The sequence below is a fragment of the Balaenoptera ricei genome, chromosome 18, assembly GCF_028023285.1.
Source record: "Balaenoptera ricei isolate mBalRic1 chromosome 18, mBalRic1.hap2, whole genome shotgun sequence".
NCBI lineage: Eukaryota > Metazoa > Chordata > Mammalia > Artiodactyla > Balaenopteridae > Balaenoptera > Balaenoptera ricei.
The window spans coordinates 55,069,935-55,210,112 of record NC_082656.1 but is presented as its reverse complement, the minus strand read 5'-3'; the positions used below and the strand labels follow the sequence as shown (position 1 = coordinate 55,210,112).

General features: G+C 39.6%; 1 protein-coding gene across 3 annotated transcripts; it reads right to left on the bottom strand.

Annotated features, from left to right (window-relative positions):
• Positions 1 to 71,331: 71,331 nt before the first annotated feature.
• On the bottom strand, positions 71,332 to 124,829 carry SLAIN1 (SLAIN motif family member 1). 3 transcript variants are annotated; one of them, XM_059902799.1, is made up of 8 exons: positions 124,212 to 124,829; positions 109,253 to 109,392; positions 86,764 to 86,913; positions 85,393 to 85,542; positions 82,699 to 83,040; positions 77,984 to 78,139; positions 74,326 to 74,608; positions 71,332 to 72,323 (listed from the first exon to the last, which is right to left on the bottom strand). In XM_059902799.1, the coding sequence occupies exons 1-8, from the start codon at positions 124,823 to 124,825 to the stop codon at positions 72,248 to 72,250; spliced, it is 1,911 nt and encodes a 636-aa protein (XP_059758782.1). In that variant the 5' UTR covers positions 124,826 to 124,829; the 3' UTR covers positions 71,332 to 72,247. The 3 variants fall into 3 exon arrangements, with proteins under 3 accessions (XP_059758782.1, XP_059758780.1, XP_059758781.1); XM_059902797.1 differs by lacking the exon at positions 86,764 to 86,913; XM_059902798.1 differs by lacking the exons at positions 86,764 to 86,913; positions 109,253 to 109,392 and having other exon boundaries at positions 124,212 to 124,342.
• Positions 124,830 to 140,178: the final 15,349 nt, after the last annotated feature.

Genomic DNA, 140,178 nt, shown 5'->3' with positions numbered 1-140,178 from the left:
GGGTGGAGTTATTCTCTCCTTCCACCTTACCATTGTAATTCTTCATTTATGAACACAGTATGACTGAACATTAGAGGTATTTGTGTGTGTGACTGTCTCTGGAAGACCACAATCCTCGAAGGCAGGAACCAGAATTGGTTGTCTTTGTATCCTCCACCATGTTTGGAATATTGTCTGATACATAGCAAGTGCTAGATAACTGCTCATAGAGATTAAGAGTGTGAAGATGTGTATGTCATATAGGGTTCTTCTATAATGTGCATTCCTAAAAGTCACTGTGCTCTGCAGTATCCTGCAATATAAACTACAGGGTTAGATGTACAACATTCATCAGTGACACATAAAAACAAGACAGAAACTCAGCAAAAACAGTGGCACAGTTTTACACATGTTAAATGGTTAAGAAATACACAAATACAATAAATATGCCACTTCACTTGAAAAAGACCTGAAGTTTGCTTGCAGAAGTGAGTGTCTGAAGGTTTTGCAGCTTGTGGGTCATTGTGGAGTGATGGAAGGAGGGTTTTCTGAAATCAGTGGGAAAATTGTAAAGACAGCTGTGGATGGGAGTGACTCATAATGGACCCAGTAAACAGATAATTGGTAGATGTTTTAGGTGTGTGTGTAATAGGGAAGAACCTTTGTATTCCATTACAGGTTCATCACTATAGGGATGTTGCCTATAAGCTTAGATTATACATGATGGCTTATCTCTGGGAACCCTGCCTAAACCCCCCAGGTAATGAGCATTAAGCTAAAGTACCTTTGTATAGTTCACAGGAAACATCCTGACCAGGTCCACCTGTGAATGACTGCAGGAAGGAAGAAATTAACACATCCCCTCTTGAGGCTGTCGGGAAACAGGAAATGTCTGACTTTACTCCCTCCCCTTTTAGTATAAAAGGAGCCTGAATTCTAACTCAGGCAAGATGGTTCTTTGGCACACAAGTCCATCATCTTCTTGGTCTGCTGGCTTTCTGAATAAAGTGGCTATTCCTTGACCCAACAACTCAGCTCTGAATTTATTGGCCTGTCGTGTGGTGAGCAGTCCAAGCTTGGACTCGGTAACATGTGGAGGTGAGTTTTGTGTATTCCTATGCTGTTAGGGCCAGCTGGGTGAGGTTTTTTGTGTTTACCTGCTGTTTCTGAAAACAGAATCACACCTGCCTACAAATTTGAATTTAAGTCCTGCTCAAATCATTCCCCATATATCAATCATTTTGGAGCAAACTCACATTTTCAAAATAAGTGTTATAGCAAGCTTACCATAGTATATAGATGGTGTGAAATATTAGAAGATAAAACTTTACAGGAAGATATATTCTTTACAAAGAAAGCTAGAGTAAATGTGAAGAAAGTAAAAATAAAGTAAAAGGATGGTGTGAGGTTATGATCTCTTTTTAAAATATAATTTAGGCAAATCACTTAGCGTCACCCCACTCTCCTTTTACATTCTCTGCAACGGGGATAGTATGATGTCTCCTTACCAGATAGGTGCAGTGTGAAGACTGGATAATACTCCACAGGCCACTCAAGATGCAAGTCATTCTGACAAACTGAGGAATGAGCTTTTATAAGCTTCATAGCAAAGTTATATTCTTTGCAAATCAAAGACTGAGCTTGGTCATCAGATATGCTTGTACTCTCTAGAATAAGTTTAATAGTTGAGTAAAAGTCAACATCTATATAAAATGTATCCAGTGTTGTTTAAAGACAAATAGCTGGTCATTCAGGGGGCAGTGTTTCTGTGTTATCCATATAGACCATTGAAGTGACCTGAAGCAATTTGTTTCTCTAGCAGTAAAAAACTTACAGATTTGGACTATAGTTTAATATCATATTTGCCTTTCGAAACACATGTCAAGGAGGCAACTTCATTTTCCTTTACTGTACTGAGGAAATGAACTGATGCTCCCCCAAAATGACTTGAGGCAAAAGACATTAATGGCTGTTCTATTCTCTGATTAGAAGAAAGTAAAGGACCACATGAATACCACATGAGATCAGCCAGTCATTTCCTGAGATGCTGGCTTAGATTAATAAATAATAAAGTGGGAAATAACTGTATGTTTTCATTATGGGCTATGATAAGCTTATTTTCATTAAAAAATGTTTTGTATGTATTTTGTATTTACCATCTACCAGGAGGTTATTTCCTAATGAAAGGTGTGAAGGTTCTAATTGTCCTATATCCTACTTGTTGAAAATTGAGTGTTTCCTTTGCTATATATTCATTCCATATTTCTGACACACATTCTGTATTTCCTAAACAAAGTTGGAAATTTTATATTGGTTCCTAAAATCTTATATTGGTATACCTACCAGAAGTTATTAATTTTTATGCTTTAAATGGCTGTATAGAGTTATTCAATAATATGTTTGTATTCTAATTTTTATGTAAGTCCTTACTGATTTTATAGAGAATTATAGTATAATAGCAAATAATTGTGCTTACAAAGTGTTGTACTTAATCTGCTCAATAGCCCCATGTGTTGGGTAATTATTCCTATTTCACAGATGAGGAAACTGAGGCACAAAGCAGGTAAGTAATGTATTCAAAGTCCAAAAGTTGGAAGTGTTGAAACTGGTATTTGAAACTAGGCAGTCTGGCTACAGAGATTATGCATTTAACTCCTATGCTATAGTGCCCCCATATTCATTATCATATAGTAAATCTTATTAACCTTACTAAACAAAGAAATTTATAAATTTCTTTTGTTGCCAATTCAGGATCTCAACCATGGTTCCAAACCACCTCAAATTGCTTTTGCAGCAAAACCCACCTACCCTCACCCCTTCTTGCGCATGCTTTAGTTTTATAGCTCTTGTTTTCTCTGCATTTTAGTTGACTTTGGTGATTAAAGAGAACTGTTCACCTGAAACAAAAGCAAAGACATTTCTGCTGATAGCAAAAAATGACAGCTGAAACAGCATTTAAAGTACATCTTGAATAAATGTTCAAAAGCGTGGCCTTAGGGCAATTTCCTGTTTTACTGGAAAATCTACCTTGCTAGTGTCTGATAAAATTGTATGAACAGTGGAAGCTTAATCCTCCAAGGCATGTTCTATGAAGCATTTGACAGCTTATCTGATGAAATCTACTCTACTACCAGTTCAGAGACCGTGCACCCCTCATGGAGGAAGCCCAGTCTGAATGGCTCTTGTAGCCTTGGGGCTGATGTTGTTAGTTCCTAAATGAACTGATTAGTGTTTCATTGACTTATTTCCCAGCAACCGTACATATGTTTGACATGCCAAAGGTTTCCCATCTTGCATAATCAATCCACTGTTGAAAATGACTTGCTTGTGTGTGGAAATATTAGAGCTATTTAATATTTTGAGCCATCCAGGTGATTCAATAAATTTAGACAAAATTAAATCACAACTTACATGAGATTGGATGAGGTGTCAGTCCAGGCCCACTGTTAAATGTTCCACTTCCATAAATTATGGCAAGAATAAGCAACCATTCATTCACAGAATGCCAAGTGGATGGCGCCAGTGCCTCAGATCTGCCACTAGGTGGTAGAGCAAATTTCTGTGTCATACTCTTTTCTATCTAAATTATGCCCCATTGCACAAGTTAAAAATATTGGGTTGGCCAAAAAGTTTGTTTGGGTTTTTCCATAAGATGTTACGGACAAACCTGAATGAACATTTTGGCCAACCCAATACATTCACATTAACAACTCTTAAAATTCAAGTCTAGTTCCCTAAGATTTTCTACTACATATCCAATGATCTATGCCAGGCCAACTAGCCTATTCTGATGTTCACTAATTCTCAAAGTTTATGATTATACACCTAACCAGTATGAGTCTTTTGCACTCTAGATAGTTGCCAGAACTTATGTGTGTGTGTGTGTGTGTGTGTGTGTGTGTGTGTGTGTGTGTGTCTCCCAGCCTCCTTGGACCAAATGCTAATTAGTACTGATAGCCTGGATAGAGAACAATATTTATGACCTGATGTAAACCAAAGTGGTCTAAAATGTATCCTTTGGGAAGCCATCCCAGCACCAAGCTGGACAACCAAATAGCATCATTTTGGGATCCCCATAGAATTGTTTTGGGGGTTCTCACAGAACTGTTTTTTACTTTGGTGTGCTGTCATATTATAAAAGGGAAACATGAAAAGTTTGGCCTTATTTACCATATACATGCAGTAGAGAAAATTGTTCTTCACATTGAATAGTATCTTTATGAGAAAAGCCAAGGATACTTCTCTGGGGTCTCAAAATCGTTCTACTTTTGAATCATTGGTTAGTTTTTGCCTTATGAACATTGTGAAGAAGATAATTGATTTTTCTCTTCTAGACAATGTAAAGCCAAAATTGCAGATCACTAGAATATACGCCAGTTTCTGATGAGCGTTTTATGTACTTATCTCATTCATGGCTTCATCCTACATTTTTGTATTGACCTATAGTTGATTTATAATATTATCTTAGTTTCAAATGTACAACATAGTAATTCAGTATTTTTATAGATTATAGTCCATTAAAGTTATTACAAATAATGGCTATAATTCCCTGCTCTGTACAATATATCCTTGTTGCTTATCTATTTTGTACATAGTAGTTTGTATCTCTTAATCTCATACTCCTATCTTGCTCCTGCCCCCCTTCCCTCTCCCTGGTGGTAACCTCTGGCTTGTTTTCTATGTCTGTCAGTCTGTTTCTGTTTTGCTATATACATTTATTTGTTTTATTTTTTATATTCCACAAATAAGTGATATCATACAGTATTTGTCATTATCTGTCTTATTTCACTAAGCATAAAGCATGATATTCTCTAGGTCTATCTACCTTGCTACAAATGGCAGAATTTCATTCTTTTTATGGCTGAGTAATATTCCATTGTATATGTATACACCACATCTTTATCCGTTTGATGATGGACACTTGGGTTGCTTCCATGTCTTGGCGATTGTAAATAGTGCTGCTAAATGGTGCTGGGAAAACTGCACAACTACATGTAAAAGATTGAGGTTACAACATTTCCTCACACCATATACAAAAATAAACTCAAAATGGATTAAAGACCTAACTGTAAGACTTGAAACCATACAACTCCTAGAGAAAAACATAGGGAGAACATTCTTTCATATAAATCGTAGCAATATTTTTTTGGATCTGTCTCCTAAGGCAAAAGAAATAAAAGCAAAAATAAACAAACTGGACCTAATTAAACTTAAAAGCTTTTGCACAGCAAAGGAAGCCATTAACAAAATGAAAAGACAACCTACTGAATGAGAGAAAATATTTGCAAATGGTATAACCAACAAGGGGTTAATATCCAAAATTTATAAACAGTTTATATCAAATAATAACCCAATTGAAAAATGGGCAGAAGACTTGAACAGACATTTTTTCAAAGAAGACATACAGATGGCTAACAGGCACTTGAAAAGATGTTCAACATTTCTAATTACTAGAGAAATGCAAATCAAAACAACAATGAGATTTTACCTCACACCTGTAATAATGGCTGTCATCAAAAAGTCTACAAATAACAAATGGTAGTGAGACTGTGGAGAAAAGGGAACCCTTTTACACTGTTGGTGGGAGTATAAATTGGTACAGCCACTATGGAAAACAGTATGGAGTTTCCTAAAAAACTAAAAATAAAACTACCATATGATCCAGCAATTCTACTCCTTGGTATATATTCAGAAAAAATGAAAGCACTAATTCAAAAATATACATGAACCCCAATGTACATCCTACATTTTTAATCTCATCTATTCTTGGCTTTTTTTCTTCCACTTTTCTTTTTTTTTTTAATTTTTGAATTTTATTTTATTTATTTTTTTATACAACATGTTCTTATTAGTTATCCATTTTATACACATTAGTGTATATATGTCAATCCCCATCTCCCAATTCATCATCTTCCACTTATTTGATCACAAACATTATCTAGCTTCAGAGTGTGTGTTCTGGTCACCTGAAATTTCACTTGAGCTTATCAATATACTACAAACTGCTCTGCATGCTAGGGACAGAACAGAAAACAAGATAGGCAAGATTCCTTCTCTTTGGAAGTGTATATTCTTATGAGGGGAGGCAGAAAATAAGCACATAAGCCAGTAAACAAGATCACTTCAGATAGAGTAAGTGCTATGAACGCTGTGATGGAGATGTTGGTCATAGGAGTCTCCTTTAGAAGGTGACACTGAGCTGAGACTTAAGTGATGGGTAGCATCAGTTATATGAAGGAGAGGGAGGAGCAATTCAAAGCAGTTTAGGCAAAAGCATCAGCACATTCAAAGGCCACAAGATGGAAATTCACTTGTTTCCATCAAAGAAAAGAAAGAAGGTCACCATGCTGAGTATGGTGAGGGAGAACAGAAGGGTCAAGAAGAAGAGGGAATACATATGACACCTTCTCTGTGTTAGGCATACAGTCAGTCTTCTCATATGGTGGACGGCAACTACTATGTTGCAACAGTTTTAAGCAAAGACTGGAAAACAGAGATTGCTTGAAGTTATTTTTGCCACTCTTGGAAGTGAAAAGGAAATACTCCATTTAGTTCCACCATGAGCCAAGACATAAAGCAGAAAGCAAGAAAGGTGATGGGTAGAGTGGAGCAACGTTAGCTCCCTAAAGAGACAGCCAGGGTCTGTGCTCTGAGCGTGGCCATAAAGCAAGAGCTGTGTGAAGGTGCCTAAAGGTGTCATCATCACAGCTCCAGAGTCCTCACAAAGTCCAGACTCTTGATGAGGGTACAACACCAGGACTGAAAACAGAGGTGGTTTTGTCCTCAGCCCCACTCCTCCAGCAGCAAATGCCCCAGGATGGAGCCAACTGACCTCCATTTCCCTTTCCGGAAAAGGTAATTAAAGAAAACATAATATATGCCTCTGTTTTTCAGGTGCTTGTTAACTATCAAGACAAGACTATGCACACACAAAAATAGAGAAATGACTACAGTGCAATGGGAACGATTACTACTCTCTGCAAAAACTGAATGATAATATGCAGCATATGCCATGTTTTACCAGCACTCCAACTTTGCGGGTATACGAAAAATATGATGGAAATTTTTGTATAAAATAATCTTTTAGAAAAACAATAGCTATTTATTACACAAATTAACACAATTGTATAGGAGCTTTGGGAAAACATGACGCCTTTTGATCATTTTAAACCAATGACAGTACAGCCAGAATCCTGAACAGCCTCAAATTCTCATGTGGCTTTTCCTTGTTAAACAAGAAAAGTCCAGTAGCCAAACCCATGTAGCTGAATTATCTCCAGCATCTAGAATTAGGTAGGATCTTTCTTCCTGCCATCAACAGGGTGGGCTTTCCCAATGGTGAATATGCTCTGTGTTAGAAGACTTCTGATCTCAACCGAGAAAAACAAAGCAACTATTTAAGTGTCACTGCTCACGTGCGGTTCTACAGAAGCTTGTATCCCTAGGAACTTCACAGTAGAGAACATTCCAAACTCTGTTCCCTCTCCAGTGTCTTGAAGGCCAAATAAGCTGGTATTTAGTTGAACCTGATACCCTGCAACTGAGGGCTTTTCATCAGCCATCACACTTCAGAATCTTATGAGAAAAGACATCAGGATACCCCTTAATTCCTAGAGTAGATACAAACATACAAGGAAGAATCTTATTTAATTACCACTCTAGGGAAAATTTATAGGTAAGATAACAAGTGGTAGAAACAGGACAAAGAACAAAAAAACCCACAGGCCTGTCTGCTGATGTGACTTCTTGACGTATGTATGTGAGTTTTTGTGAGATAAGAACCATCTGGCAGTTGTTGGCAGTTGGGTTTGGGATTTTGGTCTTGTTCATCTGTTACCATTATTGTAGTTCATTTTATGTAGAAAACAGTAGCTAGAGTGGACTTTGAGATTTTACTTTTAACATTCTCTTCTAAGACTTTAGAACTTTCACATGGAGGACATAAAGCTGATTTATCATGGGGTTCTAAAAACAGTCAAGAGAGTTGGGTGAATTTGTTTGGTTATTTAAGGCTACTGATACTTCCTTAAAAAAGAAAACCAAACTTAGCCTTAAAACACTTCATGTGACCCAGTGATTCACCTAGAACAACAAATACATTGGTTTGCTGTTTTACAGAATGTTGAGAAGCTAACACCTGCAGGTTCATGTTTGTAAGAGGCTGCAACTTTTCTAAAATTCAAAATATTTCCTTCAGTTATCATTTGTTGTGGAAATTCTTTTTAAAAAGAGTCATTTCTTCCAAACACACAATTCATTTTGTAAAGATGAATCTTTCTAATAGGACTTGATTGAAATCATGAGACCCAGCATTTGCCACTCAGCTTCTCAACCCACTGCCAGCTCCAGGATCTAGTAACATAGATGGGCTTCCGTGGTTTATGTAACAGATGCTTCTTTGTGAAGCATAATCGAAAACTGAAATGCGGGTAGACAAGACTTTGAGTTCACAAGTATCTCCCATCCCCATCTGCTCCTTAGCCAAGAACTTCCACACCAGCTCTGAGTATGTGTTTCTAGAACTTCATATTTACTCCATTTAAAAACAACTCAGAGCAATTGCACATCAACTTACATCATTTGGTTTTCAAGCAGCCTTCTCAGAGTAAGCTCAAAATCTCCCCCGCAGTCTAAACCAAAAGTTTGCTGCACAAACTTGGGCAAGATTCAAAATATAAATCACAGGTGCTTGTCAAGTTCATGTAAGCACTTGAAGGCTCCCTGGGGACACATGCACAGAAAACCTGCCTAGTCCAAAAGGCAGAAAAAGCCCAGCTCTGGTCAGCGTGTGGGTCCCATTTCCTTCTGCACCTCTCAATCAGTCCGGAGCAAAGCCTGCCTCTCCTTCCTCTTTGTGAGCGGCAGCTGAGTGTGACAGACACAACTTAGGCAAAAACAAGAGCTGTAACCTTGTTCCAGGGACATCTTGGAGCACATCTTGTCTCTGCAGATTCATTTACCTCCACGAAACCATAAACAAGAGAGTTAGCCGAACCCACAACTCTCAGGAGAGTAATTGCTTCCCCATGTGCTCCGGGACTCAGCTTCCTGAAATGTAATCGTTTGTCACTGGGCAATGACTGTGGAGGAACAGTCCTACGCAGGAGGACCAGGACCAGCTGCTGGGAAGCATCTAAGAGCCGGGGATGGAGGACTATCGGAGCTAAGGGACAGCCTGGTAAATCAGGCAAAGTGGGCAGGAATCCTGCAGCTCCATGAACTGTTGAGGACTCAAGTTCCCCAAATGAAGAGATACTTCGTGGAAAGAGAAAAGTGCTGGGGAAAAGGGAGGAGTTTGAAAGAGATCACAGTTAAGATCCATAGAAGTTTCCATGGAGGTTTTTGTCATGTTTAGTCAATATGTGTGACATGAGAACAGGAATGAGTCCTCTCTGTCCTCAACCACAATGAAGCAGAAGCAGCCAGAGGAGAGTCAGAAAGTCACCTAGTGGGAAATTCCTAGGGAAAACCCACCTGACACTGCCATGACTGGTGTCAACCACCTCTTTACAAATTAAGACATCCCCTTTTCCCCCCACATGAACAAGCATTATTTGTAAACTCAGAAAATAAAGGGAAGTCGAAAGAAGAAAATAGAAATGTACAGAAAGATTAAGAGAAGGATGAGAGAGATTAGAGATGGAACCAGGTGGGGGGTTGAGGTTGAGGGGCGTGGCATCAAGATTGCTTTTGTTTATTTTTTTATTGAAATACAGTTGATTTACAATGTTGTGTTAATTTCTGCTGTACAGCAAAGTGATTCATTTATATATTCTTTTTCATCTTCTTTTCCATTATGGTTTATCACAGGATGTGGAATATAGGTCCCTGTGCTATACAATAGGACCTTGTTGTTTATCCAGAGATTGCTTCTCTTTAAAAAGAGAACAACAGAATAGCTTCTTTTGGGGAAAGAGTTCTAAGCATGACAACTATGAAGTTTACTGACACTTGGATGAAGCTGAAGCTGACATTTTTTAATTGAACTACTTTTATTTCTCCAGAATAAGAGAAATCCAAGGAAATAAAAGCCCCTCTTTTGGGCATAAGCTTCAGCACACAATACACAGATGGAAGGTTCACGTGACTTTTCCATAACTCCTTAGAGAAGGAAACTAAGGGGCTGTGCTACCAGTCCCTTCACATATGTTATTCCAGTAAATTCTAGTAGCAATTTCTTGACATTGTCAGTATTACTCCTACTTTACGCAAAGAAATCAAAATTCAAGAGATTGACTGGGGACTTCCCTGGTGGTCCAGTGGTAAAGAATCCACCTTCCAATGCAGGGGACGCGGATTCGATCCTTGGTCAGGGAACTAAGGTCCCACATGCCACTGAGCAACTAAGACCGCGTGCCACAACTACTGAGCTTGCGCGCCTCAGCCTGAGAGCGAAAACCCACATGCCACAACTGGAGAGAAGCTCAAGCACTGCAACAAAGAGCCTGCACGCTACAATGAAGAGCTCGTGCACCGCAACAAAAAGATCCCGCATGCCGCAACGAAGATCCTGCATGCCGCAACTAAGACCTGACGCAGACAAAAAAAAAAAAAATTTCTTTTAAAAAGAGAGAGATTTCTTTTTTTTTAAATAAATTTATTTATTTTGGCTGTGTTGGGTCTCTGTTACTGCGCACGGGCTTTCTCTAGTACGGCGAGCAGGGGCTGCTCTTTGTTGGGGTGCACGGGCTTCTCATTGCGGTGGCTTCTCCTGTTGCGGAGCACGGACTCTAGGCACACGGGCCCCAGTAGTTGTGGCTCGCAGGCTCTAGAGCGCAGGCTCAGTGGTTGTGGCGCACGGGCTTAGTTGCTCCGCGGCATGTGGGATCTTCCTGGACCAGGGCTCGAACCCGTGTCCCCTGCATTGGCAGGCGGATTCTTAACCACTGCGCCACCAGGGAAGCCCCAAAAAGAGAGTGATTGAGTAAAGGTCACACCGCTGGAAGAGCAAGGATCTGAACTGGGACCACGTGGCCCTGGAAATCGTGTACGGTTTTTTATCCCACACTGCCTGTGAGCCTGAGCACCTGTATCCCAAGAACACACCTCCTCATTTCTTTTATGCTCTGGACGTTTCATACAACTTAACAAAGACCTTGAACTCTGGCAACCTCAGCTATTTTAATCTTAACATTAGTGCATTACTAAACAAAAAGAATATTGTTTTGTTTTTGCATTCAATGATTTCTTAGCCAGCTGCTAACTTGCTAATATCAATTTGCTCAACTCAACCCCACTGCTACACTTCAGTCACTCTTGTCAAGGTGACCAGTGGTTCCATCTTGCCAAATCCAGTTGGCAAGACAGCCCTCACTTCACATGACATGGTTGATAGCATTTGACACCGTGGATTATTTCCTCCATTTGAAAGTTTGAGTAACTTGGTTGTCAGAAGATTGCACAGTCCAGTTTTCCTTCTGCCTCAGCTAATGGTCCTCTGCAGTTTCTTGTGCAGGCAGTTTCTCCTCTTCTTCCCTCTTCTTTATCCACATCAACTCCCTACTTTATTTTATCTGCTGCCCCAGCTGAAAATACCATCTAGATACACCAGCCACTAACGCTGCCACAAGCTTCAGATTTACATTTTGAATTGCCAAGACATCTTCCAATGAATGTCTAACAAGCAGCTCTCACTGCACATACCAAAAACAAAACCCCTGCTTTCCCCTCAAACCATCATCCTTTCTCAATCTTTCCAATTTTAGTAAATGGGACCTTCACTTATCCAGTTGCTCCAGCTACAAATTCAGGAGTTATCCCTAAGTTCTTTGGCCTCTTACACAGCATATTGAATCCAATAGTAATACTTTTGATGTAACCTTAAAAAAAAACTCTGAAATTGCTGAGAGAGTAAAGCTTAAATGTTCTCACCCAAAACAAAACAAACAAACAAAATCCATTAAATATTTGAATTGATGGATGTGTTAATTAACTCTTTGAAGGGAATCTTTTCACAGTGTATACATATATCAAATCATCACATTGTACACTTTAAATATCTTACAATTTTGTCAAGTGTACCTCAATGAAAAAACTAATAAAATAAAATAATAAATCTCAGGAAAACAATTCTAGAATCCAAACCCTTCTCCAGAATCTACTGCCATTTTCCTAATCCCAGATACCATCATCTCTCACCCATACAACTGCAACAACACCGCACGCCCCCCTCCCAGTTTCCCCTCCACACCCCCCCCCTCCAGCTTCCTCTCTTACACTTTCAGAATCTATTCCGAACACACTCAGAATAAAATCCGACTCTTTGTCTACAAGATCTGATCCTGCCTATCACTATGATCTCATCGTCCATTCTTCCCTCTCTCATTCTTTTCCACCCCCTTTCCCCTGTCCATCAAACAAGCTCATTTCCACCTCAGGGCCTTTGCATTTGCTATTCCCTCTGCCTAGAATGCTCTTTCACAAATCTCGTGATTCATCTTCTCATTTCATTCACTTCTTTTCTAAAATGTTATCACCTTAAAAAGGTCCCTTAACCACCCAAACCAAAGATGTCTTCCTCCGCCTCTGTCCTGCAGTGCACACTGTATTTGGTTTCACTGGATGTATTCCTAACACACTTTGCTTTGTTTATTATCTGACCCCCTCCCCAGGTTATCAATTCCATTTGGGGAAAGACTTTGCTGCATTTGTTCTAAGTGGTACTTATAATGTATAGAACAGTGCTGAACACATACGAGGCTCTCAAAAAATATTTGTCAAATGAATAAATGAATCAGTCAGTTAGTGTAAGGGAATATAGTAAGCAGAAGAAAATTGGTGAGAGAAAACGTGCAGAGGAGACCTGGGTCAAGTGACATTGGCCCTCAAAGGCCACAGGGAGTAGTTTGGATTCTATTCTAAATACAACAGAAAACCTGCATAAAACCTTAAGGAGAGACAAGACATTACTTAAATCAGCGGTCCCCAACATTTTGGCACCAGGGACTGGTTTCGTGGAAGACAGTTTTTCCAAGGACCGGGGTGAGGGGTGGGATGTGACGGTTCAGGCGATAATGCGAGCGATGGGGAGCGGCAGATGAAGCTTTGCTCACTCACCCGCCGCTCACCTCCTGCTGTGCGGCCCGGTTCCTATCATGCCGCAGACCGGTACCGGTCCGCAGCCTGGGGATTGGGGACCCCTGACTTTAATAATGTTTTAAAAGATGACTGACTGCCTTGTGGAGAATGACATGCATGATTTCATGCATTTTTTGGAAAATTTGTGTGCAAATCAAATTTTGGTAAATTGAATAATATTCTCAAAGCATTATAGTAATCTTCAATTTTGTAATATAAAGAATCCATGGGCAGTGGAACTGCTGTTTATTTTATTGGAACAGATTATCCTATTAAGGTGGAATAAGAGCAGAAACAACTCCAGCTATGAAGTATGTAGATTTAAAAGAAAAATATCTTAATATAGAGGAAGAAGAGTTATCTCTCATTTTTATCCCCTGCAACCTTATGGACCTAGATCGTTTTTATTGTCTACTTGAACAAGGAGAAAATTTAATCTCACTGTCAGACTTTTTAAAGTTACTTTCACCTCGAGCAGGTAAAAATAACATATGGATATAGACGCAAAGGCATAGTGTGTAAAAAACCAAAACAAGGAATTATAAGGCAAAAAAGAAGTTATCTTCACAAGCTGGACTCATTTAAGCTTATTTTATCTCATCAGAACAATATAACTTCCCCCAGAATAAGAATGGAGGCATGCAGCTGATTAATAAATTCAAAACAAACTTTGAACTACACAGAGGAAATATAAACATTACACATCCTAGCTCTGTATCGTGGCAATGGGGAGCCATATTTTGTGATATTCCACAATCTCAAGAGTGGCTTAAACAGAAACAGCAACATTCTCTGCCAATATTTATGTAGGCCTTTTCTTATCTCCAACATGTATGAAGTAAACAGAGCCATTACTCTAAAGGGAATTCTCAGGATTGGGAAACTAAGGCAAAAGTGTGCCTGAATAGCATGGGATATGCAGCCAATTAGTAATAAAAAGAAGCCTCAAACTTAGGGTCCTAGCCTACCCTTGCACAATTCACATTTCCTTGTAAAATGTTTACATGTAGAAGATGGATTCAATTAAGATAATGGAAGAAACCAGTTCTAACCCCATGAGTTGTGCACACAGAAATATGAAACAGATGAGAAGTCCATTTGCAGTCAGTTTTATTTCAGGAGAAAGGAAGAGTAACAGCCCCACACAAAAAGGATGGGTGGGTTTGAGGCAGACTTCCTCATTAAGGGCTAACAAACCCAAACCAAAGATGACACATCCTTCTGTGAAAAAACAAGGGAGTTGGGCAAATATGGGTGGTATGTGAGTTATAAAAAATGAAATTGGAAGGCTTGCACATGATTGGTGACAATGTGTTTACACAGACACAAAGTGGAGCAGCGAATGGAGAATGCATTTAAAGAAAGAGGAAAATGGAAAATGAAAATCTGGTTTTTTTGGAATATTATCACCTCTTCTTCACTCAATACCAATCTCAAAGTTCAATGTTATCATATTGACGGTAAGCTCCTTGAAGACAGGAACTATGTCTTACCACTTTTTTAAAAAATTTCGAATATCAGGAGCTCAATGAATGTTAAATAATAATAATTGAAGAGGAGAAGCAGAGGAGGCAGAAGCAAAAGAAAGTGGAGAAAAATAATAAATGCTATTATCAGAGGGCTTATCTCTGATCTTGCAGCAAGAAGTAAACAAGCAAAAACCAGGGTTCACAGAATTTGGGGTTATCTTCATTTAAGTATTTGACCTTAATTGCTGTGTCAAGACCACTCTCTATAGGAAAGAGTACTGTCTAAATCAAAGTACACATTCCAAGTGCAGCTTTACAAATTGGCACTGGACCATAATTCCTTTTGGAACTCAACAAAATTGAGATGTTGGTGGGAGATTTGTGGCCTAGGTGAAGGTGGGAGATAGGAAAGGGAACCCCAATCCACTGTGTCTGGCAAGACTTCCCAGGGTCTCTTCCAATGCCCTGGCTTCTCCTTTGGCTTCCCTCTCCACCAGCTCTGCAAGGTGGACAGAAGGGATTTATCATCATCACCTCTGGAAGCTTGTCACTCACTCCAAAGATGTTTTACATCCTACAAAAAAAATTGACCAGAAGGAACTTTTGATCTCTGTAAGAAAAAGACACCCCGCTTTTACTGGACCTGCAAGTGTACACAGCTGAACTCACAGAGCTGCTGTTTTCAAGCAGGATTTGACACTGTAAATTTCCAGAAGGTAGAATTCGCCTAGCTTCTGCTTTTAAACACAGGTAAGTGTACTCTTCCATGTGTCTTGCAATGCTTTTGATGGTAACGATCACTCTGAGTGATTTGGTTAAGCTAGAATAATAATTCTATCCAATGAAGCATTTCTCGTGTCAGGAGAGACAGTACTGATCAAAAGATTCTAAAAGTAAGAATCTGCTTCAGCAGGTGAGCCTGGCAGATACTGCAAGTCCAGGCGGGCATGGTTAATATATGAGGAAGAAGGATAGATCCACACAGACACCTGAAATGAGTCCTATGAAAACAAAGGGACACAATGTTCGGGGCTGACATGCTTAAGCAGGGATTTCCCTCTAAAAGGATTGGATTAAACAAATGTGTTTATCTCTAGCTCCCACCAAGCCCCAAAATTTAGAATGAAGGGTAAAAATGATACCAATTAATAAAAACAAAAAGAATTATAGATCGGATTATAGGAAACAATATATGTCAATAACATTTTGGAAGATGGAAATTCCAAGGACTAGTTACAATTGATTTAATGGAGCCCAGAAAAGGGTCCTATCTGTCTGAAGTCAAGTCCCACCTCAGGTCCCAGCCGGTGATGATGGGATGTGAGATGGGGCTGATCCAACAGGACTTATTCGAGTCTTTATAAGAAACTGATTTCCAAATCCACTCCCTGACCCTCGCAGCCGGGTGACCATATCCTCCAACACAGACATGAGACAGGAGATATATTCTCTGTGAAGCTGGACCAGAAAGGCTCTGCCAGGAGTGGGGTTGGGGGAAGCCAAGGGTGAAGCACCTCACTGAAAACAGGGGATTGTACTACATTTTGCATATTGAATACTTTAATGTTTTGTTGTGTGTGAACAGAAGTTCCCAGGTCTGGGCTTGCAACCTGGTCGTTGGCAGGGGTGGGGGAGTGGAGAATAATTAGTAAGGACCAGTAGACATAAATTATCATATGGGCAGAGGGCTCTGTCTCCCTGGGGATCTTTTTTTTTTTTTTTAATTTTATTTATTTATTTATTTATGGCTGTGTTGGGTCTTCGTTTCTGTGCGAGGGCTTTCTCTAGTTGCGGCAAGTGGGGGGTCACTCTTCATCGCGGTGCGTGGGCCTCTCATTATCGCGGCCTCTCTTGTTGCAGAGCACAGGCTCCAGATGCGCAGGCTCAGTAATTGTGGCTCACGGGCCTAGTTGCTCCGTGGCATGTGGGATCTTCCCAGACCAGGGCTCGAACCCGTGTCCCCTGCATTGGCAGGCAGATTCTCAACCACTGCGCCACCAGGGAAGCCCTCCCTGGGGATCTTATAAGGGAACAATTACACCTCATTTTTCTTAGTCAACAATAAAATGAGAAAAAAAATGCAACAATCAAAATTCTTTAGCAAGCAATTTTTTTCTTTTTTTTTAATAAATTTGTTTATTTATTTTTGGCTGCGTTGGGTCTTCATTGCTGCGCGTGGGCTCCCTCTAGTCGTGGCGAGCGGGGTCTACTCTTCCCTGCGGTGCGCGGGCTTCTCATTGCAGTGTCTTCTCTTGTTGCGGAGCACGGGCTCTAGGTGCACGGGCTTCAGTAGTTGTGGCACGCAGGCCTCAGTTGTTGTGGCTCACGGGCTCCAGCGCGCAGGCTCAGTAGTTGTGGCGCACGGGCTTAGTTGCTCCGTGGCATGTGGGATCTTCCTGGACCAGGGCTCGAACCTGTGTCCCCTGCACTGGCAGGCAGATTCTTAACCACTGCACCACCAGGGAAGCCTGCAAGCAATTTTTTTAATAAACACTTTACTATGGAGAATTTCAAACACATACAAAGGTAGAGAGAATAGTGTAATGAACCCATTACCCACATTCAACAATTATGAACTTCAGCAATTATTAATTTATGACCTATTGTGTTTCATGTTTACTCCCTTTCTCCCCTGGCACTTCCTTCTTTCCCTTATTATTTTGAAGCAAATCCCACACATCATGTCATTTCGTCCATAAAGAGTTCAGTATGTATCTCTAAAAAATAAGTATTATAGAACTTTATAGATTTAGAACTAGCATACAGGTTTGCACATTGATCAAAGATCATGTTTATTGGTTAAGTTTTCTATACTCAGTTGTTTTAAATTAAAGAAATAAGAAGAAGGTAGATCTTAGAGTCAGGACATAATGGAGTTGGATAGCCATTTAGAGATATCATTAAAATGCCCTTAATTAGCTGGCGCAATATCTTAAGGTCAGGGTGTTTAAGTGACTTCCTAAAGGTGATGTGCTGGTTGGAGGTGAAGTCTAAATTGGTGCCCAGGTTTAGCTGGAATCAATGAGCTTCAAAGAAATATACATTTATGACTGTATGGATTGTAGGGTTTTGTAAGATCTGCTACTTACTATGGTGGCTTGATGTTGTGTGAGATCAGCTGAGCCAGAAACATGTTTCCTTGAACGATTTGAGTTGGAATTAGCTGAAAGAGCAATGTATTTGAGATTTAGAAGGTGGAAGGGAAGCAGCAGCCATGTTTACACTGGGAAAATTGGTTGAGAGTCAAGCGCTATTGTGGCTCGCATCGTGCACATTGTCACAGATCTGATGGGTCACCTTGGAGGTGCAGGGCAATATCCAGGCCTCAGTTCTTTCAGCTCCTCCCGGATCTCCACCTTCAGCTTCTCCATGTCCAAGAGCATCAACAATTTTGCAATTACCCACGCCATCAAAGTAGGAAGCATGGAAGCAGTCAGAGACCACCATGAGTTCCAGTGAGAGACCGACACAAGGCCTAGCTCATCTTCGCGGGTTTCACTTTGTCCTTGACCTCCCACACTTCATGGCCTTCTTCCCTCCAGCTTCTCCCAGCTGACCTAGGCCCAGCGCTAGCCACAAAGGCAGCATATTTACATAATGGCTTAACAAGCTCCCATAATTGCATAAAGTCAGATCTCTATAATAAATCTTTTTTATCGCTCAGTGTGGTTCTGCTTCTCTGATCAGACCCTTACTGAAACAGCTGCATGAAATCGGTTAAACATGTATGGTTTAAACACATTTGAGAAATTGCTATTGGCTACCATTTTTGTATCTAGTCTCTTTTAAGATAGCACATTTCTCAAAATCAATAAGACAAGATGTCTCTGAAATGCACATGTAATCTTAATTGGCACAATATTTTAAACTTTCCACAGCCTGCTCAACTTCCATTATTTAATTTGATAAATTGTGAGAATATGTAAGCATTTAGCAGAGGCAGTTTGGGGGCCTTCTTGTTAATAATTGTGGGCAAGCTTAATGGTATGGAAGTTAGAGGAGCTATTTTGTTAGCACTTTAGATGATAGAGCTGTTCAGTTGAGTTTCCTATTTGTCTACAGGGATGAGGGAGATCTTGACTTTAAAGTCGACTTGGGGGTTTTCTGGAAGGTATATGTGAAATATGGGGCCTGGTTGAGAGGATGTGCATAACGATCTCATGGAAATGAAATACTTCCTGGAAGAAGATGAATGATACAAGAAGAAGTGGAGAAAACTACCTCATTACCTCATTTGTTCCTTCAATCCTTTGTCCAAAAATATTTACTGAGAGCATACTACTATTCTCTGAATATAAAGTAGTCAACCGGACAAATGAAATTCTGCCCGCATGGAACTTATTCTTGTTGCATGTGGACATGGATGAATAAATGGATGCATGATAAACAAACCAGCAAGCAAAGTGACATAAACAATACAACATAAATCCAAAGAGTGATAAGTGCTATGAATACAGTAAAATAGGGTGACGGGGAGAGAAAGTGAGTGGACCTGGAGGGTATCTATTTTGCTAGGGTGGTCAGGGCGGACTTCTCTAAGGAGGTGACATTTGTGCTGAGACATGGCTGATAAGATTGTGTCAACCACACAAAGATCTTGGCGAAGAGCATTCCAGGCAGAGGAATCAGCAATCACAAAGGCCCTGAGGTGGAAATGAGTGTAAAAGTTGGACATGACTAAAGCTTGAGGAGGGTGAAGATTTGCAGGGCCTAATGAGCCCTAATTATTGCTCTGGGAAACCATGAGAGATTTGAATCAAGGAAGAAATCTAATCTGATTTATGCACTGAAGTATCTGTCTGGCTAGAGGGATTAGAGTACACAGAGTAAGACCAGGTACAAAACCAGCCATCTTCTTGAAAGCATTCTCCATGATGCGGTGAATCCTTACAAAAATTATAAAGGACCAGATCCCAAAGGATCAGTAGTTTTCCCTCAAGGTTGTCCAAACAAAAAGCAAGGTAGCAATCTGTGAGCATCCTTAATGACTCGGTAACGGCTGCTGGCTCAGCCCACCACCATGGAACATCACGTAGAAATCGGGCATCAATGCTAAGCTTCGCTGAATTGGCTCAGCAAGGCAAGTGGACATTCCCCTATTTGGGGACCAGGGACCCTGACGAAAGCCTGTGAGGCCTGGAGTGGCGCTGCGAGCCACAATCTCTACCGAGCATAGGAGTCACAGCTGGAGGGAATTATTAATCTCTGATCACTGTCGGTTGGAGGGTTCAGACTTCTCACCAACGCTTCTGACCTGAAAGGGGTTGAAAAATCTATTAGGAATTCAACAGGAAGAACTGGGCTTACAGGCAAGATGCTTAATCACTTGAGAAATAGCTCAGTTGTGACTGATTTATCTCATAAGTGACTTTGTTCTGTTACCCTGTTGATTTCAAATATTTGAAGCTCAAATTTTACTGCTTGGGAAGACTGCAGACAAAATCCTTATGTTCTTACTTGCAAAGCATGCTCGGGCTTCAAAATGGGCTGTCAGAGAAAGGCAACAAGCATGGATCTGCATGGAATGTGCCAGAGAGGCCAACCTAGCTCTGAGGCTAAGAATGGCCAGCAGCCCAAAGCACAGTGTCTGAGTTCAAGTGGAGATATGGTTGTGAGCCAGGCTCTTTAACTGCTGAGAGGTCTGAGCCTGTGAGTTAAGTAGGGCACTGGTTCGGATCCCCATGTGGCGGAATCAGGATCCTGTAGAGCTTTGAGTGAGGAAGTGGGAAAACCATTTTTGCAGGTATGAGGACAGGTAGGGGTTAAAACGTAGTTGCAACCCTAACGTAGATCATGGTTGGGGCTTTATCCCAATGGGGCCACAGAGAGCAAATCTGAGCCCCAGGCAGAGCAAATCCTAGAACTACTCCAGAAACAACCTGCTCGTGGGGTTGAGGCCAAGTTGGTCAGCATTGACCAAGTGCCAAGCAATACTGGGCTGACAGCTGAAAATTTGCGGCTTCTGCAGCTGAGGAAGGTGAGCGGAGGTATGTCTGGGAGCCCGCCGGCAGGTAGATTAATGCTGGCTTTTATAGAAATTATCCGTTTTTTGTTCATTATCGTACCTGTCCCTGTGTCAACACTTTTGCCTGTTCATCGTAACCTATTTTGCACAGAACAGGTTGATAAGATGCAGGATTTTAGGTCATGAGATATCAAGTACTAACTAAAAAGTTGACTTATGATCATTGAGATGAAACATTAGGTTTTATCCACTTCTTTTAGGTTCTACTAAGCTTCTAGGCAGAACCGTGATGAAAAATCAATTTACATTTGAGGGCAAAGCTTTTGCTTCAAACCTCCTATTGTCTACTTCTACTTCATGGTATAAGTCTGGGGGCAGCAAACGTTTTCTGTAAAAGACCACCTGGGAAACATTTTAGGCTTTGTGGGCCGTGTGGTCTCTGTCACAACTACTTGACTCAGCTACAGACAATATGTAAACAAATGAGCATGGCTGTGATCCATTAAAACTTTATTTACAAAATCAGGTGATGGGTTGGATTTGGTCCACGAGCTGTAATTTCCAACCCCTGGTCTATATCATCACTCGCCAAACATTTCTGATCACACATCTTATGTATATATACAAACACACAGACACACACACACACACACACACACATATATATACACATACATGTATTATATATGCAAAAACAATGTACATAATATAGTATTTATAACATGTACACAAAGTAGTAATTTTTAAAAGCTGAGATGAAAATGTAAATGAAAGTTCTAATATTTTCTTCCCATACTTGCAATTGATCAGCCTGGGTACCCGCTGGGGGACACGCACCGCACTGTCCTCTCTGTAAACACAATGAGAGCATGTGAGTGAGTGAATGTGTGTGTTGTGTTTGTGCATGCGGATGCCCTCATTTGCGTTATGATCCATTTCATGGCCCAAACAGTGGATAGTAAGTAGAATAAACGTGGCTTTGAAGTCAAGTACAAACCTGGATTTAAATTCCACCTCCCCCATTTACTAGACGTGACCGTGGGGGAAATAAATCTCTCTAAGCTTAGTTTTCTCCTCTAAAAAGATTAACATAATAATATACAATTACGTGTTTGACAAGTGGATTTAAAATTCATTTTCAAGTGTTCAGTGAAGTTCCTAGAACACAGTAAGAGCTCAAAAACTGAATCTCTTTCTCTTCCCTTTCCTCCAAAATCGAAAGTCAAGTCTAGCTGACATGTCACGTCTGTATCCATGAGCAGCAGTAGAGTTTTCCCATCTTCCTCCTCCAAATCATCTCTCTTCTTCCTTCCCCTCATGACCCAACCTGCTACCTGACTCCACCCCTTTGAGTAAACATCATGCAGCCATGCTTCCACTAGAAGAGCTCTGGGATTCCACTCTTCACTTCTGCCTCCTTAGCTCCCACAGAGATCATTCCCTACATCATAATTTGCTACCTACCGTCAACAAAGAGATTGGCTGATGTCTTTAATTTCTCTGCATTCTTTAGAATCATTTTTCTTGGGGAGGCAGCTGGGCCTGGAGTGTAATCCACATCCACTTGACCACCACTCACCAGCCTAAAGAAGCTATCAAACTTTCATTATAATGTCCAGGGTTTTTTCTTAATCCTTTGGAAGCAATCAAACTGTTTGCTGTGAATCAAAAGATAGTTATCAGAAATTAGGATGTTAATGGCAGAAAGATCTCCCCAGAGTAACAAACACACACTGGGCTGGTCCTCTCTGGCTGTCTGTTTTAATAGCTAACCTGTGATATAAATAATCAGCTCTGATGGGGCTTTGCTAAGCATGCATCCTTGCCTTTTCTTGCCTAGAGAGAGTGACGAACTTGGACCCAATGAGCACATATATCTCATTTTCCTGAATCACCTTGATGCAACTCTCACTACATCTTTCATGCAGAGAATTTTCAAAATGCTGGTCTATAGATAGAAACCATGAAAACCCTCAGAAATAGTAAGGCAGGCACTGAGAGAAAATATGCTATGACTCTGTCACAGTCAGAAGTATTGAATGCAAGTTCCTTTCAATAAAATCCAACAGAGAAACACACAGTCATTGTTCTGGACGTTTATCAATCCAGTAATGAGATGAGCCAAATGCAATCCAGACCAACTTATCGCAGCAGGATTTCCCAGGTCATCTTTCTTAGAACAAAGCCCTTCTGGTTCCATATTGAACAGGACAAGCCCGCTGTGATTAGGCAGAGTGGCGCTGGTAATGTGATCAGAATCAGATTCCCAGGACCCCAGCGGGGCGACATGAGGGAATCCGTGTGAACCTGCTTTGAGCTGTTCAGAAAGACAACCAAAAGTTCTGTTATTGATATTTTTAGCTGCCTTTGTGTCCCTAGCAGTTGGCTGGATATGCTGGATTGGTACAGGAAGATCAAAGATTATCCTTCCCTTCAAAGAGTCCCCATTTGGGAGAAAATAAAAACCTCCTGGCAGCTGAAGATGAGTTTTGGTTTGCATTTCCACTCCCTCTTGGAGCCTCCCCTTTCCCCCAGTGATTTCACAGAGGCACCGCATCAAGTAGGCACAATTTAACGAAATGGGGTTTCTGTCTGAAGAGGCTGAGAATGGATAAACTGAGTCTTTTAACAATAATTCTTATCTGAGGCTTACTTTTTAGATGCTTGTACTCATGGGTCCTTAATTTTATGCTTGTATTTCAAAATCACCAAAAGGAACAAAATATAATACGATAGACATCTGTGTACCTAGCCCCCCAATTTAATATGTTTTAACATTTTGCCATTTTGGCTTCAGAATTTTATTTTAAAAAATATGACATTTATAGTTTTAGCTACAATCCCAATCCCCCATCTCCTTCCCCTCCTAGACCCTAGAACATCAATATCCTGAATTGGGGACTTAGCCTTCCTTGTAAGTATTTTCAAGTTTTGTTATAAACATATACAAATGATACAATTTATCACTTTGTTTCAAATTAATTTACATAAATGCTATCATTTTGCATAAATCCTTTGCCACTTGCTTTCTTTATTCAAAATAATGTTTTCAGTCTATGTCGATCATATTTCAATATAGCTGAAAAGATACTACATTTTCAAGATTTTTCCATGTTATTCTATATACTATAGCCCATTCAGTTTAACCACCATAGAGCCCTCCACTGTGTCCCATGGTTTTTTTAACCCATATTCCTACTGATGCTTGTCTAAATTACTTCCTATCTTTCATTATTATAAAAAATACCTCGGTGAGTGTTCTTATACTTGAATCTTTTTAATACATCATACATAAGCCTTACTTTTTAGTTATTTTAATGCCTCCTTTTAGGTATAGTTATGAAAAAGAAAATAATAAAGGAACTAAACTTAAAGGAGAAATGTTCAACTCACCCCTCTCCCTAATGTTTTCATATGCATCTGTAACAACCAACCTTCTGTGCCTTCCCAAACACTTAGTCTGAATCAAGAAAAACGAAGTTTATTGACAGCAACTGAAGTATCGTCTGTGATAACAGCAAAGCAACCAAGCATTTATTTAGTAACTTTCTGAGGGTTGTTATTTTCTAAGGGTTTGCTTTTCCATGACCAAAGACATAAGATCTGCATTCAGAGAAACTCTTCAATTTCCAGAATATGGCTCGTTTCTGGGGTTTAATAATACGAGAGTTTTTTCCAAGGTATCTTCAAACTGTGGTTTAAAATGGTTGATTCTGGAATTCCCTAACTATGGAAACATACACCATTCTATGTTCCTCACATGAGTGTCCTGACTGCTCTCCTTCAAGCAAATGCCTACTTCCATTTCAAGCACTGAAAAGACAGTCTTACCACTGGGGTTGCTCGGACACTCTGGGCCACAGCAACCCTATTGGCCGAGCTCACGTCTGGGAAAGAGGAGAAAATGAGCTCAGGGTGGCTGGGCTGTTCCTGGAAATTGGTCCCTGAGCCTCTGAGGGGATGAATGTTGGTGGTACCTTTTTAGGTTCTAGGACCTGGGAGAGTGTGTGTGACAAGAGGGATGCGATGCTAAAGAATTTCAGTGAGGTGTTTTTTTGTTTTTGTTTTTTTTGTTTTTTTTTTTTAAGGGATTTGGAGTTTTATAATGAGATTTTAAAAGAGTAAGAAGGGCTTCCCTGGTGGTGCAGTAGTTGAGAATCTGCCTGCCAATGCAGGGGACACGGGTTCGAGTCCTGGTCTGGGAAGATCCCACATGCCGCGGAGCAACTGGGCCCATGAGTCACGATTACTGAGCCTGCGTGTCTGGAGCCTGTGCTCCGCAACGAGAGGGGCCGTGATAGTGAGAGGCCCGCGCACCGCGATGAAGAGTGGCACCCGCTTGCCGCAACTAGAGAAAGCCCTCGCACAGAAACGAAGACCCAACACAGCCATAAATAAATAAAATTTTAAAATTAAAGAAAATTTCTCTTAAAAAAAAATTGTTAATCTAAAAGAGTAAGAAAAGGAGCCTGCATTTTGGAGTAAAAGCAGAATCAGAAATGCACAGCTCCAGCAACCTTGTAGTTGGGGGGACTGTCCACCAGGCAGTGTGTTACTCCCCCTCTGCTCCAGAATATCAGGCTCCACCTCTCCACATGCCACTCAGGGTCCAGGTCAAGCGCCCACAATGCAGAGCATGATGTTCTTCCACGGCTGCTGTTCTCAGGAGGCACTTACTCCCAGCCCCCAAGCAGCCAGCAGGCCTCCTGTGCTGCCTGGTGTTTGTGGCAACTGGGTAAAAGGCCACCAAGCTGAAGGCCTGATGCCTGTCTCTCCCAGAACCAAAGCATCCAGCTGCATGTGCAACCAGTACCCCCAGACCTCTTCAGACTCTTGATGTGTCCACCATTAGCTCAACTTTCCCATCCCCACAGCTTCTTGACCTCATCTCATCCTACTTTGGATGTTGCTTCCATCCAAACACATCTAATCCCCCAGACCCCTGCCATACTGGCCCTTTCTACCTACAGGATCTTGACTACCAACAGCCTGTCTGTCAAGTAGCTTGTCTATCAACTCAAGGTCAACAAGAGCATCAGCAGTTATTTTTGACTTCGTTCATACAAAAAGTTTTGTTGTGCACCTACTAGGTGCCTGGCACCACGACAGGTCTAGGAAGAGGGCACAGCCTTGGTCTTGGGGGCTACCGTCTGTTGAGAGAGACCAAGAAGTCAACAGGCACCTATGATGCCAGCTGATGAGGGGCTATGAGAGACACCAGCCACAGGCCACCCTTCCCAGAAGTGCTTTCAGTTGACTCCTGAAGCAGGGCATGGAGACAAGGAGAGGGCTGTAGGAACATGAGTTTCAGCAGAGCAGCAACAGAGGCAGAGGCTCAAAGGCAAGAGAAAGCAGGGCAAGTGCAAAAACTCTCCACATGACACACTGGTAAGAAGAAGAGAGATGAAATCCACAAAGGTAGTTGCCCTCGATGCCCTTCAGGCCCTTTAAAAATGTGGAAACACGATCTGGTTAACCCAACCTCTCCCAAAATAGAATCATCTGAAACAAATACACACTAAGGGTCAGTGTTATCACCTGTGACAATGTAAGCCTAAGTGAAACAAAAGGCAGGGATTTTTTCCATACTTAACTAGGATGTCTGAGCCCTCCTGCCTATTTCCTAGTGATTGAGTCACAGGGTAATGTCAAATCAGACCACAATATTAAGGTGAGATCGTAGTGGGTCCAAAGTAGAGGCAAGAGAAATAGTACATTTCTGTCTATATTCAACATTACATTTAAGTCTAAAAGGCCTAACCATCTAAGAACGTTTATTAGATGTGCTGACTCATCTCCAGGCGGGACTCCCCTCTCACACTGGTTAAGAGTGTAATATTGGTCCACGCAAGTGATGCAACAAGAGCCACTGCTTAGCACAGGTAGCAAGCCAGGTGGTGGGGGTCAAGTTCAGTGTGGAAACTAAGAAAGGGACTTTACAAAGAATCTGAGTCGGCATCAAAAGTTTATTAGTCCATTTCCTCAGGGCCCCATGGTAATTGGGTTTTACATGGACCACCTGTGCAAGACCATGGGCCAGAGACGGAGAGGACAAAAAAGAAAAAGTAGGGAAAAAGAAAATGGAGTAAGAGAAACACAAGGGGAAAGAGAATTCAACTGATTTTTTTGGATCAGACCAAAATAAATAAATAGATAAATCGTAGCTCTTTTGGTTTCGACAGGACTGATTCTCAATAGCCAAGGATAAACCACTTTTTGCTTACACCAGTACACTATAAAGAATTCACTTAGAATTCCTATTCACTAGAAAACTGAGCACATTTAAGTTAAACCTAAAATATGCCTAGAACAGATGCTGCCCTCCTGTGGACTGCAGTGGTATTGCTAATTGTCTTGTAATAATTTTTAGTAAACTTTTGAAGATTACGCATTTGTTGACCTATCTATAATTTAGTCTATAGTAACTTACAGTATTCAGAAATAATTATTTTTTGTAAATATATTTGAGTGTTTCTTTCTATAAATAAAAATGTTTCCAGATTACTAATTAAAATAAAATGTCCCTTAACACTGTGTTTTTCCAATCATGTATCATGAAATCAATTTTTGAAATTCATTTTGTGAGTCATGATAAACTTTTTAAAAAGTTATAAAATGGAACAGTAAAGAATAAGTAGAATATATTAGAAAGGATTGCATAGATCCTTAGCAAGACCAGTGCACACTAAGAAATGGTCATTGTTGAGTGTAAGTGGTGCAAGACTCAACTGATGGAACAATGTGACATCCGTATCTTAGCTAGGGAAGGTCTTTTGATCTTTTCTTCACTAGTGTCTCACTAGATTTTCTGACCTGCGATAGTTAATTTGGCCGTCAACATAATGGACCAACGTGGAAGACAGAATTCTAAGGTGGCTCCCAAGATTACCGCCCCCTAGTGTACAAACTCTGTATAACTCCCTCTTGAGTTCATTCCCAGCAGGTGCCTAAAATGGAGAATCACTCCTCTGATTAGATTACTAACCTGTTGGCTTTTGAGCTAATCAAAAGAGAGATTATCCAGGTGGACCGAATCTAATCAAGTCAGCCCTTAACAGGACCCGGGCCTCCCCTTAAAAGGACGCGGGCCTCTCCTGAAAGGCTGGTTTGAGGCAGAACGAGGGAGCCAGGCAGCAAGGTAGGACCTTTAGGAGCTGAGGCCGACGCCAGGCTGACGGCCACCCGAACAGGGCCTTCGGTGTCACAACTGCAAGGACGTGAATTCAGCCAACAGCACGAATGAGCGTGGAAGAAGACCCCGAGCTTCAGAAAGCAAGGCAGCCCATGAGACGCCTTGATTTCAGCCTTGAGAAGCACTGAGCAGAGAACCCAGTTCAGCTGAACCTGGACTTCAGATCTACACAAACCGTAAGATAATAATCTTGTGCTGTTCCCAGTCACTAAGTTTATGACAATTTATTATGCAGTAATAGAAAAATAATACAGTTAATGTTCCACAATTTAATTTTATACTTAACAATTAATCGTGAAGCAAAATACAGCAAAGCTTCATCCTCTGCAAAAATGTCGGGCCTTTCCACGGAGTCTGGGTTATGAACTTTCAATATTACTTCAGGGTGCTTATCGCGTGTTGCGAGTTCTTAACAGTCATAACTGTGTCATTACAATAGTCCAGCTGTCCTTCAAATTGATAAGTTATTAGAAGGTAAAAAAGATTACATGCAAAATACAGAAAGATGATCAATTTCAGGTGTAACTCCTGGATCTAAAAGTATGAATTGTGTATTATAAGATAAATATTGACTCTAATCAGCAAACTTTAACTTTATCTGCATCTCATTCTAAAAAGAAAAAAGTGAAAGGTTTTATAATATTATCTCATATTTGTTTGATTTATTGTGCAATGAAAATAATAAACTAGGCGGTATAATCTTCCTGTCTTAAAAACAAAAGCTTACACACTTCAAAATTAATAAGACACCTGGAAACACAAAATGTGAATTTATTAATGTCCCTGGAATATTGTTTTTAAAAAAGTAATGAAGCTATTGGAGCTGTTTCTTAGCCATTCTATGACTATTAATTAGCTTCATATTTGTTGTACTTAGAAGTATATCATGTAGCAAAGGAAGGGATAGCAGCTAGCAAAATAAAATTCTTCCTACATGTATAGATGTTTTACGTGACTTTCATGTTAAATAAGCTAATATGTGAAAAGCCATACCTCTTTTTTGTTTTTTTTTAACCTTTTGACCCCTTTCACTTATTTCTCTCACCCCACACCTCCCCCTTCCCATTTCTGGCAACCACCAATCTCTTCTTTATCTAAGAGCTTGATTTATTTTTGATTCCACGTATAAGAGAGAGCATACATTATTTCTGTTTCTTTCTCTGACGTATTTCACTTAACATAATACCTTCGAGGTCTACCCATAATATACCATTGTGTGTGTGTGTGTGTGTGTATTACATTTTTTTGTCTATTCATACATCCATTGGCACTTAGGTTGTTTCCATATCTTGGCTATTGTAAATAATGGTGCAATGAACATGGGGATGCATATAACTTTTTGAATTAGTGTTTTCATTTTCTTAGGATAAATACCCAGGAGTGGAATTGCTGGATCATATGGTAGTTCTATTTTTAATTTTGGGGGGAACCTCCATACTGTTTCCCATATTGGCTGCACCAATTTACATTCCCAGCAATAGTGCACAAGTGTTCCCTTTTCTCCACATCCTCACCAACACTTGTTATTTCTTGTCTTTTTGCTAATAGCCATTCTAACAGGTGTGAGATACCTCCTTGTGGCTGTGATTTGCATTTCCCTGATGATTAGTGATGTTGAGCCTGTTTTCATGTACCTGTTGCCCACCTGTGTGTCTTCTATGGAAAAATGTCTGTTCAGATCTTCTGCCCACTTGTAAGTCAGTTTGGATTTTTGCTATTGAGTTGTATGAGCTCTTCATATATTTTGAATATTAACCCATTTATCAGATAGATGGTTTGTAAACATTTTCTCCCAATCAGTAGGTTGCCTTTTTACTGATGGTTTCCTTTGATATGCAGAAGTCTTTTAGTTTGATGTAGTCCCACTGGTTTACTTTTGTTTTTGTTACTTTTACTTTGTTATCAGATTCAAAAAATCATTGCCAAGACTGATGTCAAGGAGCTTACTTCTTCTAGGAGTTTTATGATTTCAGGTCTTATGTTCAAGTCCTTAATCCATTTTAAGTTAATTTTCGTGTTTGGGTAAGATAGTTATCCAGTTTCATTCTTTTGCATGTGGCTTTCTCTTATTGAAGAGACTGTCCTTTCCCCATTGTATATTCTTAGCTCCTTTGTGGTAATATATATGGGTTTATTTTTGAGCTCTCTATTCTGTACCATTGATCTATGTATTGTTTTTATGCCACTATCATATTGTTTTAATTACTATAGCTTTGTAATAAAGTTTGAAATCAGGGGGTGTGATGCCTCCAGCTTTGCTCTTCTTTCTCAAGATTTCTTTGGCTATTCAGGGTTTTTTGTGGTTCCATACAAATTTTGGGATTGTTCCATTTCCATAATAAAAGCCATTGGAATTTTGATAGAGATTGCATTGAATCTATAGATTGCTTTGGGTAGTATGGACATTTTAACAACATTAATTCTTCCAATCCATGAGCACAGAATATATTTCCATTTCTTTGTGTCCTCTTCAGTTTTTTTCTTTAATGTCTTGTGGTTTCAGTGTGCAGATGTTTTACCTCCTTGTTTAATTTTATTCCTAGGTATTTTATTCTTTTTGATGCAATTGTAAATGGGATTTCTAAAATTTCTCTTTCTGACAGTTCATTATTAGTGTATAGAAATGCAACAGGTTTTTAAGTATTGATTTTGTATCCTACAACAAATTCATTTATTAGTTGTAACAGTTTTAGATGGTGTCTTAAGGGTTTTCTATGTGTAATATCATGTCATCAGCAAATAGTGACAGTTCTACTTCTTCCTTTTCCAATTTGAATGCCTTTATTTCTTTTCCTTGCCTAACTGCCATGGCTAGGACTTCCAATACTGTGTTGAATAAAAGTGGTAAGAGTGGGCATCCTTGTTTTGTTCTTGATCTTAGAGGAAAAGCTTTTAGCTTTTCACCATCGAGTATGATGTTAGCCGTGGGTTTGTCATATTGATATATGGCTCTTATTATGTTGAGGTATGTTTCCTCTATAGCTGCTTTGTTGAAAGTTTTTGTCATAAATGGATGTTGAATTTTGTCAAATACTTTCTCTGCATCTATTGGGGTGATAATATGATTTTTATCCTTCATTTTGTTAATGTGGTGTATGACATTGATTTGCAGATGTTGAACCAGCCCTGCATCACTGGAATAAACCCCACTTCACCTTGATATATGATAACTTTTAATGTATTGTTGAATTCAGCTTGCTAATTTTTCCCCAGTTTTAGTGAGAAATAATTGACATACATTATTTAAGGCACACAGCATGATGGTTTGATTTACCTGTATTGTGACATGATTACCACATTAGGTTCAGCTACCATCCATCTTCTCAAATAGATACAATAAAAAAAAAAAAAAGAAAAAAGGAAAAAAATTTCTCCTTGTGATAAGAACTCTTAAGATTTACTCTTTTAGTATAAGTATCATATGTCAGTGTCACCTGTAGTCATCATGTTGTACATTACATCACTAGTACATATTTACCTTAAAACTGGAAGTTTGTAACTTCTGACCAACTTCCTTCAACTTCCCCCCCACACCCCTCACCTCCAGTAACCACAAGTTTGATCTATTTTCCTATGAGTTTGGTGTTTTGGGTTTTTTAAATTCCACACAGTAAGATCATACAGTATTTACCTTTCTCTATCTGACTTGTTTAGTTTGTATAATGCCTTCAATGAGATTCATCCATGTTGTCACAAATGATGATATTTTCTCAATTTTATGGCTGAATAATATATATATATATCTCACAACTTCTTTATCCATTCATCCATCTATGGACACTCAGGTTGTTTCCATGTATTGGCTGTTGTAAATAATGCTGCTATGAACATGGGGATGCAGATATCTTTTCAAGTTACTGTTTTTGTTTCCTTTGGATGTATTCCCAGAAATGGAATTACTGGATCATATGGGAGTTCTATTCATAATTTTTTTAAGGATCCTCCATAGTGTTTTTTGATAGTAACTGTACCGATTTACAATCCCACCAGCGCACAAGGGTTGCTTTTTCTTCATATTCATGCCTGCATTTGTTGTCTCTTATGGTGGCCATTCTAACAGGTATGAGATGATATCTCATTATGGTTTTAATTTGCATTTCCCTAATGACTAGTGATGTTGAGATTCTTTTCATATACCTGTTTGCCTTTCATATATCTTCTTTGGAGAAATGTCTACTAGGTTCTTTACTCAGCTTTTAATTGGGTTATTTGATTTTTTTTTTTTTTTTGCTATTGATTTGTATAGGTTCTTTATGTATTTTTTATATTAACTCATCAGATATGTGGTTTGCAAATATTTTTACCCATTCCGTAGGGTGTCTTTTCACTTTATTGATGGTTTCTTTTGCTACACAGAAGCTTTTTAGTTTGATGTAGTCCCAATTGTTTATTTCTGATATTGTTGCTTGTGCTTTAGGTGTCCTATCCAAAAAATCATTACCATGATCCATGTCAAGGAACTTTATTTGTATATTTTCTTCTAGGAGTTTTGTGATTTCATGTGTTACATTTAAGTCTTTAATCCGTTTTGAGTTTATTTTTGTGAATAGTGTGAGATATGCATCCAGTTTCATTCTTTTACATGTGAATATCCAATTATCCCAGCACCATTTTTTGAAGACTGTTTTCTCTACTGGGTTTTCTTGGTTCCCTTGTCAAATATTAGTTGACCGTATATGCTTGGGTTTATTTCTGGGCTCTCCTTTCATTCCATTGGTCTATTTGTCTGTTTTAATGCAAGTACTATAATGTTTTGATGACTATATAGCTAGCTATATGGATAGCTTGAAATCAAGAAGTCAGATGCATTTGCTTTGTTCTTCTTTCTTAAGGTAATTTTGGTCATCGAGGTCTTTTGTGATTCCATATAAATTTTAGGGGTTTTTATTCTCCTCCTGTAAAAAATGCCTTTGGAATCTTGATAAGAGTTGCATTGAGTCTATAGATGGTTTTCATAATACTGACATTTTAACAATATCAACTCTTCCAATCCATGAGCATAGGATATATTTCCATTATTTGTGTCTGCTTTGATTTCTTTCATCAATGTCCTGTAGTTTTCAGAGTAGAGATCTGTCACCTCCTTAGGGAAGTTTATGTCTAAGTATTGTTTTTGATGCTATGTAAGTGGGATCAATTTCCTTATTTTTTTTCAGAAAATTTGTTATTAGTGTATAGAAACATTACTGATTTTTGCATATTAATTTTGTATCCTGAAACTTTAATGAATCTATTGGTTAGACCTAAAAGTGTTTTGGTTGAGTCTTTAGAATTTTCTATGTATAAAACTATATCATCTGCAAATAGAGACAACTTTACATCTTCCTTTTCAATTCTCATGACTTTTATTTCTTTTTTGCCTGATTGCCCTGGCTAGGACTTCCAGTAGTATGTTGAATAGGAGTGGAGAGAGTGGGTGCTCTTGTTCCTCATTTTTAGAGGAAAAGCTTTCAAACTTTCACCATTGAGTATGATGTTAGTTGTGAGTTTGTCATATATGGCCTTTATTATGTTGAGATATGTTCCTTCTATTCCTAATTTGTTAAGAGTTTTTATAATGAATGAATGTTAATTTTTCTCATGCTTTTTCTGTCTACTGAGATGATCATATGATTCTTTCATTCTATTATTATGTCATATCACATTCATTGATTTGTGTATATTGAACTGTCCTTGCATTCCAGGGATAAATCCCACTTGACCATAGTGAGTGATCTTTTCAATGTGCTATTGAATTTGGTTTGCTAATATTTTATTGAAATTTTTACATCTATATTCATCAGGGACATTGTCCTGTAGTTTTCTTTTCTAATAGTGTCCTTTTCTGGTTTTTCAAGATAATGCTGGCCTTGTAAAATAAGTTTGATAGTGTTTTCTCCTCTTCAGTATTTTGGAAGAGTTTGAAAAGGAGTGTTAATTCTTATTTAAATGTTTGATGAAATTCACCAGTGAAGCCATCTGGTCCTAGGATTTTGTTTGAATCAGTAATCAAAAATCTCCCAACAATCTCCTTGCTAGTAATTGGCCTCTACAGATTTTCTATTTCTTCCTGATTCAGTCTTGGTAAGTTGTATGTTTCTAAGAATATTTCCATTTCTTCTAGGTTGTCCAGTTTGTTGGTATATAGTTCTTAATAGTAGTCTCTTATGATCCTTTGAATTTCTGTGGTATCCATTGTAATGTCTCCCTTTTCATTTATAATTTTGTTGATTTTGGCCCTTTCTCTTTTTTTCTTTGGTTAGTCTATCTAAGGGTTTGTCAATTTTCTTTATCTTTTTAAAGAACCAACTCTTCGTTTGGTTAATCTTTTCTATTGTTTTTCTGTTCTCTAGTTCATTCATTTCTGCTCTGATCTTTATAATTTCATTCCTTCTGCTAACTTTGGACTCAGTTTGTTTGTTTTTTCCCTAGTTCCTTAAGGCATAGAGTTAGGTTGATTTTTTTGGAATCGTTCTTGCTACTTAATGTAGGCGTTTATTACTATGAACTTCCCTCTTAGAACCACTTTTCTTGCATCCCATAAGTTCTGGTAAGTTTTCATTCTCATTTGTCCCAAGAAAATTTTACTTTAATTTCTTCTTTGATCCACTGGTGGTTCAGGAGAGTATTTAGTTTCCATGTGTTTATGAATTTTCCAGTTTTCTGTTTATCGTTGATTTCTAGTTTCATTTCATTGTGATCAGAGAAGATACTTGGTATGATTTCAATATTCTTGACTTAAGACTTGTTTTGTGACCTAACATATGGTTGTGTGGCCTAACATATGGTCTATCCTAGAAAATGTTCCATGTGTGCTTGAGAAGAATGTGTATTCCACTGTAGTTTGATACATTGTTCTGCATGTGTCTGTTAAGTTCATTTGGTCTATATTGTTCTAATCCACTTTCCTTATTCTCTGTTTGGATGATCTGTCCATTGAGAGTGTGGTTAAAGTACCCAACTATTACTGTATTATTGTTTATTTCTCCTCTTAGCTTCATTAGTGTTTCCTTTATATACTTAGATGTTCTGATGTTCAATGCATAAATATTTACAATTATTATATCTTCTTGATGTATTGACCACTTTATCATTATATACAAACCTTCTTTGTCTCTTTTTGCCATTTTTAAAGTCTATTTTGTGTCATATAAGTATAACTATTCCTGCTTTTTTTCTTTTTTTTTGGTTACCATTTGCTTGAAATGAATTTTCCATCCCTTCACTCTCAGTCTATATGCGTGTTTGAGGCTAAAGTGAGTCTCCTGTAGGGAGCATATTTTTTTTTTAAATTGAAGTATAATTGATTTACAATATTGTGTTAGTTTCAGGTGTAAGAAAAGTGAATCACTTATATGTATGTATTATTTCAGATTATTCCATTGTAGGTTATTACAGGATATTGAATATAGTTCCCTGTGTTATACGGTAAATCCTTGTTGCTTATCTATTTTATATATAGTAGTTTGTATCTGTTAATCTCATACTCCTAATTTATTCCCGCCTCTTTCTTTCCCCTTTGGTAACCATAGGTTTGTTTTCTGTGTCTGTGAGTGTTTCTGTTTTGTATATAGATTCATTTATATTATTTTTTGGATTCCACATATAAGTGATATCATATAATATTTGTCTTTCTCTGTCTGACTTACTTCACTTAGGGTATATTATCTAGGTCTATCCATACTGATGCAAATGGCAATATTTCATTCTTTTTTATGGCTCAGTAATATTCCAGTGTGTGTGTGTGTGTGTGTGTGTGTGTACTGCATCTTCTTAAACTAATCATCTGTTAATGGGCACTTGGTTTGTTTCCATGTCTTGGCTATTGTAAATAGTGCTGCTATGAACACTGGGGTGCATGTATCTTTTTGGATTAGAGTTTTCATCTTTTTCATCCAGAAAAAGGTGAAAATTCTAGGAGTGAGATTGCTGGATCACATGGTAGCTCTATTTTTCGTTTTTTAAGGAACCTCCATACTGTTCTCCATAGTGACTGCACCAATTTACTTCCCCACCAACAGTGTAGGAGGGTTCCCTTTTCTCCACACCCTCTCTGGAATTTATTACTTGTAGATTTTTTGATGATAGCCATTCTGACTAGTGTGAGGTGATATCTCATTGTAATTGTGATTTGCATTTCTCTAATGATTAGTAATGTTAAACATCTTTCCATGTGCCTGTTGGCCATCTGTATGTCTTCTTTGGAGAAATGTCCATTTAGGTCTTCTGCCCATTTTTTGATTGGGTTGTTGTTGTTGTCATTTTTTTGGTATTGAGGGGTATGAGCTGTTTATATTTTGGGTATTAACCCCTTGTCAATTGCATTGTTTGCAAATATTTTCTCCCATTCTGTAGGTTGTCTTTGTTTTATTTATGGTTTCCTTTTTTGTGCAAAAGCTTTTAAGTTTGATTAGATCCCACTTGTTTATTTTTGCTTTTAATTCTTTTGCCTTAGGAGGCTGATCTAAGAAAATATTGATATGATTTATGTCCAAGAATGTTTTGCCTATGTTCTCTTCTAGTAGTTTTTTGGTGTCATGTCTTATATTTAAGTCTTTGAATCATTTTGAGTTTATTTTTGTATATGGTGTGAGGGAGTGTTCTGATTTCATGGATTTACATGTAGTTGTCCAGATTTCCCAAAACCACTTGGTAAAGAGACTATATTTTCTCCATGTATATTCTTGCCTCCTTTGTCAAATATTAATTTACCATAGGTATGTGGGTTTATTTCTGGGCTCTATTCTGTTCCATTGATCTATATGTATGTTTTTGTGTCATAACACTGTTTTGATTACTGTAGCTTTGTGGTATTGTCTGAAGTTTGTGAGGGTTATGCCTCCAGCTCTGTTCTTTTTCCTCAGGACTGCTTCAGCCATTCTGGGGCTTTTGTGGTTCCTTATAAATTTTAGGACTATTTGTTCCAGTCCTGTGAAAAATGTCATGGGTATTTTGATAGGGATTACATTAAATCTGTAGATCGCCTTGTGTAGTATGGCCATTTTAACAATATTAATTCTTCCAAAACAAGAGCATGGGATATCTTTCCATTTCTTTGTATCATCTTCAAGTTCCTTTTTCTGTGTTTTATAGTTTTCAGTGTATAAGCCTTTCACCTTGGTTAAGTTTATTCCTAGGTATATTATTTTCTGACACAGTTCTAAATGGGATTTTTTTTATTTTCTCGTTCTGATATTTCATTGTTAGTGTAAAGAAATGCAACAGATTTCTGTACATTAATCTTGTATCCTGCTACCTTGCTGAATTCATTTATTTGTTCTAATAGTTTTGTGTGGAGTCTTTAGGGTTCTCTATATAGAGTATCATGTCATGTGCATGCAAATAATGACAATTTTAACTCCCCCTTCCAATTAGGATACCGTTTTTTTTTCTTGTCTGACTTCTCTGGCTAGGACTTCCAGTACTACACTGAATAGAACTGGTGAGAGTGGGTATACTTGTCTTGTTCCTGAATTTAGCAGGAAGGCTTTCAGCTTTTCACTGTTGAGTATTATGTTGGCTATGGACTTGTCATAAATAGCTTTTATTATGTTGAGATATGTTCCCTTCATACCCACTTTAATGAGAATTTTTATCATGAATGGATGTTGAATTTTGCATCTGAGATGATCATATGGTTTTGTCTTTTCTTTTGTTAATGTGCTGTATCACATTGATTGACTTGCCTATGTTGAACCATCCTTGCGACCCCTGCGAATCTGACCTGATCATGGTGTATGATCCCTTTTATGTATCATTGGATTTGGTTGGCTAATATTTTGTTGAGGATTTTTCCATCTATATTTATCAAAGATATTGGCCTGTAATTTTCTTTCTTTATAGTGTCTTTCACTGGTTTTGGTATCAGGATGATGGTGGCTCCATAGAATGAATTTGGGAGTGTTCCCTCCACTTCAATCTCTTTGTATGTCTGTTAGAATCCCCCAGTAAAGCCCTCTGGCTCTGGACTTCTGTTTGCAGGGAGTTTTCTTAAATTACAGATTCTATTTCACTTCTAGTGATCAGTCTGTTCAAACTATCTGTTCCTTCTTGACTCAATTTTGGAAGGCTCTATGTCTCTAGAAACTCATCCATTTCTTCTAGGTTGTCCAGTTTGGAATATATCCTTTTGTAGTATTTTCTTATGATTTTTTGTATTTCTGTGGTATCGGTTATTTCTCCTCTTTCATTTCTTACTTTATTTAGATCCTCTCACTTTTCTTCTTGGTGAGCCTGGCTGGAGGTTTGTTGATTTTGTTTATCCTTTCAAAAATCCAGCTCTTGGTTTTATTGATCTTTTCTATTGTTTTCTTAATCTCTATTTTATTTCTTTCCCCTCTGATCTTTATTATTTTCTTCCTTCTGCTCACTTTAAGTTTTGTTTGTTCTCCCTTTTCCAGTTCTTATAAGTGGTAGATTAGGTTGTTTATTTGAAGTTTTTCTTGTTCCTTGAGGAAGGCCTGTGTTGTTATGAACTTCCCTCTTAGAACTGCTTTTGCTGCATCCCATAAATTTTTGTAAGGATGTGATTTCATTGTCGTTTGCCTCAAGGTATTTTCTGATTCCCTCTTTGATTTCATCATTGACCCACTGGTTTTTTTTAGTAGCATGTTGTTTAGTCTCCGTGTAATTGGTGGGGGTTTTTTCTCATTTTTCTTTCTGTTGTTGATTTACAGTTTCATACTACTGTGGTCCGAAAGGATGTTTGAAATGATTTCTGTTCTCTTAAATTTGTTGAGACTTGTTTTGTGTCCTAGTGTGTGCTCAATCCTACAGAATGTTCTATGTGCACTTGAAAAGAACGTGTATTCTGTCTTTTTGAATGTAGCATCCTGTAGATATCAACTATGTCCAACAGTTCTGTTGTGTCATTTAGGATCTCTCGTGCCTTATTGAACTTCTTTGTGGAAGAGCTGTCCATTGATGTCAGAGGGGTATTAAAGTCTTCTATAATTGTATTCCTGTCAATTTCTCCCTTTATGTCTGTTAGAATGTTTTATATATTTAGGTGCCCCTATATTGGGTTCATATATGTTAATGAGTGTAATATTCTTATAATGATCACTTTATCATTATATAGTGTCCTTCTTTGTCTTTCTTTATGGACTTTGTTTTAAAGTTTATTTTGTCTGATATGAGTATTGCTACCCCTTTTTTCTTATAGTTTCCATTTGCATGAAATATCTTTTTCCATCCCTCACTTTCAATCTATGTGTCTTTCAGCCTAAAGTGAGTCTTTTGTAGGCAGCATATTGTAGGTTCTTGTTTTATTATCCAATCTGCCACTCTAAATGCCCCAAACAAAAGACAAAGTCCATTGGCATTTAAAGTTATTATAGATAAGTATGCATTTATTGCCATCTTAAACTTTGTTCTCCAGTTGATTTTGTAGTTCTTCTTTGTTCATATCTTCTTTTTCTTTTTTCTTTTGTAGTTTGATGGTTTTCTTTTATATTTTGCTTGAGTTCCTTTCTTTTTAGTTTTTGCAGATCTATTTTTTGTTTTGTTTTGTGGTTACACTGGTTTTCAAGTATGTTAACCCATGACTATATCTACTTGCTTTAGACAGTTCATCAAACAAGTTCAAACACATTCTAAAATATCTACATTATTTTTTACTCCCCTCTCCCATATTCTGTGGTTTTGATGTCCTATTTTACATCTTCATGTTTATCTTTTTGCTACTAATTGTAGTCATAATCGCTTTTACAAAATATTTTGCTCTTTTATTCTATGTACTGGCTTATTTAAGTGATCTTCAGTCCTTTTATATATTTGCCTTTTCTACTGTGATTTTTCCCTTTACTATAGATTTTTATTTCTTTTCTACTTAAAGAAATATTGAAAGGTCTTCTCTAGGTGAGGTTTAGTATTGCTGTATTCTTTTAGTTTTTGCTTGTCTGAGAAATTCTTTAACTTTCTTTCTATTCTAAATGACAACACTGCTGGATAGAATATCCAAGGTTGCAGGTTTTTCCCTTTCAGGACTTTGAATATATTATGCCACTCCACTCCAGCCTACAGAGCTCCTGTAGAGAAAATCAGCTGACTTGCCTTATGGGTGTTCCCTTGTAACTGACTCTTTCTTTTTCTTTTGCTGCCTTTGGAATCCTCTGTTTACCTTTAATTTTTGCCCTTTTAATTATACATCTTGGTGAGGGTCTGTTTCAGTTCATCTTGTTTGGGACCCTCTGTGCTTCCTGTACCTGATATCAATCCCCTTCTCTCTTTCTTCTTATGGAACCCCTATTATGCACAGGTCGGCACACTTTATATTAGCCCACAGATCTTGTATGTTGTGTTCATTTTTTGAAATTTGTCTTTCTGTCTGCTGTTCTGATTGGGTTATTTCCATATTCTATCTTCCAGATCACTTATTCACTTTTCTACATAGTCTGCTATTCATTGCTTTTAGATTGGTTTTTATCTTGGCAATTGAGTTGTCTAATTTTGATTAGTTCCTTTTTATAGTTTATAGTTCCTTGTTACAGTGATATGCATTTCTATCAATAATCTTCTTAATTCCTTAAGCATTTTTATTAACCTCCTTTTGAACTCACGGTCTAGTACACTCGAGAGGTCTGTTTCATTCTTTGATCTTTCAGGGGATTTCTCTTATTCTTTTAATTGGTAGTGGTTCCTCTGCTTTTTCATTTTACTTAGATTTCTCTGTCTCTATGAATTTAGGAAAAATGGTTATCTACTGTGGTCTTGAAGGGCTGGTTTTTTTTTTGTTTTTTTGTTTTTTGAAAGGCTGTTTTTATGTGGGAGGCTTCCTTGTATACTGTGTAAGTCCAATATTTTTGGTGTGAGGGCTGTTTTTGGTATAGATGCCTGCCATGTCTTCTCTCAGAGTGTGCTGGCCATTTTCCCCTGATGGTTGTGTGGTTGGTGCTGTAGTGTCCAGAACTTGCACTGGTTGTTAGGTGGGGCCTCCTCTTTGTTCCATGGCTGTCACAGCCTTGTCGGGGGTTGGGTCTGCTCCCCAGTTGTTGGAGTAGAAACCCTGAGGTTCAGGCTCAGTAAGACTCAATTGCCCTTAGGTGTGTGCTCCGTCCCCAAGGATGTGAGCACTGAAGCAAGTGAGGCCCATGTGGTTACAGTGAACATATGTGCCACCTGTGCAGGCGTCTGCAGTTTTGCGCAGAAGCAGCCCAAGGTTGTGTTCCTTCCCCTTGTGTTTGTCCCAGACTTAGTTCTAGGCTGGTAGTTGGGGCCCTGGTGTTGTGGCTGCAGGAATCGAGGTGGTTGTGCTGCTGCCACCTGGGACCTGGGCTGCCTCTATGGTAGGCCTCTTCCGGGACCTGTCTGCCCCATATCCAGCTCCAAGCTGTGGTGTAATGTGGGCAGTACTGGAGTGCTCTCACCGGGAAAGGAACCACTGTGTACTCCTCCCCCAGGGCTGTCCACCAGGGACGTGTGATTCTGTGATGGCACCTGCCACCAAGCATGTGTGCTAACAAAGTACGCCACTGTCAGACCCTCCTCCACTGTGGGAGGGCTGATAATGGGCTCAGATAACAGCCCTGTGCCCTGCTGTGTGCATGCCAAAAATGGGGCTCCATCAGTGGACCTATGCCCTGCCCTGTGCTATGCTGGTAATAGGGCTCCAATGGTGAACCTGTGCCCCATCCCATGAGAGCTAACAATGGCAGCCCAGACCACACTCCAGGCTCTCCAGGCTGTTTCTGAGCACCTTGACTGAGTCCTCTCCCAGGGTCCCTCTGCCTGAGTTAGCACCTAGCTGCTACACATACTAGCAGCCCCGCCCAGCACATGTTTTGGGCTGGGAAGTATGGCAGGGGGCAGCCATCAGCACTGGTTTCACTCTGTCCTGATTCTTTTTTTTCTTCTTGCTTTTCTGACTGGGTAATTTCTAATGCCCTATCCTCCATACTGCTAATTATTTCTTCTGCATGTTGAGTCTACTTTTGAAGCTCTCTATTGGGTCTTCAGTTATTGTATCCAACTCTAGGATCTCTGTTTGCTTTTCTTTTTTTTTTTTTGATGCTAGCTATTTTCTTGTCAAACTTTTCATTTTGTTCATGCACTGTATTTTTTTATTGTTCACTAAACTTAGGAGGATTATTCTGAATTCTTTGTATAAAACTTGATAGATCTCCATTTTGTTAGGGTGAGTTATGAGAGCTTTATTAGTTTCTTTTAGTGCTGTCATATTTACCTGATTTTTTTGTGATCCTTGATTTCTTACACTGGTATCTGTACTTGAGTAATTGGGCTCCTCTTCTATACTTTACAGGTTTGCTTTGGTAGAGACAGATTTTCACCAGTCAGCTCAGTTTGGGTTTCTGGATATGTCTGTTGGTAATGTCCTAGGGCAAGTTGCACCTGATATTAAGGTCTATTTTTGAGCAAGGCATATGTTCAAGCTCTGAGGATGGGGCTTGGGGGTGTGCCTCTGGCTGACTACAGTGAGATAGGACTTCGACCTTGGTTTCCTACCCAAGTGAAGCTGTAGGATGGGCTCTGCAGTTGCCCGGATTCTCTGGTTAGGCTTACTAAGTGCTTGGGAATGGATACCATATTCAGTCATAGATGGGACTGTCTATAAATTAACTTCCTTGCCCTGGAAAGGCAGCACCACCAACCTAGGTCCCATACAACTCATTGTCTGGGGACTTGAGTCAGGCCAGAGTGTACACAGAATTCCCTGATCACCAGATTTGCTCTGCAGATGGGAGAAATCAGAGGCTATGCTCTCTATTCAAATACCACTAAACAAAGGGCTATTAAATGGGCTAAACAGCTTCACATGTGCTTTGGTTAGGTTCCCTAGTTAGGCTGAAGGCTGTATTCAGTGATATGAGTGTGGCTACAAAATCGATTTCCCTGCCTGGGTGTGTGGGGAGAAGCAGTTCTAAAGCTGATAAAGATCTTTGTTTGCTGTCTTAATTCAAGCCAACCTGCACCCAAAGTTCCCTGGCCAAACAGGGCCACTGGGTTTACTTTGCAGACTATTGGCTCTGCCTGTCCTTCTATAGGCTCCAGTACCACTGGGCCCCACAGCTTCCAGAAGTTGTCACCAGCCCTTCTGGTCAGATGGGGCTGGAAGATACTCTCCATAGTGAGTGGAGCTTTGTCTCAGCTGTCTTGCCGGGACAAGAAGGGGAGGGGCAGCTCCAGGCTACTCTCAGTTTCCCAAACATACTCTCCTATTGGGAAGAGTCAGGAGCTGCCCTCAGCCTTGGCTGTAAATTAATCCCCCTGCCCGTGGGTAGCATGGAAACCCTCCACACTCCATACTGGCTTTGCTCTGGGGGCAATCAGCTCTGCTCACCCACCTCTTGGCTGGAGCACCATTGTGCCACACAGCTTCCAGAAGTTGTTGCCAGCCCTTCTGGGGCCAGAAGACAGTCTCTACATCAGGTGGGGCTGTGAATCCATTCCTTGCCCAGGAATGAGCAAACCTGACTCTAGGGCCAGCAAAAATCCTCATTGGCGTATACAAATCAGGCAGATCTGCACCCCACCAAGTTCTGTGATCAGAGTGCGTCCCTGACTTGGTTCTACTGGTAAGCAAAGCCACTGGTTGTGATTATGACTTGGGCACTGCTGGTATGAACTTGGTCTGCCAAGATTCATATGCTGGTTGTTGAAAGTCCCTCCCCCCTCTCTACTAAAGTCAGTTTACCAGTGGTCCTACAGATTCCCCTGCAATCCCTTTGGACTGAGATGAGAGTAGTAGCTCCCACAAAGAGACCCCAGTGCTGATGGGGCTCATTGTCAGGAATGACTTATTTCACCATCTTTGTGAGGTTTGCTGATAGTTCATTGAGGATTTTGACATCTATGTTCACCAGGGATGTTGACCTGTAATTTTCTTTTCCTGTGGCATCCTTGTCTGATTTTGGTATTAGGGTAATGCTGGCCTCATGAATTTGGAAGAGTTCCCTCCTCTTCTATTTTTTGGAAGAGTTAAGAAGGATTAACCTTAATTCTTCTTTGAATGTTAGGTAAAATTCACCAGTGAAGCCATCTGGTCCTGGACTTTTGTTTGAGGGGTTTTTGATTCTGATTTGATCTCCCTACCTGTAATTTGTCTGTTCAGATTTTCTATTTCTTCTATTTCAGGCTTGGTATGTTGTATATTTCTAGAAAATTTTCTATTTCTTCTAGGTTGTCAAATTTGTTGGCATATAATCGTTCATAATAGTCTCTTACGATCCTTTGTATTTCTGTGGTATCAGTTGTAATACTACTCTTTCATTTCTTATTTGTTTGAATCTTTCCTTTTTTTTCATGGTGAGTCTAGCTAAAGGTTCATCAATTTTGTTTATTTTTTCAAAGAGCCAGCTCTTAGTTTCATTGATCTTTACTATTGTCTTGTTAGTCTTTATTTATTTATTTATTATTTATTTATTTATGGCTGCTTTGGATCTTTGTTACTGCATGCAGGCTTTCTCTAGTAGCAGTGAGCAGGGGCTACTCTTGGTGGCTATGTGCGGGCTTCTCATTGCGGTGGTGTCTCTTGTTGCAGAGCACAGGCTCTAGGCACATGGGCTTCAGTAGTTGTGGCATGTGGGCTCAGTAGCTGTGGCTCGCAGGCTCTAGGACGCAGGCTCAGTAGTTGTGGTGCACGGGCTTAGTTGCTCTGTGGCATGTGGGATCTTCCCAGACCAGGGCTCGAACTTGTGTCCCCTGCATTGGCCAGCAGGTTCTTAACCACTGCAACACCAGGAAAGTCCTGTCTTGTTAGTCTTTATTTCACTTATTTCTGCTCTAATCTTTGTTATTTCCTTCCTTTTAATAACTTTGGGTTTCGTTCATTCTTTTTTTTAGTTCCTTAAGGTGTATAAAGTTAGGATGTTTGAGACTTTCTTGTTTCTTGAGGTAATCACTCATCACTATGAACTTCCCTCTTAGAAATGCTTTAGCTGCATTGCATACATCTTGATATTTCATATTTTTATTTTTGTTTGTTTCAAAGTATTCTTTTTACAGCTTTTTTTGGGGGGGGGCCACACTGTATGGCATGCAATATCTTAGTTCCCCAACCAGGGATCAAACCCATTCCCCTGCAGTGGAAGTTTAGAGTCTTAACTGCTGGACCACCAGGGAAGCCCCTTCAAAGTATTCTTTTATTTCTGTTCAGTTTCTAAAATGTGTCCATCTCAATGTACCTTCTTACCTTTTTATTTTTTATTGAGGTACAGTTGATTTACAATATTAAATTAGTTTCAGGTGTACAACATAGTGATTCAAAATTTGTATAGCTTATACTACAAAGTTATTATAAAATATTGGCTATATTCCCTGTGCTCTACAATAGATCCTTGTAGCTTATTTATTTTATACATAGTAGTTTGTACCTGGTATACCCTTACCGCTATACACCCCTTCCCTATCCCTTGTTTGTTCTCTATATTTGAGTCTGTTTTTGTTTTGTTATATTCATTTGTTTGTTTAATTTTTTAGATTCCACATACCAGTGATAACATAGAGTATTTGTCTTTGTCTGAGTTATTCCACTAAACATAATACCCTCCAGGTCCATCCATGTTGATGGAAATAGCAAAATTTCATGCTTTCTGATGGCTGAGTCATATTCCATTGTGTATATATATTGGGTTGTCCAAAAAGTTCATTTGGGTTTTTCTGTAAGAGCATACAGAAAAACCCAAATGAACTTTTTGGACAACCCAATATATACATGACTCTTTATCTACTCATCTGTTGATGGACGCTTAGGTTGCTTCCATATCTTAGCTATTGTCAATAATGCTACTATGAACATTGGAGTCCATGTATCTTTTTGAATTAGTTATTTCGTTTTCTTCAGAGATATACACAGGAATGGAATTGCTGAATCATAAAATAGTTTTATTTATACTTTTTGAGGAACCTCCACACTGTTTTCCATAATGGCTGCACTAATTTACATTCCCACCAACAGTGTACAAGGGTTCCCTTTTCTCCACATCCTTGCAAACATTTGTTATTTGTGGTCTTTTTGATGACAGCCATTCAGACAGGTGTGAGGCAATATCCCATTTTTGTTTTGATTTGCATTTCCCTGATTAATGTTGAGCATCTTTTCATGTGCCTGTTGGCCATCTTTATGTCTTTCTTGGGAAAATATCTATTCAGATCTTCTGCCCATTTTTTAATCGGGTTTTTTTTTTTTATAGTGACTTGTTTGAGCTGTTTTATATACTTTGGATATTAACCCCTTATTGGTCATATCACTTGCAAATATTTTCTCCCATTCCATAGGTTATCTTCTGGTTTGTTGAAGGTTTCCTTTGTTGTGAAAAAGCTTTTAACTTTAATTAGGTCAAATTTGTTTATTTTTAATTTTGTTTCTTTTGCCTTAGGAGACAGATCCAGAAAAATATTGCTACAATTTATGTCAAAGAGTGTTCTGCCTAGGTTTCCTTCTAGGAGTTTTATGGTTTCAGCTCTTACATTTAGGTCTTTAATCCATCTAGAATGTGTTTTTGTATTTCGTGTGAGAAAATGTTCTAACTTCATTCTTTTACATGTAGCTGTCTAGTTTTCCCCGAAACACTTATTGACAAGACTGGCTTTTCCCCATTGTATATCCTTGCCTCCATTTTCATAGAGTAATTGACCATAAGTGTGTGAGTTTATTTCTGGGATCTCTATTCCATTCCATTGATTTCTGTGTCTGTTTTTGTGCCCCTACCATACTGTTTTGATTACTGTAGCTTTGTAGTATAGTCTGAAATCAGGGAGCATGATACCTTCAGTTCTGTTCTTTCTTAACATTGTTTTGGCAATTTGGGGTCTTTTGTGTTTCCATACAAATTTTAACATTATTTGTTCTAGTTCTTTGAAAAATACCATTGCTATTTTGAGAGAGATTGCACTGAATCTGTAGATTGCCTTGGGTAGTATGGTCATTTTAACTATGTTAATTCTTCTAATCCATGAACATTGTATATCTTTCCATCTGTTTGTGTCATCTTCAATTTCTTTCATCAGTGTCTTATAGTTTTCCAAGTACAGGTTTTTCACCTCCTTAGATTTATTCCTAGGTATTTTATTCTTTTTGATGTGATTGTAAATGAGATTGTTTCCTTAATTGCACTTTCTGATAGTTTGTTATTAGTGTATAGAAATGTAACAGATTTCTGTATATTAATTTTGTATCCTGCAGTCTTACCTAACTCACTGAGGAGCTCTAGTAGCTTTTTGGTGGTGTTTTTAAGATTTTCTATGTATAGTATTGTGTCATATGCAGACAGTTTTACTTCTTCCTTTCCAATATAGATTCCTTTTATTTCCTTTTCTTGTCTGATTGCTGTGGCTAGGACTCCCAATACTATGTTGAATAAAAGTAACAAGAGTAAGCATTCTTGTCTTGTTCCTGATCTTGGAGAAAATGCTTTTAGTTTTTTTACCACTGAGAATAATATTAACTGTGGGCTTATCATATATGGTATTTATATGTTGAGGTATGTTTCCTCTTTCCTCTATACCCACTTTGTGGAAAGTTTTTATCATAAATGGATATTGAATTTCATCACAAACTTCTTCTGTATCTATTGAGATGATCATATGATTTTTATTCAGTTTGTTAATGTGGTGTATCATATTGATTGATTTGTGAATATTGAACTGTCCTTGCATCCCTAAGTAAATCTCACTTGATCATGGTGTATGATCCTTTTTATATATTCATTGAATTCTGTTTGTTAATATTTTGTTAAGGATTTTTGCATCTATATTCATCAGATATATTAGCCTGTAACTAACTTTATTTATTTATTTATTTATTTTTTTTGGTAGTGTCTTTGTCTGATTTTGGTATCAGGGTAATGGTGGACTTGTAGAATAAACTTGGGAGTCTTCCCTCCTCTTCAATTTTTATAATAGTTTGAGAAGGATATGTATTAGCTATTCTTTAGTAGAAGTCCCCTGTGAAGCCATTAGGTCCTAGACTTTGTTTTCTGGGAGTTTATTACTAATTCAGTTTCACTGCTAGTGATTGGTCTTTTCAGATTGTCTGTTTCTTCCTGGTTCAGTCTCATAAGCTTGTTTCTAGAAATTTGTTCATTTTTTTCTAGGTTGTCCAATTTGTTGGCATATAACTCTCCATAGTATCCTCTTCTGATTTTTTTTTGGGGGGGTGGGTATCTCTGTGATATTGGTTGTTATTTATTCTCTTTCATTTCTTATTTTGTTTATTTGGGTCCTCTTTTTTCCTTCATAAGACTGGCTAAACACGCATCAATTTTGTTTATCTTTTCAAAAAAACAGCTCTTGATTTCATTGATTTTTTTCTTTTTTTTTTTTCTCTATTTTATTTATTTCCTCTCTGATCATTATTATTTTCTTCCTTCTGCTGACTTTGGGTTTTGTTTGTTCTTCTTTTTCTAATTACTAGATGGTAAGTTAGGTTGTTTATGTGAGATTTTTCTTGTTTCTTGAGGTAAGCCTGTCTCACTATTTACCTCCCTCTTAGAACTGGTTTTGCTGCATCCCATAAATTTTGGAAAGGGTTTTTTTTTTGTTTTTTGTTTTCTTATTTTTCTTGAGGTATTTTCTGATTTTCATATTGATTTCTTCATTGACCCATTGGTTTTTTAGTAGCATGTTGTTTATTCTCCACTTGTTTATGTCTTTGCAATTTTTCTTCCTTTAATTCCAGTTTCACATCATTGTGGTTGGGAAAAAATGCATGATATAATTTCTGTCCTCTTAAATTTGTTGAGACTTGTTTTGTGTCTAGCATTTGATCTACCCTGGAGTACATTCCATGTGGACTTGAAAATAATGTGTATTCTTCTGTCTTTGGATGGAATGTCCTGTAGATATTAAGTCCAAACGGTCTAATGTGTTATTTAAGACTACTGTTTCCTTATTGATTTTCTGTCTGGATGATCTGTCCATTGATTAAGTGGGGTGTTAAAGTCCCTTAGTAATATTGTATTATTGTCAATTTCTCTCTTTATGTCGGATAGTATTTGCATTGGATATTTAGGTGCTCTTGTATTAGGTGCATATATGTCAATGAGTGTTATATCCTCTTCTTGTATTGATACATTTATCATTGTATAATACCCTCCTTTGTCTTTTGTTGCAGACCTTGTCTATTTTGTCTGGTGTAAGTATTCCTACCTCAGCTTTCTTGTCATTTCCATTTGCATGAAATATCTTTTTCTATCTTCTCACTGTCAGTCTGTGTATCTTTAGCTCTAAAGTGAGTCTCTTGTAACCAACACATAGATGGGTCTTTTTTTTTTTTTTAATTCAGTCAGCCACTGTATATCTTTTTTTTTTCATTTTTTTGAATATAGTTGATCTAGTTGATTTACAATGTTGTGTTAGTTTCAGGTACCCAGCAAAGTGAATCAGTTGACCCTACATCTTTTGATTAGAGCATTTACTCCATTGACTTTTCAACTAGTTATTGGTAGGTATGTACTTATTGCCATTGTGTTACTTTTCTGGTAGTTTTTGTAGTTCTTCTGGTTTTTTTCTTCTTATTTAGCTTCTTCCTTTATGGTTTGATGATTTTCTTTAGTGGTATGCTTGTATTCCTTTCTCTCTAGTTTTTGTGTATCTATTATAGGTTTTTGATTTATGGTTACCATGGGTTCATATATGTTGACCTATGTCTATTTGTTTTAAACTGACAGTCATTTAAGTTCAAACACTTTCTAAAATATCTACGTTTTTTATGCCCCTCCCTCATGTTTTGTGTTTTCGATGTCATATTTTACATCTTCATGTTTATCCCTTCACTGTTTATTGTAGTTATAATTGATTTTACAATTTTTTTCTTTCAGTCTTCATACTAGTTTATTTAAGTGGTTTATCTACAGCCTTTACTATACATCTGCCTTTTATGAGTGGTCTTTTTCCTTCCCTATACTTACTTCTGTTGTGGCCTTTTCTTTTCTACTTAAAGAAGCTCCTTTAACATTTCTTTTAGGGTAGGTTTAGTATTGATGAACTCTTTTAGGTTTCGGTTGCCTGAGAAGTTCTTTATCTCTCCTTGAATTCTAAATGATATTCCTTCTGGGTAGAGTATCCTAGGTTGCGGGCTTTTCCCTTTCAGCAGTTTGAATATATTGTGCCACTCTCTTCTGGCCTACAAAGTTTCTTCAGAGAAATCAGCTGATAGCTTTATGGAGATTCCCTTGTATATGATTCTTTGTTTTTTTCTTGATGCCTGTTTCTTTGTGTGTGTGTGTGTGTGTGTGTGTGTGTTCTCTTTCATTTATTCTGGTTCTAAGTGGTCATTTCTTTTTTTTTTTTTAAACATCTTTATTGAAGTATAATTGCTTTACAATGGTGTGTTAGTTTCTGCTTTATAACAAAGTGAATCAGTTATACATATACATATGTTCCCATATCTCTTCCCTCTTGCATCTCCCTCCCTCACACCCTCCCCATCCCACCCCTCTAGGTGGTCACAAAGCACCGAGCTGATCTCCCTGTGCTATGTGGTTGCTTCCCACTAGCTATCTATTTTACATTTGCTAGTGTATATATGTCCATGACGCTCTCTCACCCTGTCACATCTCACCCCTCCCCCTCCCCATATCCTCAAGTCCATTCTCTAGTAGGTCTGTGTCTTTATTCCCGTCTTGCCACTAGGTTCTTCATGGCCTTTTTTTTTTTTCCCTTAGATTCCATATATATGTGTTAGCATACTGTATTTGTTTTTCTCTTTCTGACTTACTTCACTCTGTATGACAGACTCTAACTCCATCCACCTCATTACAAATACCTCCATTTCATTTCTTTTTATGGCTGAGTAATATTCCATTGTATATATGTGCCACATCTTCTTTATCCATTCATCTGTCGATGGACATTTAGGTTGCTTCCATGTCCTGGCTATTGTAAATAGAGCTGCTATGAACATTTTGGTACATGACTCTTTTTGACCTATGGTTTTCTCAGGGTATATGCCCAGTAGTGGGATTGCTGGGTCGTATGGTAGTTCTATTTGTAATTTTCTAAGGAACCTCCATACTGTTCTCCATAGTGGCTGTATCAATTTACATTCCCACCAACAGTGCAAGAGTGTTCCCTTTCCTCCACACCCTCTCCAGCATTTATTGTTTCTAGATTTTTTGATGATGGCCATTCTGACTGGTGTGAGATGATATCTCATTGTAGTTTTGATTTGCATTTCTCTAATGATTAATGATGTTGAGCATTCTTTCATGTGTCTGTTGGCAATCTGTATATCTTCTTTGGAGAAATGTCTATTTAGGTCTTCTGCCCATTTTTGGATTGGGTTGTTCGTTTTTTTGTTATTGAGCTGCATGAGCTGCTTGTAAATCGTGGAGATTAATCCTTTGTCAGTTGCTTCATTTGCAAATATTTTCTCCCATTCTGATGGTTGTCTTTTGGTCTTGTTTATGGTTTCCTTTGCTGTGCAAAAGCTTTTAAGTTTCATTAGGTCCCATTTGTTTATTTGTGTTCTTATTTCCATTTCTCTGGGAGCTGGGTCAAAAAGAATCTTGCTGTGATGTATGTCATAGAGTGTTCTGCCTATGTTTTCCTCTAAGAGTTTGATAGTGTCTGGCCTTACACTTAGGTCTTTAATCCATTTTGAGTTTATTTTTGTGCATGGTGTCAGGGAGTGTTCTACTTTCATACTTTTACATGTATCTGTCCAATTTTCCCAGCACCACTTATTGAAGAGGCTGTCTTTTCTCCACTGTATATGCTTGCCTCCTTTATCAAAGATAAGGTGACCATATGTGCGTGGGTTTATCTCTGGGCTTTCTATCCTGTTCCGTTGATCTATATTTCTGTTTTTGTGCCAGTACCAAACTGTCTTGATTACTGAAGCTTTGTAATATAGTCTGAAGTCAGGGAGCCTGATTCCCCCAGCTCCATTTTTTGTTCTCAAGATTGCTTTGGCTATTCGGGGTCTTTTGTGTTTCCATACAAATTGTGAAATTTTTTGTTCTAGTTCTGTGAAAAATGCCAGTGGTAGTTTCATAGGGATTGCATTGAATCTGTAGATTGCTTTGGGTAGTAGAGTCATTTTCACAATGTTCATTCTTCCAATCTAAGAACATGGTATATCTCTCCATCTATTTGTATCATATTTAATTTCTTTCATCAGTGTCTTATAATTTTCTGCATACAGGTCTTTTGTCTCCTTAGGTAGGTTTATTCCTAGATATTTTATTCTTTTTGTTGCAATGGTAAATGGGAGTGTTTTCTTAATTTCACTTTCAGATTTTTCGTCATTAGTGTATAGAAATGCAAGAGATTTCTGTGCATTAATTTTGTATCCTGCTACTTTACCAAATTCATTGATTAGCTCTAGGAGTTTTCTGGTAGCATCTTTAGGATTCTCTATCTAAAGTATCATGTCATCTGCAAACAGTGACAGTTTTACTGTTTCTTTTCCTGTTTGGATTCCTTTTATTTCTTTGTCTTCTCTGATTGCTGTGGCTAACACTTCCAAAACTATGTTGAATAATAGTGGTGAGAGTGGGCAACCTTGTCTTGTTCCTGATCTTAGTGGAAATGGTTTCAGTTTTTCACCATTGAGGACAATGTTGGCTGTGGTTTTGTCATATATGGCCTTTATTATGTTGAGGAAAGTTCCCTCTATGCCTACTTTCTGCAGGGCTTTTATCATAAATGGGTGTTGAATTTTGTCAAAAGCTTTCTCTGCATCTATTGAGATGATCATATGTTTTTATCTTTCAATTTGTTAATATGGTGTATCACATTGATTGATTTGTATATATTGAAGAATCCTTGCATTCCTGGGATAAACCCCACTTATTCATGGTGTATGATCCTTTTAATGTGCTGTTGGATTCTGTTTGCTAGTATTTTGTTGAGGATTTTTGCATCTATGTTCATCAGTGATATTGGCCTGTAGTTTTCTTTCTTTGTGACATCTTTGTCTGGTTTTGGTATCAGGGTGATGGTGGCCTCGTAGAATGAGTTTGGGAGTGTTCCTCCCTCTGCAATATTTTGGAAGAGTTTGAGAAGGATAGGTGTTAGCTCTTCTCTAAATGTTTGATAGAATTCACCTGTGAAGCCATCTGGTCCTGGGCTTTTGTTTGTTGGAAGGTTTTTAATCACAGTTTCAATTTCAGTGCTTGTGATTGGTCTGTTCATATTTTCTATTTCTTCCTGGTTCAGTCTCGGCAGTTTGTGCATTTCTAAGAATCTGTCCATTTCTTCCAGGTTGTCCATTTTATTGGCATAGAGTTGCTTGTAGTAATGTCTCATGATCTTTTGTATTTCTGCAGTGTCAGTGGTTACTTCTCCTTTTTCATTTCTAATTCTATTGATTTGAGTCTTCTCCCTTTTTCTCTTGATGAGTCTGGCTAATGGTTTATCAATTTTGTTTATCTTCTCAAAGAACCAGCTTTTAGTTTCATTGATTTTTGCTATTGTTTCCTTCATTTCTTTTTCATTTATTTCTGACCTGATCTTTATGATTTCTTTCCTTCTGCTAGCTTTGGGGTTTTTTTGTTCTCCTTTCTCTAATTGCTTTAGGTGCAAGGTTAGGTTGTTTATTCGAGATGTTTCCTGTTTCTTGAGGTAGGCTTGTATTGCTATAAACTTCCCTCTTAGCACTGCTTTTGCTGCGTCCCATAGGTTTTGGGTTGTCGTGTCTCCATTGTCATTTGTTTCTAGGTATTTTTTGATTTCCCCTTTGATTTCTTCAGTGCTCCCTTCGTTATTAATTAGTGTATTGTGTAGCCTCCATGTGTTTGTATTTTTTACAGATCTTTTCCTGTAATTGATATCTAGTCTCATAGCGTTGTGGTTGGAAAAGATACTTGATACGATTTCAATTTTCTTAAATTTACCAAGGCTTGATTTGTGACCCAAGATATGATCTATCCTGGAGAATGTTCCATGAGCACTTGAGAAAAATGTGTATTCTGTTGTTTTTGGGTGGAATGTCCTATAAATATCAATTAAGTCCATCTTGTTTAATGTATCATTTAAAGCTTGTGTTTCCTTATTTATTTTCATTTTGGATGATCTGTCCATTGGTAAAAGTGGGGTGTTAAAGTCCCCTACTATGATTGTGTTGCTGTCGATTTCCCCTTTTATGGCTGTTAGTATTTGCCTTATGTATTGAGGTGATCCTATGTTGGGAGCATAAATATTTACAATTGTTATACCTTCCTCTTGGATTGATCCCTTGATCATTATATAGTGTCCTTCTTTGTCTCTTGTAATAGTCTTTATTTTAAACTCTATTTTGTCTGGTATGAGAATTGCTACTCCAGCTTTCTTTTGATTTCCATTTGCATGGAATATCTTTTTCCATCCCCTCACTTTCAGTCTGCATGTGTCTCTGGGTCTAAAGTGGGTCTCTTGTAGACAGCATATATATGGGTCTTGTTTATGTATCCATTCAGCCAGTCTGTGTCTTTTGGTGGGAGCATTTAATCCATTTACATTTAAGGTAATTATTGATATGTATGTTCCTATTCCCATTTTCTTAAATGTTTTGGGTTTGTTATTGTAGGTGTTTTCCTTCTCTTGTGTTTCTTGCCTAGAGAAGTTCCTTTAGCATTTGTTGTAAAGCTGGTTTGGTGGTGCTGAACTCTCTCAGCTTTTGCTTGTCTGTAAAGGTTTTAATTTCTCCATCAACTCTGAATGAGATCCTTGCTGGGTAGAGTAATCTTGGTTGTAGGTTTTTCTCCTTCATCACTTTAAGTATATCCTGCCACTCCCTTCTGGCTTGCAGAGTTTCTGCTGAAAGATCAGATGTTAACCTTATGGGGATTCCCTTATGTGTTATTTGTTGTTTTTCCCTTGCTGCTTTTAATATGTTTTCTTTGTATTTAATTTTTGACAGTTTGATTAATATGTGTCTTGGCGTGTTTCTCCTTGGATTTATCCTGTATGGGACTCTCTGTGCTTCCAGGACTTGATTAACTATTTCCTTTCCCATATTAGGGAAGTTTTCAACTATAATCTCTTCAAATATTTTCTCAGTCCCTTTCTTTTTCTCTGCTTCTTCTGGGACCCCAATAATTCGAATGTTGGTGCATTTAATGTTGTCCCAGAGGTCTCTGAGACTGTCCTCAGTTCTTTTCATTCTTCTTTCTTTATTCTGCTCTGCAGTAGTTATTTCCACCATTTTATCTTCCAGGTCACTCATCCTTTCTTCTGCCTCAGTTATTCTGCTATTGATCCCATCTAGAGTATTTTTAATTTCATTAATTGTGTTTTTCATCGTTGCTTGGTTCTGCTTTAGTTCTTCTACATCCTTGTTAAATGTTTCTTCCATTTTGTCTATTCTATTTCCAAGATTTTGGATCATCCTTACTATCATTATTCTGAATTCTTTTTCAGGTAGACCACCTATTTCCTCTTCATTTGTTAAGTCTGTTGTGTTTTGACCCTGCTCCTTCATCTGCTGTGTGTTTTTCTGTCTTCTCATTTTGCTTATCTTATTGTGTTTGGGGTCTCCTTTTCACAGACTGCAGGTTCATAGTTCCCGTTGTTTTTGGTATCTGTCCCCAGTGGCTAAGGTTGGTTCAGTGGGTTGTGTAGGCTTCCTGGTGGAGGGAACTAGTGCCTGTGTTCTGGTGGATGAGGCTGGATCTTGTCTTTCTGGTGGGCACGTCCACGTCTGGTGGTGTATTTTGGGGTGTCTGTGGCCTTATTATGATTTTAGGCAGCCTCTCTGCTAATGGATGGGGCTGTGTTCCTGTCTTGCTAGTTGTTTGGCATAGGGTGTCCAGCACTGTAGCTTGCTGGTCGTTGAGCGAAGCTGGGTCTTGATGTGGAGATGGAGATCTCTGAGAGATTTTCGCGATTTGGTATTACGTGGATCTGGGAGGTCTCTTGTGGACCAGTGTCCTGAAGTTGGCTCTCCCACCTCAGAGGCACAGCCCTGATGCCTGGCTGGAGCACCAAGAGCCTTTCATCCACACAGCTCAGAGTAAAAGGGAGAAAAAATAGAAAGAAAGAAAGAAAGAAAGAAAGAAAGAAAGAAAGAAAGAAAGGGGATATAATATAGTGAAGTAAAATAAAGCTATTATAAAGCAAAACTATACAGACAAAATCTCACCCAGAAGCATATACATATACACTCACAAAAAAAGGAAAAGGGGAAAAATTAATATATCCTGCTCCCAAAGTCCACCTCCTGAATTTGGGATGATTCGTTGTCTATTCAGGTATTCCACAGATGCAGGCACATCAAGTTGTTTGTGGAGCTTTAATCTGCTGCTTCTGAGGCTGCTGGGAGAGATTTCCCTTTCTCTTCTTTGATCGCACAGCTTCCGGGGTTCAGCTTTGGATTTGGACCCGCCTCTGCATGTAGGTCGCCTGAGGGCGTCTGTTCTTCGCTCAGACAGGACGGGGTTAAAGGAGCAGCTGCTTCGGGGGCTCTGGCTCACCCAAGCCGCGGGGAGGGAGAGGTACGGAGGAGGCGGGGCAATCCTGCGGCAGCAGAGGCCGGCGTGACGTTGCACCAGCCTGAGGCGCCGTGCGTTCTCCCGGGGAAGTTGTCCTCGGATCACGGGACCCTGGCAGTGGCGGGCTGCACAGGCTCCCAGGAGGGGCGGTGTGGAGAGTGACCTGTGCTCGCACACAGCCTTCTGGTGGTGGCAGCAGCAGCCTTAGCGTCTCATGCCCGCCTCTGGGGTCCGCGCTGACAGCTGCGGCTCGCGCCCGTCTCTGGAGTTCGTTTAGGCGGCGCTCTGAATCCCCTCTACTTGCGCGCCGTGAAACAAAGAGGCAAGAAAAAGTCTCTTGCCTCTCCGGCAGTTGCAGACATTTTCCCGGACTCCCTCCCGGCTAGCTGTGGTGCGCTAACCCCTTCAGGCTGTGTTCACGCCGCCAACCCCAGTCCTCTCCCTGCGATCCGACCGAAGCCCAAGCCTCCGCTCCCAGCCCCGCCCGCCCCGGCGGCTGAGCAGACAAGCCTCTCGGGCTGGTGAGTGCTGGTCGGCACTGCTCCTCCGTGCGGGAATCTCTCCGCTTTGCCCTCCGCACCCCTGTGGCTGTGCTCTCCTCTGCGGCTCTGAAGCTTCCCCCCTCCACCACCCGCAGTCTCCGCCTGCGAAGGGACTTCCTAGTGCGTGGAAACCTTTCCTCCTTCACAGCTCCCTCCCACTGGTGCAGGTCCCGTCCCTATTCTTTCGTCTCTGTTATTTCTTTGTTCTTTTGCCCTCCCCAGGTACGTGGGGATTTTCTTGCCTTTTGGGAGGTCTGACCTTTTCTGCCAGCGTTCAGTGGGTGTTCTGTAGGAGTTGTTCCGCATGTAGATGTATTTCTAATGTATTTGTAGGAAGGAAGGTGATCTCCGCTTCTTACTCTTCTGCCATCTTCTCTCCATTCCCTAAGTGGTCATTTCCGGCCCAACGTCCCCATGACTGTCGCGGCTTCGGCCGCCGGGGCACCTCCAGAGCCGGCAGCCTCAGTGAGGTCGCCCTCCCCTCGGGCTCCGGGGCAGTTCCGTGACGGCGGAGGGAAGAGACCCCGAGCCGGGAGTTCCAGCTCTGATGCCTGTTTCTTAATCTTTAACTTTTGCCATTTTAATTATGATATGTTTTGGTGTGGGTCTGTTTTGCTTCATCTTGTTTGGGACTCTCTGTGCTGCCTGGAACTGGATACCTGTTTCCTTCTTCAGATTTAGGAAGTTTTCAGCCATAACTTCATCAAATACAGTTTTGATTCTTTTCTTTCTCTCTTCTCCTTCTGAGACCCGTATAATGAGAATGTTGGTACACTTTGATGTTGCCTTAGAGGTCCATAAACTGTTCTCATGTTTTAAATTTCTTTTTTCTCTTTGCTGTTCTGATTGGATGATTTCCATTATTCTGTCTTCCAGATCACTTCGGCCTTCTTCTGTATCACCTAGTCTGCTGTTAATTCCTTCTAGTGTGTTTTTTTATTTCAGTTATTGTATTCTTTATTCTGGTTATTTATATTTTCTAGATCCTTGTTAACATTCTCACTGTGTTCATGTATCTTTTCTGTAATTCAATTAGCATTCTTGGTAGTTATGCTTTGAACTCTTTTTCTGGTAAATTATCTATTTCTGTTTATTAGTTGTTTTTTTAGGTGTTTTCTCTTGTTCTTTCATTTGAAATAAATCCCTCTGTCTTCTCATTTTGCTTAACTTTTTCTGTCTCCTTTCTCTGACTCATGAAGGGGTGTCCTTGTGTGGGACCATTCCTATTTAGTCTGCATGTGCCCAGTGGCTTTGGTGTGAGCTGGACCTTCTCCTCTGCTCAGTGACCAACAATGCCCTACTGGGGGGCAGTATCCGGTTTGAACTTGCTGGAACAGAAGCCCTGAGTGTTGGAACCAATCTGGCTCTGTGCCCTCTATGTGTGTGGTCTGTCCCCTCCTAGCGCTGGCACCTTTCCCTCATAGGAGATCAGTGCTGGAGCAGAGGGGCAGGAGTAGGTGCTTGGTACGGGTTGAGGCACGGGCTGTGGTGGTCCTGGCAGCAGAGTCCCAGACTTCTCTTGCACCCTTGCCTTCTTGGGTGCTAGCAATGGCTGCCATTGCTCTGTTCAAATGCCATTCTGGGTCCAAGCCAGCTCTGTTCCTCACAACCTTGCATTCCCCTCAGTTGCATCAGCCCTCACCCTAGCGTGGAGCTGTGCCATGGAGCAAGAGGGGTGAGAGCAGGTGCTTGGAGTGGGTTGGGGCATAGGCTGTATTAATCCCAGCACAGTCAGTGTCCCTGACCCCTCTTGATCTGTTGTCTCCTTAGGTGCCAGCAATGGCCACCCTTGCCCCATTCAGATGTTGTTCTGGGTCAAAGGTGGCTCTGTTCCTCATAACCATTCACTCCACTCAGCCACAGCAGCCCTTATCCTAGTGCAGAGCTGCACCATGGAATGAGAGGGGTCGGGGTGAACTCGGCTCAGGCTGGGGCACCTGCAGGGGTTGCAGGAAACTGGTCAGAGGCCTGGGCAGTTTCAATCTGCTTCCTCCTCCTTGTTTTGGGAGTAAGCAAGTGTGTTTGTGCTCTTCACAAGTGGAGTCTAGGTCTCTATGGCCTCGCCGTCAGTCCTACTGTTTTTTAAACCAGCTAAGGGGACTTGTTTTCCCAGTGTCAAATCCCAGGGCTGGGGTGCCCAATAGGTGGTTCACAGTACTCACTCCCCAAGAAGTATCTCCACACCCATGGAATTCCCCTCTACTCTGTGTCCCCTCCCAGGGGTGCAGATCCCAACCTGATCACGTCTCTTCCCTTCCTACCCAATTCCATGTGGATTTTTCTTACAGCCTTGTTTGTATAAGAGTCTTTCTGCCAGTCTCCAGTTTGTTTTCAGTGAGAATTGCTCTATATGTAGAAATATTTTTGATGTGTTCATGGGAAGAGGTTAGCTCTGTGTCCTCCTACTCCATCTTTATCCTCCTCCTGTGTCCTTCAATTTTGAATGTCAGCTTTGCTGGGTAGAGTATTCTTGGTTGGAAGGTTAAGGGAGTGTCATGATATATTCAGTTTCTTCTAAAATGCTGCTGATAGTCTTATGGAGGTTCCCTTGTATATAACAAGTTATTTTTCTCTGGCTGGTTTTAAGATTCTTTCCTTGTCTTTAACTTTAGACATTTTAATTATAATATGTCTTGATGTGGGCCTTTCGGGGTCATCTGATTTGGAACTCTATGGCTGTCCTGGATCTGAATGTCTATTTCCTTCGGTCATTATTTTTTCAAGTATGTTTTCTGCCCCTTTGTCTCTTCCTTCTCCCTCTGGGACCCCTTTACTGTGAATGGTGGTTTGCTTGATGTTGTCCCCTAAGCTATCTTCACCTTTCTTTCTTTTTCTTTTTTAGCTTCTCTAATTGGTGAGTTCCACTGCCCTGTCTTCAGGTTCACTGATCCTTTCTTTGCGTCATCATCTAGTCTGCTTTTGAACCCCTCTAGTGTATTTTTCAGTTCAGTTATTGTATTTTTCAGTTCTCTGACTTCTATTTGGTACTTGTGTTTTCTGTCTCTTTGAAGTTTTCACTGGGTCCCTCCATTCTTCAAAGTTCAGTGAGAATCTTTATGACTGTTTTTGTAACTCTCGGTCAGGTAAATCACTTACCTCCATTTCCTTAAGGACTTTTTCTGAGGCTTTACCTTGCTCTTTGTTTAAAAACTATTCCTCTGTTTCTTCATTTTGCTTGACTGTCTGTGTTTGTTTCTGTGCGTTCGATAAAACAGCCATCTCTTCCAGTCTTGAAAGAATGGCCTTGCATAGGAGAGGAACCTTTTTGTTCAACCCTGCCCTAGCTCTAGGTTGTCACTCAAACCTGTGTGATTGTCCAAGTGGCCTATTTTATTTTTAGCAGCTCCCAGTAGTTATGGGTCATCAGTGTCCCAAAGAAGAGAATCTAAGTTAGGACCTCAATTCAGGCTGATTGAAAGCCAGACCCTCAGCAGCAGCTTTTAAAGTATGGAAATATATACAGTTCTCTGGGATCACAAGCGTAAGTCCTGCTGGCCACCAGAGCCAGGTGACCTAGAAGTGTCCCCTGGGGGCAGCCACAAGAACCAGGGTGACAGAGGAATGTACAAGCTCCTTTCTGGAGATACTGGCAAGCTGAAGTGAGGCAGAGGAAGAGTGCAAAGATGATTTCCACCAGCCTTTATTTCCTGAGAGAACCTCAGTAGGCTGCTAGATATGTGCCTGCACCTCATGCCAAAGCTCCAGGACAAGCAAATAAGCCTCTTTCACAGAAAGACTGGGAGTGTATTTCACTTGCCTGTGTAGTGCCCTGAGGGTGGCAGCTGGCCAAGAACTATGTCTCTGATTGTTACAGTCCCATGGGACCCAGGAATGCAAGCCCTCCAGCCAGCAGAACTAGGTGATCAAGGGGCATCCCTTCAGTGGCAGCCATAAAAGCTGTGACACCAGACATAAAACCCAGGGCACCAGGCACGTGTAAAATCTTCCCTCTGGAAGATACTGGCACTCTGGAGCACAGTAGAGGGAAGAGTGTGAAGATGGAGCCCAACAGCCTCCTTCCCCAGAGAATACCCCAGCAGGCCCCAAAATGTGTTAAATTAGATGCCTGCCCCTCAAGCCGATGCTTTAAGATAAGCAAATAAGCCTCTTTCATGTAAGGTCTGTGCACCTCTCAGCCAGCTGCTCTCACACTGGTTCCTGGGGCAAGTCAGTCTGAGCACGTGAGCCCTTTAAGAGCCATCTCTCAGTGCACTGTAGCCTTTTGGGTCTCGTGGACATGAGCCCCGTTGGTTTTCAAAACTGGTATTTCGGGGAGTTTTCTCTGAAGTCCAGGTCTTAAGAGTATGGATGCCCAATGTAGAGTTCAAACCTTTTGATCCTCAGAGAGAAGTTCCCCAGCCACTGGTGACCACCATCCTCCTTTCTGTCTCGTTGTATGTGACTAATCTAGGTACCTCATATAAGTAGAATCATACAGTATTTGTCCTTTTGTGTCTGGCTCATTTCACTTAGCATAATGACCTCAAGGTTTATCCATGTTGTAGAATGTGTCAGAATTACCTTTCTTTTTAAGGCTGAATTCCATTGTATGGAATTTTATTTATCTACAGATGACCACTTGGGTTGCTTTCACTTTTTGGCTCTTGTGAATAAAGGTGCTATGAACATGGGTATACAAATAATCTGATCGAGTCCCTGCTTTCACTTCTTTTGGGGATATACCTAGAGGTGGCATTGCTGGATGTATGATAATTTTATTTTTAATTTTTGGAGGAACCTCCATAATGTTTTCCATAGCAGCTGCACCATTTTACATTCCCATCAGCAGTGCGTAAGAGTTCCAATTTCCCCACATCCTTGCCAACACTTGTTTCATTTTGTGTTGTTTTTATTTAGTTTATAAAAGCCATCCTAATGGGTGTGAAGTGCTATCTCATAGCTTTGATTTGCATTTCCCTAATGATTAGTGATGTTGAGCATCTTTTCGTGTGGAGGAGGCTCCAGAAGAAAAATGTCTTCAGGGAAAATGAAGAAAAAAATGGGATTAATAGATGGCTGATAGATTTGACTATGTGGGAGAAAAGTATTTTACAGAGCTCTGTGGACTATAAAACACTTAGCCAGAGGTTCAAAGAACTCTAAGAAATTTTTGTTTTAAATGAAGCAGTTGTTAACTCCAGGAAAATATAATATATGAAGTCAATAAATATTGTTTAGATTAAAAACTTGTTTAATTATATTGGGAAAATGGAGGGAAGATGCGAAAGAGCGCTGGTAGCTGTAAGCAGTGCTCACCAATGTTCCCAAATCTCTTCCACTTCTTGGACTCAGAATATAATGTTTCATGCTTCCTGTGCAGCTAGAGAGGCCGTGCGGGCAGCTCTGGTCATAGTCTGAGAGATGGCACGTGCCCCTCTCAGTGTGGAGCACTGAAGGCGTGGTCTCTGATTCTCAGTTCTCTCTCCCTGCTGTGATGAGCCCTGGCGCCCCCTGTTGACATGGCCGTGTTATAGGAAGGGGCAGGGTGACTACCTTTGTAGCAAAACCCTCCTCTGACTCCATTGGACCCTAGAGTGCACGGGAGAAATGGCTGTTTGTAGCCTGAGATGTGGGGATTCTTTGCTACTGCAAGATAATCTACGTCAGGGGCTAGGAAACTTTTTCTGTAAGGGGTCACAAAGTTAATATTTTAGGCGTTGCCACACATAATCTCTGTTACATATGCTCTTGTTTTTTTAAACAACTCTAAAAATGTAAAAATCATGATTAGCTTATAAGCTGTATGAAGATTGTATGAAGATGGTATGTGGGCCAGGTTTGGTAGTTTTCGGACCCTGATCTAGACGACTGTAGTGGGTACCGACCGCAGATCGGCTGGGTCTTTGAAGCTGAGGAAGACAGCTCTGTCGCCCAACACAGAAGACCTGGAAGTCTGGAGACTTAACACCCACTGACTGATGCGAGCTGGTGAATAAATATCTCAGCTCTGTGTGGGAGACCCTAAGCAGCGTGTTCACACTATTTCCTAGAATATCCTTATGGGCTTAAGTTCCAGCAACTGGCCAAATAAAGCCCCGTTAGTGCCTGCTTTCCCAGTTCTTCCCTGATTCCACTCACTTACAGCGTGTCCTGTACCTCCCAGATAAACTGCTGACCTTTGTCTAGAATCTGCCTCTGGGGAAAGTCAAATGAATGTATCTATCCTTAGTAGCACAGCTATTAGTGCAGGAATATAGTGCTTCTGTGCCACTGGCTTAACAGTCAAGCAATGAAAGATGAGGAAATGGCATCGGAGTGAGAAAAGTGGTGACCCGTGTCTTGCCCATGTTATGGCAACACATCTGTGATGGCTTCTTGGCTGGGAGGCTGTGGAGAGCGGACCACAGCCCTCACTTGCCTCTAATCATTGGATGCGATGTTCCCTAAAATGAATCTGCCAAGTGCATGTGCTAAATTGGCTTAGCTCTGTTTAAAGTCTTTTTAGTAAGTGACCAAGCCCTGCCTATCTTGGCTTCTCCACGTCTCCCATGTCTTTCCCTTCCGGTCTGTCCAATGTCCATGGGGCAAATACATTCATCTCCCCGGTGGATGTGGATATGGTGCTCCGTTGCGGGAAGCTCCCTATACTGCAGAGGACAGAAAGCTAAAACCCTCAAACCTCAGGCTTTCTTGCGGCGAGAATTCCAGATGCAGTCAAGGGTCCACTGATCAGATGCTCTTGCAGGGAAGGGTGACAGTTCGGGAACGTCTGACGTTTTGTGGGCAAGCTGTGGAGGCATTGGCTTTATTCTGTGGCAGCGTTAGCAGAAGTCCCTTATCTGGTCACTACTTTCATGTGTGGGACACATGGGGCCCCCTGTGGTCCATCTGCCTTTTGTTGGTGCAGACCTGGAGGGCGTGGTGACACAGCCTGGATGCAGCATCCTGGTCTCTGGACTGTAGCAAGGGCAGCGTGTTAGTGGAGCCAAGGGTTCTGGGGCAGCTTCTCATTCCCCTCTGCCCCATCTCTGGCACTGTCAGCCCATCTCCTGGTCCGCGATGCTGTGTGAGCAGCTGTTCTCAGAGGCCTAGCCTGGGCTGGCCCAGCTGTCGTGCCAATTACCTTATAGGCAGTAATTTCTTCCATCAAATCCCTTCTGCTTCAACATAGCTAGAGTAGTTTGCGCCCCGCACTGAACCCAGGCTAACACAGTCTGAGACGGCATTCTTGCCTTCCGGTCTTCCCTTGGAGAGAGCCGGCACCTCTGCCCCGTTCTTACTAAGCATGGGTTACAAGGCCCTCCCCAAATTAGCTCCTGCCCATGCCTTCAGCTTAGTTCCCTCCGGCACTCCCTCGCACCCTGCAGGCAGCTGAATGAAAAAGTTCACCAGATTGGCCACGCGAGTTAACACCTGTTCTCTGCACACTCCGTTTCCTTGCACGTCTTGCCCCCTCTACCAGGAATGCCCACCCCAGCTTTGCGCTTGCTTCCACCCTTGGCTCTCTTTAGTCCTTTCTCCATAGACCATGAGTTTTAACTTCACATTTATTCAAGTTATCTTTTGGTTCAAAGCCAGGGTCCAGATCCCAGCTCTGGCCCCTAATAGCTCTGTGACCGTGGGCAAGTTGTTCAACCTCTCTGTACCTGAGTTTCCTCATTTTCAAAATGGGGATAATAGAAAGACAGATACCATATGAGCTCACATATATGTGGAATCTAAAAACCAACAACAAAAATGAGCTCACAGATACAGAGAACAAACTGGTGGTTACCAGGGGCACGGGGGGTGGGGAGAGGGTGAAATGGGTGAAGGGGGTCAAAAGGTACAAGTTTCCAGGTATAAAATAAATCCTGGGGATGTAGAAAAAATAAAATAAATGGGAATGATAATAGTATTTACTTCAGTGGGTGTTTTAGCTGTGCTTTCTTAGATTTGTTATGTCTATTTGGCAGCTGTTCATCACAGGGCCAAACTATCTACCGAAGTGTTGACCTCTTCCCTGTGAGTCGGCCTGCGTGTACAGACCGGCTGATCCAAGGCCAAGTCCCCCACCCCCTTCTTATCCAGTTCTCACACACCAAAGCAATATTCCCCCTGCCCTAAATCACGCTTAGGACCAAGTACTAGGCAACTGGAGACCACCCCTATAGCTCAAAGCCCCCTGGAATTATTCAGATCAGCCAATCCTAGACTGTTTACTCTGCCTTGCCTTGCATTTCCTGCAGAAACCCCAGCAAAGGCTCTGGCCTAGACTTCCACCTCCTGACCAAAACCTGCCTCCGTGTGCCGTGACTTGCCCCTTCCTTTCCGGAAACATGAGTAATAAAAGTCTTCTTTCAGTGGCATCGAGCTCTTGATGTCATCACTCAGTCACTTCCACAAATTAAAATCCCACAGGTGTAATTTTAGAACAATAAGATTGTGTGAGGATTAAATTAGTAAAAACTTCTAAAGAACTTAGCTGAGTGTCTGGCACATAGGAAGAGAAGTATGAGTGTTAGTGTTACTATTAATAAATAGCTTCCCATTGAACTTGGAATAAAATTCAAAGCCCTTCCTTACTTGAGGTTCCACAGGCTCATGCCCGTCCCTCTCCCGTGGTCCTGGGACCTGTGCAGTGGCACGTAGGCCTGTGCTCAGAAGGGCCCTGTGATTGGTTCAATGCTGGACTGTTGCCATCCTGAAATTCTTAGTATGTTCTCCAAGTTCATTTCGTACTGGAGCCCACAAAGCATGGAGCCAGCTGAGCCACTAGCACACTAGGGTCCAGCCCCACCAGCCTTCTTTTGGCCCTTTATACACTCCAAATTCTTCCCTCTCTCTACCTGAAATAACCTTTCCCTTTCTCTTCATTTGATGAATTCCCATACATCCTCAGCTTAAATGTCCTCTTCTCAGACAGGCCTTTCGGGAGAATCCTTGCCCCCCTCCTCCCATCCCGTTATTCTGTATCTTAGCTCCTTGCTTCTTCCTTTATAGGAAGGACATGGTATTTGTTAGATGTGAACCTGTCTCTCTTACTAGAATCCAGAATATCACTTCCATGAAGGTAGAACCACATCTGACTTGTTGGCTGTGATATCCTCCGTGTTTAGCACAAAGCCTGACAAACAGTAGGCTCTCGATAAATATTTGTTGGATGAGTGAACCCAGGACCTGCTTTAAGATCAAATTGCTGACCTCACCAAAGCTGATCATTCCCTTGGTCCCATCACCACTCTTTCTCTCAATATCTTTTAGCATAGTGTTGCATTGTTTACATGGCTAATTCTGATTTCTCTAAATTTTAGACAGCCCAAAAATCTATATATGGTCTCTTCTCCCTAATCCCTGGCTGAATCATGAATTTAAGGATTAGATGTAGGGAGATTTGGGGGTCCTTCTGTTACCTACGAGGAAGATAAAGGTAAATTATTCTTTGACAGGTTAAGGATGCAAATTGTCACTTCTTGGGTAACCACTAAAAGAATAGCAAAGGAGGATTAGGGTATAATTTTCAAACTAATAGGAGAGAAAAGCAGAATTAAAAAAAACAATCTAAAGGAAGACAAAAATGGGGGGAAAAGGAACAGATGTAACAAACGAAGCTCATAAGAAGGTGGTAGATTTATATCTAAATATGTCAGTAATTATTTTATATACCATGGCTTAAATGATCAATTTCAAGGGCAAAGATTTTCATACTAGGTTTAAAAAACCCTGAACTGTATGTTGTTTAACACAAGAATGATAAAATTTGAAAGCAAAGGTTTAAAAATATATATCATATAAACACTAAAAGAAATATGTAGCTATTTAATATCTGAAAAATAGATTTTTTAAGACATTAAAAAGAAAAATAAAGAAGACTAGTTCCAAGATAACAGGTTCACTTTGCCAGGAAGGTAAAAGATATTTAAATATGTATACACCAAATCATGTGGCCTAAAAAGACAAAGCAAAATTTGATAGAACTATGAAGAGTAGAGGAGTATATAGATAATCCACCAATAAAGTAGGAGGCTTAATCATGCTTTTGGAAGCAGAATAAACACAACATCAGATTTTAAAAACATGACTTGACTGGACTCCAAATCCCGGTGTCTTTACCAGTGAGATTTATCACATTTTTAAGGGAGAAATAACTCCAATATTACATAAATCCTCCCAGCTAGAAAAACACATAGTACTCCCCAATTCATTTTATGAGACTAACACTATCTTCATTCCAAAACCTAATAGGGACAGTTTGAGAAAGAAAAATTATAAACCAATTTTATTCAAGAATTGGACAAAACTCCTAAATAAAATATTAGTAAATGAAATCAATCTATTTTAAAAAGGAGTAATGCATCAGGATCAAGTTGGATTTATCTCAGTAATTCAAGGTTGAGTCAACATTAGGAAAATCCGTCATAAAGTCAGCATATTAACAGATTAAATGAGATAGTCTTATTTTAATAGATGCAGAAAGTTTGTTTAAAATTTACATTCTTTTATGATAAAATACTGTTAGCAAATTTGAAACCTAATGGTAAGAGAAAGCTTTCCTTTTGAATTAGCAAAGAGATAGATATCTATTATCATTTATATTTACTACTGCACTGAAGACCATAGGCAAGAAAAAGAAAGAAAAGATATAGGATAGGAAAGAAAGAAAGCTAACATTCATACATTTTGACTGTGTATATAAAGATTCTAAATATAAATTAACATAACATAAATTTAAGGTGGTTGAATAAAACATTTGAAATGAAATTTTAAAAATATCATAAGTATCACATAGCATAAAAAAGTATCGCATACCTAGAAATTAATCTTGCAAAAGGCATTTAAGTCCTCTGGGAAGAACTTGCACAATTTTATTGAGAGAGATTAAAGAATACCTCAATCAATAAAAGAAGAGGTAGACCATGTTCATGGATTTTTAAGACTCCGTATGTAAACAGTCAATTTCCAAGATATTGAATTATAAATTCAATGCAATCCAATCAAAATTCCAACAGGATGTTTTTCTGGCTAGTTTGTTTAAAAATACATATGGAAATGCAAAGGGACAAGAATATCCATGACACTCTTGAAGGAAAAGAGCAAAACTACTCTATTTAGCAAAATGTAATTATAAGCCTATAGAGATTAAAACAGTATGGTTCTGGTACAGGAATAGACAGTTCTGAAATAGACACATACACACACAAAGACATTTGATTATGACAAAGAACAGTGAGGTAAGGACAAAGTTTTCAGTAAGTGTTCCTAGGACAACTATAAATCCACATGAACAATATAAAATATAGGTGAAAAGCAAAATAATAAAACGTTGAGAATACAGAAGATTATATTCACGATTCCAGGGTCGGGAAATACTCTTTAAACAAGACACAAAATGACTAATCTTTTTAAAAAATGGTAAATATGTACTATATTAAAATTAATAATTCTATCAAAATACCTCATTAAAAGAATTAAAAGGTAAGCTACACAGTGTGAAGATATAGTTTTAACACATATAAGTGACAAAAGGCTTGTAGCAGACTATATAAATAACTACAAATCAGTAAGGAAACCCCAATAGAAAAATGGACAAAAGACCTGAACAGGAATCCATAAAAGATGATACGCAAATGTTCAATAAACAAATGCAAAGGTATTCTATCTCACTACAACCAAGGAAATGAAAATTAAAACCATGAGACACAACTAGATACCCACAGACTTAAAAGTTAAAGATGTTTTAACAATACCAAATATGTGTAGTAACAGGAATTCTCCTAGCCTCCTGGCAAACATGTACAGTAATACAACTAATGGGAAATTAGACTGGCATTATCTAGTAAAGTGGTTGGCAGTGTTTTGCAGGCAGCTTCTAGGATGGCCCCAATGATCCTTGTCTCCTGGTATGAACATTTTTGTGTAATCCCCTCCCCTTAAATGAGGGCTGGACATAGTGACTTGCTTCCAATGAATAAAACATGGCAAAAACGATGGGCCATCACTTCTAAAAATTAAGTTACAACAGGAAGATTTCCAGCTTTCTGGCTCACGCTCTCCCTTTCCCAACCTCCCTCTCTCTCTCTCTCTCTCTCTCTCTCGCTCTCGCTCTCGTGCTCATTCTGATGAAGCAAGCCACTATGTTGTAAGCTGCTCAAGGAGAGGTCCATGTGGCAAGAAAGCAATGGTACCTTCTGGTCAATAGCACACAAGGAAATGAATCATCCCAACAATCACGTGAGTGATCTTGGAAGCAGATTCTTCCCTAGTGAGTCTCAGGATGACTGCAGCCTTGTGAGAAACCCTGAGCCAGAGGACCCAGCTAGGCTGTGGCCAGGTTCCAGACCCACAGAAACTGAGATAATAATGTTTTAAGCCACTTAGTTTTGTAGTAACTTGTTATGCAGCAATAGCTAACTAATACAAATGTCAGCCAGGCTAGACTGTCTGTGTTAACTCAGCACCATAGTTCCCTTTCATGTTGCAGAACTAAGCATCTCAGGATCACTTTTCCTGTATGAGTCATGGTTTGTTACAGTGTAAGGAATGCACATGAGATAGAGAGTGCAACTGTTTTTTTTTTTTTTTTGGAATGTGTCACGTGGCTTATGGGATCCTAGTTCCCTGACCAGGGATCGAACCCAGGCCCCGGCAGTGAAAGTGCCAAGTCCTAACCACTGGACTGCCAGGGAACTCCCTGGAGAGCATAACTGAGCTCAGCCAGAATCATGGTTTTCCAGCCTACCCCACCCACAGCTTCCCCGTCTCTGTTGGAGGAACTCCATCCTTTTAGTTGCCAGCCCAAAACACCTGGAGTTTTTCTTTTGGTCTCTAACACAGTATATCCAATCCATAAAGAAATCCCGATAGCTGTAGTTTTAGAAGACAGCCTGAATCTGACCATTCCTATCTCCTCCATTGCTATCTTGCTGGTCCAGTTCCACATCATCTCTTGTCTGGACTATATAGTTTAATTCACCTTCGTGGCATCTTCATTTCTTATCTTAAGAGTCTATTCTCACCAAATGCGAGTGATGCTTTTAAAAAGTCAAATCATAAACTCTGCTGCTCAAAACCATGAATAGCTCCCATTTCCAGAGTAAAATCAAAAGCCTTATTGTGGCCCACATGCCCTACGTGATCTTTCCCTGTCTCCCTTCGGACCTCATCTCTACTGCTTCCCTCCTTGTTCCCTCTGCTTGCAGCCACAGTGGCCTCCTTGCTCTTCCTCAAACACCCCAGGCACGCTCTGCCCTAAGCCTTTGCCTAGGTTGCTCCCTCCTTTCCAGCAGCTTTTCTCCAAGGGGGCTCTGTAAATCACGTAGAGGGCTGATTGAATAGGTGTGGGGTGAGCCTGAGGATCTGCATTTTCTAGTAAGTTTCCAAGAGATGCTGACGCTGCTGACGTGGGGACCATACCCTAGGGCATCTATTGATGCAAGACATTAAATTCTCTCCTGTGCATCTGGAATAAATGTTACATACCATCCTGGGGAGAACTGTGAAAATAATCACCAACACCATTTTGTCTTTGTTCAGGTGTCACCTTCTTAGTGAGATCTACCCAGATGACCCTACTTAATACTGTGATCTCTCCCCATCTCCATTTTCTCACCTCCCCCCTTACTTTCATCTCCTTTTCTTTTTTTTGCCATAGCACTTAAGACCTAATGTACTGTGATTTACTTACTTGTATGTGGTTTACTGGCTCTCTCCTAACTAGAATGTAAATTCCAAGAGACAGGGATCTTTGGTGTTTATTCCAAGGGCTGAACAGACTTTTTTGAATATAAATGAAATACTTGATTTGCAAATGAGTTGAATCCTTTCATCTTCTCAGCAGAATATAAACTCATTTTTAAAAAATGTACTAACTAACTGCACCACATATGTTCATAGGAAGAGCACAGTAGTGGCAAAAACAGACTTTTGAGATCAGATACACCTGGATTCAAAAGTCAGCTTCACTATTTACTAGCTTTATGTTTACACTAGGTTAATGTCACATCCCTTGGGCTCAGGGTCTTTATTTTTTAAATAGTGGTAATCGGAGGTGATTGTTAAAAATTAGACAAATATATAAAAAATTTCTAGCACAGTCCTTGTCACTAACAAAGCGCTCAATAAATATCACTTCTCCTTTGATACCTCACCTCCTCTAGCCCACATTTCATTTAAAGGACAGGCTAATTAAAAGCCAGTCTTTTAGTTCCCCATGGAACTATGTAGAAAGGCACACTTCTTAAAAATAAAAATCTCTAATGACCTTCGGGAGAATTCTGTTTTAAAACTTACCATTGAAACCTTTCACCTAACCTTTCCATAGCAACTTCAGGTGAAAAGTTTTCCAATGTACATCAAATATAGTGTAGACTAATGATAATACTTTGCTATTTTACTGACACTGAGAAAATAAATACTTCAAGTTCAACCCCCATAAAATATTGGAATCTCCACTGACAGTATTCATCCGCAAATGGGTTTCTGGGCAAGAGGCTCCTTGGGTTCTAGTGACCATCCTAAGTGGTACCCAAACCCCACTGCAAAACTAAAACCTCACATCTCTTATCTCAAGCATTTTAGAGACAGAAAATTGTTTACAAATGCGAATATTCTGCCTACCCGCCTCAGGTATAAATGCCCTGTACAAGAGCATAACAATGACGATACTTTCACAATCGTGGTGAAACGTAGGTGTGGTATTCGTACTGTTTATGCTGCACATTCATGCGTGACCTGATACTGCTGAAATAGTCTTTATTTCTGAACATTCCAAAACAGCAGTGTACACAGTAACAAATATTAAGTCATATACCATAAGAAAGCATTCATTAGTGCAAATGGATTTTGTAAAAGGTCTATCAAAAAGATTTATTTGCTTTAAAATGCGTTCATTTCCAGAAGCATTATTAATAAAATGTTACAGTTTCATCTTCTGTAAAAGTATTGAAAATCAATTGTAGTACAGTAGCAAACATTGCAGGTATTAAGTGCAATGAGCTTGTGATGCCATTATAAATATGAAACCCACGTATGACAATAAATTAACAATGAAAACAACAAGACCATTCCACGCTGTTGTCTGGCTGTCTCAGTGCTCAAGGCTCCAGATTACATTGTGCTCATTCAACACAAAATTATGTCTCTCAAATTGTATGATGGATTTTTGCTGATATATCCCTAGAGCTAAAAAAATAGTACCTTACCACAAAAATATTTTTATGGCACAAAATTTAAGTTGTTCCATAGTGGTTCACGTAGGTGTAAAAAGAAATAGGCACAAAAAATAAAATTCCTGTAAACTATAAAAAAGTAAATTTCAAAGCATACGTTATAGAACCTGGTTGTAAAGATGCAATGTATTAAAATACAGAACATGTAATGGGAAGATGTTTAGAACATGTAAGTAAATTGAACAAGTTACTTTAAGAAACTCAGATGGCAAAGAAAGAAAGCATTATGGATGAATACATCTCAATTCTCTCAAAAAGGATTCAGGTACATATCAGTTCTACAAAAACTTCCTAGCTCTAAGTGTCACAATACTGCAACCATGGATTTGTGAACGCTGCAGTATCTCAGGCAAATATTTAAGTGCAATAATTAGTCTCTGGTGATTGGTCCATTGAAAAACAATGCAGTTAATATGGTAAAACGCAGAAGGGAAAGAATATCCCGACATCCGCTGTTACCCAGCCAGCTAGGTAACACGACCCTCATTTCCACTTCTTTCCAGCTGTTCAGACATACATAGCACTGCATCAGTAGCAACCATCTCTCCAGTTTCCATCCCTCAGAGTGCTGAGTGAAGACAGAGGCTTTGGAGGCTGAAGGAAACTATAAAGGAATGAAAAAAGGACACAGCTTGTAAGCAATCCCATGAGTCCCATCACTTACTTTGATCTACTCTCCGCCACTGCAGCAGTGACAACGTGCTGGCACCTTCCCAAGTGTGCCTCGTATTTCTGGGCCTTCCACATGCCCATCTGATGGAAAGCCCAGGTCTCGGCACGTTGCCACGCATGTTGTATGTGCACAAGCAGATTTGCAACCTAAGTGGAAAATGATCAATATCCTCAGTGTATAAAGAATATTTTAAAATCAGAAACAGATAGGGCTTCCCTGGTGGCGCAATGGTTAAGAATCCACCTAACAATGCAGGAGACATGGGTTCGAGCCCTGGTCCGGGAAGATCCCACATGCCGCGGAGCAACTAAGCCCGTGCGCCACAGCTACTGAGCCCATGCACCACAACTACTGACCCTGTGCCCTAGAGCCTTCGAGCCACAGCTACTGAAGCCCACGTGCCTAGAGCCCGTGCTCCGCAACAACAGAAGCCACTGCAATGAGAACCCGCACACAGCAACGAAGACCCAATGCAGCCATAAATAAATAAATAAATTTATAAAAAAAAAAAGAAACAGATAAACTCAAGAGAAAAATGGCCTAAAAACATAAGTGGTTACTTCATTGAATACAAATTGAAAATTTCTCCATGTTATTCTGTCTTACAAATAATCAAAGATTTGCCTATTATATTGGCAGAGAATTTAAAAAGAATGATAATACCCAATGTTTGCCTAAGTTTGTGGAAACAGACAAACCCTCTCATTGTCTGGCAGTGACAGCCCTTCCAAGAGGTTAGTTTGAAGACATATATCCGAGGATAAATGGACTGTCCACAATGACCTACATACATCAAATAATGTGATTCTATTCAGTCACAAATGCAACACAGCCCGGCATTGAACATGCACCAAAATGATTTCTATCTGGATAGTAGGATTATTTACTTTTCTGTGTTTGTTTTACAATAGTTTCTGAATTTGTTTTTGATCTGGGCACCTATTTATCAGAAAATAAAAACTATTTATAGCTACCCAATGCATAAAGAAAAATTACTTGTTCTCAAATCCTTTTCACACTTTTACCATGGTTCCCTCCCTCTCCTCCTCCAAATCCTAATTTCCTGTAAGAGTTGATTTACTGCTGCCATTTTCTCATCTTCTACTCTGTCCTCAACTCGCTTTTATGGAATTGTTTTTAACCATAAGACACTCCAGGAGATCCAGTTCAAGAAGGGCCCGCCACAACCATAAGATCATCGAACGGGTACCCTGCAAGCAGGCTGGAATTTTGAAAGAAAAAAAAAAAAAATTCTACCTGGAATATACCAAACTTACACCAACATAAGCTAATAAAGTCCCAGTTAAATATCACTAAGATAGGGGCTTCCCTGGTGGCGCAGTGGTTGAGAATCTGCCTGCCAATGCAGGGGACACGGGTTTGAGCCCTGGTCTGGGAAGATCTCACATGCCGCGGAGCAACTGGGCCCGTGAGCCACAACTACTGAGCCTGCGCGTCTGGAGCCTGTGCTCCGCAACGAGAGAGGCCGCGATAGTGAGAGGCCCACGCACCGCGATGAAGAGGGGCCCCCGCTTGCCACAGCTAGAGAAAGCCCTCGCACAGAAACGAAGACCCAACACAGCCAAAAATAAATAAATAAATAAAAAATATAGCCTCGAGGAGCCCTCCCAGGAGTGCCAACCCACAAACATTTAAAAAAAAAAAAAAAAAAAAAATCACTAAGATGCTTTTAAAATCGTGACTGTTGGGGGAGGGTGTGTATGTGTATGTGCCTAATGACATTTTTGCCCATTTTGATTAAAAATTGATTAAAAAGGTATTGAATCCAGAGGCAAGAGGTCCCGAGTCAGGACAGAAGGGGCAGAGGGACCTACCAGGGTTAGACAAAGGCAAAGTCAGGATGGTTCCCGGAGCGGTTTCTAATTGCAGACTGCAAACGAGGCCATGCAGACGAACAAGCAAAGGTTCTTACCTTCTGACAGGCTGTGCAATTTTGCTTCGAGGCAGGTTACTCCCATTTATTGCCAGTGAAGGTCTTGGGAGTGCGCTGCGGCCCGTTATCCCAGAAGCCGCAGCTTTGCTGGGGGCAGGGATCCCCGTGTTGGAGTGTAACTGTAAGCCGTTGGATAAAGGCATGTTACTGCTGCCTTGAACGGTTGGACTCACGTAGGCCGTGGCTTTCAGAGGCTGCCGGACAGACACTGGGAAATGTCCCACGCTGTGGATTCTGTGTTGAAGCTGCCCTGGTGACGGAACTAGAAGAACAAAGGACACGCACATGAGAGAACGTCTACCACTATCTGCACGCGTGTTATGTTCAAAGAAGCTGATACTGTTGAAAGGGTTTTACAGATATAGAAATTTATCTACATATATGCATGTAGATAAATGAAATACGAGTTCCAGACTGCATTTAGTATTGGAAAATTCTACTTCTTGATGAGCGTCTCCTTCTCTGTCAATCAGCAGCAACATTTTTGAGCGCCTGACTATATTTAGAAGCCAGCTGGAACAACAACCTTCTTTCCTTTAACAAATCTGAGCATCTCTGAGTTCTCACAGGATTTCTTCCTTGCTTGCTTGCTTGCTTGCTTGGAAGACATTAGGATTTCTTGATGGTTGCACTGGGGATGGTGTCATGAGGATAAAACAAGGGGACAATTTAATAGCAGTAATTATAGTAATTATAGAAGGGAAGACAGGTGGCATGGGTAGGCACAAACAGCTTATTACAGACATATTTCTTAAGTAATTTTCATCATGACATTTATCTCATAGGGTTGGTGGGAAGACTAAATGAGTTAATCCACATAAAGCCTTACAATGGCTGAGTAACCACTCGGCAAGTACTACCTGGATAACAGCAGCAGAATCTGTGAAATGAAGGGAGCTCTCTGGGTAAGAACCCTTAAGAACTTCATCAATATACTGGCCCATCACTGTGCACTATTTCACATTAAAAAACAATGAACGGGCTTCCCTGGTGGCGCAGTGGTTGAGAATCTGCCTGCCAATGCAGGGGACACGGGTTCGAGCCCTGGTCTGGGAAGATCCCACATGCCGCGGAGCAACTGGGCCCGTGAGCCACAACTACTGAACCTGCGCGTCTGGAGCCTGTGCTCCGCAACAAGAGAGGCTGCGATAGTGAGAGGCCCGCGCACCGCAACGAAGAGTGGCCCCCATTTGCCACAACTAGAGAAAGCCCTCGCACAGAAACGAAGACCCAACACAGCCAAAAATAAATAAAATTTAAAAAATTTTTTTAAATTAAAAAAAAAAACAACAATGAACTGTTTGGCAGAAATTTTTTAATTTTATAAATCCTTTTCTCCAAGGAAAAAACTGAATCACAAATTTAACATAAACTTATACATACAACATTACCTGTTGTTTACTAACCACTCTAGCCTCTGCTGCCTAGTACACTTGTGATGCGGTTAACACAAACAGACCCTGTTTTCTAAAACAGTTTAACTGATTTTGAACTTAAGCACAGAATATACAATAGATATCTGATAAAAAGTGACGAGAAAGACAAAAAACGTCTATGGTTTTATTTAATATCTCTTGAAAATATTTCCTTAAATTAGTTTTGTTCAAGTATACATTAGGTGAAATCTATATGTAGGAATGCTGATGTATGTGTACAGTAGCCAAAAAATTCGATGAAAAATGAGGTCTCTGTAAGATTCTGCTAGAGTTCTGTTTCCATCAAGCTTTAGGGACACAGTAAACTTGTGTTGGCTGGCAAATCATCTCTAAGATCCTTTCCAACCAGTTCTACAATTCCTTAATTTAGTAGCTTCTAACTGTGAATGTTCCAACATATTGGCTTATCAACTGTAACAAACATACCCCACTAATGCAAGATGTTAATAACAGAGGAAACTGGAGGAGGGGAAGGGGGACATGCGGGGATATATGGGAACTCTGTACTTCTCGCTCAATTTTTCTGTAAACCTCAAACTGCTCAAAAACAAAGTCTTAACTTAAAAAAAAACTCAACAGGTGAATTTGGCCCAATTTCATCTGAAACACAATATACATAAAGTACTTAAATGTTAAGCCTAGAGCAGAATGAAATTTTGAAGCGACCACACGCGTGTAACCATATCCACAGCAAGACGTGAACCGCTGCCAGCACCTCAGGCTCTCACATACCCTCTCCCAGTCAGTACTCCCCCAAAGTGACTGTTATTTTCACTTTTATCACCACAGACTAGTTATTCCTATGTTGAACTTCATGTAAATGGAATTATATAGTATGTTCTCTTCTTTGGCTTCTTTGACTCAATATTATGTTTTTGAGATTCATCCATATTTGCATTGCTATGTGGTATTCCATTGAATGAATGTCAAAATCCATTCTCCTGATGATGAAAAGCTTGGTTATTTCTAAGTTTGGGGTTTTATGAACATTCTTGAATATGCGTTGGTGTTCAGATGCATTATGTTATGGGTATATTCCAAATTTATAACTATTAGGATAAACGAAGTTATTAGCAAAGCTGCTGAATACAACATCAAAATACAAAAATCAATTGTATTTCTAAATACCAGCAAACTAGTAGAAACTAAAATTTGAAAAAGATACTATTTACAAAAACATTTTAAAAATAAAATACTTAGGAATAAATTATAGATGTATTAACCTCTATATAGAAAGCTACAAAACTCTGAGAGACAAGATGATCTAAATAAATGAAAGAATGTTCCATGTTAATGCATTAGAAAACTAATATTGTTACGATACCAATTCTAAAATCTATCTACAGATTCAATAAAACATGTGAATCATTTAGGTACTAGACATGTGTTGGAGGTACACAGGGTAGTCTGTTAGGGCCACCAAGGAGTCTTCTGGGTGCAGACTTAAGACATCTGGTTGATGGCGCTTGGCCACACACTCTGAACACACTTCAGGCCTCCCGGGTTTGGGCATATCAATACTGGGACTGTGACCTTGGATCTGCCACCCAGGGGTCAACCTCAGACTTAACCCCAACTACCCCTACAGACAGCATGAGTGGGGGGAGGTGAACTGGAGCCAGCACGTCCCCACACAAAGCGAACACACACACACACACACTCTCTAGATCTTACTTTCACCATGCTGCTCATCACTGGGTAAACCATACAGAGGATGAATGACACACTGTGGGGCAAACTGAAATGAAGTAGATGAATCCTACTTTAGACGCACTAAAACAGAACTTCATTTGCCAGGGGAAAGCTCTGGACTGGTGAAAAACAAGACCAAAGTAACAAGACCAAAGTACACAGAATAAGTGTGCCTTCCTCAGAGTAAACGTTATCAAGTACACAGCTAAAAAGAGGCAGATCTGCAAAGAAAACATTTTTGTATGATGAGTAAGCAAATCAATCACCATTTAGTGCTTCTACTGCTATCCCTGGGTATAAAGGATTGCATAGAATTTACTAATTATTAATTGGTGACATAGGCACCAGTGAAAATACCACTCAGTTGTAATGGTGAAAGACAAAAAAGTGTCACAAGGAGAAAAGTTTCCTGTAGTGTTCTTAAGAGAAAGAAAGAAATGAAATAGTAAGATTTTCCTAATGGTGTTACAACTAATTAAAATTACACACAAAAAAATGGTCCTACTTACTACAAGACTGTATTCTTGAAATTCCATTTGCAGCTCCATGCAAGCTTGAGTCAAAACTCTGACTATTCCGCACGGTGACTGGAGAACTACCATTGCTACTAACAGCGGTTGTGCTTGACATCCGAGCTAGATTAGGCATACTTCTTCGGAGCTTATCTAGAAAAGAATTTTACAAAGTTAAAAATCACAACTTTTATGCCAGTTAAAACACTAGCTTTCAAAAGTAAATACAAATAGAAATCATATTTTGTTCAATGACAAACAGAAATTATCATGTGTGTTATGAACTCTAGCAAGCTAACTAATTACCCCCGGTAGAGACAAACACACCCCACGGCTCCAGAAAGGTTCCACCAAACAGACTGCTAAAGGAAAGCACTTGTTCTATAAAAAGAGGGAGGAATTAGGTAATCAATTAGCTGTTTGTTCCTATACAATAAGTGGATAAAACTGAATCGAAGTGAGGATAGAAAATAATCTTACAGCTTAAAAAAAAAAAAAAAAGCTAGGAATTGTTACATGTTAATAAAAAAAAAAAAAAACCTAGAAGTGTCAAACCAGCAATTACTGAATCTTTTGCTAGCATATCAAAAAAGGAAGAAATTCTTAAAATTCTAACTTGAGATGTTTTGACATATCCACTCATCACATCAACATGACCACATTAACTTCTGGAAAGTTTTAAGGGTCATGAGTACACCACCAAACCTTTGGAGACTTGAAAATGTGCTTCCCTTTTTTTTTTTTTCCTTGCTGAGTACATCTTCCGCCACTAAGGGGCAGCAGAGAGTCAGTCACGCACAGACCTCAGTGCCTCTGAGATTTGAATTCAGCCACAAGAGGGCAACTCTACAATGTAGACAGTTTTCTCTTTAATACGCACACCCCCAAAACTAAAGTACACATATCAGGTCACTGAAGCTCAGAAAACAAAGGATACATCTGAATACTAAGTAAAAACCCATTCAAGTACAAAACCAGATTCATTTCTCTCCCCTTCACACACAGCTCCTTCTGCATCACTTAGATCCTTTGATTATAGCCCTACTCATCAAGTCACCTCATCCAAAAAGCAGCGGAATCTTCCAAGTTTCACCTCCCTTCTTCCCCTTGACTCCCAAGTCCTGTCAATTCTGCCTCATAAATATTTAACAAATCTCCCACTACCACCTAGTTTAGACCTCATTATTTGTCACCCACATTTTCACAAAATCCTCTTAATTGGTCTCTGTACACCCTGTCTTGTTCCTCCGCATCTTCCATACAGCCAGTGACTTCTAGCCAGCCACTTCCTAAAACCCTCCGATCACTCTCCCTCCCCTTCCTCTGAAAGCCCAAGCTCCTGGGCTGAGAACAGATCCTTCCAAGATACAGGCTCTGCAGCCATCTCGGGCCTCATCTCCTGCTGCCCTCGCCACACAGCCTACTCGCCAACCGTAGGGGAGAACGGAATTTCCAAATACTTCACACTCTCTTGTACCCGTGAGCGTGCTGGTCCTTTCACTTGGACACCCCTCCCCACTTTGTGGAATGAATGAATGAACGAGTATTTCCTGTGTATATATACGATACAGTGTGTTAGACAAGGGAGTTCCCGACTCCCAGTGGGGTTACAGTCTAGACCACTGTTTCTCAATCTCTTCTTCTACTATCAATCTTTAGGAATCCTTTAAGGAATAAAGGCAGCAGCCAGTTACCCACCAAACATCTAAATCTAGACTTACAGTAAATACAGGGTTCGGGGAGGTCCTCAGGCTAACACTGATTACACCATGCCACTGATAACCCCTGCCATACCCTAAAAATCACAGTTAGCAAATGTTCTGCAAGCTTTAATCATTTATCATACCTGGCAAACTATTCAAATACAGTAGCCCTACCCTGCCCCACCTTATGGGCAGGGGATACGTTCCAAGACCCTCAGCGGGTGCCTGTAGCCGCCCATAGTACAGAACCTTATATATACGATGTTCTTCCTATACAGGCGCTGACAGGCAGGAAGCACACACAGCGTGGATACACAGGACAAAGGGATGATTCACGTCCCAGGTGGGACAGAGCAGGAAGGCACAAGATTTCCTCATACTACCCACGACAGTGCACAGTTTAAAACTCACGAATTGTTTATTTCTGTAATTTTCCATTTAACATTTTCAGACTGCAGTTGACCATGGGTAACTGAAGTCACAGGTAAGGGTGGACTGCTGTATGCTCCTTTTAATCCTATGATCCCCAGAAATATACCAAGAACTTTTAAGAGCCATCCCTTTGGAAACCAGGCAATGTAGGAGCTATGGAAGTAGTAAATATTAACATGCACTTCTATTTTACTTTTAATTATTTTCTTCTATCCAAATTATTTTATAATTTAGAAAAATATTTGAGAGATTGGTTTCAAAGTTACAACTCTCATTCCACAATTTTGTTCAAATAATCCTCTGGTAACAAATGAAGGCTCAGATATCTGAGCCACGTTAATAAAAGTTTTAAAAAACAGTGGGGTTGGGGAGACCACCTTTACTTTTTCAGCACTTCGAACTTTTCCAGCATTTTTACTCCAGTCAATGGAATGGTCATTATTTCATTTATTCCTTATGACAAACTTAGGTTAAAGGATTACACGTTACATAAAGGAGAACGTGTACCAGATGATTTGATGTCCAATTATACCTAAGTTTTCTAAGAAAGGGATATTATTTGTCTACATTTTGTAGCCAAATAAATGAGAGCTCAGAGGCATGAGAAGCCTGGGAAAGGTATAAGTGGTAGGCCAGGAGGGGAACTCAGCACGTACTGGCCTTCAGAGCCTGTGTACTCAGCCATTAAGTTAATCAGTCAGAAGTCCAATCCAGAGAACTGCTGTTGTATTCCATTTTCCTTTGCGTGTGGAGACCAGACCTTTTAGAGAAATAAAACTACCACAGTCAGACACCAGGCTGAGAAATATTTCCACTTTCCTAACAGGAACCATCATAACACAGATTTAGGGAAACCTAACCCTTTTCATAATGGTGTTGAATGTAAGTTAATACCACTTTTCTAAGGTAGGACAATGACCCCACTGACAATACTAATCAAGATGCAGAGGGAACATCTGCTCGACAGGCAGGATGTGATGCTCTAAGACACCTGACAAAAAAAGCCTTTGCAGAAACAACTCTGCGCCCTCTCCTGCAGTTTTAATGATGCTGTAATTTTCATTAAGCACATAAAATATTGTCTTTGATATTATCAGCTTTAATAAATTAGTCACTAGTGGCAGTCACTTTACCTGCCACTGTTTTCTTTTAAATTTGAAATCTGAAGGTATTAAAAAAGAGAGAAGTTCTGACTATAAAACCTTAAATATTTTCAAATGGTCTCTCAATTAGCATGAATAATAGAAGTCCAGAGGAAGAAAAAGTAAACACTAAGTACATGATAGCAGGTGATGACTAGTATGATTTGTATTTGGCCTTGCAATATTTTTAAATAATTTGTTGGATCATTTCTGGGCCCAGGTTTGAGAAATGCTGCTGTAGAATAATTAAAAGCTATAACTCTATAAATATGGTTGGTTTCTCCATACTCTACAGGATTTGTGTGTGAGGGTCAGACTGATCTGATCATCAGTGCAAAAACATACCAGGCTTAGAATATCACATGATTATTCTCCCTCTAGTTCTTGTAAGTCAAGATCCATAGGGGCTTCCCCGGTGGCACAGTGGTTGAGACTCTGCCTGCCAATGCAGGGGACACGGGTTCGAGCCCTGGTCTGGGAGGATCCCACATGCCGCGGAGCAACTGGGCCCGTGAGCCACGACTACTGAGCCTGCGCGTCTGGAGCCTGTGCTCCGCAACAAGAGAGGCCGTGATAGTGAGAGGCCCGCGCACCGCGATGAAGAGTGGCCCCCGCTGGCCGCAACTAGAGAAAGCCCTTACACAGAAACAAAGACCCAACACAGCCAAAAATAAAATAAAAAATAAATAAAATAAATTAAAAAAAGAAAAAGTTATAAAAGGTTGGACTGGATTTAAAAAAAAAAAAAAAAAGATCTATAACTCCTGGGAGTGGGGAAGGAAGATAAATGATGAAGAGGGAAATAGAAAAAATTACAAAAAAGAACGACACATATTCCAACCCACCGTGCTGCCATCAGGACAAATCAACTTGCCGTTACCACGCCTAATATCAGCTTCCACAGCCCCACTGCTGCACCGATCTTAATTCTAGATGTCACGACACCAGAGGGAAAGACACATCCCAAACTTCCCCTAAATCTCGATGTGCACTGCAGCATCCTGTCCAAGCACCAGGGTCCACACTTACCATCCATCACTCTGGGCTAGGAGCAGGCCGTCAGAGATGGGGGGTTTTGAGAAAGATGAGAGAAGATGCAGCTCAGTGCCTCTGACTCCATGGAACTAGGAACTCCTCAACTCCCACAGCCCTGCTGTCCTACAGCTTTACCAGCCACAACATGAAGATGCTCCCCATTTCTGACTTAGTCTGGTACCTCACAATGGTTTTCCTGAAGCTATAAATCTGGGACACGTGATCAGAAGCTGGTCAATTATAGATTTAAATGTACACCAACCAAACTGATAAGGTCTTGAGAATGTACTTAATAAGTCTTGGAAACATTTACCAGTTATTTATATTGACCTTAAAACCATTTCTTGACCATGTATGGACGATCAAAGCACATCGAATACCAAAGGGGCATACAACTTACCTCCGTTGGTCCTATTTGGTTGCTGATCTGGAGTCTGGGCTTGAGGTGAATAATACTGTTGCTGCTGGTAATTATTCGAAGGAAAATACTGGGAACCGGGGCTCCTCCTACACTCCCGAATGCTGGAGAAAGTCTGTGAATGGGGAATTCCTCTTTGGAAAGGTGAACATCTTGGAAGACGAGGCTGAGGTGGTGGCAGGTGATCAAATTCCTCCTCGTCCTCCAGGCTGAATCGATCGTATTCTTGATCACTACACGTCCCTTTTTTTCCTGAATTCAGTGACACACTGGAACTATGTCTCGACACAGATGCTGAAGTAGAAGCATAATCTTGCCTGAGACCTATGGAACAACAGGGAATAGTATTATCTTATGAGGCGTTTCAATCTGGCTTAATTATTAAGTTCCAATTCATCAAATATTTGAGGAAAATTGGTGTCAAGCAAGTGATTCAAGTGGAGACCCACTATCTTGTTCTTAGTTTATTAAATCCCAAGAAAGCAGACACGTTTACCTACCAGACAGACAGCTAATACTAGACTATTCTGTTCTGGGAAAAGATTGCCCGAATTCCAGTGAAGATTAAAAATATAGCGCTACAGTTCATCAATCAGTATCTGTCAATTTCCCCAAGCCATTCCTTCTGGAATCTGGAGAGATACTTAGGAAGGCTACTTAGGAAAAACTATTCATCATCATGATGAGTAGTTAACTGTGAGTTAGACAATCAAAAAATCAAATCTCTGCCCAAGTAGGAACTCCTGCTCCCCATCCCAACTTGCAAAGTCAAAGGAAAGTTCAAAACCTGGGGCACAAGTACTTTCTAACGAGGTCACTTCTCTTGTTCTTTTTGTTACTAATATTATCTTTTTCAAAGCATGCTGACACTTCAAAACTTCAATAGTTTTGGGTCATCCTAAATGACAGCCATCTAAAAATAGTCAAACTGGATGTTTCTAGTTATCTCGTTGCCAACCCACAAGTTTTTTTAAAGTAGTCTATGCCTGACTGACTACTTAACTTCCAAGACTGGCATCCAATCTTTCAGCCATATATTTTTTTTAGAAAGAGTTACTGTTAGTGTACTGTTACTAAATAACAATATAAAATAATCATTTTTCCTCTCAAAATGTATCCTATTAAATCTTGCATAAGCATTACAATGTTTCTCATAGTAGCCTTGCCCAATTCTGAAAGCAGGAAATTGTTATGCTTAAATGATACTTGGCTGTTTCTACTTATGTTGGCCTCAGAAGATAATTCCAAAATAAGCTTAGCCCAGTTCTGTGATCTACATCTTCTTTTGCCTTTTGATACCATTAATACCCTTGAAGTAGTTCACTCTCAGATTAATTGTTGTAACCTTATTGCAGAACCAGTAATAACTCAATGTTATTGGAAATAACATTTCCAATTATCTCTCCTTCAATAATTATGTATCTTGAGAAGTGTAATTTTTATTGAAGTATAGTTGACTTACAATGTTTTGTTAATTTCTGCTGTACAGCAGTTATTCAGTTATACATATATATATATACACATAATTTTTTATATTCTTTTCCATTATGGTTTGTCTCAGGATACTAAATATAGTTCCCTGTGCTATACAGTAGGACCTTGTTGTTTAACCATTCTATATGTAATAATTTGCATCTGAGAATGCATTAATTGCATGTTTAATTGAATTTTTATTAAGATAGCTACACACTCACATGCAGTTCTGGGAATAATAGAGATCTTTTGTGTACTCTGTCCAGTTTCCCTTGATGGTATCATTTTGCAAAATCATAGAATAATAGGACAACTATGATACCGGCACTTATATAAACGCATCTGATTTAAATTTTCCAGTATTACTTTTATATGTGTACATGTGTTAGTATTAAATTCTATACAATTTTATCACCTGTAGGATCATATACCTACCACCATAGTCAAAAACAGAGAAGCTCCCTAAATCCCTCGTGTTGTGCTTTTATAACCACATCTACCTCCCTCCTGAGAGCCCACGCCCTATCCCTAAGCCCCGGCAACCACTAATCTGTCATCCATTTCTAAAATGTTGTCATTCCAAAATGTTATATAAATGGAATTATACAGTATGAAATCTCCTGGGATCATCTTTTCCACTCAGCATAATTCCCTGGAGATTCATCCAAGATGGTAATGTCTTTCAAAATTTATTCTTTTTTCTTGCTGAGTAGTACCCCACGGTATGGAGGTACCCCCAGCTTGATTAACCATTCACCTACTGAAGGACATCTGAGCTCATTCTGGTTTTTGGCTATTATTATAAATAGCGGTGTTATGAACATTCATATGCAGGTTTCTGTGTTTCTGAACACAAGCTTCCATTGCCCTGGGATAAACGCCCAAGAATACAATGTGCTGGGCCTTATGGAAACCGCATGTTTAGTTCTCTAAGAAACTGGCAAACTTGCTTCCACAGTGGCTACACTGGTGATGTTTTACATCAATGTATTTTGCCCAGAGTATGTCCTAATATTTTACAATGGTCATGAGACTGTGAGAAACATTTAATTGCTCCACCTACAAAGTAGGATGGTATGAGAGAAAGAATAGAATTGCTTGCCCATCACCTGGGGAGAAATGCCTGAAACCTCCCCACCCCCTTAGGTTTCAAGTAGAAGCCTCTGGTTTAAAACGTTTTCTAGTTTAAAAAGAGGAACCTACTTTCTTCTTGCAGACGAGCCATGATCTGAACATCAGTGAGGTCCTGTAACTTATATCCCATGGAGATAGAATCATCCTCCAGTTCTGAAGTACTCAGCTCACTGTCTATGGATGACTGGGGACTCAGAGGGGAGCCCCTGGATGTGTAACCTAAAAACAAGGGAAACGTGTTTGTTACTTAGTCTAAAGAACTGCAATTTGCATGTGCTTTACAGTTCACATATCAACAGTTAGCACTTCAAGGCATTCTCCAATCAAAAGACACAGAGTGGCTGAATGGATAAAAAAAAAACAAAACCCATCTGTATTTTTCCTGTTTTCATTAAGTCACCAAAAAACAACCAACACACCACTATGACAGGAGAATGGCAAGACAGTATGCACATCTTCACGTGTTCATAATTCATATATACAAAACCGCTTGTTTTCTCAAATTCAGTTTTCATAATTCAAAAATCCACTCTGTGCTGTACACTAAACAAAAACTGTTAAAAAGGTAGATTTCAGTAGATTTCATGTTATATGTTTTTTTTTTCTACCGTAAGACAAGAAAAATCAATAATGCTAAATCTGCATCCCATTAGCTTAAGTATATATCTAAAGGCATGGTACAAGAATACATATCCTGTACACTTTCAATGAATAATCAGACATGCTTGTCTCTGGTAGTAATGGATTATATATTTTAAACTAAATTTTAATCTGGTCCATTTTTTAAACAGGTACAAACAGCAGTGCTATAAATGGATAAGAATATCACACATAAAAGGCACACATCCATACATACAAAACCTTCATAATTTAGAATCGTCACAGGAGACTTGTAGTCACTCATGAAAGTGAGAAAGTAATGGCTTGAGATAAGAGAACCAAGGAAGAAAGGGCTGAGGGGAGAAAATTATAGGGATGGAATCACCAATGCTGAGACAACTATGAGACCGTCATCTCATAAAAAGCTACTATAACTATTCTTTCTACATAGCCCTGACTTAATAAAAAGCACCAACAATTTTTTAAACAGCAAGATATAATAAAAGTCTGATAATCTTCAATCATAATGCAAATCATAAAGACCTTTATTTTGTTCAACATTTAATTTTAAAAGCACATTATGCATTTGGAAACACATAATTATATATATATGCATTTGATAAAGAGTGAAGGTTGCCTGCTACACACGATTGAGAGCAGATTAATGACGTTAAAGTACAAATTAACCCTCGCCTTTGTCATACCCAAAGTAAGTGTGCAGCGACTCCCCACTGTGATAAGTAAGATTACCCTCAAGCTTTTCAATGAAAGGTGGATATTTAAGCTGTGTTTAGGACTGATTTACAAAGCAAGCCGCTAGACGAGAAGTTGAAATATTACCTGTTCTTTCAGGTGTTAGTATTGCTTTATTTGAGGTTTTAGAGAAGCTGGGAGTATTAATGCCATTGCTATAAGGGCTGAGTCTTGCCACAGGGCTATAAGGAAAAGCCAGTGAGACATTTGAAGGGAAGAGACTCCGCCATCGGCTAGCTGTCACAGAAGCAGAAAATAAACAGCAGCAGTTAGCTATACAGAAGCAGACGTTGACTTGTCAGAGGGAGAAAGGGAAGACGTTAAAAAAATGAAGAGACAAAGCAACTTTTCATTCTTAACTGGCTCTCATTTATCTAAGGGAAAACATACGTAAAAGTGGGCTATTTGTGAAGCAGGGCCCTATTTCTACCTTCATTAAGAACCATTCAATCAGTGCCACCTTGATGACAGTCAGTTATGTCTATATAACAGTGAAAAGTTGTTTTCAATTTCCTCATTGCGAATGTTTTCTATTTCTGCACAAAAATTTAACTGTTTTAATAATATAAAATGTTAATGTCAAAAGAAAAACTCAAGGAAACTTATCTTTAGAATTATGGGAAATAGTTCTTAATATTAACTGTTCAGAGTCCTATTTTTTTTCCTAAGGTTTATTTTCAACCGATTTAATATTAATAAATGTTGATCAAAAAATTATTATGGAAATTTGTTCTTGGATTATGGAAGAAACTTAAAATGACTACTGCATCTACCGTATCTCTGCTTGAGTCCAAAACAAGTTTTGTGGAAAAATGATCTACAAAAATCACAGAAGGGTATACATACACCAAAACTTAGTGATAGTTATTTCAGGTGGCAGGCATAGAGGTAATTGATAATCTGCTGGATTTTTTTCTTTATAAAAAATATTTTCCAAATTTTCTGCATTGAACATGTGTATTTATGTAACTTTTAATGGTAGGATTATACCTATTATTAATTTAATACTGTAAAATAAGGAACAAAAAGGAATTTTACCTGCATCGGCAGATGATCTAATTGCACATTATCTCTCCTGTCCTAATTAACATATTTCCCTCCTCCATAATTACCAGCCCCTTGGATCTTGGGATCATAAAAAGACCCTAAATTGTAAAAAAAAAAACTTAAGTCACACCTAAAATCACTTCCTCTCTCTTCATGACATACAAATTACTGTGCTAGTCAAAATCCACTTTTCTAAAAAGCAATCACTTAGACACGTGCTAAAGCAGAACATGAGGGAATAGATGAAAAGTATAAATTAGGTTAAGTTTCACTTTGAGCAATAACTTCGTTATATTTGCTGGAAATTTGACAAAACTTGAAGAAACAAGTATAAAAAGAACTGCTTTGAAATGCACTCCCAGGACACTTTTAATGAGAGATGCTAATGAGCAAATAGCTAAAAAGTATTCAAAAATGGGCAGTGGGGTTGGAGAGGAAGAAACTGTAGGCTGTGGGCAGGCAAAAAAGTAACAAGGTCGAATCCTGAGACTGGTAAGGTCCTTGCATAATAGCACCACGGTTATTTATAAGAGCAAATGCTTCCTGTTACTTCAGCAAGAATTCTTGAGAAACTGCACCATCCCATTCAAACAACTACAGAAGAAAATACCTTTTCCTTATGCAGATGGAAGAACTAGCTGAGGAAACTACATTCACAGGGATTCTGCTTTCAGAATCCGCAAGTTTCACGAAGGGGTCACTGCCAGGAAGCCTCGTTCCTAGTTGACACCAGTCACGTCACTTATCCAACATGCAATTCCCAATCTGTGCCAGAGCAGAGACGAGCAGAGCTGGCACTCCCTTCCCTAAACCATCAGATATTGTAAACCTGATCCCAAAACACACTGAGAAGTAGGGGTTAATATGCAACACACACTAGGTAGCTCTTCTCACATCTTCAATCTCTATAACTCAGTTTCTCATTAAAAATTCTGTATTAAAAAACAAAAAAAACCCATAGTTCTTTGTGACAGCTAACTTGCTTAACAGTTGATGTTATGTTACACCAATACGATCACTCGCCAGGCAAATTACAGTGACTGCGTGTTCTCACCCACAGATGCAGGCGACAACGCATCACAACTAACCAGCATTCATTACTCTGCACAATAAGTACTGTGACCCGGGCCTCCCAGCACAATGGCACAGCGATTGTGGCTGTGACAGCAAGATCCCAGCGAAGAACACAATTAGCATCTATTGCAAGAAGAATGCTCTGCATTGTGCTTTGGCATGGAGGCTTTTTAAGAAGAGGGAGGAGAATTTTTGCAGAGGCAAGCTAACAAAAGAACGATGTTATATTAGGGCCCGAGGTTGTGGTGGAGGAGGAGGGGGGAGGGGAGCGGAAGCCATCGCATCCTAGTTATTCTTCACTGTGTCGCTGAAGAATTGTAACAACTGTAACAGGAAGCATTTTCGTAGAGAATAAAAACAAACAAAAAGAACTTTTCATAGGGCAATTTTGTTTTTTCCAATTAATTAATTTAATGGATTTTCCGTATACACGAGGATGTCAAATTTTTTTGAGAGGCTTGATGATGATCAAAATGACCCTAAGAAAGGAGCAAGACAACTTTTGATAAAGGAGAAAATGGGTGATGAACTTCTGAGCAGCTAAGTTTTCCTATCCTCCTCCTCCAAAGTTCTCTCGGTAAGTCAAGGGCTTCTCCAACTTGGATCAAACGTATCATACTTGGCAAGGCTTTCATTCCCAAATACCTAAGTTAAACTCTCTCCCAGAACACTTCTGTCTGCACGCTCTCTGCGGTCCTACTGCCACTTCCTTCATCAAGACCTCGCCACCTCTCACTAGGTTATCGCAATCTATTCCTCAGCCAAGTTCCGGCCACCAACACTGCCCTCAGAAAGCTTGCTCTGAGCGTCGCTACCAAGCTTGTGTTGGTCCTTGATTATTTTAACTGTGTTGCTCTCTTCCTTTCTAAAGTAGCACAGTGGCTTTTCATCAAATACTAGACCTCAGGTACTCCAGATCACCTCGCTAGGACCCTTATCCACTGCCCTATACCTCACTGCCCACATCTAGAGTGTTTCTAAAGCCTCCTTGTTAAGAATACAATTTGTATTGGTTAAACTTTCAACTTTGCCACCTTCTGTCTAATAAGCATTTTCTATTGAAATAAATGTGACAAAGTACTAAGTTGTGGACAGATACCTCAACTTTCTGCAAGAAACTAGTTTGAGTGTCCAATGGTCTACTAGGTTATTTTTTTTGTACACCTTCAAAGTTGTCTAACTTAAAAAATAAATCACACTATATCTGTGAAGCTATTTTTTGTATATCATTAGGCAAAGTATAAACCCCCTGCAAAAATCAATTTGATAAATATTCCAGTGATGGTAATATCAAGAAAAATCATAAAGGATAGGTAATGGGATAGGTTTAAGAAAGAATCTAAATTTTTAAAATTTTCCACACTAAAAATTATTCCTAACAAAAAAGTTCCCAGAAACCATGACACTCCTACCATGCCTTGATCATCTTTGCCTACACTCATAGTATATATAGTAAATATGCAAATTTTTGTTGAATATATATATCCATGCATATAATCAAAATCTAATTTAAGAATGCAGTATGGCTTAATTCACATAAAAGGAAAAAGAGTAACTGATTTAATATGTAAATCTTAGTGATAATCCTCAAAAGGACAGTACTGCATCTACCTAAAAGAGTTCAAAATAAAGCAACACTCTATTCTGGAAATAATCATTTTCACACTTTCCCCTTGTTATAGACAGAGCCAGTTGAGTACCCAGTACAATGTCTGGTACATAGTATATAATCGATAAATGTTGAATGTGGTCAAAATCTTGGCAGGTTCGCTAATTCTCCCCTATTTCAAACCATTCTACCATTCCTACCTTGACATCTAAATGATTTTGCCAAATTTCTTAAACTTAATATAACTACAATTTAGTATATCTTTGAAGACAAAGGTGAGTCTAGACATTTCAGCCCAGCTTGAGGCCCAGTGAAGAAATATACCTGTAGGAGCACTTCGTGAATACTTCCCAGTAACCGCTAAATTGTTGAACTTTATGTGTGTGAATCTTCTGGTTTCGAGCTAAATGATTTTATATCACTAACGGCCAGGTCCCGTGCGGAGTAATTGACGCATCTGGATTAAACAGGCTTCAGCCTAGATGAGCTAGTTCCTACAATGCACAGTTAAAGTGAAGGACTGTGGAACCAGGAACTAGGAACACTAGTTGGCGGTAAACCATGCAAGAAGGCTACAAAGCTTCCTCAAATTCTTGAGATGCCAACATTTCTTAAAATCAAAGAAACCATATACAAAACAGCTGAAAGTGTGTTTAGTGGAATTTCTATACACCCCACTATCAGCGTAGCATCCGAGTTGGTTTGAGTTGGGTGAGTGAGTCCTGGAGGGCTGGACTCTTACTCTTTCTAGTGGCTTCTATCAGTACAGACACACTTCTAACCAGGTGCTATGGTCTGATATTTTGTGTCCCCCTAACATTCGTATGTTGAAACGCTAAACCCCAAAGATGACAGTATTAGTAGGTGGGGCCTTTGGGAGGTGCTTAAGTCCTGAGGGTGGAGCCCTGAATGGGAGCAGCGTCTTATAAAGAGGCTCCAGAGAGATCTGCCACGTGAAGATACAGGGAGGAATCTGCAACCTGGAGAGGGCCCTCACGAGACCGTGCTGGCACCTGATCTCGGACGTCCGGCCTCCAGAACTGTATGCAATAAATTTCTGCCATGTATAAGCCACCCAGTCTGTGGTATTCTGTTACAGAGCACCCTGAACAGGCTAAGGCATGGGAAGTTATCCTAAAAACAAGCCGTACTCTACTTCTCCCATCTTTTTTTTTTTCTTTCTCATCCAAGAACAAGACTCTAAAAGTCAAAACTGCAGTTTGCAGAGACCATGGCTCACTAATTTCCCACATCCTGTTACTTGTCTCTCTCACAAAGCAGGTGATCTGGCGCATCACTCCCGAGGCTGGAATGATCCCAGCAGTGTGAAGAAATCAGTCTAAAGCAGCCCTAGAAATGTTTTCTTTCTGCAGTTTTTAATAAGCCTGATGAAAACTCATTAACAGCAAATCTGAGTTCTGTTTTACTAAAATTCACAGAACTGCCTTCTACATAAGTCATATTTTTGTATCTCCTTGCTTGTGGCTCTTCTCAGCTACCTAAATGTATATTCTCCATCATTCCCTAACCCAGGAGCTGCTTTGAGGAACTGGCCAACTACCTGTGTACTCTTGAGCCAAAAAAACAAAAGAGTCTAGTGCTCCAGAATAATTCAGACACCCAACATTTACAGACCACACCCAGAGTCATTCCCTTATTCAACATTTACCAACAGATACCAAAAAAATAAAGGTCAGTCTCCAGGAGCGATCTCTTCCATAGGTACACACAGCACATAGTTCTTTTCCTGCTCAATTCCCACAGTCATTCTGGGAAATCTGCCTGGCCCCTGTGCTCCCACCTGCTTTTCTAAAATTCATTTTTCTCTTCATTTGAGTAGGCACCCACCATGGTGGCTCTCCAGCGCCAGATGCTACAGATACTGAGCCGGGTAAAATATGGACACTGTTCTCCCGCCCTTCCCACTTCAATTTCTAAAGACCAGTAGTGCAGAAGACAGGCAAGTAACACGAGCACAAGTGCCATGACAGCACCATGAAGTGCGCGCAGAGCAAAGTGAGGACAGTGGTCAACTTTGAGGGAATCCAAAGACTTCACCAGAAGACATGATGTTTAACATGGCCCTTGAAGGTTGAGGAGCTTACCTCCCAGGGTACAATGCCATTCTACATATTCATTCTGGATAACACATGTGAAGTCATGGAGGCATGAACAAGCAGTGCATATTCAGGGGATGGCCGATGTTAGGACTGAAGCATAGGGTATATGTGGAGAAGAGTTAGGGCTGGAGAGCTTGGGAGGATCCATTTCTGCATGGTCATGTGTAGCAGAGGCTTTAATTTTCAAGTACTGTCTTGACTTTGAGAAGGAGAAAGTCATGATCAGATATGTATTTTCTGACGACATACAGATGATGGACTAATTGGGTAGAGATTGATGATTGGGAGACCAGTTAGGAGGCTTCACAGTGCAGCTGGTGAGACACCACGAGGTACCAAACTGAAGTACTGGCAGAACATTTGGTGAGAACATGTTAAGCCACATCTGAGCTGAAGTGGAAATATCTGGTGAGCCAATGAATACAGGGAGTGGAGAAAAGGAGTAAGGCAAAGCTAACACCATGGATTCTAAGACACAGACGCCGTCTGCTAAGACGGGAAACATGAGATAAGCATGCTTAAGAAAAAAATGAATTAAATTCGAGATACTTGTAGGACATGCCTATGTGCTCGTGTCCAGTAAGGAGTCAGAATTCAGGAAAGAGGGCAAGAGACAAAGAGATCAGGGTACGTCAACAATTAAGTGTTAGATGAAACCGCAGGCACGAGTGAAATCACCCAAGCAGAATGTAAAGAGGGAAAAGAGAAGAGGCCTAAGGAAGGAACATTTAAGAGTGGGTACGGGGAGGATCAGTAGAGGTGGCGGGAGATGAAGGTGGGTTTTGTGGGCTCTAACCTGTAGATTAGAAGGCAATAAACATGCTGAGAAGGCAGAGGCTGGAACAGAGAACCTGGCAAGTATTAACAGTAATGACCGGCCCACCACTGAGACAAGCACACGTTATTACCTAGGTGAGTCTGGAGAGCATATCTCCGTGATAATACTAATCTCAACAGGCAAGCCTAAACAAAACACTTGAAGATGTTAGCAAGTGTCCTTTTTATGATTCTCTAAAGGGCATTTATGTCCTACTGGTTTAGGTTTAGATAGTTGAAGTGTGGTGGCCATATTACTCATGGAAATGTCAAAGTGACACCACCTTTGTCATAAATAAGTAAGGGGAAAAAAGCCCTAGTGATTGAAGGTTATTTGCCACTGGGGAATTTTAGAGATCTAGGGTAAGATCTTGGTAAGAAGAGTTAGATGTGGGTCTGGAAGGGCTAGGTGGCTGTATTCAATGCCTGTGAAAGTCATAGATCACAGCAACAGGCCAACACAAGAGTTGGCAAACATTTTCTGTAAAGGGCCAGGCAGTAAACATTTTAGGCTTTGCTGTCCTATGGTCTCTGCTGCCACCACTCAACTCCACCAACTCTGCCATCACATCATTAAAGCAACCACAGACAATACATACATGAATGAATATGGCTATGCTCCAACAAAACTTTATTTATATATACCAAGAGCTGAATATCACAGAAATTATGCGTCATGAAATATTACTGTTCTTTTAAGTTTTTTCAACCGTTTAAAAATGTGAAAGAGGCCATATAAGAACAGGCAGAAGGCCAGGTATGGCCATAACTTGCCAACCCTTGGACTATTATACATACAGGTTTTGTAATATTCCCTCTGATAAATGCACAGAATTAGAATTCTATTGCAAGGGTACATCAAGGGTTAAGACATAACAACGATAGCCAATAGCATTCTTCTTTACTGTCATTTTTCATAACATACTGTAATAAAGACCAACAAAAGACTAAAAAGACATTGGACACCAGAGTTCCGGTCTCCATCCTGCCACAAGCTGGTTCTCAGATCTGGAGCAGATCAATGTAACATCCTCGTGTTGCAGCGTTCTCATCGGAAGAGAAGGTATGTTTGTCAGAGGGTAATAAGCAGGGCTGTGGCGAGTATAAGACAAAATTTGCACCATGTATTCACAAACTACAAAGCATTTTTTAAGGAAAACTACTGAAAAGTTACAGCAAGTTGGGCAAAAACGTTTTCTAAATTCTGAGGGAAAATGTTCTGGAAGCTGGGTGGGAGAAAGGAGAGTGCAGAAATGATCCACTCTTCCACTCTTCCCAATACTCAGGCTGTTTAACCTGCCTTCTCAAAACGATGGGCATGCTTTTTACGTTATAGCTCATCTAGACAATTTCACAGGCTTAATCTTTCCTCAGCTGTTAGCAACTCAGAAGCAAAGTACTGGACCTTGAACTTTCAACAGTTTGACCAGGATAGGTCAACAGTTCTCACTTATTTACCCAAAGACTATCTCAGAGGAAACAAACGTCCCAAATGACACATTTTTAAGAAATATGGTTTCTTCCAAACCACAAGCTCCTAAGTCATATCTCTGAGTCTTAAACAATGATGTTCTTTACCACAGAGTCCCGGAAAGTAAAGGAAAAGGAAGCATGGAGAGATTAACAATCATTCAATCTTTCCGCGTTTATTCTTTCTTTTATACAACAGGTAGGCAGGCCTCAGTTCCAAGCCAAACAATTAGAGGAATTCAACTACATGGTCCTTCACTAACACCAGGTACAGAGTGGTTTAGGATCAGCGAAGCACAGGCGACATCAGCTCTTTTAATACTTTCTGTTCTCCTTATATTGGCAGGAAGTTGTATCCAGACCACAGCATTTTGCTCTAAGCCCACAAACCACCGGGGCAGGAAGACCTCCATTTCACAAACCATCCTCTCCAGAATAAACTTCCTAGGTGATTATATTACAGCTTTACATACCTACAGCCTACAGAAGTGCTTGGACTAAGCTTCAACAAGGGAACTAAGAACCCTAGGAAAGACAGTATTTTATTGGTTCACTCTTACAAACTGACTGCACAGACTGAGGTGAAGGTTTTCTGGAGTTAAGTTCACAGGAAGTAAGTACTGCTGACTTGGCCCCAACCCGTGCCAGCCCCCTGAAGTAGTAACATATGGCTTGCAGCTTATCTGATCCGCTATTTTTACTGGGTGAACTTGAGCAGCATTAATTTCTGCATAGCTCTCCCCGGCCTGATAAATAAGCAAATGGGATCTAGGAGGTCCTTCTACTACTCTGAAACAGGTGATCATACTGCTCTTTCCCAGACATACAGAAAGTAAAGAGGATTCAACTATTATGCACATGCCAGTGGACTGATATAAGGAGAAAGGCTAAAGAACTAGTAGATGAGGTCCTTAATTGGTGTAATTGGTATTCTTAGGGGCTATTTAATCAGAGTAAGTTAGTCATCACCCCCAAGTCTCTCAATCTTCAAATTACAGCTAGAAAAACCTACTAAGTTAATTTGAATCTTTTCCCACAGGTTCAGTCCATTCAACCTACAATGACAAATGTAATGATTTAAAATTATATGTTTTATATAGATATGATACATATATACCTATGATCCCAGAAGATTGTAGATACTCAGTATTTAAACTTCCAGTTATATCCAAAATGTAATAATTTATAAAAACATGACTTACAAACCACCTTTAAAAAACATCTAATAAAACAATTCATTTACACATATAAATAATACCTGGAGCTAACCAAGAAAGTCACTTTCAACATTACGATTAAGTTTAATATATTAGGTTTGAAAGTAACTAAAAGATGGTGTATACCTCAATGATTGGCAGATAACTGTTTAATATTTGTTGAATGAGAGTTACAAAATTTCACCACGAAGGAGTGTTACTTGATAACATTTATTCCATAGGGATCAGAGTTTTATAATTATTCTTGATCTGAATTTCATAGTTAAAGTAATCTAGCTGGTTAAAGTATCTCATCATCATGATTAAGGCATTAGACCTCTTTTACTTCTCAGACCCTAACCAGTCCCGAGACCACATGCCGAATGCTCTTCTCTCCCAGCTACTACTGGATCCTTCTCAGGTCTTCTCTAACCAGGACAATGGTCTAAAAGTAAGGCTGGAAAATGAGAGTTGGGAAGGGGAATTCTGTGGATTGTCAACTTGTTTCCACTTAATCACTGTACAAAACTGAAGATAAGCTGCCAGCTTTAAGCACACATGGACCAAACCCAGTGTTATCCGGGACTGGAGTGATCTCTACGACTTCACAAGTCACCATCGTCATCAGACTTCCCATCTGCAATTAATAGGGGAGATTAAAAATAAATCTAACTTCAGTAGTAATTAGACTTCAAAGGCATGTTTCAAAATTCCCTTGTACAGAAGTCATTTCTCCCTTAGGCTTGACTGCTACGGCTTACATCAAATTTAAGGACAGTGAAAATGGCCACAGAATGTGAGAAGAGGGCCTATGTGAAAGTAATAATGTAACCTGCAAAGAACAGGGGAAAAGAGTGACCTAAGAATCTGTCAACCATGCGATGTTGTCATGCGGATTGCAGACGGCTGCTCTCAAGTTAGACTACAGCCACAACGCAAGTGGTGACAGCCGGCTGGAACAACTTCCACGTTCTACACAGCAATAATGAGATAAGGAAGATGCTACAGAATCTAATTCTATGAAGAAATAGGCTAGAAGATCTCACGTTTGAATATAGTGGGTTCCCCCAGCGAACACTAAGGATAGACTAGATAACCAATGAGAGTCTTCCTGCCCTTGAACATGTACAGTGTGCTAAGAATCCAAGCCCAGTAGGCTAATAGAAAGCACTAGAAGCTCCTGAATAGAAGAGTGATGGAAACGGAATTTGAACCATCCTTCCTATTTAGCATCTCCTGGGCTAGGGTACTCTTCTGCCAGTAAGGGACACAATGTATGTGGCCTACATTCCAGTGGCAGAAAAGGCCTCTGACCTACTAGTCTTGAGTGGTAGTAGAAAGTAAACATATCAATATAAATAACGGAGCTCTGACGAAGCAAAAACTTTTTTTGGCCCTAAAACTAACCACTTCCATGATTTTATTAAAATACCTGCATGTAGAAGAACATTCAAATATACATAAAGGTTATAACAACCAGATCCATTTGGCAGGAGTTTTGCTTTGGAATTTGGGGACAATTATATAATTCGTATATAAGTGCAACTTTATGTAGACAAACCAGCACCAGCTTGTTGGTACCTGACTCCCCGTGGTGAAAAGGTTAGACATTTACTGCATGCTCACCCTCTCTTACCTTCCACCTCGGTGTGACAGTTCTATCTGGACCCTGTCAAGGTTTATTGTATTTTCGTTCTGTGCGATAGCTGTGCTTCGGACAAGCTTTAAGGTGATCACTGGATGTCAAGCCACATAAACATGGCATTTTCAGTGTTTTGGTGTAGTTAAGTACCATTAACTGGAGAATTGAGTATTGTGAAAGGACCAAAGCAAAGAAAAGTAACTGGCACTAGACCCCAACAACTAGGGGAAGGACATCATAAGCCTTCAGAGTCAACTAATTTTCTTATTTTATCTTTCTTGGTTTCTCCTAGGTCATCTTGGTGACCTAGGGTTTCTAGATCTCATGGATCTCTCTCCCGGTACTTTTCCTGCCATTAAAATAGGGTGCATAAAGTAAAATTTTCTAAATCTTTGCAGATCCAAAAACCTCTCCCACTTGTCTCCACAATTTATTATTTGCCTAGGTACAAAATTACAGTTTGAAAATAATTTCCCCTCAAAACTTTAAAGGCAATATTGCCCATCTAGCATCCAATATTACTTATGAAATATCTGAGGTCTGTTACTGTTGTAGATAACCTATTTCTTCCTTTGAACATTTTTAGGATATTCTCCTAAACCCTGGAAAATCTGAATTAAACCAGGATGTCTAGGTGTAGGTCTCTTTTCATCTATCCCAGTTCATGCTGAGGGCGTGTCTTTTTTCAGCTCAAAGAGATCTTCTTCCGTTATTTACTGATTCTTTTTTCCTCTAAACTATCTGTTCCAGCTTCTGAAACTGTTAAAGATTAGAGGTTGCAGATCTGTCCTTCAAGTGCCCTAACTTCTCTCAATTTTCTCTCTTTTGGGGCAATTCCTTTGTCTAATTCAGATAAGCAGCTTGGTTCTTAGCCCTCTCCATTTTTATTTCAGTACTTGCAAGAAATTAAAAATGACTAAAAGTAGTAATAATTTGACTACTGCTCTTCCTAGCAATCTGTTCTTGTTTTAAAATTGTATTACTCTCTTGAATCTGAGCACACTGAGCTCTCTAATCCCCTAGATACTTCTTTCCTACAAAGTCAGCTGACCTGTTTATTTTGTTCATGCTATTAGTTTTCTCAAAAAGCAAGTGAGACTTGGTTGCTGGTTCGTATTTATGAATAAAGGATAAGTTCATCTGAATACAGGTAACTGGCGTGAGTTTCTTCTGCACCAGTATAGGTATTACCCCAACAGGCCTCTAAGGAAACTAACAACAGACAGTATGTAAACAGGTGGAGTATTTCATAAGCAAGTTCCCCATAGGTGTCTGCACATGCAGAAGCAGAGTGGCTGAGATCCCAAGAGCACAAAGGAAGGAGGTCTCTATCCTAGGGGTGGAAAGCGGAAGGCCTCCGAAGTTCATCCAATACTCCTCCCACCCTCTGGCTCAGTCTAATATGGACACCTGAAGTCACCTCGAGCTCTGCTTCTCAATCAGACCTCTCTGCCTTCTTTAAAAATAGGTATCTGGTTTGACCCTGAAGATTAGACATCCCCACCACTTGCAGTCATCATGTTTAGCACATGCCAGCAACTCCTACTGCTAGAGTATCCTTTTCCTGAGCCCACTTTCATTATCTAAAAATGCTACGAAAATGGAAAATCACACACGATTACATTGCATGTGCATATATACACATGTATATGAATACACAGGCACACACAAGATGACTAAAACCTGAATTTCAAAAGATCGATACTTTTACACACACACCCTGTTCACTGAAATACAATCTTACAAGTGGAAAAATATTAAACTCACAAGTACAAAATGACAAGAGCTCCAAAATTCAAACACATGAAACTTGTCATTATATAAAAGTATAAAGCTCCATGTATTATAAATAAATGAGACTATCAAAGCCTTATATTTTCAGAGTAAATTAAGCACCATGAAGTTTGGCCACATTTTAAACTACTGCTTCTCATAGGAGGTCACGCAAGAAATTCAGGATATTAATGAGAGAAGCAGGAGAAAACATTTCCAAGTCTAAGTTAAAGAATCATCCTAAAAAATGCTAAAGCCCAACTGCAACATCCCAAAGAATTTCTAAAATCACTATTTCAACTCTCCAAATTTTGCCAGATTTCAAAAAAGGGTCAGTCTTGTAAGACATTTCAGATAACACCCTATAGCTTTCCTGTCCAAAGTCATGTCACTCCTTTGTTTAAAACTATTCAAAGGTTTCCCCACCATCTTAAGAGAAAGTCCAGAGTCCTTAACTCTAGTTTCCTTTAGAATCACTCAGCTGAGGTTTTCTCCCTGCCAGTGGTCTGCCAGTTCCTCTCACTTCACGAGTCTTATCCCATCTCAGGGCCTTTCCACACGCTGCTCCTCTGGTCTGAGCTGCTCCCCTGCCCTCCTCTCCTACAGAGTTACCTGCTGAACTTTTGCTGACTCTTCAACATGTCACATCCTCAGGAAAGCATTTCCTGGCCACACCCCTCAGACTCAGGTCCATGAACATCATCATGCTTGTTTTAAGGGAAAGGAAGAAAAAAGAACAAGAGCTGCCATCTGTGTCATCTGTTCCCTGTACTAGACTGCTTGCTCCAAAGGCCAGATGCTGAGTTCATCTTGCCACGGTACCCTTAGTCCTTAGCACTGTGCCTGCACCTAGCAAGTGCTCAATACATTTACTTCATGGTTTAGCATCTGAATCATCTCTCTGGTCAAGGCCCAGTGTCTCAGGAAAGGTGTCTACAAATTCTTGCAGAAATTGACTGTTTTGTAGAGGTCCCAAGAAACAGGTATGAGCACCTACCAAAATAAAATTTTACTGCCATAAAGGCAAGTGTAATCAATCATCAGAGTAGTGTGAAAGCAGGAAACAACTGCTTTGGGAGAATCTCTATCATTTCTTCTCATTGGGGTGGGTAACAAAATAGCATGTCAATTATGTGTTCATTATAACAAACATTATGCACTGTCATGAGTTATTGCTTATTTTGATAAACACCTTTCTAATCATGGTGGAAATGCAAAACAAAAACAAAAAAACAAATAGAAACACATGCATAATTGGCAAAAGAAAGGAAAGGACAATTGTTTAGGAATATCTGGCAAATACATATCTATGTTGCTGGATATAATGGTATAGAAACTGTGAATTTCATGGGAACACAATCCCTAATTGTTTGTTACTTACTGTACTCAACATCATTCCTAATAATGAAGCAAATACACTGATGCTATTCGGAGCCTAAGAGCAAAGCAAGGATGTGATGGAAGCACGCAGATGTGATGCATCTTCAACTCCCAGCGCACAGAGATAATAGCAAATGTCAAGAAACCCTGTTTGTGCACTAAAATTTCAGTGTGATTCCAGATTACTTTTCCAATGAGAAAGGGAATCCTTTACAGAGCTTACCTAAAGTGAACCGCACAGACTAAGTTTTAATTTTGTGTTCCAAATGTGACAGAGCACCTCAAGACTGGAAACACGAGCTGGCGGAGATAGCATCTTGGGCCCCGCAAGGAGAGGCTGGGCAGGCTCCAGGAGACAAGACACTCGATAAGCTTCTTAATATCTCAGTTCAATCTGTGTGGCTTTTGCAAATGAAAAAGGCCACCTTCAGAGCCCTGGGTTAGTCGACAACTTTCTTCTTCATTGGCTAAATTTAGAAACACTCCATCATAACAACTGAGACAAGAATGGGAACTGGTGTCATATGAAGATAAGAGAAAAACTCAGCTAAGAGGTAATAGCTATTCACATTTGCTTAGTATATAATCCCAGAGGAAATGAGAGATGGTCCCAGGGAAACATGACCCAAGATAGCTAAGTGTGCAGAGTTACACTATTGGTGCAAACTATACCCACACTCCTCAAATGTGACCTGTCCTGATTCAATAGTTATGGACATTCAAGAATCTTAAGGCAAGATGAGCTTTTATTAACTGGCCCCAAATTAACTGAGCCGCATATTGGGTGTTTCAAATTACTTAGATAAGCTTTTAGATCATTATTTGGTTATCTAACATCCCAGCCTCATGACATGGACTTAACAAAAGACTCTAGATTAGCCTTATTCCAATTTAGGATATCATGTGAGTTAATGCTACCCATGAAAGTTCTACAGGTATTTGTTATTTACATTCTAAAGGGGTGGAGGAAGTGGGGAAGAAGAAAGAAAAGCATGTCAGAAATGAAATATTAATACATATAGATCCGAGAAGAAGCAGGAGAAAAGGAATAGATCACAGAGGTCCTCTTGAATTTTCTACTATTCTTGAATAAACTACACTCATAAAACTTCAATTTGAGATCCCTAACTCTACCAAGTATCGTTATTTATAGGGAGAGAAAACAGACCCACCCCCCACCAAAGAAAAAAATACTCTTCGTTTTCTATAAATAGCCAAACTAAGAGGATTCCCTGTATTTTTTTGGTTCAGTCTCTGAATAAATAACTGCGTATTAGGAATGTGTCCATATATTTACATGGCACTTCACATTTTTCAAACTAATTTCACATTCGACATTTCCTGAAATCTTTGTAACAGCCCTGTGAAATCTGTTAAACATCCCCACTTATAAGCAAGACATTGGAAACAAGTGACGTGCTCTTAACCACAGAGTCAAGGAGGGCTGAGGCACTAGATCAGAAACCCTTCCCCCAAATTCATTCATTCAACTATCAGCATTTAACACCTACCAGGTGACAGCGCTGTTCCAGGCACTGGGCGGGTGACAGCAGGGAACAAAACAGACTCAAATCTCTACCCTCACAGCTAACACTGTAATGAACGTGACTACATAATTTTTGTGTGTGTGGCTTTGGCTAACCGGATGCCACTTACAACACCAAATGTTCAATTAGTTTCTTTGCTCTAAGGAATTTAAATGTACTCAAATTAATACATCACAGAAACCAACCATTCAGAGCTTAAAACATGTTTGAAAACTTAGTAAGCACTGGCAATTCAAAAGGAAACTGAGGTACAGGTCCCCCTAGCCTCAGATGCTTAATCTCTGTGACAAAAAAGGGACACACATGTTAAAAATTAAATTAAAAGACGTTCACAAAACAGGGTGCTTCCAAATGGAACATAACAAACATTGTTAGGAGCATTTTTGAAAAGGGAACACCAACCAAGAAAAAGAGGAAATATCATTTTAGGTTTTCTTAATTTTATACCAATAGATTGTAGATTTAGAAGTATTGAAAGATTTAACTTTCAGCAATTAGTTATTTTACTTTTAACATAACTTTCTGTACATTATCCAAAAAAGCCATTTATGTGATTCCAATATATTAGGAAAGAGACTGAATATTTAGAGGCTGAATATTTAAGCCTTTATTATGTCTCCTTCACAAACATCTTTATTTAACCCCTTACAGCAAGTCTATAAAATAAACATAAATGTAGAAGAGGCTGAGAAAGCTTAAGTAACTTGCCTGTGCTGACTACTTGATACATAAGACTTTACAAATTATACAATTTGAATATTAAGACCAGTTTGGAAAAGGGAAAAATAAGTTTCAGGAGCCACAATAAAGTTGCAATTAATTTAATTAATATTCAGTTAAAATATTAGTCAATATTTTAATTAAAGTCAATCTATATTCCCTATGAGAATTTAAGAGTATTGGATACATATTGATCATCTGTAATATATATACCCTACACCAAAAATAATTATCCTATTGTATTTTGAGTGCACTTAACCAATTAGCAAAATTATAGCTGTGACAACAAAGCTTTTCTTTTAGCAATATCTTACAAGCAGTCATAATGTGGGTGCTCACTCCCTATAAAATTAAATCATATAAAACATTTCTTTTCCATCATTTTCTTCAGAAAAACAAACCTTCTTCAAAGGGCAGGATTTTAATAAGCCTGTTCTCACACCTCAAGGCAAGACTTGAACACTTCCCATATATTCTCCCATAATTTACCAAGTTTTGTGATCTAGAACCAGGGTCACAAAGTTGTCAGATATGAATGAAGGTTATTAGAGGACCCTCCCAAATCGAGAAGGTAGGCAACAAGAAGAGAGGCCCTTCAAGAAGTTATAATCCAAATGAGCTCGTTAGCAACTACACAATTAAGAGACAATTCTAGGAGAAATGGTACCCTGTGTACCTGCAGAAACAGAGGTTGACAAACCCTTACTCAGATGTGTTCCTGGTGATGTGTGGGCCTTAAGCAGAGAAGACAGCTAATTTGCAACCAAGAAAACAGCACAGGCTAAGTTCCTAGGGTACAAGAGGGAATGAGAAAGAAGAGATGTAAGACCAAGGGACCCAAGGGGACATAAGGTCCACCCACTAGATAGACTTTGGCTCCTCTTAACTATGGCCCCTCTTCACATGTTCTCAGGGAATTCATCTTTAATTGTTGAGTAATTTTCTTCCCAAAAACATCAGGATCAGGAAATAAAAACCAAATATCTAAAATACTTGTTCTCTAATAAGCAGCATCTTATCTGAAGTTGCAGGCTAACGTTAAAGAACATTTACCTATCCCTTGGTAAAAGAGTGAGAGAGAGAGAAAGAGACAGAGAAAGAGAGACAGAGAGGATAACTTTACCTTTCTTCAAAGCTCATCTCTAACTGCTCCTTTTCATGGCAGTGGATGGTCTTACTGAACAGTTCTGGGGTGGGGGAATGGCTGGGAGAAGAATGTACAACCACTAATCTATTTTGCAACAAAATGCAGTGAGGTAAGTAAAAACCAATTATTTTAAAGTAAACATGCTTGTGAATGGAAAAGCGATGCTGCAAGTTGATACTTCAAGTGACGCCAGTCTTTCTTCTGAAAGAAGGAGATGGCTGGTAAGGAAAGTGGTGCAAAGACTTCACCCCATCTTGAAATATTCAAAAGCAAAACTGAAATTATAACAGTAGTAATTGTGACACTGGGTTCATACAGAATTAAACAAAAATTCATTTATTTTAGCAACAGTGTCTAATACAAGTCAGGTTCCCTTCTGTAGCTGGTGTGATCAACAAAGTCCCTGTCCTTGGGCAATTTATATTCAAATGAAGATATAACCCTGGTCTCAAAGAAAATGCTCAGTGATGCTTGTTACTTGAAGATACTGATTGTTCAAGAGAAATGAAGTCTAAACAAAAAGAAAATGCTTTATTAGAGAGTTACTTGAAACTTCTAAAATACGTGACACACATTATTCCAATTAAACATTTATGCTATATAATGAATAAAGTTTAAGTTAAAACTGTAATTAACTGATACCAGTTAATTAGCTGTCACTGACAAAGAATCCCTTAACTGGAATCCAGTAAGAATTCTTCGATATGGAGGACTAAGTATGATTTCTTCTCTCATTTCTACAAAACCACACTAGAATGACAGCTAACTCAAGTCTTCTAAACCTACATGGAATATCGAATAGGAGAGGAGATACTATCAGACTAAGAAGAGTCATTTTATTTAGAAATGAAAAAACAGATAAACATTAGGTGATGGACCCAGTTGGGTTTCGATATTCTCTGCTCTGAGGGTCCACAGTGAGGGATAAGTGAACAAAGACCTGGAAAAGCTCTGGAACTGATGGTGCAGGTACCACAGAGGGTAGGGAGTTCTGTGGTGAAACAAACACAAGATGACTGCTGCAAAGTCTACGGGAAGAGTACCAAAGCCCTCGGGCTCCCTCCCCAGCCCAAGCAGCTGCTCCTCTCCTGCTTTATCAAAGACAGATTTCATCACTTAAACTGAAGCAGAAAGCTTCTAGATTTAAGATACCTCACACATACAAGGGTATCTTACAAAAAACAGAAGGATTAAGTGAAAGTTTGCAAACTACATGGTAAACTCAGTGAGGGCAGGGACTTAACATCTGTTTTGGTTACTGCTGGATCCTCGTTACCTACAGTGGTTCCCTGACACATAGCAGGTACTTAATAAATATGCAGCCAAAGAGTTTAGCAGACGAGTTTTTTAATCTCCAAGAAAGCAGAATGTTCAAAAAAAATCAAGAATAAACAAAAGAAGAGAAAAATATAAAATCTGAACATCAATCCAGGAAATTCAGCATCTGACTAAAAGGAGTACCTAGAAAGAAAGAATAGAGAAAACTGGAGGAGAGGGGTGATTACAAAGAAATAATGCATGAAATTTTGCAGAGCTAAAGTTTCCAGGCTGGAAGTGCCCACTGTCTAACAAACACACACACACACACACACACACACACACACACACACACACTGCAATTTCAAAATACCAGGAAGAAAAGATTCTAAAATATCCAGTGTATTTTAAGCAGAAAGATCAAAAATGAGAATGGTACAGGATTTCAACAGCAATCCTCAAGCTAAAATATAATGCAACACTGCCTTCTAAACTCTGCTGGAAGTGGTTTCTAAACTAGAATTCTACACGTAGCCCGAAGAACAATCAAGTGTAAGAGCAAAGGTATGATAAAGACATTTTCAGACATATGACGTTCTCACCACTGACCTCCCACATACCCTCTTTCCACTTCTACTCCTCACAAAGAGCAACAGGAGAATATACTCTGCTAAACTAGGGAAGATAAGGAAAAGGAAGTCTCTGCATTTAGGACACAAGCGATACAATGCAGAAGACAGGATGCGGAATTCCCAGGATGAGAGCAAAAGGAAGTCCCACCATGACAGCTGTGCACAGGCCTACAGAGAACAAGGTAAGACTGCAGTAAGAATAGAAGGCACTACCAGGAGGAATGGTTAAACTAAATAAATAAAAACCCTTGGTGGGTGTCTATGTCTAACCACACTGAGGATGTTTCATTTGGAGAGTCTAAGGGTAAATTAATGACAAGGATCAAGAAGATCAAGTGTCTTTTTACAATTAACTCAAGGAAAAGCAGAGTTAAATGAAAAAAGAAACATAATGATAAAATATTGCATGGCTTCGATGTAAGTCTTGCTATCATAATCCATACTGATGTATCCTAAAATTGGTAAAAAGCTACATGACGGAATAATGTGGAGAAAAAGTATAGCGGGGCGGGGTGGGGGGGAGTTAAAAATGAAACCTTCACCAACCAAAGTAGAAAGCCAACCGGTAATGATTAAAATTGATAACTCAGGCAATAGCCATATAAGCCTGGAATTTAAAAAGAGAGGGTAGACAAACAAAACCAGAACAAACAGCTTTTGTTAAGTAACTGCATCTGGGTAATAAAATGGGCATGAGAGAATGGGGTAGGAATTTGCCCTTTTCCTTATAATGTCTGTAAGACTAATGCTTGCTAAACTATAGATGTACTGCTTTATAAAACATGTTAAGTTTCAAAAATTTTTTTCATCCATTGAACAACCTATTCTAATCCATTACTTCTTATCTCATAATGGGATTATGGATTATGGATCTTTGGAACAAAAGCATTTAGTCTCACAGCAAAAGAGGATTTAGATTTATATACAAATTTAGTAAAAGACTAATTTTGAATTTGAAAAGCTAATTCTCTGCTCAAACTCTTTTATATGAAATTTAAATAAATTACACTATGAATAAAACTGCAATTCATGTCCTCATGACCTCACAATTTTGCTTTAGCCCCTTGCCAATGAAAGGAAAATAAGATAATAAGGCACTTAGTCTAAAATCTCAAAAGTAACCACCAACTATGATTATTTTTAAATTACATTATGTTACATCACGTTAAATTAACACAGCCTCTCCTCTATTTTTAAAACCAACCTTGTATGTAGATCTACCTTGTGTGCAAATGAACTATAAAGCAGGGGTCGGCAAACCTACGACGTGAGTGGCCCAAATCCAACCTGCCCCTGTTTTTATAATACCCACCAACTATGAATATTTTAACCATTTTCAAAAAAAGGTAAAAACCAAAATTAAAAATCAGAATATATTTCTTGACACATGAAAAAAAAGTCACATGAAATTCAAATCTCTGTCCACAGTTAAAGATTTACTGGAACACGGCCTTGTTCATTAATGTTTGTATCTATGGCTGCTTTCTAGTGATGGCAGAGATTGGATGGCCCACAAAGCCTAAAATATTTACTATCTGGTCCCTGTCATATTGTTGACCCTTGAACTAAAGGATTCTAATTCTGAATTTCATTTGAATTTTATTTTTATTTTATTTCAAATGAAACTGAGCAAAATTCATATATAAAAATATACATATAAAAAGTCCTTGAATCAGAGGTATTTGAATAAGGAACCTTACGGATGGCCTATACAACCTTTGAAAGAGAAAATAATGGTCCGCTTAGGGCCACTCAGGGAAATGGGACCAGAATCAAGACCAGAGTCTTGGCTCTGAGATGGCTGTCCTCTTAGACACGCATCTGTCACCAAAGTTTTAATCCTAGTATGCCTCTGTTCCTACTCCACTCTTCAACTTTCTATTACTACATCACTTATTTCATTTTAGTTAATATGCTAATGAAACATGCTAATTTTTAGTTTGGCCTTCCCCACATATTTAAAACAGAATTCTGTTCATATTTACTGTTGACTGTGCCAATAAAGCAGGATGGAATACTGGTTAAGGACAGTCTTTGGTGTCAGGGAGACGCAGGCCTTGGCTCTGCTTCCAAGGACCACTCTGCCCTCATAATCCTCTCAACTTCTCTAAACTTCACTTTTCTCACCTCTAAAAGTGAGTGTAGTACCTACCTCAGATGAGCAGTTAGAACACAATGAAAAATGTCAAGAACTTAATGTTCTGACTGTCAGAATTGAGAGCTCGAGAAATGTTACCTATTATACTTTGTCTTATCATGTCCAAATATTTTATAAGCATTCATTATCCTTGAAGAGTTTTACAGGCAGTGTTCTCAAACCTCAGTGTGCATAAGAATCACACTGGTGACCCTGTCAATGCAGATTCCCTTGGCGCTACTCTCGGCTACCCTGATTCTTTAATCTGGAGGGTTAAGATTAACCCTTAACCCCATTTTCAAGCTCAAGTGTGATTTGGATGCGAGTGATCCATGGAATAAAGTGCACCTAGATAATGAAACAGATACCAAGAGGTTAAGAGACAAGCAAAAGCCCAAATAATTACAGCCTTAAGTACTAGTCTACTTTATCAAAATAGCAAGGAGCTGAGTACTACTCATTCCTTTTGCTTTTTTTTTCCCCTGCTACAAATATCCTAATTATTTTTTTTACTTAAACTTATGTTGGGCTCCATAATTAAATGTTACATACAATATGAAGATTATCTCCTAGTTTGTAAAGGTTAGGACTTCCAGTTATACATCCAAATAAACATTTAGGGAACTCAAAAGGTCAGTGCCCAGGTCCCAGTGGAACCCCAGTTTACTATCTTGGAATTCAGCGACACAACCTTGTAACCATCCCCAGAGAATGTAAGACTGGCCCATTTTATGTACTGGTACATTCATAAACAGAAAGAAAAAAATAGAAAAATAATATGTATTCCTACAACACTAAAAGAAGCTGAAAATCTGGCTAAAAACAAGCACAAAACTAAATATATTCTATAGCGAGAAACCCTGATGTGTAAACATATGAAGTGAATCACATGTAACAGCTGCACCTCAGGGTAAGGTTTTTCAATTAAGTGTCTATTCCAAAACCAGCAACAAAACCGAGTGAACAGCGGCAGGAGTTTGAGGATGCCAGTGTACGGGGTCGCGGTTACCTTGCTCCAGTCTAAAGCACAGGGAACGCCTTGCTGCTTCCATCTCCGGAGTCGGATTATCTAGGACATGTCTACACCACTGCAAAGGGCTCAGGGATTTCTCTGATGACGGGAATGTCTTTGAAGAGCCAACGTATAACCTTAAAAAAAGAAATCTACATTATAGGGATTATATAGCTACACAGAGATTACCTCTCTTCTACTTGAGAAAACAACATGTATTTAACAGTTTCTATCAAAACAGAACTCACATTTGATTACTTCAAACACCAAAATCATTTTTAACAGATAAATATCCCCTGGTAGAATATGACACTTTCTGTAGCTCGGTGGCAAAGAGGACTTCAAAAAACTATGGAACAATGTCTCAGAGAGTCGGAGATCTGGGGCTCTTGCTACTGAACTGACCTGGGGCACCGTGATGATCTGATCAGCTCACTTATATTTCTAGAAGTGAACATTTTCATCTCTCTTTGACAACAGAATCTTATGTGAACTTGGGCTAATATACATAAACATGATGTGGCAAACAAGGCAAGTCTTATTTGCATTTAACAAAAATAAGTCTAAAAACAAAAGTCAGCTGTTTGATTCTCTCAACCCTTAAATAATCAGATATTTCCCCTGTCTTAAATCTATACGAAATTTGATATGTGCTTCTTTCTCATGAAAGCCAAACAGCTTTCAAAGATATGTTTTAGGAAGAGTTCACTTTCAGCATCTACGCCATTGCACAATAGTGGGCAGGATTCAAAATAACCACCCTGGGGCACTACAAGTCATAACAAAGGTTTTCTCTCATTGAGGTACTGTTTTAAGGTAGGTTTTAGAATATTTTCAGTGATAGGGTTATACAACAAGGTTTACCTTGAGAATTAACCAACAGTTGACAGAAAAAAGAAAGAAAATTATAATCACAGGCTCTAGTAACTGACCTTGCTATATAAAGCTTTGTTCTAATTACAAATCCCATTAAAGTAATACTACTTCAAGCAAAGTTACCATAATTCTAACGGGCAGGTGTGTTCTTGAACTAACAGACTTCATTATTCACTTGTACTGTTATCATCCAGTCCACCACCTATTCGAGTCATCTATCCCAGAGGGTCGGGGAATGTAGTATTTAGCAAATTATTCTTATGGTTCGGGGTTGGCAAGCTTTTTCTATAAGGGCCAGCTAGTAAATATATAGGCTTTGTGGCCACATAGTCTCTGTCATAACTACTCAACTCTGCCTCTGCAGCCCCAAAGTATCACCGACGATAAATAATAAGTACGGCTGTGTTCCTATAAACTTTATTTATAGATACTGAAAGTCGAATTTCCCATAATTTTCACGTGTCAAAATAGTATTCTTTTGATTTTTTCAATCATTTAACAATGTAAAAATCTAAGCTGATCAGCTACATAGACCAGGCAGTGGGCCCAATATGCCCACAGGACACAGTTTGCTGACTCCTGTCAGGAGATGAAGATTCTAAAATCTCTCTTTTAATCAACTTGACAGTAATCCTAATATATCATTCTTCCCTTAGAGTGTGGACCACCGTCCTGCCTTCATTGAGAGTATGTTGGTTAGTTAAAAATTCTTATTCCTAGGTCGCACCTTGGCCTACTGTGTCAAGATTATCACCTATCTATGTAGATCCTTCCCTTTTGCCCTTCCTTGCTGTCAGACCTCTACACTGTTACTGTGTAGCTCTCTCTAGACCCCCAAGTAAAGGTTAGTCTAAGCCAGTTGTTCTCAATCTTTGACGTATTAAAATCTCTCAGAGGATTTGTTAAAACACAAATTGCTAACACCTAATTGCGGGCAGCTCTAACCTACCTGATTCAGTAGGTTTGGGGTAAGACCAAAGAATGTGAATGTCTAACAGGTTCCCAGGTGATGCTGATACTGCCACGTGGAGACCACACCTTGAGAGGGACGCACTGTGCTGAGCCAATCGCGCCAGTTCCATTAATCCCACTTGCCCAATGACTGGTTTAGGCACAAGCCTTGGACAGAGTCCTAGACAATAAAAACTTGAGGGGAAATATTCTGATGGGCATGTGAGCAAGTTTCTCCTCATGTTTAAAGGGATCACAAAAGACCCAATTATATGTTGCCTACAACATGGGCACTTCAAATATAAACACATGGGTTAAAAGTAAAAGGACAGACCATTGCAAAGACAAATAAACAAAACCTACCCACAAAGAAAAGCCCAGGCCTAGAAGGTCTCACTACCAAATTCTACCAGATATTTAAAGAAGAATACCAAGTCTTCATGAATTCTTCCAAAAAAATAGAAGAGGAGAGAGCACATCCCAACATGGTCTATGAGACCAACATAGCTATGAACCCTGATACCCAAACCAGACACAGACATTACAAGGTAAGAAACTAAAAACCAACACCCCTCATGAACACAGAAGCATAAGGTCTAAATGTTTTAGCAAATTTGGTACAACCATATATAAAAGGGATACTTCGTCATTACCAAGTGAGGTTTATCCCAGGAATGAAAGGTTGCCTTAACATTCAAATACCAGTGTAACTTATCACATATACTAAAATAGAAACACCATATGATAATCTCAATATACAAAGAAAAAAAAACATATGACATCCATTCCTGATAAAAACTCTCAGCAAATTAAAAAAGGGAGGAAACATCCTCGATCTTATTAAAGGCATCTACAAAAAAGGATCCTTAACAGTGAAAGACTGAACACTTTTCCCCTATTATCAAGAGCAATACAAGGCCTGCAGGTTCTAGCTAGCACAATCAGGCAATAAAGAAAAACATTTGGATTGGAAAGAAACAAGTAAATCTGTCTTTATTCACAGACGACATGATCGTCTATGTAAAAAAATCGTCTGTGTAATAAAGGAATATATAAAAAAGATACTAGAATGAGTTTAGCAGCAAGACTGTAGGATACCAAATCAAAGTACAAAAGTATTTCTATATTAGCAACAACCAGTATTTTTGAAATTTCACTTCCCATTTACAACAGTATAAGAAAAACCATAAGATGCCTAAGGATAAATCTGACAAAAGATGTCAAAGACCCATACACTGAAAACTACAAAACATTCTGAGAGAAATTTAAAAAGAAACAGAGAAACGGACCATGTACATGGGTCAGAAAACCGAATATTGTTTAGATGTCAATTATCCCTAAATTGATGTATTTAACAAAATTCCAATCAAAATCTCAGCATGCTTTTTCTAGAATGTAAAAGCTAAAATTCATATGGAAATGCAAAGATCCTAGAATAGTCAAAACAATGAAGTTGGAGAGCTACTGCTAACTGATTAAGACTTATTCCAAAGCTACAGTAATAAAGACATTTAGGATGGCATGAAAATAAATAGATCAATGAAACAAAATAGATGGTCCAGGTACAGAAATACTAACATGTGGAATACTGATTTTTTTGACAAAGTACAGAGACAATTCAATGAAGAAAAGATAGTCTTTTGAACAAATGGTGCTGGAACAAATGGATACACATATACAGAAAGTGAACCTTGATCCACACTTTACACACTATCCAAAGTTAACTCAAAACAGATCACAAAAATATGAAACCTCAACTGTAAAACTTTCAGAAGAAACTACAGATGAAAAACTTTCTGTCCTTGGGTTGGCAATATTTCTTAGATACATTTTTTTAGACTGAAAGCATGATCCATAAAAGAAAAAAAATGTATCAATTGGGGGCTTCCCTGGTGGCGCAGTGGTTGAGAATCTGCCTGCTAATGCAGGGGACACGGGTTCGAGCCCTGGTCTGGGAAGATCCCACATGCCACGGAGCAACTGGGCCCGTGAGCCACAATTACTGAGCCTGCGCGTCTGGAGCCTGTGCTCCGCAACAAGAGAGGCCGCGATGGTGAGAGGCCCGCGCACCGCGATGAAGAGTGGTCCCCACTTGCCGCAACTAGAGAAAGCCCTCGCACAGAAACGAAGACTCAACACAGTCAGAAATAAATAAATAAATAAATAAAAGAACGTGAATTTCTTAAAAAAAAAAAAAAAATGTATCAATTGGACTTCATCGAAACTAAAAACCTTGCTCTTTGAAAGAGACTGTTAAGAGAATAAATGACAAACCATGGATTGGGAGAAAATATTTGCAAATCATTTACCTGATAAAGAAACTTATAAGTGGAATATATAAGAAATTCTTCAAACTTAATAAGCAACCCAGTTTTAAAAAACTGGTAATGGGGCTTCCCTGGTGGCGCAGTGGTCGAGAGTCCGCCTGCCAATGCAGGGGACACGGGTTCGAGCCCTGGTCTGGGAAGATCCCACATGCCGCGGAGCGACTGGGCCCGTGAGCCACAACTGCTGAGCCTGCGCATCTGGAGCCTGTGCTCCGCAACAAGAGAGGCCGCGATAGTGAGAGGCCCGCGCACCGCGATGAAGAGTGGCCCCCGCTCGCCGCAACTAGAGAAAGCCCTCGCACAGAAGCGAAGACCCAACACAGCCAAAAATAAATTAATTAATTAATTAATTAAAAAAAAAAAAAACTGGTAAAAGATTTAAACAGATAGTTCACCAAAGATGAGCTATGGATGGTAAACAGGTGTATGACAAGAGGCTAATCATTAGTCATTAGGGAAATGCAAGCTAGAACACCAGTGAGATACTATCACACAGCTGTTAGAATGCCTGAAGATAAGATTAGCCATAGCAAGCCTTCGTGAGGACATGTGCAACTGAAACTCCTAAACTGCCAGCAGAAACGTAAAATGCACAACCACTTTGGAAACGATTTTGGCAGCTTCTTTAAAAATTAACGTACACCTAACTTTCTGTTACAGCCACTCAAAAGTCATTAAGTATTTACCTGAAAGACACAAATGCCATGTGTCTATGCAAAGACTTATCTGTAATAGCCCGAAACTGAAAACAATCCAAATGTTCATGAAAAGAAGAATGGATAAAACAAATGATCGTTGTGTCCCTACAATCTAAAACCTTCACGATAAAAAGAAATGAACTACTGATTCACGTAACAACAGAGGTGGATTTCAAAATAATTATCTTGATTGAAAGAAGCCAGACCAAACCAAACAAATGAAAGAGTACCTACTATATGATTTCACTGATACAAAAGTATAGAAAACACAAACTAATCTAGATTGACAGAAAACAGATCAGTGGGTGCCTGAGTTGGAAGTAGGCAGGATCAGGACAGGAGGAGATACAAGGGGCCACAAGGAAGCTTAAAGCATTGGGCTCTCTCCACTATCTTGACTGTGATGATGGTTTTATGGGTTATACGTGGGCCCAAATCGATCAAATAGTACATTTTAAATATATGCAATTTATATCGCACTTATACCGTAATGAAGCTTTATGAAAAAGTCACAAGACAGTAAGCAACTGACTGCTTCCTGCCCTTCAGTGAGCCTGGAGCTGCCATCCACCAGGCAGCTGGATCACAGAAGCAAGTGCCACAGCCCTGACAGAAAGCAGCCGCAACACTAGGCAACTGTGCAACTTCCTTCTCTTTCAGCTTCTTTTAAATTAATACATTTTCCTCACTGTTTAATGCACACACAGGTTCATGCACTCTCTGAGCATCTGCTTGTTTGCAAACCTCTCTCAGCTCCCATGCGAAGCACTGCTCTGCCCATCACCTCCAGCATCCCACGGGACGACCGCTGCTTCCTCCTGCCGCTAGGAACCTCCACCAAGCAGCTTGCCTGGGGATTTCACACACTCCCACCAGTTTGGGGGTTTTTCTGGTAGAGCATTTTGCTTTCTGCTTGCAGGGAACCCCTCAGGAAGATGTCCTTAATCTCTTAGGGCCTGCGTAATATGGATCTCTCGTTTGACCACGCAGCCTCACAGCACATTCAAAAGCAGCTTCCCAGAAGTACATGTAATGGCTCTGGGACCCACTCTGCCATATTCACGTACAGGGACTTCTCTCTCTTCTCCTCCGCTGTCCTCCCATGCTATCTGCTACTGTGGCTCACCCCGACCCTGCAGTTCACAGAATATGGGGGTGATCATGCAACTGAAAGCAGGGAATTCAGCTGAAAGCCTGTGTGAGGAATAGGTGGGACCCCAGATCCCCTCCTCTACTCCACACTGCCCATCCCACCACACCTCCTCCGCCACAACCTAAGACCGGAGGCTTACTATTGACACGTGCGTAAGGCTGACCCGGAGAAGCTCTGACTTCAGGCACACAGAACGTAGCTGAAAGACAGATGAAGTACCCCCACTGAACCAGAGAGGTTGACCGAAAGTCTACTTGCTGAATGGTTAGCACCCTAGGCCCATCTTCCCCTTTACATTCCTAGAATCGACTGCCTTAACTCCTATCTCCCAGAAGGTTTATGTCTGGAGACACAGATGAACCCAAGAGAAGACCTAAAGATACTGAAACCTGAGCTGGCCACCCACCCAATCTCTGTTAAAGTCTACCAGCCAAAGAGTTCCACCCACGCAGAGCCTTAGATCAACTTCGATATCGCCTTTGGGTATGAACAGACAACCCACGACACCAGATATCTGGAATATTCCTTTTAAATAAAACCCTGAGACTAAAAGTATTGATAGAAGGGGAAAAAAGAACTGAGGAGGAAAAACAATGCAGGGAACAGATGAAAAATCCAAGACAATTGTAACTGATATCATCCGAGAGAAAATGTTGTATTCACAAGACAAAAACAGGATATTTAAAATGGAACAGCTTCTTCTTTCTTGGCAAATGAAACAATTAAACTGTTATAGAAGAAACAAAAAATCCAATAAGTGAGTTTGGAAGATCAAGTTGAAGAAGTCTCCCAGGAGCAACACATAGACAAAGATTAACAACCAGAGGAGAGGGATAAGAAAATTAAATGACTGTAATAGGCAGGCCTCCATCTCATTATTATAAGTTCTAAAACACCCATGAAAGTGAAGAGAAAGTTATTTTTTTTAAAGGCAAAAAATTTTCAAAAGTTGAAGGCAGGCCACCAGGTTCTAGAGGGAGGCACCCACAAATGCTCAGTGCAACAAATGAACAGACAGGCCCATACAAGGTACAATGTGACATTTAAGAACCCTAGGGATAAAGAAGAAACCTAAAGAGAAAGTCACAAAGGATTCAAAATACCCAAATCACAGTGCACTTCAATAGCTGTAAAACAATAAAAACTGGAAAAAAATGGAACAATGCCCTCAAACATGAGGAAAAATAACTGACTTAGACTTTTATACCCAGACCAACCATGAATCTTGTATGAGGATAGAATAAGGACATTTTCAAATACAGGATTTCAAAGTGTACTTCTCATGCATGTCCCCTTTCTCAGAAAGCTTCCTGAGGCTGCATCCCACCCACAAGAATAAATGAAATTCCAAGACAAAGGATTTATGAAATAGGAGATCCAATATTGGCAAGAAGCCCGAAGGAATTCCCATGATAACAGCATTGTGCATCCAGCCTAAGGAGCAACAGTGAAGACTGGAGCAATGGGATGAAGCATTCTAGAACGGATGGCAGTACAAAACAAATTTTTAAAAACAGATTTAAGAGATTATCAAATATGTTGACCTTCTTGAGAGATGTTATGGCTCCAGTATTTACAGAAATAATTAGTAATAAGGGATTAAAGAAAAGGGGGAAGAGAGAGGCCATTATTAACTCTTGGAGGAACAAAGAGATTAGAGAAAACAAATGTAACATACAATTAACAGGACTCAGCTAATAACAGTGATAACCATAACACAAGTCCATCATGATGATTTAAGAGAAAAGTTATAAAAACCATTATGAGAAGGGAAAGAAGATATGGTAGCTGGAGGATGAAGGGAAGAGGCCTTAGTCCTCATTTTCCAAAACAAGTCTATATCTGTTTAAGATCATGTAGTATAAAGACTGTTTAGAAATAAAGAACAAGGGCTTTCCTGGTGGCGCAGTGGTTGGGAGTCCGCCTGTCAATGCGGGGGACATGGGTTCGAGCCCTGGTCTGGGAAGATCCCACATGCCGCGGAGCAACTAGGCCCGTGAGCCACAACTACTGAGCCTGCGCGTCTGGAGCCTGTGCTCCGCAACAAGAGAGGCCGCGATAGTGAGAGGCCCGCGCACCGCGGTGAAGAGTGGCCCCCGCTTGCCACAGCTAGAGAAAGCCCTCGCACAGAAACGAAGACCCAACACAGCCAAAAATAAATAAATTAATTAATTAAAAGAAATAAAGAACAAAAGAAACTGCCAAAGGAGTATAAAGTAATATCTATGTGGAGGACTCAGAGGTAGGAAAGAGTTGGGAGAACCGCTGCTTTCTGTAATAAGCCTTGGTATAGAAGAGTTTTTGAACCATTTACATCCTACTTATCGTATTACCTTGATAGAACTTTAGAAGTACTACGCATATATGTGGAATTAAGATAGAAGGGATCATTTTTTTTTTTTTTTTTTTAGGGATCATTTTTAAAGTCAGTCTCCAAACAATATTCCCAGGATAGTTTTGAGCCTACTATTTCTCTGGCTAAGCCTAGAACTGGATTTAAATAGAGAAAAAGGGCAGTTAGTTATGAAGATCACGTAGCTACAAACTCCCTGAGTATAACATGTCTCCAAAATTAGATAAGCAAGGTAAAACCTGTATTTCTCCTAAATGGCTCTTATCTTCTAAAAAGTCGTAAAAATCACCTCGTTCACTGTCATTACAATGCCAGCAACATTTACAATATCCTAGTCTGCCATTGTTAATACACATACCTCCTACTAACTGCTCTTTCAACTTCTACCTTTCACTGACAGTATATTAGAATCTGGCAAGAATATTTGAAAAGCCTTAGTCTAAAACTTGAGAATCCTTCAAATAGTAGAAAAGCTATCATTTAAAATGTCACACTCTAATTTTCCTTCACTTCTCTTCAAAACTTCCAAAAGCACATGACTAGAAACTATTGTCCTTCTCACAGAATCTTTTTTTTTTTCATACACTTCATCTTCTGGACCCCCTGACTGCATACATGCACTAACACTGGGAGGTTGGAAATAACACAAAGTCCATCATAATAACCCTGAATGCTTCAAATGAAATATTTCAAAATGTCTAGAAAAATAGTCTTGGTTATTCTCAACGTTTGGTTCTAAAGTCATCCTTCTACAGATAATACAAAAATAAATGGTACAACAAAAATAATTACAATAAGTCCCCTACATATGAACGAGTTCCATTCCAAGAGCGCGTTCATAGGTCCAATTTGTTCGTAAGTCCAACAAAGTTAGCTTCGGTACCCAACTAACACAATCGGCTATATAGTACTGTACTGTAATAGCTTTATAATACTTTTCACACAAATAATACATAAAAAACAAACAAAAAATAAAGAAAACATTTGAAAAGTACCGTACAGTACCAGCTACATCACTGCTGCCTTTATGCCTGCTTCTGGACATCCTGGGCTTGACTGAAATAAAGATGCTGTACTACTGGACTCTATACAGTACTGTACAGTAAAGTACACAAAAGCACAACCACTTGTAGAGGATGCATGCACATGACAAGGTACACCAGACAAGTGAACTAACTTACGCGATTGGACATGTGAACATACATTCGCATCTTTGAAAGCTCACAACTTGAAGTTTCGTTTGTAGGGTACTTACTGTATATGTATATCATAGACCTGTCACTGAAAAGTAATATGAGTCAATTTTCAAACAAGCCATTTTGAGAGCCTTAAATCACCATAAGTTTTATTTTAAGGAAAGGTAAAACACCAGCACTGATTAGCACAATCAATCAATCTTAGTCAGCTTAGATTCACTAGCATGTGCGAGGGTCAAGCTGGTTAGCCCCTGCAAAAGAAACTTACCCCCAGTAAGCTATTTAAAAGGACACATTAAGTCTAAATTTTAGTTACTGAAGGTCCTATAGCAGACTCTTCCCCCTCCCTCCACATTTATATCTGAACTCTATTTCAGTGTCTCACTGCAGTGTTTCAAATTTACTCATTTGAAAGACCCATCAGCATAGACTTCAGTCAACTCCACTTGCTCCTAGAAAACACTGCGCATTTTCAATCAGCATTGTCAGAAAGTGAAGCACCCTCTGGTCTTTCCACTGAAAATCAATTATGCGAAAAGCAGCTTAGGTGGTCTAATTTAGCTGTGCCATATGTATAGTACAAGGTGTTCAACAGCTTTGATGAAAAATTGGCAATGACTTTGGCCAGCTGTCCAGGGTCTTGGTGTTACACATGGAAGATGAATATCTCATTCATTAAATTTTCCTTAATTTGTAGATATCACCATTTTCCCCTTGTATCATTAAGAAGTTTTCTCCTAGAGTGGCATGGACTAATATATACTACCAAATGGAAAATAGATAGCTAGTGGGAAGCAGCCGCATAGCACAGGGAAATCAGCTCGGTGCTGGTGCTTTGTGACCACCTAGAGGGGTGGGATAGGGAGGGTGGGAGGGAGGCATGGGAGGGAGGAGATATGGGGATATATGTATACATATAGCTGACTCACTTTGTTACAGAGCAGAAACTAACACACCATTGTAAAGCAATTATATTCCAATAAAGATGTTTAAAAAAAAAAAAAGAACTTTTCTCCTGTCTTTTCCAGTTGGGCAAGTTAAAATCCCTGCCACATCTCTTTTAAAAATAAACGCCTCCTTTAATAGCTGTATTTTATACCAGTTGGCATGTTTTAATCTTGGCATTATCTGAATATAGACTCGTCTTCTGGTTGAGGTGAGCAGGTCCTGATTTACCCCAGCACTACGCTATCTTCAGGGAGCCGTGCTCTTCTACCTGTTTTCTCCAAGTCCGTTTTGCTTTGAACAGTACAAATTGGAGTTATTCTAACTGTAGCCATAAGGCACAAATGCATTAGCTATTTCAACCCAGGACATATACACATAAAACTGAAATAAGTTTAATCAAGACACGTTTGTATTATAAGATACAATGTACTCTGATCCTGATTTTATATTCCACTGAACTTCATAAAAAATCATACTGAGTCAGTCCACTAAATTGACTTTATAACCTATTAATGGGTCACAACCATGCTTGGAGGAAAAAACACGAATGTTGCAAACACTTCTGAATCCATATAAATAAGTCTAAGTTTGAGTCAATTCTTTCAGTAAATAACTGAAGAAGTTTACGTAAGTTATTTCTCCTTGGCGCTTAACACTGAAATTAGGGAGCTGAAACAGGTCACAGAAAGGTCTAGTATGCAGTTAATGATTTAGTGCTCCCATTGCCACTTCATACCCATCTGATTCCCTCTCCTTGTACCCTGGTTCTTCTTAGCCTAGTGCTTCTCAGCCTGGTAACACTGGGACAGAGACGTTTAAAACACCCTTCTGTACAGACTGGCAAATCATCCAGTCACACCATGTCCCACATATGCATCAGGACTTTAGTGCTTTTGAACTTTTTTAATTTGCTCCTGATACTTGGTTTCTCCCCTGTACTTTCTGGCCTACGGTCTCCTGGAAAGCTAAGGCTGTCAAATTAGTAGTAAGATAATGGAAGAACTGATACAGCAGGATGTGAAGTTTACTATGGGATTATAATAACTGGACTTAAGAATGAAGGTTCTGAAACCAAAGTCAACTTTAATTTTCTGAGACATTGAATTTTAGCAGCACTGTGCTGAGATAACCAGATTGTATCAAGGCAAAATTACATACTTTAAATTCAACTAAGATAAATATTTGAAGATATAAGACAATTGTTTTGTTTCAAAGCTTTTCATCAAAACAAAAAGCAGAACACATCATTCTTCTTACATCACAGTTTTTTTTTTTTTTTTCAATAAACAGAAGAAACTTATAGGCTAAATAATTGTTTGGAAAAAAGGCCTATGAGACCTGACTGATCATTCATTAACTACTGAACTATCATCAAGCAAATACTCTTCTATTATTCACTTTTTTCTTTCACACATAACTCTTGAGCCAAGTGCTGTCCAGGCTGTACATTCTAAGATTGTATTAGTAAAAACAGACTTACATGAAAGAACTTCTAAAATATTCAACGATTAACCTACATTTGTGAACTTTCCTTCCTAAGGATCTGACATTTTAGCAGGAAGTGCTATTCTAAATAAATTATTAATTTTGTTTAACCCATTAGGATGAAATCATGATAAAAATGTATGAAAAATTGTAGGTGATACAGTTAAAGTAACATTATTAAGGACCAAGTTACTGTTAACGATGATGCAACTGTTACAGGGAAACAAAGATGTCCAAGATGTGTCCAATGAAAGGTAAGTGTAAAAAAACTGATGTGTATATATTTGCATACTGATTTGTATAACTATATTTTTACCTTGAAGGATCTACGGAAGGTTAACAGGGTTAACTCTGAGTCACAGTAGTAAATTGAGGACAAGAGGGAAGACTTTTGTGACTTTATATTCACTTCTGTGTTCTGTCTTTTACAATGAAAATGTGTAACTTATTTTAAAATATTTTAAAATAATTTAAAATAATCAGGTACATATTATCCACTTCAGTTGTTTCTTAATAAACAGGGAAGATAAAAATAAGTAGCCTTCCTGCAAACATATCAGGGAAGCCAAATGAAAAGCACTCTATTGATGATGGCACCAGGCAGGGACACGCGGTGTGCAGTGATGAAGGAACATCAGAAGGCTCTGCAAGCATTAACAACAAGTGGGTTTAGCTTTGAAAATTAAACCCTGTTGACTGTTGATGAACAAACAGGCCAAGTACTGCAATACAAATATATTTCAATGTGTAAAAATGCTCTGATAGAAAGTTTTCTATAAATCAGGTGACCTTACAAAAATTTTAAGTCCATCCCACTAAGATTAATGATCCCTCCCTGTTTTTCCACCTGGAATTCTAACCCTGGGTTTGTTTTGAGGAAGATACTGTATAAACAGTGTGCCATTTGTCTATAGAAACATCTGTAAAGTGTCAAGGCATTGATTTAGTCATTCACAGATATACTTGATGAGTGAAATTAATAGAACCTGCTGCAAATCAAACCTGGTTAGATTTGCTTCAAACCATCTGAAGTGCTACTAGGCTAATCTCACCAAGTTGGTGATTTTTTTTTAGTTATTTTAATGGTGTTTTAACAAAAAATAACTACAAAAGGAAAGCCTAAGATATCAAAATACTACCAATAGTTGGAGGATAACTAAATATGGTAGAAATCCATTTAATAAAAGAAAATATTACAACTATATTCACTGTGTATGTACTAGCACAAACCTAATACACCTATAAAATAGTAAGTGTATCATGATAAATTTTAAAGTGCTAATAGTTTTAAAGCACAGGATTGATCCTCATCCAAAATACAGCAAGTTTCCTTCTATTATTTAAGTACGTATCTCCAGAAAAGGCCAAGTGGGGACTAAATCAATCTAAAATAATTTGAAAGTGGCATAAGGGCTTACAGTTATTAGTAACAACCTAAGCACCATCAGGAGAGCATTTTCCGGTACCATATTCAGGCTGAATCTGAGATCACAACACAGCCTGGACTTTACAAAAATAAAGGTGCAGCTTCTAAAGAATGGCTTAAAGTTCCAGAAAGTGGCGAGTTGTTTTGATTTTTACAACCTGAGTTACCTGCCCAGTTGCCGAAAAGTACTAAGTAGAAGGATGACTATGCCTTATTATAGCTCCCTTTATTTTGATTCTCAGAATCAAACCAATTAGTGTACTTAACAGAGTTCTCAACATAAAAAAGTGCAAGAGAAAAGGACCACCACAGTTCCCAATGGGAAACCAGCAAGGTTCTCCATCTCCCACTCCCTCCTGAGCAATCACTCAACATAAACACAAAGAAAGTGAGGAAGACCCAGCTTGGAAAACAGGAAGAGGACCTAAGATTAAAAGAACTACAATTACTCTTCATGCTACTGCTAGGTCGAGGTGAATGCTGTTCATTCTCCCTGCGTGAACCTAAGTCCCACCTGATCTGAAGCTTCTATTCATCTGACCACATCACACTACCTCTAATGACTGAGGAAAACATGTGAACCAACCAAAAGAAGTCATGAAGTGACTGCTACCCCATGAGCAAGCACCATTAAAAACAAATAAAAGAATCAGAACCCCCCTCTCCCCCCAACCCCACAAGGTACTCATTGATGGAAAGCAGACAGAGCTAACCAGATTTCAACTGAATAAATGCTGCCAGCCTCAAGTTTTCTGCTAACCAACTTCAAGTTTCTAAAAAATAAAGACAAAGTTTCTCTAATCTCACTTTTCTTCAATCACCAGTTTTTTAAATTAAAGCCAGTTCCTTGGGTCCTAGGTAACAGAGTGCCTGCAAGCTGCTCACTCCGTTCCCCGAAAAGCTTTCATTGTTTTTTTTTTACGCCGTTACTGATGGGAAAGCCAGTGAGGTCAACACACTGGAAAAAGCGAGCCTGTTTCTGAAGAGAGAAGCTATCAAAGAAGATGCAGCGAATGAGGACAAACCACTGCACAACTCAAACAGTAAGAACGAATCTCTTAAGGAGAGATGCATCACTAGGCGGCTTGGGGTGCCGAGGAGGCAGGGACAGCACGCAAATCCTGTCCGGCCTTGGTTTGCGAGGACAACACGGTAACAGTCGCAGATGGAGGCCAACCCCTACCCATCCCCCGTCACTCCCAAAAAAGACTGACGAAAAAGAGCACGACCGAGCGACAAAAAGACAAGATAGCATGGATTTTGCAGTTAATGCTAACGAGGAGCTTGGCACCCAATCGTCAGCAAAGACGACAACACAAGGAGAGGAAAAGGACCAGTTCATCCCCACATGGGTCGGCCTGAGCTGTAACAAAATAGGTTTCCACCCTATTTTTCCACAGCCTCCTCTCATCGCCCGGCTCGGCACCTGCCAGGTCACCCCGTCTGGGGGCAGTGGCTGAGGTGCCCCTCTTCCTTCCAGCCCTCGCCCTCCCCGGGCGTCGCAGGCGAGGGTCCCGAGGGAGGGAGCGGAGCTCGGCAATACCAGGTGCAGTCGTCCTCGTCCCGCCAGGCGGCCACGCTCTCCAGGTCCAGCGGCTCCACCTCGTCCAGCAGCGTGGGGGGCGGCGAGGGCGGCGCGGCGGCGGCCCCGGGAGGTGTCCCCGCGCCCCCCGGCTCCGGGCCGCAGCCGCCCGCGCCGAAGAAGCCCGCCGCCGGCTTGAAGTAGACGAAGGGCGCCTCGGGGGGCTGCGCCAGGCTGCAGAGCAGGGAGGGCGCCGGGCCGGGCAGGCAGTAGGTCCCCGGGAACGCGGGGCCAGAGCCGCCGCTGCCGCCCCCGCCTCCGCCCCCAGCGCCCAACGCCAGCCCCAGCCCCAGTCCCCCCGAGGCGGCGGCAGCGGCGGCCGGGGGGCTCCGCGGAGCCAACGGGCTGCAGGCCCCGGCGGGGGGCGGCGCGGCGGGGGGCGGCGGCGGCAGCAGCAGCAGGTGCGGTGCGGCGGCCGCGCTGGCCGCCCGGCTCCGCAGCTGCTCGTTCTGCTTCTCCAGCTTGCGCACCAGCTCCTGCAGCTTCTTCACCTCCAGCTCCGCGTTCACCACCGGCCCGGAGCCCGCTCCGGAGCCGTCCCCCACCGAGGCGCATTTCACCTGCTCCGCCATCATCGTGGTCCCCGAGGACGCCGCGGCCGCCGAGGGGGGGCGGGGCGGGGTGCGCGCCGACGCGCCGGCTCCTCGGGCCGCGGGGAGGCTACGGTTCCTTCCCTGCCGCCCCGGCCCGGGGGCCGACTACGCTGGGGCAGAGGCCGAGGCGGCTGTTCGCATCAGCACCGAGACGCTGCCTCTCGCCGAGGCAGCCGCCGCCGCGCTGCTCTGCACATGCTCAGAGCCTCCCTCCAGTCCCTTGGGCGCCGCGGCGGCTCCGGGTTTTAGCCGCGGCCCCCGGGCGGGGCGGGGCGCGGGCGCCGGGTGGGCGGGGCTGGGGTGTTGGACCAGCCGGGGGGCGAGGCGTTCCCGAGGGGCGGGACCGGGAGCGCGGGCTGGGGTCCTGGGGCCACCGCCCGCGGCCGCGCTACCCAATCCCAGGTGCCTGATTGGACCTGGACTGAACTTTCCCGCCACCGGCACTTCCTCCCGCCGCGGGGGAGGGAGCGAACTGAGCTGACTTCGGAGCCAGGGGCGGGGTTCCAGAAAAAGCAGCCGCAGCAGGTGCCTGCCCTGCAGGAGGGCAGCGTTTGCCCGCCGGTTTGCTACCTTCCAAGAGCACTTGGGCTTAACCGTATCGTCTACCAGCCACTAGCTAGTTAAACCTATAGAAAACCAAAGGGCCGGGAAACGGTATCTTAAGAACCAAAAAGTAAAAACGTGGAACGGAAAGGCTTTGAGGTGATGCTATTAATCCCTTGATTGGTAATACAAAAACAAAATGGTGGGAGAGAAGAGGCCGAGGAGAAAGAAAATCTCCCTCTCACTAAGAGGGGGGAGAGTGGCGTCCCCCCCACTAAAGAGCCAAATGTTCAGTTTTTTCTAAAACTGTCCGGTTTGAACTATTGTATTACCACCAATGTTTGCCGCAATAAAAGAAAAGCATTTTTATACTATATACATTCATTAAACAAAAGATCTTTGAGCACCTAACTCTGTGCCAGATACCATTCGAAGAGCTGGCCATGCTTTCAAGTGAACAAAACAGGCAAAACTCATTATGGGAGAAACATGAGTAAAGTTGAATGGTGTTCCATCTGTTAAATAATTTACAAGCTATTAGGTCAGACTTGCTGGCGTGAGGTTGGGGAAGAAAACGAGAAAACCTCAGAGGTCCAACCCCAATACCCCCAATCTCACCTGCAAATTTGCCTTTTCTTACACCTTCTGGAAATTATTGGTAGATCTGCTTGTAAAAGCGGGGTGAGGGGGTGGCTTAAGCAGAAGAATTGAGTCTTTTCATTCAGTTGATATTGATGTAGCATTTTGGGGTGTTTATCACAGAGAAAAGTCTGAGATTTTATTATGAGAAACTTCCACACAACTGGTTCTCATCCTCAGATGATATACTATCTAGTGAAGGTCCCTGCTCTGGGACTTTACATACCAATCTTTGTGACAATGTACCACATCCCTCTGGAACTGGTTATTGTATCCGTTGGTTTTAGATACAGCTCTGTGCCTTCCTGCTCAGAAACACTTGTGTCTTGTCAGTTGTCAATCTATATCTCCAACTTCTGTGTGTAGGGTGGGTGATCTGCATTTAAGTTGCTTGGTGAGATCTTCCGTAAATTAGATAAATATGTATAATAACTACCCTGAGCCTTCCTATCTGGTGTCCCAGCTTGCTAGACCACCACCTAACCACCTGTATCACCCATCACCTTTCCAAGTTTCAGTCTATCTTCTAGATATTCTGGTTATTACTAAAACCTGGAGAAGTGGAGTAATACTACTGAAAGTCCTAAGTAAAGAATCTATTGAAGGATTTTCCGCATGCTCAGTGGCAGATGTGGGTAGCAGTATCACTGCAACACAAAGAAAGGGAGACAACAGACACAATGAGAACAAAGAGCTGCTGGGTTCCACGTTAACAAAAGAAATCGGGAACAGGCACAGAAGAGCGAAGACAGCAAGAATTAAGACGTAAAGAAAAGCAGTCATTTTACTGCGAAATTTATAGTAAACATCCAGCTTCTCCTCCATTTACTCAGTAGGGTCTATAGAATACATCCAAGCAACCAGTAGTCAAGCCTTAGAACTGTGTTTTCTAAGTAACAATTAGTATTGTAAACAATCCTTGTTGTTTCAAAAGAGAGCATTCACTGAAATTTAGACCTAGCAAAGAGGTGAAACATTTTATCCTAAATTTCTATTCTGCGTTCTTCTTCTGAAAAGACAAATTTGCCCTCTTCCTAACTGTGTTTAACCTGTGAAAGGATTCATGTCTAGAGAAATTTTAAATCATCTCTTTCTTTCCTATGTCAGCACCTCTTTTTTCCCCTTCTGTGAATTACATATGTATACACAACAGAAACACTCAAAATGTACCCTGATTTTAAGTTGGTATCCCCAGGATGCCTGTCTCTTTAACACATAATTAAAGAGGTTGATGGTGTCAAGGTTTCAATTAAGCAGTCCTGATTTTTTATTTTGATGCAAATTTGTAAGCTTTGTGTTTTGAAAGAAATTGCATGCATAGCTTCTCAATTTTAAAATATTTTTGTTTTAAATGAAATACATGAGGTGATTTCAGAGGTTTACAAAGAAGATATGGAAAATAAAAATGTATGTCTCATTAAAAAATTTATGCTTTAAGGATACATTTGAAACACCATAAATTGATGAGAAATATCCATATATCACACATGCAAAATCAGATAAAGAAATACATATTTCTCCGGTGCTCCTCATTCCTTACACTTCAGAACTATGGTCGTTGGGTCACTCTAGTGAATTTCAAGAGAGAAAATAATTGATTTGTATTTTTCACATATATGTGATACTCTAATAGTATCTATGGACGTCAAATTGATCCATCCACAAAATTGGGAAGACAGCATAGTTTCCTCCTGAGTTTGTAAATCTAATTCTCCAAGGAAATCTAGGAACAGTCTGTTATTATCCCAGTTTTACAGTTAAGCTAACAAGGTTAGGTTACTTGCCCAAGTTCAGTCTTGAAAATGACAATAATTCTTAGCACAGTTTCTAGTGGCCCAACCACTCTTCTCTTTATCCCTTTGTCTTAGAGTGAAATTCCTCTTAAGAGTAAGCCCCATATGTTTTAAATGCAGATTTTCCATCACTGCAATAGACATACCCTAATATGACCACTACCTTCATTCAAGTTGATAGATCCAATTACCACAAAAAGAAAAAATCACTAATGTGTTAAACTAAGATCAAAGATCCCCAGCTCTGTTTTCAAATTCATTCGGAGGAACCACAGCATTTGTTTTTGTTTGTTTGTTTTTGTTTTGTTTTGGGTTTTGGTTTTTTTTTGGCCTCTTAGTTGAGATTCCTGTTTATCCATACAAAATACTTGCCTTGAATACTGTGGATCCCCACTGCCTTTGTCCAGTGCCTAGCAAGTGTCTAGCACATAGCAAAAACACATTGAAATTTTTTTTAAGAATACATGGATAAATAAATCCCAAGTTCTAGCTGAAATTTAGACAAGAACCTCATCAGTTACTTCTATTAGCCTCATTTGTCATATGGTAACAACATGGGAGGATTAGAAGGCTTTTTGCAGACTCCGTAATAATTCACATCTGACCCAATTAAAGGCTATAAGAATACTTGCTGCATTAATGTGTGGATTTTAGTGTAAGGGAGTAATGCAAAGAGAAAACAAAAATATATGAAGCCAGAATTTATGTAAATAATTCCCTGTGTGCGCTGCTCCATTCAAACCCCACCCAGCTCTACTCGGATTCAGGCCAACAACCCATGTAATTATGCCCTGTAAAGGCACATATAGGAGTAGTTATAATAATAATAATAATTCTGCTGATTTAGCAAGGTATCCTTGTCAGAGCCCTTTTTAATAAACACTTATTACATGTCTATTATGTTCGTCACAATGCTAGATGACTTTCTAAAAGTGAGTAAGACAATGTCTCCACCACCAAGACCTTATCTAGTCGGAGAAAAAAGCATATAAACAGTTGATTATCGTTTAAGACATTGTGCTAAGTGTCATGATGAAAATACAAGTCAACAGCTTAGGGAGTGCCCAAGAAGGAACAATTAATTCTGGCTAAAAATTTTCGGAGGACTTCGTGTAGAAAGTGTACATTAGGGGCTTCCCTGGTGGTGCAGTGGTTAAGAATCCGCCTGCCAATGCAGGGGACTTGGGTTCGAGCCCTGGTCTGGGAAGATCCCACATGGCGCAGAGCAACTAAGCCCGTGCACCACAACTACTGAGCCTGCGTCTAGAGCCCGTGAGCCACAACTGCTGAGCCTGCATGCCGCAACTACTGAAGCCCGAGCACCTACAGCCTGTGGTCCGCAACAAGAGAAGCCATCGCAATGAGAAGCCCGCACAGCGCAACAAAGAGTAGCCCCCGCTCGCCACAACTAGAGAAAGCCCGTGCGCAGCAATGAAGACCCAACGTGGCCAAAAATAAATTAATTAATTAATTTTAAAAAATGGTTCAAATAGTAAATTTAAAAAAAAAGTGTACGTTATTTCATTTGGTTCTCCTTATCAAGCTGTGAGGCATTGGGGTGAGTATTGTGATATTCATTTATCAGACAGAATATAGAATGTATCAAAGCAACAATAGAACTAGGATACTGCACCCAGCTCTAATTCCTAGTCAATAGTGTTTACTCCTGTGGTCAATTTGTTTTGTTTTATGAATCGCTCACACATGTACCACGCTCATTAAAATGAAACTTTAAAAATTTACCTTAATAATAGCTATTGGTGCTTATTAAATGCCAGCAACTGTTCTATGCCCTTTACTTGTATTAACTCATTTAATCATCAAACAGCCCTTTGAGGTAGTTTCTATAATTACTCCTGTTTTATAAATGAGGAAACTGAGGCACAGGAAGTCACACAATCTGCCCAAAGTTACCTAGCCAGGAAGTGGCAGAGCCAGGAATTGAAAGCTAGGCAGCCCCAGCTCATTCATTCATTGTATCTCTTTTCTGATCTTGGGCAGCACCTAGCAAAATACCCTGCTCTGGTCTTAACGGTTTATCAATAAAAACTATTGACTTATGCAAAATCAATAGCCAAGAATGCCTTGAACAAAGTCTGATTCATTAACAAGCAAATATTACTGGAACTTAAAAAGTCACCAAGCACAGATCAGAAAACAGTAGGTTTCCAAGATCAACAAAGTGGCTGGTGCTGGTACAACATTTCTGACAGTACAAAGGCTATTCATTCAATGCTTATTTCTGCACGGATGACAAAACAGCATAAACTATCACTGCTTTGTTTTGTATTTCTAGCCATTTGGATTCTTCAAATGTCAATATCACTCTTAAGAATACTCAGAAGGAATCAAGTCACAGCCTATGTTGGACCTAAACAGATCCCATGATGATCTTGGATGTACTTAAAATTTCAAAAGTATAAAAATAATTCTTTTGAAGTTCAGAAACGTACTTCAAAATCTGAAACTTTTTAAACTAAAACAAATAGACATTTTTGAACAAGCTGCTCTTTTTGAAAGAAAGTATGTAAGATTCCTTAAACGTTGAAAAAAATAGCATCATACTTAAACCTTGAAAAATAAGCATCTTTATAATTTTCCCCCAATTTTTTAACTTTATAAGAGAAAAATGAATCTGGTATGACTTGAGTCTTGCTGGCAAAAATTGGTACTTTATATTACCATCACACTGGATGTCTACTCTAGAGCTTTTGAAAGCCTTTGGATTTTGAACAATCTATTTTCTTGTTTTCCTCAAATGTTTCTCTCATCATAAAAGTCAGTGTGGTAGAGTTTTCTTTCTTTAATTCAAAAGAGCTCTTTTTTCTTTGATAATTTCCGGAGCTCTTACAAAAAACTTCCTTGCAAAAAATTGGGATCACACTGAAGTGTTACAAACCAAAGTCAGAAATCATTTGAAAGTCTGACACAGCAGGGTTAGAAGTCCTCCTATCATAGTGGATCATTTTAGTTCTCCTTCGAGTTACTGGCATAGCTGCAAGGACTTGATGGGAATCTAAGTAAAAGGCAGTGGAAGGCAGCTCACAGAAAATAGTGCAGCATTCTCTCGGGCAAATCATCACATTCTAGAAATTATGAGCCAGCCTCAAAGAAGTTGCGGCAGGTTTACTCAAAACAAACCTCCAGTGAGTGCCTAACCATGGTCTGTGCACATAATGAGCTTTCAGAAAATAGTAATGATTATATCATAACGGGGTTACCTGTGTTTCAACTATAATATTTTGCTCACCCTAGATCCTGCACAGAGACAATGATTATAATCATGTCACTGAAGGATTGTGTCATCAAGATTACAGATATGTTCTTACTTCTTATCTTCAGGAATATTGTTTGTTTGTTTAGTTTCAGAAAGGAAGTGTCGATTAACAGAAAATACTTTATCAAAGACATGGTTGCCTTCATCAAAACAAAATGTAAAAAATCTCAGAGGTGAATTTACTCTGAGAACTAAAGAATAGCAAATGGGTAGGATGGGGGAAATTAACTACTGGACAGTTTTCCAGCTTTATAACCAGTTTAAAGCCTCTGTTTTCAGACTCCAGGCTTTATTTGACAGTAATTGTAAGCACTTTTTATTAGTCCATGGAAAACACTTGTCTGAAAGCTCCCACATGCTACTAAAAACCTGGGAACAGAGAAAACAACAAACAATAAAACATAATTTTAAAAGATCAGGTTCAGTAGGTGATGAGACCAACAGATTACAAATGCAGCTTCAAAGAAGAAAGATCTAAACGAATTCAGCTTGTAGAAGACAGAAATCCAGAGAATAACTGTGGAAACCTAACTTGAGATGGTGGCAATCTGTCCCTAGGATGCTATTGCATTGCACATGTGGACACACAGGAAGAGAGCCAGGGCGGGGGTCAGAGGACTGTCATCCTTACTCAGGTACCTGGGCTAAGGTAGGCTCCATCTCCATGCTTCTATCATTGTCAAGGTAAGAACAAAGGACCTGGACAACTGCATACTAGCTCGTAAAGCTCCTGCGTGAAAGTGGCAAAAATTGCTTCTACTCACATTTCATTGACCAAAGCAAGTCACATGGTTACGTATAACTTCAAAGCAAAAGCAGTATGCAGTGGAGAACTGGAAATATTTAGTGTACAGCACTGCCTACTACAATATACTTTTATGTAAATGTTTCCTGCTACTAAATAAACTGAAGGCTAAGATGTACCTTAAATATTTTGGCTGATTCCCTTAAATTTTGGAATCTCCTGCTTTTGTGGTTGTTTGGCTAGAAATTCATTGAGATTATGTCTTGAGTTCATTTGTAATTTAAAAATACAACTTTAGTTTGAATATATATATACATATACATATACTTTTCATTATCTTTTACTATTGATTTCTGATTTAATGACATTGTGATTAGAGATCATGGTCTATATAAATCTGATTCATTGACTTTTAAAATTGAAATATAATTGACATATAAGATTATATTAGTTTCAGGTGTTCAACTAAATGATTCAACGTTTGTATGTATTGTGAAATGATCACCACAATAAATCTAGCTAACATCCATCACCACACATATTTACAAATTTTTTTCTTGTGATGAAAACTTTTAAGATCTACTCTCTTAGCAACTTTCAAATATATGTCATGATATTTTAAACTATAGTCATCGTGCTGAATGTTATGTCCCCATGACTTATTCATTTTATAAATGGAAGTTTGTGCCTTTTGACCACCTGCACCCATTTCGTGCACCCTCCCCACACCCTCCCCCCTCTTCTAGAAACCACCAATCTGCTCTCTGTATCTGTGAATTCATTTTTTTTGTTTTTTTGTGTGTTTTGTTTTTAGATTCTACATATAAGTGAGATCATACAGTATTTGTCTTTTTCTGTCTGAGTTATTGATTCATTGTAATTTGATGAGACTTCTTCTGTATCCTAGGACACTGCCAATATTTGGAAATATTCCATATGTACTTAAATAATATGTGTAATTCTATTTGTTAAGTGCAAGATACACATTACATAATTTATCTAAACTTCTAATATTTATAAAGATATAAAATTTATGTATATTTATTTGAAATCAAGTTGCTTACATTATTCAGATCTTCTATAGTCTTACTAGTTTATCTATCAGTTACAGTTTGAAAGTGTTTAAATGTCCTATCTTGATATTGTATACATAAACATATATATTTGTTGTGTTGTATATTTTCTGCACACATGTTCAGTTCATGATTTATATCTTCTTTGTGGATAATTCAATTTATTATTGTGTAATGTTTCCTTCATCCTTTGTAATGCTTTTTTGCCCTAAGATATATTTCACTTAACATTAATAATATTAATAATGCTATACCAGCTTTCTTTCAAGTAGTATTGTCTTTTTTCGCTGCGCGGCCTGTGGGATCTTAGTTCCCCAACCAGGGGTGAAACCCATGCCCACTGTGGAAGCGTGGAGTCTTAACCACTGGACTGCCAGGGAAGTCCCTTAGGTAGTATTTTTAATCTTCTGATCTTACTATGTTGTTTTGTTTTAGAAGTGATTTATATAAGGTACGTATAGTTGGATTTTGTTTTATCAGCCAATCTGATGGTCTCTATTATTTATTGAGAATTCATTTATTATGATTATTGATATTTCTAGATTTATTTATACTTTGGACTGAACTATTATAATATTTTGTGTTTTCTGTTCACCATACCTTTCTCCTGTTTCATTTTCTGTTCTACTTTTCCTCAGATTTATACATTTCTACAATTTCATTTTTTTTCTTCTGCTGGTCTAGAGATTATGGATTTTACTTCTATTATTTTGCAGTTACACTTCAGTTTTTAAAACTCATGTTCAACTATAAATTTCTCTAATAAAATTTCAATTTATTTCCTTGTATGAATAGGACAAAGACCTTAGAATCTATCTGGCACTGCTTCCTTAGAATCCTTGTTACTGGAGCCTAGAGTTTTACTTTCATCTTTTTTCCCAGCACATACTCATGTACATACAAACGTCATTTTAACAGTGGATAGCTGAATTACTCACTTCTCAAAAAATCAGTTTATCCCCTCATTTTTTTTCTTTTATTTTTCCCTTACCTCTGAATCTGCTTCCTTCTTCTTAAATATGGAATTTTGCCTGTTTTGTTTTATTTTTCAATAAGAGTCTGTGGGAAAATGTATTCCTTCATCCTTGAATGAGCTTTAACTAGATATAAAATTCTGGATAGATAGATATTTTCTCTAAGAGCTTTGAAGATAAAATTTTATTTCTTCTGGTACCTACCTACCTATTTCTTCTGGGTAATAAGTCTAATCGTAGGCCATCTGGTCTTTTCTCTATGAGTAGATTTTAAGAATATCTTTGTGTTTTGCTCTTTTATTTTAATGTGTCTAGTTGTGCATTTACCTTTAATTATCTGGAGTATATTTTCACTCTGACAGCCTATGTCATCAACTCTAAAAATTTTCAGGTTTTCTCTCTCTGCTTGTTGCTTCTGCCTTTTCTCCTCTTCTCTTCTGGGATTCCGTGTGTGTGTGTGTGTTCATTCATTTATTCACTCGTTCATTGATTTTTAATTATCTCCTTATCACTCTATCTCCCTATCTCTTAACTGTTCTTTCAAAAAAATTTTTCTCTTTGCCTTTCTGCTATATTCTGGGTGAATGCCTTAGTATTACCTCCCATTTCATTCATATTACTTTGATCATTCCAGTTTAGAGTTTATCCAGTTTACTAAGTTTTAAAAAGCATCTTTTTGCATAATTTCTCACTTCTTTGGAATGATGCTATTCCTTTTTGCATCTCTTCGATAACTCTAGATATACTTATCTTAAAGTTTTTTTTAAGGTGGCACATTTATTTTTGTTTTGTCTAGAATGATTTCATTTCCCCCTGTTTGATTTTACTTGGTGTCTTTATTCTGTTAATTTTCTTTTTTGGTTTTGAGGTCCACCTTGAGTTGGTGCTACTTTTCTTTTTCTCTCTCTTCCTCCTTTCTATTAAGAGGTTTTGTGATTGCCTCAGCTCAGCCCCTAGAACCTGTGGTTCAAAACCTGGTCTCCTCTTGATGCTTAAGGTCCTTATTCGACCATGATATTGGGAAGAGTTTAAAGTCAGATGATAATGCTGGCTAGACTTGGTCACAAAGGTTGAGTCTGTCCTGGCATCTGCCTTGGCACTCAGACTCTTACAAGCTATAGCTCTGGGCAGCAAACAGCAGCACATTTTTTCTTATTCTTCCCAGGATGGAAAGAGGGAGGAAAGTGTCTTGATACTGCACCCTACTTCTCTGTGGTCCTGGGGAGTTGTATCCCCGCTGTCTCTGCATGCTTGCTGGTGAGAATGGCAGTCCTGTGACTTCAGACCCGCATTTCTCTTCAGTTCCTGGTTTATACATTGTTTTTTTTTAAGATTTATTTATTTATTTGGTTGCACCGGGTCTTAGTTGCGGCAGGCAGGCTCTTCAGTTGCAGCACGCATGTGGGATCTAGTTCCCTGACCAGGGATCGAACTGGGCCCCCTGCATCGGGAGCACTGAGTCTTAACCACTACACCACCAGTGAAGTCCCAAGACTTATTCTTTTATTTTAATTTATTTATTTTATTTATTTACTTTTGGCTGCGCTGGGTCTGTTGCTGCGCGCGGGCTTTCTCTAGTTGCGGTGAGCGGGGTCTACTCTTCATTGCTGTGGCTTCTCTCGTTGCGGAGCACGGGCTCTAGGCGCGCAGGCTTCCATAGTTGTGGCGTGCAGGCTCAGTAGTTGTGACGCACGGGCTTAGTTGTTCCGCAGCATGTGGGATCTTCCCGGACCAGGGCTCAAACCCGTGTCCCCTGCATTGGCAGGCGGATTCTTAAAGAGTGTGCCACCAGGGAAGCCCTATACATTTTTTATAATATTTTTTCTCCCACTGTTGTTTGCTTGGATGTGGAGTTTGTCGGTGGCTCAAAGTGTGAACTTTGAATGTCATTTTGATAAGAGGGCTACACTCTTTTATTATCTGCTTAAAAAAAATCCCCCAACTCAACAGGGCATCCTAACCCGACTCTGGCTGCGCGGCGTAGACGTGTGCCCGCGGACTTCCTCTCTCTGCGCGTTCCAGCTCCCATCAGCAGCGGGCGCACGGCGCACGGCCCCCCATTCAACCAGCGCAGCCCGCCCCTGAGCAAAAAATGAGCAGAAGCTGCAGTGATTTTAAACTTCTCTCTCTTATGTAAGGACTGAAAGGTAAATTACATAAACCATCTTCTCGTAAAAATAAAGATGAAAAATGTTCATATTCATTCAGGTATAGTGATAGGATTTCTTGTATCAACTGGGCAGTGGACGCAGCTCACCTCTCTGCTACTGCCTCCTATAAGTCTTTAGTCTCCTAACTCTATGTTCCACATCCTGGTCATCAGCCAGGGAAAGCTGATAAAATGAGGCATTGCCTTACTATAAAAACAAAAACAAAAACAAAACAAACAGAAAAACCCACCACCACCAACAAAAACAAACCACTGTTTACTATGGGTTGTAATAGATTTTGAAAACTAGGATAAATGATACTTTTAAAATAAACATCTCAGAATCATACTTGTGATGTTTTTCACCCCTTTTTTGGGAAAGAGTGGAATGGAGATGATGAGGGAGGTTTCATTTAGATTTGTTTTAAATTTTAAAAAGCTGTTCTTTTAAATTTACCATCTGTTACTTCAGTGCTTGCAAGTGGCTATGGTAACTGTTCGGGGCTACCAGACTGAACCATGGTATAATCCGGTATGGCTTGACCCCTACTGGGCCTTTCTCGTGGAGGGAGACCAACTTATTGTGAGTCTTGTCACATTACAAGAGAGTTTCTTTGCAAATATGTTAGCCTTCTGGTTAATGCACAGCAAAGATAAGAATTAGTTATAGACTTTCTTGTGAGTCATTTGAACTACAAGGTGCTAATTCTGTGGAGAAAATTCTGTCATTCTCCTGAGAGAAACTTCTGTACATACCCCAGTACGTCAACATTTTTATACAGATCTTAAATAACACCAAGTAAATATGCTTAAGGCATGCAATTAGTCTTTGCTAAGAAAGAATGATTCATACTGTCAGTTTTCAGTTTCCATCCCTTTCCTAGAGATACTTTTATTTGAGTTGAAGAAATTACTAGAAATATATTGCTGATAGTGGTGTTGATATAGCTATCTGGAGACTGTGATGTGTGCGCTATGATATGGTATATGGGAGAAAGATATTCACTAAGATGAACGAGTTTAACCTTATAACCCTGAATTCAATTAGAATATTAGTGAAGACTTATTTATATTTTTTAGTGAAAAAAATATTTTTCTTTAGCACTATGCACTGAAATTGCCTAGAGATATTGACCGACCCAATAGCAATGAGTTACCCGAGTTCCTAGAATTTGGTCTTTAAATACCATTTTCCAGAAAAAGAGATCTGGGTCCTTGAAAAAGGAGGCTGATGGTAGGTCTAAGGTAGGAAATGTACTAGATAAGTTTGAAACTTTTTATCCAAGGCTAGTAGGATTGTGTGAAAAAGACTCAGGAGCCAACTTGAATAAGCTCCCACTGTCTGAAGGTTAGATGACTTAAGTGCCAATAAGGACAATAATTGCCATGGATTGAAATACATCAAATATGTTTAAATCCACGAGTTCAAAATGATATTTAAATACATAGATCATCTTTGGAGAGTATTAGGGCTTTGAGTTATTATTTTGGAAACTGGTAAATAAAGGATAAAATCTTTATCCTGCCTTTTCTATAAATATTCAGAGTAACCAAATTATGGATGACAGAAAGTGTTTTTTATAGATGTATTCAGGTTAATAAATGAAAAAGGGAAAGTAGAATGAAAACATCACATTTTGAAATCCCCAATAAATTGTTAATACCACCAAATGTAAGACAGTATGTGCTTCTGATGAAAGTACCCAATATCACTTATTAAGTAGTCTTCGTATATACACACATACACATACCATCACCACCACCACCACCAAACCTGAATTTAACCACATGTGAAGACAGAGAAATACGAGGGCCAAAAACATGTCTAAAGCAAGACAAACAAAAATATGAACTGTAGGAAACTTTATGAGACAAGTGACTCAGCTTCTCTTTCTCCCCATCCTCTTCTTCTCCCCATTCTCCTCCTCCTCCTTCTTCAACAACAACAAAACTGCAAGAGGAAAAAAGAGATGGAGAAAAAATTCTATAGATTAAGAGCCAAGAGCATATAAATCCAATGCAAGGGACAGAGCTTTTGTAATCGTGATTCAAACAAACTTAGAGAACATTTATAGTATAATTTGGGAAATGGGAGCACTGCCTGGATATTTGAGTAGATTCAAGAAGTGCAGCTGATTAGGGAGATACATTGATAATATTGCATCATGTTTTAAAAATGTAAACATAGTAAATTGCTGTATTGAACCAGTCTCCTGAGGCTGGAGGTAAGTGGGGATGGAGGAGTGGAGGGGTCATGGAGGTGGAAAAGGAAAGTCTGTTGCCTCCTTTTGCCAAAAGAATAAACTGTAACTTGTATTTCAAATTTGGTTTTAATTCACCCTGAAGCATGTGTATGAGCAGTTTAACAAATGAATTGATGATACTCTTAAGGTACATAGATAGTGGAAAAAGTTTCTCTCTAGCTCATTTTTCTCTACTATGTAAAAGGAAAGTGCATTGAAACTTCATAACAGATTCAAGCATCTCCATATATATTAGAGTTGACAGAATAGAAGTCTCACTACCTAATGAAAGAGTTAAAATATATATATGCCTGCATTTTAGTATTTTGTGTTTGTTAAAATTTGGTAGAATCCTAAGATTTTTTTCCCTTTTCCTCCCTAAATTAATTATCCAATATTGAGCTAGAAGACAACCATAAGAGTTAAAAATAATAAAGAAAGAAAAAGGAAATTTTGAAGCTGAATATTTTGATACTTACATAAACAATTTTTTCCCCTATGGTACATATTTCCTTTACCATAACAAAGTATCATGGAATGATGCACTTCAGCAGTAATTCCTATAGTATTTCTTGAATGACTTTGTCTCCACTTAAAATTGTTGAAAGTTTTCCTAGGTTGTGAGATCTCTGAGAAGGTAACATATTTGATCCAGAAACACATATATGTGAAATGCCTGAAACACAGTTGATGCCTGGTGACTGGAAGTTATAATTATTATGTCAGAAAAAAATAATATTAGCATACATGTTGATTTTCCCCATTTCCCTGCCTGTCAAAGAAAATCTGCATTGGTGAGCCCAGTTTTCTACCTCTTCCCTCATCCTAAAAAAGGATGGATAATTTTGTGCTGAATTTAAGCCTAAATTAAACTACTAAACAATGTGATAAGAAAGAGGAGAGAGAAAAGAAGGAGGGCAATATTAGGTAGGCTGGGAGTTTAAGAGGGTTTTTTTTGGGGGGGGAGGTAGGGTTGGGGATGAGGGGAGAGGAATTTAATAAAAGCGAATGTGGAGTATGTATTTGGATCCTCTTGAATGTCCTTTAAGAGTCACTAGTAAAGGATGGAATTTTTCTTAATTACATTTCAAGAGTTGAACTACACTTCTTGAATAAACGTAGCACTGTTATGGGACTGAACCCTGAGTAGCTCTGGATTCACAAGGTTTACAATATTATTTACTTGAAAGATGCATAGTAAAGGATTAACAGTGCCCAAAGAGAAGTTTGTCCTTTGCCTTCAACTCCTGGGAGATCCCTGGAATGTCCTGCCTGCTAAGTGTGTCTTTGTTTGCCTGGGGGCCTTGGGCCACTCCAGATATTCTATTCGAACTCTGTGATTTATGGTGAAGGCTTTGGGCCACACAGTATCATCTCTACCTGGGGAGAGGCGGGGATGGGGGCTATAGACTAAGGTCAACTATGTGAGCAGTCAACCAAGTCTACCTGACTGAACCCCAATAAAAACTCTCGACACCAAGGATGAGATGAACTTCTCTGGTTGTCACAGCTCAGTGTGTCTTGTCACAGCTCAGTGTGTCTTGTCACACCTAATTGCTGGGAGAAACAGGCATGGTCCACACAAATTTACTGGGAGAGGACAGTTGAAGACTGGTGCTTGGCGTTTCCTGGACACTGTCGTATGTGCTTCTTCCCTTGGCTGGTATTAATCTGTATCCTTTTACAATAATAAACCATAACCATGAGTATGACAGCTTCTGGGAGTCCTTCTAGTGAATTATAAAGCTGGATGGTTGTCTTAGAGACCTGTTGAACTTATGGTTGGCATCAGGAGTCTAGGGGACTCACAAACTTTGCAGAAGTGCATGGCGAAATAATATTTCTACACACAAATGTAAAGTGAAAGAATTTATGTAAAATCCCAAAAGTGAAAAAGGG

What these genes read in the sequence shown, in the direction of transcription:
- SLAIN1 (XM_059902799.1), bottom strand. Translation starts at nt 124,825, where the DNA reads ATGATGGCGGAGCAGGTGAAATGCGCCTCGGTGGGGGACGGCTCCGGA. An exon ending in GGCTCGTCTGCAAGAAGAAA is followed by an intron (nt 83,041 to 85,392) that starts GTAGGTTCCTCT and finishes GTTGTTCCATAG; the next exon opens with GTCTCAGGCAAGATTATGCT. An exon ending in TTCAAGAATACAGTCTTGTA is followed by an intron (nt 74,609 to 77,983) that starts GTAAGTAGGACC and finishes TTGTTCTTCTAG; the next exon opens with TTCCGTCACCAGGGCAGCTT.